The sequence below is a fragment of the Chroicocephalus ridibundus genome, chromosome 3 (genome assembly GCF_963924245.1).
Source record: "Chroicocephalus ridibundus chromosome 3, bChrRid1.1, whole genome shotgun sequence".
NCBI classification, from domain to species: domain Eukaryota; kingdom Metazoa; phylum Chordata; class Aves; order Charadriiformes; family Laridae; genus Chroicocephalus; species Chroicocephalus ridibundus.
In genome coordinates, this window is record NC_086286.1 from 18,637,289 (window position 1) to 18,781,467 (window position 144,179).

Here is a 144,179-nt window from a genome sequence, read left to right on the forward strand (position 1 = left end):
CTCTTTTTCTTACACCAACACAGCTCCAATAACTCCAATTAACTTGCTTATGATTTATGCCATTGAAGTGAGAGTTGAATTACTGTCCCAGCTCGCAACACACAGGTTTTCTTATCACAAAAAGATCTTCGCCGGTGAGAGAAGGGGAGGAGAGGCGGCTGGTGCAGTCATTGCCCCAAACGCTGCCATTAAGGCAAGATGATTTCAGGCAACCTGCTGCTAGGGTTGGGTGAGGGCAGACAACCAGAGGCAGCACCTCGTTAGTCACCCCAAGCCAAGCTCTCCTCACTTGTCATTCATTTGTCCTGAAAATGACTTCAAATACACATAAACTCAGTAATAATCTATGTACATCATCCATCTTAAGATTTAAACTATGACATTTCCTATTACTGAATACTATTTTCTGCAGAAGACATGACTTTGGTCAAATTTTTAAGGGTCTGACATTACTCATTTTATATTTCAGTCAAACTGTTTTCCAAGCATCAGGGCACTGTAACACAGTCAGCATTACTAAACAGTCAGTTATGAATAATCTGCTCCTTTCTTAAACCACGGAGAAAAGTGCTAGAATTGCTATTAAGATAAATCTACGAACAATTTTGGTTAAGGCTTTACAAGGGTTTAAGAAAGTTTGTTTAGGCCTCAAAGCAAAGCCATCCATCTGCTCTAAAGACTCATTTGCTGGAAGAGTTCAACTTCTAACACTACCATCATTGTGGCCGGACCGCAGCAAGAGCAGCTTTTAAGAAGACAAATCAGCACTAGTTTTAATTAATTTTTAACGGTTTGGGAACTAGACTCAACATACATTTTTAACTAAAAGAATTTAAATAAAAGCAACCACCAGCTGCTTCTCTGGAATATGTCTATCCATTTGCAGGTAAAGTGACATTTATCAAAACCTAAAAAATGGAATCCAAACCCAAGCTGGACATATTACCTTTAATACATTTCGGGAATCAACTGAAAACTACGTGTCTCCAGGACGGACCTGAGTCTATGCAACTTTCTAAAGTGGAGGCCTTAGGAAAAACACTTGGGAAGTAAGCTGCCAAGTAAAGGGAAACAGCAAAGTCAGGAGTCCTTAGTGTGTAAGACTACTTAGTATTCAGAAGTTATAGCACGGTAGTACCTAAAAGCTGCAGGCTCTCTACGCTGTGCACGACCTATTTTACAGGCTCTCCAGACCTCACAGACCTTATTCTGATAAAGCGAGTGAACCAGTGAGACAGAGAGAGGCGGAATGACTGATGCCAGACCGACACTACGTACAGAATAAACAGTCGAAGGAGAAAAACGTTACAGTGAGGGTAGTTCTGCGATAGTGACACTGGATCCGAGTTCAGGAGTCTGCAGAGATCTGTTCTGAACTTCGGAGAAGCTACTGCCTTTCTTCCAGCCTCTCTTACTTACATGGACTGAGCTTGTTTTTGCAAAGACAAGTGTTGTTTCACACTGTGGGAATACGCAACACCTAGTAGTACAGTGTCCCAACTCACCATAGTAAATCAAATGCCAGATGTATAGGCACTTCAGATATTATTGGCAGAAGCAAAATTTAATATAGCTTGCCAGCATGTGGAAAAAATTTAAGGTCTGATTCAATGAAGTCAGTGTGATTTTGGCCTAATCACCCATCTGCTACCTATATTAAGTAGCATAACATTCTCTATATAAATAAAATATATTCCATTTTGATCACGTTTGACATTTCTTACCATGCTAAAATTTTTGTCATTTGTCAACCTGTATTTTTAGAGCTCTCTTGGACTGACTGCCAGGCTCCATCTGGCAAAATTAGAGGTGTTCCTAACCCAAAGCATTTCAAAGCAATTCTCCCACATTAGTTAAAAAAAAATCAAATTTAAGTGATTGCAGGTGACGCTAAAAAGATGGATTTTAATTTCCTTAAAAAACACAATGAAATAGTAACTTAAAACCCCCCCCCACATTACTATACCTGCTACCTACCCATCTACCAATACTTTGTATGAGGTCATTCAGAGTGATTATATATTGAACACAGTGTAGTATTTTAGAGGACTTATTGTAAATGATCATTTTTTTTTTTCAACTAATCACTATTACCCACACGATAAATGTAATGGTAATCTGAAAAACACAGTCCCGGAGGACAACACAGACAACTAAGTTATCTGTTAAATATAATTTTCCCCCCGAGTGAAGTGAATTTGAGAGAGTTGGTCTCAGATGCAAGTCCCATTCCCAGGAAGATTCTTTATTCCTGAAGAAAGCATACTAGCAACTTCAGAGCCACAAACAGATCACTGTCTCCCCACACAAAGTCTCTCTTTCCTCCCTTGGATAATCAAAGAGCTGTCGCTTTAAGGACTCACTGTTAAAGTCTTTCCTAGACTTTGAAAGGGCAGAAAGCTCGTCCGTCATGTCCCAAGCTACACTGCCAGAACAATTACCAAATGCTCTGCCCAATTTGGTAACTCCCCCAGCATGGATTGTCCATAGAAATAAAGCTCTACGTCCTCTAAAGGCAGGATGCTGTCACTCCACAGAGGAAGCGCCAGCCAGTGCCAGCAGTAGAGCCCTTACCCCAAGTGGGCAGCCTACGAGAGAAGCAGCACACTTAGCCAGCGTGGCGTGCACGCATCCAGGCTCACTATGCGATCCCAATGCAAGAGAGGACCTCAGTGACAGCAAATCAGTTAATGGAAATTAGAGTATTCTAGGCTCATCAGGTTCCCTCGGGACTCGGCAATCACTGGCAAGTCTTAGAGAGATGTCGTAGTAGGATGTAACGGTCCTTCTTAAGATTTCCTGGAGTGGAACCAGGAATTCCCACCTCTCCTCGCTTGCTCCTAGTAGCCTGTAAAAACTTAATTTTTTTTTTTTTTTCTCTCGTAAGTTTTCTGAAGATAAAGTAATGCATAGTCTCACCAGCCTTCAACTGTTGCTGGAACCAACTCCTATTCTCTTCCACTCTCCAGGAGCTGGACTGGCTTTTAGAGGCTACGTATGAACTGACACAGATGCAGCACATGCACAAACACGGTGGGTGCTACATACATAAATACAAACTTATCTATTTCAGTGATTGCTCCTTGTCCAGCTAAATGATTTGGAAAGAATAAAGCAGTTAGTGGAAAGGCAATAGCGAAGTCATAAAAGGCAAATACAACAGCGATACTGTTTGCCTGCCAAATATATTAACTCATTTTAATCTTTTCTAAGAGTACATTACATCACAACTCCTTATCTGCCCCATTTTTTCACTGTATCAGCCTTTAAGAACATATAAATTATAATAAAAATACAACATTAATCTTTATTGCTTGCCTCACCACTATAAAAGCAGTTATTCATATAAGCAGTGAAAAGGGGGTTCCTTATACAGAATGGTGCTATGGAAAACTGGCTTAGAAAAAAACCTCACTTTTGAGCTCACCAGCTCAAATGTTCTGCAGATGCGTTAGCTGGGGACCTCCCCTAAGGCCCATGTCTCAAAGGCACAGCTGTGAGCGACAGCTGATGTGACAGGCACTACATAAGCATTACACACTGCTTTGGCAAGGTCTGACTGCAGGTCAATTAAACTATCACAACATTGTTTTTATTTCGGGACGATTTATGGCTTCGCGTGTTACATATACCCCTCACAGAAACTGTGCTCAAGCAGGTGCAGTGGTCAGGAAGAAAGCTGGACAATAGCAATAGCCCAATTTATTTGCTAGCCCTTTTAATTTCTTTAGATGGCTAGCACTGCAAGTCTTAGCTCTTTATAATTAATGGCCTCTATGGGGCACAGAAAATCCTTGAATTGCTCTCATTACAAACATTTAGAAAGAATCTGGCTCTAAACTGAGTTACGAGATTTAAAAGAATGAAAAGCGAGTTTTATTTTATATCTCAGAAAGAATGCTATTCTTCTGAAACCATGTAAAACCATTTTAGCTTTTTCTGTGGAGTTCAACCGCTTATTCTGTTCCAGACCCCGGGATATACAAGCACTAACACCACTATTCCCAGAAAAACCAAAGCGGTTTGTCACACGATACTGATCTTCTACGTCCCTTCAACATGAACATTAGAACAGAAAAAGCCAGGCTCTTCCTCCAGTGATTGATGACACACCAAATACATGGTATCACATCAGTCCATGAAATCTATCTTCTCTTATCTGTGTATAGTAAATCAACGTAATCAGCATAACCAAATGATTATATCAAGCGAGATTTGTCATTAAGGTGCATAGCAATTATGACATACCACACAGTTCCAGCTCTCAGATCCACTCTCCCTGAATGATGAGACCAGCAAGCATTCCCATGACCAAACCATAGCTGTCATTTGACTAAACCCTGTAGTTACACAAATACAATGCCTGAAATCCAATGTCTCGGTTACATGGTTTAGTTCAGTTATTTCTAACTACATCGTGGAACTTCTCTGGGTAAGAAGACTGAGGGCAACATTTTAATTTATGTGTTTCAGCCTTTTGAATTGATTTAATCTGATACTACTGACAGTAAGTCTAGAACATGGGCATTAACTATGCCTTTCTCCACAGTAGATTTAGTTCTAATTTCCATACTTCGTGGGAAAAAGTTCGGTCTTGCAAGGCACTCCATGCCCAATTTTGTAACTCCTGATTTTATACACATACATATGAGTATAAGCATATGTCACACACATGAATTATACTTTTTTTGTCACCACTGAGAAGTAAACAATGTTCGCTTGCTATTGTTTCCACCTGTATTCTCTGGTATTTAATGGTAACTCTATACAGTAACTGCCAGAAAGAGCAGTTTAAATGTTTTACTGGACTATGTACACAGATAGGCAACAATGGCAGTGCAAGCGCTGTCGACCTCCAAGAGCTTTTCTTTAGATTTTGTTAGGATAAATAGTTAAAAATATTCTGAAAACAGGCTGCCCTGCAGAGCTGGTCTTTTGGACAATTCTGAATGAGCACAGTTACAGTCCTGCCACTGCTGAAGGTGCACATAAGGCTGCCAAAGCAGCAGTCGAGGTAAATGATGCACTCCGAAAACGGTGGCAATCTCATTCCACCCCAACCGTTATCAACCTCACAAGCCCTGCCTGCAGAAAAGGGAGAGTTTCTTCGTAACGCTTTATTTCTTGAGATGGTTTATAAAGAGGGTTCAAACTCTAATGCCCTGGGACAAAAACTAAATTGAGTATAATCCGTCTTATGAGTTACAGCAAAAAAACATTCTGGACAACATCAGGTTTTACTACATGTAATGGCTTTATGAAATGTATAAATGTTACTGTTCTATAAAATACATTTTTCATTCCAAAACGCAAATTATAATTCATATTTATTCAGGACTTTCCTTTTTAGTGTTTTAAACTTAACTTTCAAAAGAAAGACACAGGATTGCCAAATTAACGATTTATTATAGTGTTTTTATTAACAAACTTTCATTGGAAAGTTCTGGGCGCATTAACATAGGAGGCACATTGGCTTCGATGTTTGGCATTCGACAGTCAACAGAATTGCACTTCACTGCGATAGCCTTGCTACAACAGTGTGAATTTTCACGGCAACCCTCATAGCGAGCCTCTCTCACTGACCTATTCAGCAGATGTTTTTTATCATTTTGGTCAGCCTTCAAAACCCGGTCGTTCTGCAAAGAACGCTGATCTATCTTGCTCTCCGCTTTCTTTTTCTGCTTTGACAGAGAGGCTTTCTTGGTTTCAACCCCGTTTGCTTCTGTACCACCCTTTTCATCACACTTGTCTGTCTGCTGACAGAATCCCTTTTGGTTATTTGAGACACTGTTCTCACATTCGGAGCAATGCATTATTAGAGGTCCTACGTTTCGGCAGAGAAACTGTGAGGAGCTCATCACCTTTGGAACAGTTCTTACGTTTTCCTCTGGGTTTTGATGAACGTGTGAATCTGTCCTATTTATTCTTTGATGTGCCTGAAACTGTTGCACGGACTGGAAGAAAAAGTTTTTCGGCAGGGAGTTCTGCGTCATCGTTCTTTTGAGCCTTCCTTGAAGGCAACTGCAGTGGAGGACATGCGGGACTGGGTGCACGTAACCTTCGGCGGCTTGCTGTAAAGCATTTATAGGAGCTACAGAGCTTTGGATCGGTACAGTTCCCGGCGAAGGAGAACACTGGTAACAGAAGGTATCGCTCAACTGTTGACATGAGTGCGGACTCCACTTCACTGCCACTTGCTTATATGCATCGGTACAGCTACACTGCCTGTTCTGAGAGAAAATGGGGCATATGGCGTGTTGGTCAATAGATGGCTGTAGCACAGCTGAACTAGCAATGTTTTTTATGCTTTTACTCACTTCACTATTATAAGCTGAATGCATAGGCACACACGTGTTTTGGGGCCTGCTGCTGAAGAGCTCTGAGCAGATATGAGTTTCTTCGTAAGTCACTTTCTCTGCAGGGTTACAGATACCTGTCTGTGACGCCAGAGGCTCGAGCTCATAGTGCTCATGCTCCATTTCTGGTTTTTGGCTTCTGGAGTCCAGCTGATATTTGCTAACAGAATGTGATTTATTTTGACCTCTGCCCCCTTGAGCTCCTGAAAAAGTCTGAGAAAAGGCATTGCACCACAATTTTTTTGGTAGTGGGATCTGGCCACAAGTGCCCTGGGGTCCAAGGCATCGGCACATGCACTGGAAGAAGAATGTTGCAAAAGCCCAACTAATGCACATTATAAGCATCATAAAAGTACCAAGCTGCGTGTATGCCAACACTGTAGAGGGCATCATCATCGCTCCAGCTACAAATGTAGTCAATGCAGCCATTGCAATAGCAGAACCCATACGGCTTAAAGAAAAAATTACTTTTCCCTCTCGGTCAGGGTCAGGGGCTAAGCGATAAGCCACTCCATAATGAACAGCAAAGTCTACAGACAAGCCAACAGCCACCGAAATAGTGACAGATTCTAAAACATTTAGCTCCCATCCAAGAAGGACCAGGGAACCTACAGTGACAAAAATAGTTCCAGCTATTGAAACTATTGCATAAAGGCTTATAATTATATTCCAAGTTGTAAGAAGCATTACACTAAATGCAACAGCAACTGAAAGACCCATGGCAATGAGAGTACCATCAGAAAGACTGTCCTGAAGGTCATAAAACTCAAGGTTACTCACAAACCAACCATTGCTAAGACCTTCAGGAGCAGAACTAAGCTCACTTGAAATCCAAGAGTCCACCTCTTTGTAGAACTGATGCATTTTCTCGTAAGCCAACGTGAAGAGGTAGGTGCTTTGGAACTCCAACACCACCGCCCTGATGGTGTCATTTAGGTCAAAGCGAGGCCCTGGGGTTTTACTATCTAAATGGTACCCTGTGCTTCTTTCTAGCTCCATTATAGCTCTCTTGATACATAATTCAAAAACTTCTTGTTTGTACGGAAAGCTCCAGTGGCTGCAGCAGGGGTAAAGAGATGGCTCATCACAGTCTTGATTTTCCATCCACTGCTTAAATGTTTCAATAAAGCAACTTGTGAAGTCTTGTTCTTCAGTCTGATAATAAAATGTTTGATTTCTTAACTTCTGACAGAAACGTAAAATCCAAACCTGTGAAGCTGGGCTAGCGATATTAAAACTGCTATCTAGTTGCAGCTTTCCTTTACTTTTAGGGTTTAAAGGGTCGCCATTATCCTCAGGTGTGACACCCCAGATGACTGTAATTGGCATGTGGAGCTCTTCTCCATGGTGGACACGTTCAAACATAAAAAGCTTTTTGTATTCTGCATCATATCGTTCAAATGGGTGAGAAGACCTAAATACCTGAAACTCAGAGAGCTCCAGTGATGGCAGTTTCATCTTTGGATTTACACACACAATATATGCTCCACCAATTGTTAAGGCAAGGAACCAGAAAAGCCAAATATATCGAAATTTGATAACGATGCATGGCAAAACCTTCTCAAAAAATATCCTGGATGCTTCTGAGACTGCAAAAATAACCTTGTGGAACATTTGGCACAACACTGTCCAGCAGTTTTTGTTGCTGTATACCCTCTGCTGAGGTTTCTTAAAGCAAGTGAAAATATTGAGAAGGTATCGTTCATGTAATACAACTACAGCAGGTAGCCATGTAACCATCAAAACATAATTCACCAAAATGGCAGTGCCGGCATAAACACCAAAACACCTGATTGCTGTGATATTGCTGACATAATTAGCATAGAAGGCAGCAGCGGTAGTAAAACTTGTGACAAACATGGAAAGAGCAGCATGCTGCAATGTGACGCTCACTGTCTCAGAGGTTCCAGCATGAGGTTTATCAAATTTTGTGTAGTTCCAAACGTCACATAAGACAAAAGCATCATCTGCTCCGATCCCAACAAGAATAATCAATGCAGTGAGATTCATGAATGGAAAGAACTCGAAATTAAATACTACCCGATAGAGAAAATAAGAAATAATCAAGGAACTAATTATTGCAAACATAGTCATCAGCGTGATAAACATGGACTTCGTGTATACACACATAACTAATAAAACAATTACAATGGCTATGGCAGGATACACGGTATCCATCAACAGGTAATCTTGAAACAATCTATGTTTTATTCCAAACTCAATCCCTGTGACGGTTGTTACACCATCAGAAGCATTCCAGTTCTCAAAGTTATCCAGGTAAATACTCATCATGCTTTCCCCTTTCTCAGTAGGAGAGAAGAGCATGCTGTATTTTAAAGCTGGTAAGACATAGTCAGCTGTCTTTGGGCTTAGAAAATCCTTGTCCACTAGATAGTGAAGGATCTGGTAAACAGCGTTGTACTTGGTACATTTGCGAGGCACATTTGTACACTTGAGTTGGTCCTTCCTTTTGGCATTCATATCCCAGCAGTCTGGCCCCAGGGTTCCGTTGTAGTAGTATTTGGCACATGTGCGAAGCAGCTTTAGGGTGTGAGAGACATCCCGTTCTACAATTTTTTGACACGATGACCTGTTGTTTAGAATAGCAATATAGTTGCCCAGTGTCCAGCTGGGACAGCACGAAGCAGCAGTGGCTCTCTGGCAGAGATCACCAAACTGGGAATGGGATCTGATCTGTATAGAGACAGGCAGGGCAAAAAAATTCCAGTTTAAAGTAATAGTCTGAATTATTAGAAACATTCACCCACAAAAAAACCCCAAAGTGATGAAAATTCCGCTTACGGTCCTTCTGTGTTAGCATTTTAAATTCTTATTTCCACATGCATTGTTTTTGATCAGCATCCTCTAGCATGCAGCAGACTAAACCAGCAGTAACTCAGTACACTGACTTCTCACAGCGGTATAAAATTGGCAGAAACATTAAGAATATTGTAATTCTATTGTTTGAAGATGCACTGAGGTTTTTTCCCAGGCTGAGGACTGTTAACTCTCTTCTATCAGCTCACACTATAGTCCTGAAAATAAACAATCAGCCACACATCAATGACGTTTCATTCTGCTTGGAATCACATACTGCAGTTCCTAGGAGAGGCAGGGACTTACCATCCAGAAAGAAAGGCTGTGGCAGATTTACGATGTCTTCCATCATCTGACCTCTCTTCTACAATCCTCACTTTGAGTCTTTTTTAGCTCTTGTGCAGCTGACAGACATTTCCCCCAACCAGGTCAGCCTGCCACCCAGGCACCGCCTGTCCCTGAGTCATGCAGGACTTCCAAGGCACAACCACAAGGTAATGCCGCTGTAGCAAGATGCACCCCAAAATAAGCCCCACTGCACAGAGACAGCAGCCATGCCTCCGAACGCTGCACCCGCTGTGGGACAAAGTCCCAAGAGTTGACTTGGGAGTAGAGTGGAGAAAGATGCAGCAGCAGCAAGGCCAGAGAAGTCACAGGGACAAGTAGGGACCAGTGGCATGTGCAGACGGGGCACAGAGCGGGGTTATGGGGGAGGACCGCTCTTGTCACCTCAAGTGACTGCCCAAAGCCTAGGAACTCCTAACAGAGCTTTACAAAAACGATAGCAATTTTAACATTTTGGTCCAGGAATTTCCTTAGCTAAATAAGTGTTAATCCCTTATGTGGACACTCTTCTTTCACTTCAAGAATATTCCAGATTTAGTTCAGCAGCAATAGTTCATCAATATTCCAGATTTAGTACCAGCAAGAGCATGACTTAGCTAAATCACCACAGGCAAAACTGAAAGTATCTCTAAAACAGCACCGAAGCTCTTAAGTAACAAGGGCAGATCAGGGAAATTGTCTCAAGTTGGGAAAACTCAATCTTGATCGAGCACCGGGAATACCTCTTAAAAGCCAGAACTGCTATCTTGTTATACATGACAAATTAGAATTAATCCTTCAAATACTTAGATATATGTAAAATTTCAGTCTTAATCAAATTACATAGAATGAACGTGTGTTAATACAGTCACATTAATAAAGCCATGTGCTTAAGAGTTTACACGATTGGTCTCTGAAACCGCTACCTATATATGTTTTAAATTTAGGTGATCTGAATTCTAACACTTGGCTTTTTTTTTTTGTTTAAAGCAAAATTGCACGGGTTTATTATTAGCTATCCTTTATAATGCAGACAAAAAAACTGCACTTGGGGATTCTCATGGCGGTTATAGAAGCTTTAATATGGATTTAATTTTGTCAACCAGTTTCTCAACAATAACAAACTGGCATTCCAAAAAACCAGGATAATTCACATTTGATTGTTTCCAGATAAAAACACTCACGCATGCAAACTCAGGAAAAACTGAACAACCTACTAAATAAAAGGAAGCACTGGAATAGCATATCTGTATTTTTCATGGCACATCTCCAGGTTAATCCTATGAGGATATAATAGGCAAATTGGGAGGAAAGGATTGTATTGTCTTCTCTATGTATTCAAGTTCAAGATGGGACAATGAGGTTTATATGCTGTTCTTCAACACTTGCTGCAGGCCATAAACATTCACTGGTAACTGTTGCCAAAGATAAAGTAACATGAGCTGGCAGCTGGAAATTAGAAATTAAAATACAAAATTTAGCTCCGGATAGCTCATTAAAATACTACATAAAAAATTAATATATCGTAGCATTGAGCTTTGTTGGTGATCCAAAGGAACTGAAAAGGCCATTTTGCTGTTGCCAGATTTGGTCTGCCACTGGCAACATTTTCATTTATTTTGGAACAAGTGAGGAAACTAAGCTGTGCAACCTGCGCACATGCTGTATCCAAGGGTAGCTTTACCCAAATGGATCTACACAGTGACAGAGAATCACAAACACGCGGTTTTGGGGAAGCAGTCTGAGGAGATCATTTACAGCCTTTGAAGTTTATAAAATAACTGTTTACGGTTCATAGGGAAAATATTCTGCAATTAACAGGTGAAAGAAAGGGCTCTTCTTATCCAAGTAGTAAAAAATTTGAACACCTCCTATAGCTGTTTTGTTTATAATGTCTCAATGAAGATTATGGGACTACCATATGCTGAGCAGCTGCAGGATGGAGCCCCTAAGTGTCAGTAAAACGCATATTTGAAGTAGTTACAAGCAGATGGGAATACAATTAACACATAGGGGATATACTGTTAGCTCATACTAAAGCAAATAGTAATTGGTGCTGAAATCCTGCTCATCAGAAAAATACATAAATTCTAAGGTTTGCATTTCCAGAAAATAGCGCCCGATTTTCCTGTCTTTGAATAGAGAAAGCTTTGCCACTTACTTCAACAGAATCGTGTCCCTAAACAAGCATGAATTCAGGAACAAAACCTACAGCTAGAAACGAGTCTGTAAGACCAGAAAGTCACTAAAGTCATCAATTTCTTCCAATAGCTGCAGTGCAAGGCAGCATCCTCTCTAGGGACTGGCGGCTAGCAGAACCTAGCATGCACAAGTGGGGCATATTGCAGCACTTCATGACTTCAAAAAGTTTTAGAAGTGCTTGGAAATTGCTAGTGTTAGAATCATTTACACATGCTATTTTTAAGTAATAAGCATTTAAAAAAAATGAAGAAAGCTTCATCCCTTTCTGAGCCCTGAGTATCTAATTTTTATTATAAATTTACATATACAGAGAAGCAATAATTGCAAAACCTAACCATATTAATTTGTTTTGACTACTAACTAGCTAAAAATCAATGCTGCTATCATGATGCACTGTCATTCTGCTCAGCTGAGATGTTTGATTACTATATTCTTAAGTAAATACCTAAATTACAAAAAAGATCCATAGAAACAGTATCTTCAACAACCCTCCTCCACCCAATTCTGGATGGTATTGTAAGCACAACCAAATAAACTCCCCTATATAATCTGATTGTACAAATTCAAAGTTGTTTTTTAACTCTGTCTGCATGCTGACTGACCATTTGAAAAGGATGTGAACAATGTGAAGTCCTCTTATATGCTACTGGATGGCAACAGACAGCAAAACAAAGTTTTTAAATGTATGCTTCATATCTGCAAGTTAAACAAATTAAATGCCATCTTTACTTACCCTCAAGTTATCTACATTGCACATTGACTTAATTGCATTCAAATTCCATAAATTCTCTCCTTCTGTTGATGTAAACACCACTCGTGAATAGCGATCACCTGAAATTACATGAGGGGAGTTTTATAGATTATTTGGGGGTGTCTGGTATCAAAGACTGAGGCAAAATCTCACCGTTCAAATGACACAGATTAAATCTTTGTCGGGTTATGGGAATCCACCTCCTTTTCAAGATGAGCTATTTATCTGTAAGACTCAGTCCACATTAAAGCTTCAGTTTCCTTAAACTGCTTACAGTAAATAGGCATCTTGAATATTATATACCACTTAGAAGCTCTACAGACTTCCATTCAAGCAAACTATCTTCTGAAATATGACAAACAAATAAAAATCAAAAGATCTAATCAGCAAACTATGGAATTCTTCTTACAGCATAATGGCAGTGCACAGATAATAGTAATCAAAGGCTGATTTAGTAAGTCATCTCAGAATATAAATAATAATTATAAAGCTGTTTCTACAAGAACGTTTTTGCTTTAGAAGCAAATGACTGCAATGGAAATTGTTGTGATATCCTTGAGGCCATTTTTAAGAATTCTACAGTTTAGACACATACAGTTTAAATTACCAATTAAATCACATTTATTAGAATACAGCTTTTAGGAAAGAAAATAATTACTTTGTGGTAGTGAGATCTTTATGCATAGCTAACAAAGAAAACATACAAGCACAAATATATGGTGCTGCATAATGCAATATGGTACTTTGGGTTAAGAAACATTATCACATTAATTACAACATTCCAAAAGCCACGTTTCCCACTGCTGTGAATGTGTAGAATTTTTGCCCTTCACATGATTGTAATGAAAAGACCCAGGGCTAGCGCTTTATGATTTCTGACCGTGCCTTAGGATCAAGGAAACTGAAATCTGCTGATCCTGAAGCAGACAAAGAAGGACACCAGGAATGACAAATATGGGTCAAGAGGAAATCAACTGTTTTCTTTACATAATGAGACTGGCTTTCCCATAGAAGCGCAATTCCTTCATGACTGCCACAACTGAGACTACGCAGAAATGGCAGTGGAAAGAATGGCAGTGCGAATATGCAGAAACAGCGGGCAGGATAAGAGGAGTTAATTCTGCTTCAAGCTGCAGTGATGCTCAGTAGAGTTTTGAGTACATTTCCTCTTCCTTACGCAAGATCTGCTCGGTCTAATTTGGTTCTGCTCACAGGAGCAGAAATGACGACCTTGCTCACATCCTCTCACCAAGATGTAAAACCATAACGTAATTACAAAACAACTAATAAAAAAAAAATAATCTGTTTTTCACCCCAGTTTTTACTGGTCATTGCTCTCTCAGATCAAGTAATATAAACAAATAATTTCACAATTATGTTTTTTGTGCTCTGTTATCAGTCCTCACATATTGAAGTAGCTGCAAAAGAGCCCAGGCCATTATATGACTAAAGGCAAGATCTACGTCTGCTAATGTGTGCTCTCTGCCAGAACGGGACTTATCAAAGTTTTGCAGTATGCCTTGTAACAAGTCAATAAAGACTTCTTTGTCTTTTCTGTCCTCTCGTTTAACCTAGACAGTTTCATAAGCTTTCAGTACTTAAGGCGGGTTTGTTTCTTTATTTTTGTTTCTTTGAGAGGGGTGTTTTGTTTGGGGGGTGGTGTGGTCTGGGTGGGGTTTTTGTGTTTTGTTTTATTTATTTTTTCCCCTTCCTCAACAAACCCCTAAATTCTAGACAAGGTATCACCTACAGATGTCTTTTAGGACATATACAGGAAAAGTATTTTGAATTAGGTTTTTTTTTTTAGAGTTCAGTTAATGGCACAGATAAAACACAACTTCTTCCCTAGTATGAATTAAAGGTTACCTCTATAGTCATACACAAAACGCTGCTTTTACAGCCATCGGCATTCCAAATAACTAATAAAAATCTTTATAGGAAATGGAACTACTTAAAGGAAGCACTTAAAGTAAATACAGTTGCTTCCTAGGAAGAACCAATAGAACACAGCATTTCAGCCCAATTTCTTCAAAAACTTCTGCACACAGAAAGAAGGTGCTTACCGTGAATATACTAAGAAAAAATATTTTCCTAATAAGGCACACAATATACAGAAGAGCTCAGAAATCATTGAACTGGCAGAAGGTTTTAGTCTTCCTTACATCATTTCTCCACTTACTTGGAATATCGCAGAAAAAGGTATCCTTGTGGAAGTTCCAGTCTGCTTGCCTCTTCTCTCTTTCATAGTGATCGTCTGACCATCTGTCATCTTGATGACTAAAACAGAATAAAGAGTTTTACCTTACCATAGCAAAGAGACTGTTAAAAGGAGTATCCAAACAAGCCACGCACCTTAATAGCTCTTACATATGAAAAAACATATATTTTTACCGATGTGACTTTGGTATTCAAAAACTGAAACATTCATTGATTTTTTTGTTATGAGAGACTTCAAAGGAAACTACATTGAGACCAATACTGAAAATACCCACAATTCAAAAGATAATTAAATTCTGATTTCTTTTAAAGAGTTTATGATGGGAAATCTCTAGTTCTAGTTCTATGCCTTAAGAATTGTAGACCAGTTCGATATTTATATGAAATCGGTGGCAGTACATACATTAACTTCAAGGGGTATTAAAGCAAGTGCTATGTACACAGAAAAATCCCCCAATAAAATAAAATGCATTTTTAATACATACCTTTTAGCTTGCTCATCTGCATATTTGAAAGGATAATTTGCAAGCGTTGCTTTGTACCCTGTGTTTTTCACCATATTGTTCCATGTGACCAATCTCTGTCCTATGGCTGTCCCTCTTGGTTCAAAGCCCTAAGACAGAGCATCACAAAATTCCATTAATACTTTCCTTTCTTTAGCTCAAACAGAAAAGTGGAAACATGATCAAAGTGATGGATAGTTTTCATTAAGAAGCATAGTTTCTCCAGGCATCTACTTTTAAAGGTAAAATGCTTTATGACAGATCAGACAAAATAATGACCAACTGTATAGAGTGACAAGGGATTAAGAATTCTTGCACGTACTACTTCTCTCCCTGAGAAGTGATGATAATCTTGTCTATCAAACATTCAACACTTAGTTTTCAGAGCAAAGGTGTTCTACAAAGTCCTTTTCTGTATTTCAGTTATCACTCTTTACTGATTAAGTATGACTAAAACCCACTCAAGTATTTCTTCTCTATTTCTCCAAGAATAAGGCAAATCTTCAAATAATTTTGAAAGTGACTTTGAAACAATTTTAATAATTTGTCTGTTTTCAAGAAATATACATTACATATGGACATATACCAACAAATGCTACTATAATATAAACAGTAACAACTTACAGGAACAGTATATTTTTATTTGAGGATAATAATGAAATACAATATTTTCAATAAAAGTCCTGAAAGCTACTCAGGGGTAAGTTAGCTCATGAAAAGAAAGAAATGAGCGCAATATTTAATAGAATCTGACAAAAATTACTTTCAGTCTTTCAATATGGATATTGTTGCATCCCCAGAATCCCCTTTCCTTTAACAGAGCCTGGCCCTCAGTGTTTGAAACCTGATTTAGAATGTATGGTGTGTGTTGTGCTCTGCTGTACATCTAAAACTGGGATGAATTTACATTATTCAATGTACAGCAGTTCTGCTGAAGGACAAATGAGCTTTCAATAGCAAAATGCAGAAGGAATTTAAACTAGTGGATAACACTCTCTGATGACAACTGCATCTTTGTATTACCATTAGCTGCCCCTATGTCAAGATTTAATACATATTTATTTTTTTTTTTTAATTAGAGGAATTACAAGGCTCTTTACCAGCTCATCAACTACAGGCCGGTCAGCCTCACCTCCATCCCTGGAAAGATGATGGAACAGCTCGTTCTGGGCGGCATCTCAAGGCATGTGGAGGAAAAGAAAGCTATCAGAAGTACTCAACATGGATCCACCAAGGGGAAATCACGTCTGACTAATCTGATAGCCTTCTATGATGGCATGACTGGATGGATAGATGAGGGGAGGGCAGTAGCTGTGGTCTACCTTGACTTAAGCAAGGCGCTCGTCATGGTCTCCCACAGCATCCTCATAGGGAAGCTTAGGAAGAGTGGGCTTGATGAATGGACAGTAAGGTGGATAGATAACTGGCTGAAAGACAGAGCTCAGAGGGTCGTGATTAGGGGCACAGAGTCTAGTTGGAGGTCAGTGATGACTGGTGTTCCCCAGGCGTCAGTACTGGGTCCAGTCCTCTTCAATATAGTCATCAATGACCTGGACGAGGGGATAGAGGGCACCCTCAGTGAGTTTGCCGATGACACAAAGCTGGGGGGGGGGTGGCTGACACACCGGAAGGCTGTGCCACCATACAGAGAGACCTGGACAGGTTGGAGATCTGGGCAAAGAGGAACCCTGTGAAATTCAATAAGGGCAAGTGTAGGGTGCTGCACCTGGGGAGGAATAACCCCATGCACCAGAACAGGTTGGGGGCTGACCTGCTGGAGAGCAGCTCAGCTGAAAGAGACCTGGGAGTCCTGGTGGACAACAGGATGACCATGAGCCAGCAATGTGCCCTTGTGGCCAAAGAAGCCAATGGCATCCTGGGGTGCATCAAGAAGAGTGTGGCCAGCAGGTCGAGGGAGGTCATTCTCCCCCTCTGCTCTGCCCTGGGGAGGCCATACCTGGAGTACTGTGTCCAGTTCTGGGCTTCCCGGTTCAAGAAGGACAGGGAACTGCTGGAGAGGGTGCAGCAAAGGGCGACCGAGATGATTAGGGGACTGGAATGTCTCTCTTATGAAGAAAGGCTGAGGGATTTGGCTCTCTTCAGTCTGGAAAAAAGACGACTGAGGGGGGGACCTTATCAACACTTATAAACACTTAAAGGGTGGGTGTCAGGAGGATGGGGCCAGGCTCTTTTCAGTGGTGCCCAGGGACAGGACAAGAGGTAACGGGCACAAACTTGAGCATAGGAAGTAACACCTAAACATGAGGAGGAACTTCTTTAACTTTGAGGGTTGGCAGAGCACTGGCACAGGCTGCCCAGAGAGGTGGTGGAGTCTTCATCTCTGGAGACATTCAAAACCCACCTGGACGCATTCCTGTGCCACCTGCTCTGGGTGACCCTGCTCTGGCAGGAGAGGTGGACTAGGTGATCTCCAGAGGTCCCTTCCAACCCTATGATTCTATGATTTCTTTCGTGGATTGATTAGACAGAACTTGCTTCTGCAAGCTTACTACCAACTGAATCTTTCTGGAAATTGATTCCCAAACAAAGTCACAGTACAGGGAACCTTTTCAGGGACATTAAGAGTCAGCGTTTTCCTCTAGGCACATCTCAATTTAAGAGAAATGTGTCAATTTCTGCAGTTGCATCTGCTGTTTACTGGAATCACTGAAAAAACCCCAGCAAACAAAAATCCTTATTTGACAGTACAACTGATTAATATTTACCTACCAGCAATGGATCGGAGAAGTCCGGAAGATCTGGAACTAATATTCCAACCAGCGCACACACCACTATTAACACAGTACACATGCCCAGGACCACCACAGGCCAGTCAGCTATCAGCGCAGCATAGCTACATGGAGAGGAGCAGAGAAAAAGATGTTACAGAAACAAGTTATATACAAAATTAATCCATATTTCTCTCAAGAACCATGTTGAAACACTGACCTTTTTTCTTTGTTTTACATTTAGGAAATTAAGCTAGCTATCACACATTGATGGAAACCGTTAGGAAACGGTCTGTTTCTACACTTTTTTTTTTTTTTTAATTAAGAAAACCATCCCCCCCACTTTCTATTTTTATATAGAAAAGCTTTTCATATCAGACTATTATTCTTCCCTCCCAGGATTCTGACAAAAACGCAGGCTTTATCTTAGATTTTCTTTGTGCGTCTACGGAGATGATTAACTATGGGCTACTGAAATACATGTTCAGTATTTAAAACTGCCATAGCAATAATTTACATAAAATGTTTTTACATAAAAAGTTTTCACATAAAAATGCAAAAAAGCATATGCACAGTGAAAACTATTGTTTAAGACTAAACATATTTTATATAAATACTTTTTACTTCACTTTTAGCATGGATATTATCCATGGTTGGGGACTATTAGAAAATAGATGCTTTGTTAAAAAATTAATGATAGAAATCATCACAGTTTCTACTTTGAAAGCTTAACCTTTAAGAAAAATATCAGAGAGGAAAAATCAATTTTAAAGTAGCACTCAAAAGAAGACACTTCCTCTATATTTAAAACAGTCATTTAAAAAAATTACTCAAACCCTATATACTAATGATCCATAAAATCTGTTGTAAATTCAAAGGTGCGAGGGAGTTGCAACATGATTCACAAACTAATCAGCATTGTTTAGTCTTCTAGTATAACACATATCCTTGGATTTTAACTCCTACTTAATTCTACATTTTAAGAGTGCAAGAATTTTTATATGCAAATCTGATTTTCATAATTTTCATAAAATATTTTTATTGTTGTTAAATTGACAGAGAAGTATCAGAAAATAAAATGAAAAGTAGAAATCTTAATTTCCTAATAATTTTTCTTAGAGCAAAGACTTGAATTTTTAAATTATGTTTCAAGGGCAACATTGTCTAATCTTGGGAGCAAAGAGAGTATAGACTGTCCCACACAGTTTAAAAGGCATTAGAAAAATAATTATAGGCTATGAATCATTCTATAATGATAGTCTCTGTACGCACTAAATATTGATCAAGATGATCTATACTCTTATTTCCTCCTCAATTTAGAGGCAACATAACATGAAAGTTTATAGCAGAGCGCTCTCTGTACTTATTTCTACTGTCTTAAAAGATTATGGTTCTTTTTCAGTTTGAGAGCAACGCATTATCTAATTCAATAGCTTAACAGTTTTCTAACCTAAAATCAATGGCAGCCACCAAACTTATTGCTGACTTTCCATATTATGTGGAAATAGGTATGGTCTAGGGGCCTAAGTACAGGTTTAAGGAGCAAGGAAGTCCAAAGCACTGGGTGTATCTCAACTTCCCATTAGGTAAATGTGGAATAATTCTTGCATTCTCACACAAGAGGTTAATTAGCAAAAGCTTGAAAAGCAATCTTAACTGTAAGTTTTTATTAAAGTGAATCACAAAGGGGCAGCTTGCCAAATGAGCAATTGTACAAAGTAGAAGTGAAGGGAAATAAATGACCTAATAGAATTTTCCTATTTATAGGACTAAATGTTTTCACGAACACCAAGTACTAGATTGACTGGCTATTAGAGATGTTTGCTCTGAAGTCATAAAAATTATAACCAAAAGATTTATTTTCCTACTCATCACTAGTGCTAGATTTACCCCTCTGACATGTTGTCTCTACACTTCCCTTCTCAGCTGAGCAGCTCTTAAATTGGTTAAATTCTTCAGTCACTAGCTATAAAAGAAACTACGTCCAAGGTGAAGCGTTGAACATGTTCATAAGCCACGTGCAGAAGTACTTGCCTACACCTGCAAATTTGTCCTCTTTCTTGTATCGCATACTGAAATTCAGATAAGCAAAGCTGACCTGGGCTACAACATCAAAAAGGACTAACCACACCATATTTTAATTTGATTTGACTGAGCATCATTCGGTGCTGCTGAGGGCTCTGGCTCCGACCAAATTGCCTATAGCCAGCCTTGATCCCAACCCACCGTAAGTGGCTAAACAGATGGCAGTCATTTAATTTTTCACCCATTAAAGAGCCACGAAATGAGTTGAGTCACGTGTTATTTTCTCAGTGAAAAGTAAGCCACTGCCCTGACTGAGTAAGTGACCACTTGCTGATAAAGCCCACGTCCAAGAGGAAAGCATTTAAATTAATTCCTCAGTCACGGAATCACCCACATTCAGAAAACACATCCTTAGTGCCAAGCACATACTTTAGTACTTTTTTAAAATTTTTTGATGCCTAATTACAGTTGCTCAATGATCTGGGCATATGGCTACACTGGTACATTATTGTTTCTTTTCTTCCTCCAAACTATTCAAGCACTAAATGATGAATTCTCAATAACTGTGACACTGACTGAAATCTCTTTTTTATGACATTTCACCCCCTGCATTCAATTTAGTTGTTAGAATGGCAACAACGTTGTAACCTGCCTTGTACCATGAAGATGCATATAGTTTTCATTAATTTCTTGCCTTCAGCTGTTTTTCACACACCTGAAAAAAGTTCGAGTTTTTGGTGGTTTTTTTTTCTTCCTGTTTTTAACAATTTTAAATGCTTAGGAGATACACTAATTAATTCAATCTATAGTTATCTCACCCATTTAATACCATGAAAAGATCGGCTTCAAGCAATTTGCCCCAAGGAGATCTAAGACCTCAGATGCTTTCTTAAAAAGTAGAATGGAGAAAGAGATAGCGCTCCACTTTTCCTTCTCATTTTAAGCTACACCTTAACACACGGATAGTTTTAAACTTTACAATTCACCTATATGCAGGCATATGCAGGTTAAACCACTACCCAGTCTCATATAAAGAGCCAGAAAAAAAACCATATATAGTTTCTGCATCGCAAAGAGGTCACTATGAGCAATAGATGTTTGTGTGGATAAATTCATATTAACAACCAGATTTATGTAACTCAAACCAGATATTTAGCAAACGGGCTTGTTCTTTACTGAAGGCAAATTGTAACTGTTGTTTTCTCTGGCCCTGCCATTCTTCAGAGCGTATACAGTCCAAACCTAGTGTTCTTGACTGTGTGGGGTTCCTGGTTTTAGGCAGAAAAAAAGATCATCACAATGAAATTTCTGAGCTTTTCTGTCAGGTTGTTTTATCTTTACTGATGATACAACCAAGCTGCTTCTCAGAATAACCCTTAATCAAAAAGGTACTGAGTCACAGGGGTTTTATGCCTGTGCAGAAAGCGAATATACACAAAAAGAGAATGGTGTGGACTATAGTAAAAAAATAACATAAAATATTTGCCAGAAAAGGAACACTGAAATCTGAATAGATTTAAAAATTCTGGCCCAGTATACTCTCTCCAAAAGCAGCTATTTACAGACAGACTACTTAAGGGGAGCACAAGGGCTTGGCCACCATCTGTGGTCTATCCCCTTCCTGCTCCCCCAGGATTCGCGGGTGTGTGATTAGGGATGTTAGAGAGCTTGTCTCAGGCGCCTCCTTTCGGAGTTTACTTAGGGACCCATTGCAGATCAATTCTTCTAAATGTTGTTTGAACTTGCTGATGGTATCTGCCCCCACAGTCTCCTGTGGCAGTTTCAGAAATTCACTACCCACTGCAAAAAGAAATACTTTTGCCTTTTTTTTTTTTTTAAATCCGCTTTAATTTGATTGCCAACTATTTTTCTTGAACACTCCTTACTCTTGCATTGTGTGTGGAATAGCAGTTTTGCCATCATGCTATCTACTGCCTTTATGATTCTGCAAACCTCCCATGTGACAGTATTAGACCTTACCTTTTTGGTAACTTGAATGGTCTGGCTGGCCTGGAAGGAGGAAAAAGAGAATAATTGAAAATACATGAAATATACAAGCACGTGCCAATTTTGTTTAATTCTTCCCACACATGGATAAGCAGCTAAATTATAAAAATCAGATATTTTAGAATATGAATTATTTTAAAAGGCATACAATCATATTCAATGAAGTCTTTGCAAACAAGTAGTTCAGAGAATAATTACAGCTACAGACAGCTGGGTTTTCAAAAGTGACATTTTATGCAGCTGATTTTTGGGATTACTATCTAAGACCCTTCCAGCTTTCAACAAGAGACCAAATAAACTAACGCGATAAAAATTCAGCAGCATTGAAAACCATTACAAAGTTTGCATATGATGGGAACAGACAACCAAAACACCACATTCTGACATTGCAGTTCACGAACCTTCTTAATTGCCCTTCGTAATCCAGCTAAAAAAATTATTTTGGACATAAATTCTGTCTTGTCATAATGCAGGAAATTGATTTTTAACAAATAACAAAAAATCCATAGAAAAGTTATTATATACAGGTACCTTTTGTCATTCTAATATGAACAACATTACTTTGATGAGGAGATCACAAACTCAAATGCAAATTATTCATATCTGTGGCTGTTCAGGGAGCACTTCAATTTGTTAGCTATTGGATCAGTAAGTTTCACATGAATTTCACTGAACAAAAGTTTCCCACAAAGCATCTGTAAGTCCTTTCAAGAATTTCCTGTCTATGACTGTAACATACAATCACTCCAAAGATGTAATTTATGGGCTTGTTTTACCATCAAGGACATACTTAATATTGCTTCTTTTAAAAAGTATCAAACCCAATGACTTAAGAAACAGCTGACTGCATAAAATAGAACATTGAGGTCTCCAAAAGAGTAAAAATTTGCATACTTTCACACCATCGGATTAACAGCTCCACCTTTGGACTCCTCAGATTTTCACACTGTTAAAGCTTAATTCAGTGCTCAAGAATTAGATTTGCCATCCTTCGAAGGATAAGATTCAACACGCTGGGCTGAAATTCCAATCCTAGGGAACCAAAACGTGCTGGCATCATCACAGAACGGTTAGAGTTGGGAGGGACCTTAAAGATCATCTTGTTCCAACCCCCCTGCCCTGGGCAGGGACACCTCCCACCAGACCAGGCTGCTCAAAGCCCCATCCAGCCTGGCCTGGAACACCTCCAGGGATGGGGCATCTACAACTTCTCTGGGCAACCTGGGCCAGTATCCCATCACCCTCATCTCAAGGTAGCTGCAGCTGTGCCCATAATAGGTGATATTTCTAACTCTGAGCAACTGTAAAGGTAAAGGGGACATAATCCACATAAAACTGAGCCTTAGAAACACCATGCTCTGTTACACCAAACAAAAAGTATAATCCAATGCAAACGCAGTAACAGGCCACTTCAGGCATATATTCAAAGCACTACTACTAACCATGATACCAAAAGGGTGATGAAAATGTAATCAGCAGCATTGACTAATATAAATGTGACCATTACTATTATCCCTTTCCTCAGCAGAGGGGATGGAAAAACAAATTAAACTAGCAAAGCTAAACGCTGTTGCTAAGCCCTCTTTTACTCTTCACCTTCATTCATGATGTCTCTCAAGCGACATAGCACATAAATATAACTCCAATGGAACATTCCATCAAGAAATATAAAGCTAATATATTTATTTGCTCAAGAAATACAAATCCAATATACCTATTTCCTCAAGAAATATAAATCCATATTAATTTAACTGTTATAAGAAATAAGAATTGTATAAAAGCAAATGTCTATCGGCTGTAATTCACTGCTGTCTGGAAATGCTCCAACCTGACAATGTAGCAGAGCTGCTAACTGGGACATGCCCGTAGGTGGTACATAGTAGTAAAAATTGCTCCCTGAAGCCACCGAGAAGCTGGAGAAAAGGAGGAGAAAAGCAAAATAAACAATCTGCAGTTGCAGTAGCTCAAGGATTAAGGAAATGTACAGACAAGGATTTTCTGTAATAACCAACCACAAAAATTAAGACCAAATTTATGAAATGTCACCAACCTTCAGTTTGTAGTCCAAGATGCACACATTGAGAACATACTCAATCTTACAACTAATACCAAAAACTTCTGGTACCACCACAAGAACAGACTCATCAGCAGCCAAAATGTACAGAAACCCAAATAACTGAGTCCTGAAATCACTTTGCAACAGTAAGTTGCCTGAGGCTGAAAAGAAGTTGTGGCAGGCTCAGGGGACTTCTCGCTGTCCTATCTACAGCCTCAACCACAAACCCAACTTTTCTCAACTAAGGCTAGACCGCATGACAAGAAAGTAGGTACTGAAGACAGAACTCACTAAACTTGAATCTGAAGTTAGCAGTGACAGGACCCTGTGTGAAGAGAAATGCTTAAACAGAGAAGCCCTTTCATGGGCTAATTCAGCACCAACACGGAGCACAAACTGAACGCGTGCTTCCGGGCCTGTATGACAACGGGGACAAAGCTACAGAGTCAGGTTACAGATTTTTGTAATTGCAGCATTCACTCTTGGGTTTACAGTTTAGAGAGAAATGTGTGTGTATCCACACACATTTAATGTTAGTAAGACAATTCAAACATATTCCTAGCTTTATTTGTAAAGATTTGCATTTCCACATATGTTGAGTCACTTGTGAAAGCAAGTCCCATTTTTGCCTGTGCCGTAATGCCCTTGCCATGAGCAACGATACCATACAACTATTTGGCACAACCAACAGCCATCCGAGAACAACAACTAGTACAGGCTGTTGTAATTCAGGTTTATACTAATTATATAAAGGTTTATATGACAATTCAGGTTTACATTGGCAGATAAAATTGCCTTCTGTATCCTTGAACAATCATTACTGTGATCTCCGTGACTCTATAAAGGGTTAGCTGGTTCATCCAGAGCGCCATGTCCACATCACTACACAATCCCCCAAATAAAAGGGTATGCTTGGACAGTGAGGTACAGAACTGCCACAGAATCATCTGAGGTCCTCAAAAAGCTGGTGAGACAAACATTTGTTGGGAAGGACCAAAATGTAATTGATACCGTTCTGGGGATGATGCAGGCACCTTCTCAATGTATCTTCTTCTATATTCACTTTTTCCACAGCTCTTCCAGCCCCTTCTGCATGCAAAACCTTAGTAAATGTGCACATTTTAAATCCCTCTCTTCAAACTTTTTGCTGTCTTTCATTTATGTCTCTGCAACCATATGTCAAAACAGATCATCTTAAAGAGAACATAAAATCTGTTTAGATAGAACTTAAAAAATTAACTAGGGCACAAAAGAGGTAAAAATACCAACACAACCCTTCCTCATCCTCTCCCTTTCCCATCAAAACCAAACTACATTTCCCTCTGTTTCCTCCACCTGCAAAATATATTCAGTGCTGAACAAATGATGATGATTAAGTTCTTCAAAGTTAGGGAGGGTTAAAGGTCACACCTGCTATCAAACTGTTTGGTTTTGAAAGGCATGCATTAAAAAAACCTGTGTACACTCCGGTGAATTCCAGCAGTGTAACCAATCCCTTGCAGCTGTTGTGATGACTCTATTATATCAGTCAATAGGAAAAGTTATCCCTGAAAACTATGCCCAAGAAATTCTTTAGTTATGCTCTAAAATACAGAAATGCATGGCAAAACCAGATCTTTCCCATTTAATTAACACTGCTGTGTCTAATTTTTGAAGTATTATACTTCCAGTTAGCCAGTTTAAATAACACCACTAACCTCAAAAAAAAAAAGTCTAGACAGAAAAAAAAAATCCTCATCAGTTTTCATGAGAAAGAAATGGTGAGTTCCGTAATTGTGCTGGGACAAAAGCCAAGCTGATCTGTGTATTAAATTACCTCTGTACTTAGTTCTCACAAGTTTGATAGTGGAAAGTGACAATCACAGTTGTTTGTGACGGAACTAGCACAACCAAGTTATTACATAAATTACAGTCGCTGATTAAAATCTAATACGTACTATGCACCACGGGGGGAGAAAGGGGAAGAAAAAGACAGGCTCTATTCTACCACCATTTACTACAAGTCTCAGTCCTTATTCAACAGATGCTTTGCTTCATCCTGTCCTTTCCTAACGGCAAGTTTAGACCAAGCACCATAAAATTAGAAACTACATCAAGAAAGGACAACTAGATTGGTTAAAAGCCCCAGAGGTTTCTCGATATGAAATGTATTTAGTGAACTAGCATCCTGCTGTGCAATATGGTGAAAAGGAGGAACGATGTCTTTAAAAACCACTGCTAAAATACCCAAGGGTTTACTGCAGGAAATAATGAGTATCAGGAGAATGGATCAGGGCACCAGTTTGGACTGGACTACGACAGCTTTAATACTCACCTCTCCAGTCTAAATGGGCACTTAACCTCAGTATTTTTAACACCAAGGTAATAGAAAACATTTGTGCCTTTGTGTACATACCAACTTAAATAAGGGCAGTTCACACGTATTAAAAAAAATACTGTTGTTTTACATATTTTTCAATCTGAGAAAGAAGACGATTAGTGCTCCAGCTTCCTGAAGGGGAACACACCATGACACTCAGGCACATCCTGCCCTCAGGTTCTCAATGAAGCCAACGTGTCCTTTCAGTTATAGCCCTGAATGAGTTTTCTCATGAAAGTTAGTAGATTGGCATAGGTATAACAGAGCGCGGTCCTAATTTCAAGAACCACGATGAAGAGGCAAGCTTTTGGAAGTTGCAAATATTACTAAATCTAGTTCTATAATCTTCATGTTACCTGGACATTACATGGCTCAAAGCAATGTTTCATGAGTTATGAACTCCCAGGTGAATGGGCTGGAAGCACTGCAAAAAGATACGCACCAGTCTTTGCAACCACCTTCCCTACTTCATTGCAGAAACTGGTCTCAGATGAAAAAGTACTGGCTGCTGATAAATGCCATCCCTCGGCAAATCCAGCTGAGACTCATGCTCGGTGATGTCTGTATATGAACAGTGACAGCCAACCACAATTTCAGGGCTCAAACCCAGGTGGAAGCGTAGCACGGAAATGGTCACTGACAGAAACTTGACAGATTAGGAAAAGCCCAATTTTCCAGACAGTCATTCGGAGAAAACTAACTGGACAGCTGGCTGGTCTCCTTTGTTTTGGCATTGAGCTGCACAAGATTTTGAAAAGAAATGTATAGTTTACAGCTATTTATCATAAAGTAGTTGTTACAGGGCTGTAAGTGATCACTAATAGTACTGCAGATAACACAGCAGGAGAAGCAATCACGGCAACTGCTCCAGCAGAACAGCATCCAGAATAAATGAAAATTGTCGACATTGCAGGAGGCCTGTAACACCTTCAGTTTCTGGAAGCATAGACAAATACCAACTGTTTCGCATAATCTTAATTCTACTCTCTTCATGCAGGTATTCATAAAAGGGATGTATTATTTCTCTTGATATGAATAAAATCACATCCACAAAAACACACAGCATATTCGTGACCCAGAGTACTCTTTAGGACACAAACTATATCTTCTTTCTGAAGCAGCCTGTATACCGCAGGTGTCTAAATATAGTGATACCAAAAAATAATCATTAAAAAGCCAATAGCAGAAAACCTAGTTTTGCATTCTTCCCTTTAAGTTAAAGATTCACTTGAGTCAAAAATGTTAAGTTACAATATATAGCTGTACTTACGGGGGGGTGTGGGGAAATCAATATAAAGACTTCCCTGTCCAAGGATTATGAGGTGTTTAACCTCAGTGCTTTACTTTGCCAGAGGGAAGCTATTCCCTTTGTTGGTAGATCTGGTTACAAGAAGCGATAAAACATAGCTTTTTGTCATTATTATGCTCAAGGATAAGCTAAATCCCTGCAGGATAGATGAGATATGCATCATATTGTACACCTTCCATTAGAACTTACAATACAAACTAAATCCCAGCAGACGAAGAAAATCCTTGTGTTTTGAGAATGTCATTGACCCATGAGAACAATTTGAAATGCTCTGAAATATCAAGCTAGCTTTTACTGCTATATCAGGTATAACGCCTATGTGCTTTACCATTTTTACAATCACTACAATCACTCAGACAACAAATCCAACAGATTAAGTTGCCAAAAAAACTTTTTACAAGCCTCCCAATTTAATTTCTCACTATGATGTGTAAAGCTTTCCTTGATTCTAATCATGAAGTCTCTCTAGATGTTTTTTAAACATGTAGTGTTTACTGTATTTGTCTGCACTTAGCTTTACTTATTTACATCTATAAAGGAAGGACAACCCACAACAGAAGGATGTTATAAAGATGATAGAGAATTCAGTTTTCTGATAAGTTGCTTTTTTTAAGGTTTTATTGAAAGCAAGAAAAAAGCCAAGACTTTTTGTTCTCTCTCGCATGTCAAGGAACAATGTAAAAGGATTTTGTATTTTTCTCTCTAGATTATCAGGATGAGATGATCTGAAAATAAGTGCTATTTCATCCCATTAAAAAGTGTGAAGTCTCAATGTTGCAGCTTTGCTTAACCTTATATTTAGGAATTATTTCTGCTAAGACTATTCTTATGCATAAAGTTAAGCAACTAGCACTCTGTAGCAGAGAGACTGAAAATCAATATGCTACTTGACAACTGTATGATAGATGTAAATTCAGATTTTTAAAGTTGAGATACCAAGCTTTATAAAGGTTCTGGTTTGCTCTTCTTGTATTCTTACCTACCTCTTCAGTTCCAATTGAGGATCTGCTCTATGTTCACAGCAAGTATGAGCAAACATTGTTGCCTTTCTGCCAGAAAAGCAACTGTAAGGAAGGTGTTAACAACCATAAAATCATTGTCCAAGTGATTCTTGCTCTATCTGATTTAAATTTAGCATAAAAGTGTATGCTTTACTGACCTACAACACACACACTGGGTAAAAACCAGATTCCTTGAATGTCAGTGGCAAACCCTATATACTTAACTAAGTCAAGGTTTTGCTCACTTACTTTCTGCTATGAAATCAGTATTAAACCTTTTTTCAAAGCAGGTTAATAAAGTAACAGGTAGTTTTGACATCTCCCAATCACAAGCTTCCAGCTCATGCCAACATACAACAGGAAAATATGTTTCCATCAAGTCAACAGAGATGGGAAAAGATCAATGCAACCATATTGACAGCCTATACATATGTATTTTCATTTGGAAGTTATTTTCATAAGTTTAGTATCCCAGTATGATTCGTTATTGGCTAAAATTGAAACTTCTATAAATTTACAGCACGCAGATGACTTGAAATTGAAAAGCTCCCATAAACACCTACAAGGTTTGGGGTTTGTCTACCACCTCCCCGCCTTTTCCTCACTGCTCCATATGGATGGTATACGTGTAGGAGCCCAGGATTTACTTAAGTTTTCTGTTTAAGGTTCCTTAGAACCTAATTTTTGTGATACTGACTTCTAATGCCTTCCCTCTTTCATCTTCAACAACTGACTAAATACTATCAACTGCTAGGAAAGCTGGCTCTTTTCCTTAATAGCGTCTACCTGGTTCACTTGTCTTGAACAGGAAAGAAACCATCTTCGTAGGAAAGTCTGACAGTGTATGAAGGAGCCACCTAATATACACCCCACAAATATTTTTCTTCTATTCTTCTTTCCCTAAGCTTTTCTCCAATGAGTGTAGCCACTTTTAGACATAGTTTGCAAACCGTCAATAAGAAAATTGCCATCAAACATACTTAAACTGGATTGTCCCAGCTTTAAATGGCAAAGTTATATATAAGTATATTCTTCTTCAAAAGGTTTAATTGAAGCTGTATACATATATTCCTTTAACTTCTGAAGCACTAAGGGCAGGACCACATATAGTACTGCTTGGCAAGTTAAACAAAAGTTCTGAACTATTCAAGACAATAAAAAAGGCTTAGTAAAACACCACCATGAATCATTATTTGAAAACAAGCCAACAGCTAATTTGGAGCAGACTAATATTATTTCAAGATCCTTCACAAGTCTAAAACCATTAGTCTTTTTTCTTTTCTTGGTAATTACAGTGAAATTAATAGATACGTTCTGGGATTTAAATGATGACTAGAGTAGTTTTCAGCATTTTTACTGGCAAAAAGTTCCTTTCTTAGAAATATTTTATTTCAAAGCTTTTTTTATTACACTTCCCAGTTGAATGGAGCAACACAAGGTCATGGTCCCATCTTGTATTTCTCTGACAGACAGGAAATTAACATGACCCAAGAAATCACAACATACACACAAGAAAAACTCCATCCTGTGACACCAAAGAGAATGAGAGAGATGTACAAGAGCACCTATTTTTATCAAGGTATTTCTCCACAAAGGCTGAAATCCATGTTCTTATAGGCATTAATGACTGACATTAAGCGTATGTAAGTTTGTCTCGGGAGCACGGAGACTTCAGAGTGTCATTATATCACGCTTCAACTGGTACATGCTTCAGTCTTCCTTCCTGTGCAGATGTAAGAATTTGTGAATGTAAGCCACTGGGGGGTTCAGTTTTGCTCTCAGAAAACCTCCTTTGACCAGAGAGCTTTTTTGAAGATAGTCTACAAGCCCTTACAAGTTTCTCCAAATTATTAGACTGACTATGGGGACAAATGCTAGTTTTTATCTTTCTACATATTTCATCTCTTGCAGCAAATGACAATACTGTTACTTAAGCAATTTTGTTCTAAATTTAACTTCGAACATACATTTCGGTGTTGAGCTGCTGTTCCAATGTCTGAATTTAGTCACTTTGAGCGTCATAATTTTTACATGATATAAAACAAGTGCATATTCAACACAATTAAAAGATTTTAAAGGATTTAGTAAGTAGTTACACAAAGAAGGTCCTTCAGCTTATGCTGACATAGATGAAAAACTGTATATATATAACGCGACATCACCTCCTGTACCTCCCGTGATTAAATTTGTTTTGTTCACTCAGCAAGAAGCAGGCAAAAAAGGGAATATTTACCGAACATTTAAAGGTTTTCAGTATTGTAGCTAAGACCCCAAAAAAGCACTGCAAGATTAAACAGACTATAAAACAGATTTAATATAATCAAAACTGTTCAGCAAAAAGTTATCAACAGTTCATCCACTTGACTGAATAAACTAACCATCCTACAGACTGGAAATACAATACAAGAATTTTGCAGAAAGGTATCCCCATTAACACCACAGAAAATACTGGAAAAGTTGGAGAAATGATGCCTGTAAGCCTTTCTAGTCCAGTACACCAATCTATCTATAATTTTATTTAAAAAACCAACCAAAGAAACAACTAATTTCCAAATAGAGAGGCCAGGCTTTCTAAAATAAGATCTGTACTTAGGATTTCTACCTGTAGCTTCCCTTACCTGTACTGATCCGTTAGTGGTACCATCTCAGTTCTATCTTGCGTTAATAGTCAAGGCTTTAAGAGATTTCTTCATTCAGCAGATATGCTGTGCTGAAATCTCACTGCAATCTTAACATAGCAAAAGTAATGCCAAATTTCTCAGGTGTCCTGTGAATTTCCCTCTTGTGTTTGGGATTTTTTTTTTTGTTATGTTTTACTGTTCAAGCATCACTGACTACTTAAAAGCATGCACATCAATTCTCACTTACTAGGAGATGAAGACGACATTGAAATATCATCAGAAAGCAAAGACAAGCGATTTTGGAAGGAGCTAGAGACAATTATGGCAACTAACAAAGAGCTTTCCAAAGTCGATGTTCCTCACCCTGTACTTTCCCCCCATCATAAGGAAGACTGAAAACTTTTAAGTAGGGATATCCAAATCTTTCAAAACCCATCTCTTAAAGAGTGCCGAAAATCTGGTCACTGGCCACATGTAGTCTAGACTTTTGCTCTCTGTTGTCTAGTATTGTCTTGTTTCACATTTGAACCTTATCACAACCTACCCCAAATGAAAAGTGCACGAGAACAACTATACACGGTCAAAACACTCCAACAAACTGCCATCATTTTGGCTGTTCTGCCACGGTTTTTTTTTTCTAAATATGTGCATGTAAATGCTCAGTTTTAAAAGTCATCTCAAAAAACACACCAATTAGTCCTTTCCAAGAGTGAACACAGCTGATGCTGGTTTTCCAGTCAATTTAGTACAAAAGAAAGGACCCATGTATTTTACTAATTCCCCTCACATTATCAGCTTTATGTCTTCTGAAGACTGCAGTTCAAAGGCCCAGCAGATTGCTAGTTAAGTACTAGCTCTTCTGTTGTTCAAGGAAAGGTGAGGGATACAGGGCATGGGAAATTCATCTTCATACACACAGAACCTGGAGTTTGTAAATGGCAGAGACAAAAGGTCAAAATACGGCCAGGCTGGTACTCAGCTGCACTCAGACCAGAGCAGGAACCTCTCAAGTCTCACCTTCCTATTGCAAAAACGCTTGCTTCAAAGCAATCTGAAGTCTAGACAAATACCAATGCTTAATTAGTACAATTAAAGGCCTGCAAAAATCCCTTGGACTGCCTAATGAATGATTTTCATTTTTTTAAGGGCACTTAGTATTTTTCTAGGTGTGTTATTTTTAATTCGGTCAGACGCTGAATTATAAATGGCATTTTTTGTATTCCGGTCTCTGCGTGTCAGCCCTTTGCTTTCAGCCCTGTGCAAGACTAACAGAAAGTGCAGCATGTTGTCTGTATAGCTAACAATGCACAATAATTATCATGGGAAGGGTAAATGAATTAATAAAACCAGACTACACCTCTTAAAGGTACCCCACTCCAGGATAATCTAAGACTAAAAGCAAAAAAAAGAGTACAATGAGCAAAAAAAGAGAGAGCACAGCTCAAATTTTTGACTGACATGAAAAATTATTGCGGAGAAAGAAAATGTTTATCTGTTTAATTGCAGGGAGAGCTCTTCTTCCACACGTGCACAACAGAGAATCCCACATTTGGACTCAGATTCAGAAGGATGCATGAGACTGCTACGCATTCCCTTTCCTTTCTTCAACTACATTAAAAGCCCCAAATACGCCACTGGGCTGCTAATGCTGTGACATGAAAGGGAGCATCTCGTTTGTGGTTCCCATGTGCCTCCAGCCTCTTTATTCTGGGAAACCACTGGATAAAGAATTCCTATTTTAGCATGGAATAAATGGCTTACATGAGAATAGAGTCAGAATTTGTATTCTTTCCATAGAAGTTACCAACACACAGGAACTCCTGGTCTACAGCATGAGTCAAGATACTTGCAACATCTTGAACACTGAACGAAGCGATGGTAACCGCTTTTGCCTTTTAGTTGCTAAAGGTTGATAAAAAGTTTCAGAAACAACCTTCAAAAATCTGACCTAAAGGATTTTTTTTTAACGTTATCTATTTTTAATCTTCCTAGGGAAAGGGAGTAAGTCTCTTTTATTACTCTATAACACAGTATATGCATATGCATTTTGCACAGAAGACATCAGTACACATTTCATATAAAAAGTGAAAATAAAAGTATCTTTTAATGCATCAAATACAGCAGAAGCTAACAATTTTCAAAATGGAAAATATTCAGATAGGTGACAAATACTTTGTTTAAAAAACTCCATGTAGGAGTTCTTGAGAACAGTTAATGTTGCTGAAATGAGAATATTTGAAAATATTGTATGCACATGTATACACATAATCATCTCTGCAAGCCACGCAGAATGTACTAGATAACAATTATCCTTTTCCTGGAATCAAGCAGGGAGCTGTTTCATAACAAAGGCTTGTTATTAAGACTGGTATTTGGCAAACATTCCCTTGCTTTTTGAAAAAACAAGAGCTTTTTATTTCTTTCTGGTTCTAATCTTTATGCTAACTAGAAGGTAAATGTAAAATGGGTAAGAGGCAGCCATAATGTTCTCTCCTCACTTGACAGCTTTTCTGTTTTTATAGATCTCCTTTTTAAAGTATTCATTAAAGTGTAAGTATTCAAGTATGTCTGCAATACTGGTTAAACTGTGTGGCACAGAACTCCCTGAGATACAGTAGAACTCAAAATCCCAGAACCATCCCATAAATCTGCAATGCCAAAACAGTTCAAAAGAAGGCTTAAATCTAACTGAAAGGAAGATGTACCATAAGTCTGAAGATATTAATGCTTTACCAGTTTCCTGACTCTGAAGTACTATGGTTTTTGCCTTGCTGAGAATATAAGTTGGTCTAGCAAGTGAAAACTTTGAATCCAGCAATTAACCTTTGGGAGCTAAAACCTCTGAACTAGGCTGCTGGGAAGTGCGGAGCGTTTTACATAAAGTCTTAAATCTTAGCCAAACTAACGATTCTGTGAGGTTTTGAACTGTTTTGTTTTCTAGCTTGAGATGACTGCATGTTCATAGAGAGATCATCCCACATGTCCTTTTATCCTGTCTTATTACCAGAAAGAATTCGTATGCTTTTCAAAATAGTCCTCTTTACCTATCTGCTCTAACCAAAAGCATTAACGGTATAGTCTTGAAATGTAAATAGCGGTAGGTGACACAGAGCAGGTCTATGCTGAGCCAAAAGTACTTGTATGAATTTATCGGTTTAATATTGCAGAAGTGCAAGCACTACACGCGTTGGCAGCGTGGAGCAGTGTCCTTATCAGCAGCACCATTGGTTCTTTCACAGCTCCCTGACCTCTTCTCCCCTACCTTTTGTCTGCAAGTCCATAGACCTAAGTTTTCTAAACTGTATCACCAAAGAGATATTCCAGAAGAGTGGGCATCAAGATTAGCAAGGATACAGGTAGCTTTTAAGTGGTGTTGCCCGTTAAAAAGTTCACATGCAAGTCTGAGAGAAGCAATTCAATTTGGTACCAGAGACAATAGCCATGCAACAGCACTGTTACCCCATGCCTTCCACAACCCTGAGACGACTTACTGAATGATCCCTGCATATTCTCCCTCTTTTGCTCCTAATTACATGCACACATTCCTATATAAACACCAGATTTTGAAAAATACCAGGAATGATTTTAAGAGTTTTCTGGTTTTACATTTCTTTAGTCTTTAGTTCTGTTAGAATATGCAACCCTTCATTATTTATTTTATCCTCCTTTCATCCCACTAAACATGCTGCTGGGCTGCATGGTTTTACTCCTCCCTAGTGACTCCTAACTCAGTGCTTCCAGTTGTCAAGCATCAGTCTTCATGCTTCTTCCACTTCTTCAGATTAACAGCCTCACTTAGTGGTTCTTCCTCATTTCTACTGCCTATTGGCTGAAGGTTGCCGATGATTACAGAAGCAGATGGCAGCAAAGGAGGGACAATAACTACCCACCTCCCAGTGGCTCTAAGCCCCACGGGTTTCTTCAGACACATTAAGTGCATTCAGACAGAAAGGGTTACTTCAACATAAGCCCTCCCCCCAAAAGGGGCAGGGTGGAAAAAAAAAATAAAAATCTTCCAATAGTACCTGAGAAAAAGAACTAATTGTACCATGCTCTAAACAGGTAAATTTAGAAACTATTCGTCAGAAAGCAAATCAAATCTCTGAACAATTGCATTCTGATATGGAGAGATGGCTGGAATTTCCCAGGGAGTGTTTATGCAGTCAAGATATTATGCCCACTAAAAAAAAAAAAGAGAGGTATGAACATGTTTGGATGAACTACATCTTAAATATATGCACAAAGTAACACAAAAAACTTTGCTCAAGATGTTCCAGCCTCAGAAAAATACCTAAAAAATCATCAGAACCATTATGACCAAGAGTTGACCTATTTTACCTACTTTTACAATCCAGGTTTTTTTGCCACAATCACATTGTAAACCACCAGCCACTAAAAATATTTTCTTTCATGCTACAAGCTTTTCGCATCAATCTGAAAAAATTACCAGTTGCCCAGACATTCAAGTTATGGTGTATAGATGACATTTCTATGTAATTTAGTCTAAACTTCAAAGGTGAATACTCCACAAAATTCCAGATCCAGCCAGCTTTAAGAGGATAGGACAAGCGTGGCATTATTTCAATCTGTCTTCTTTATACACTCCAATCCGCAATGATATACCAGAGCCACATTCCTTTAATATTAGGTCACTGACAAATGTTAAGCCTTGGGCTTCAAAACCTGACAAAACCTGTCGTGCTGAAACAATTGGTTACCTGCCCAGAGCTGTATGCATTAGCGATAGAGTTTGCAGGAGTGTTCGCCCCCCTCTATCTAATCACATGGTTTTCCCCCCTTAAACTTAAAACTGTAACAATATTTGAAGGCAAGTTTTAAAAATGCAAAGTACCAAAATGAAAGCTAGTTTCACTACACGTGAACTTAATTATGCGTCGTATGAGAACCTGCATTCTAAACAACCCTGTTAAAACATGCACACGTTATAAAGCTGGATGATTCCCAATTAGCCTTGTAAGAAAGATATCTGGAGAAGAAGCTGTTGTGCAGATTATAGGCTCAAAATAAAATTAGAGTGTGGAAGAGAGATCACATGAAAATATCAGAGACCTAAGCGTTACCGTGTACAGAAAGCTATCTGAGCATGTGACAAATCAATACACATTTGTCACCTATTCTCTTCAGCACTGCAAAGTAACTACCAGTGAGAGTGCTTCCTCCTGAGCATGTACCCATCCAGCTGCAAGGTTGCATCCAGTTGCTCCCTGTTTTTACCATCTGTAGACTATAGCATTTAGACACATCTTGTAAAATACTCAGAGAGAAAAGAAGTCTTTGGTTCCATGCTAATAACACATATGCATTGTCCATTAATGCAGCCACAGCCAGTTTAAGGAGTTCTAATACATCTAAGTCCAGCTTCCCCAACATGGCCTGGGACCCCTGTCCTATTTACCATATGTTTAAAGCTAAAAGAACTGGTAACAGCACTCATAAGCTAGGTGGTTTTTAAAGGATGGACTCATTTAATTTGCTGACCAATGAGGCATATTGCAAGTATCTTTTTCGCTAAGAAAATTCAGTTGCCTTAGCTAGAAAGAAGTCCAGAAATGAAACAGTACCCCCTTGACATGGATATGTAGAGTATGCTATTGCCCATAGCTGAGTTATTAAGTACAGCTGCTTTAAAGGTCAAATTATAGCCTTCTTTTGACTGATAAAAGCAAGACAAACATTTACCATACGTCATTATTTATGATTTACATACATTTATGTACAAATGTACACCATGGTGAAGAAGTGCAAGATAAAAAAAAAATCTTAGCTCAAGATCCCAATCAGAGCAGTTCAAACAAAGTCTTTGTATTTGTGAAGCACTATGGAAAACAGTAATTTACCATTTCTGGAAGAACTTTTCACTGTTGTTTTTTTTTTCTGGACTAAGAACAGAAACACAAGTTACGGATCACATTTGTTTCCTTCCTCAAGACTATGGAATACAGATGAAGTTTAACTGTCTTGCTGCACAGGGAGAAAAACAGTGAAATTTGTGCACCCATTTTGACAGTTTGAAAAGTATGACTTACTGATTTCTGTAACGGCTCAGCCTCCTGCATACCTTTGCATATAAAATTACATAAGAGTTTTCGTCTCTACTTAACATTTAAACAAGTATGAGGTGGAAAAACCCATGTCTGAGTGTAAGCAGTTCCAACAACTAAGATTTTTTTCCATTTGTAAAAGGAATAACTGGCAGGGGAAAGCTGATTTGCACTTTGTATTATTATCCCTATTTTCATCTGCTTTTTAAGGAAAAAAGCTTTATTCACTATGACTTTTTCCACATTACATATTTGTCCCAGTCGGCTATTCTCAGAAGTTTAAAGTTAGTTCATGCATTTCATCAAGACAAAATCATTATAACTGACCAAGACATACTTGTAGCTCCAAGTTTTTGAGCAACGATGCAGATGTTGGACAGCAGGGAGAAGGGCAGCTTTCGTTACCCCAATGAAAATTCATCCAGTTTGGCTCAACTGCAACTCAGAAAAAAAATAACCTTGCGTAGAAGCTTAGAAGTGTCTTACTGCAACACGGGATTTGATTTTCAGAAATTGCCTCTTGGAATGACTGATTTTGCCCAGGACCAGTAGTTTTGAGAAGATTCTCCTTGTGATTGTTGCTCCTTGTAGCTGGGACTACTGTCCCTGGAACTCCAAAGCTAACAGATGTGAAGAGGCAAGTTCATATGAAGTGGAGGATAGAAAGGATTCAAACCTGGAACAATTCAAAATTTCTCAATCTGAACACAACTTTGAAATTTACCACATACATACACTGAAAGGACACAGGGGAGACTCACCGAACCAGCTAACCTGACAAAGAAAAACCACTTATGAATAGAGTCGTTGAAAGTATCTTTTTGAGGAAATATGGGTTTTGATTAGACTATGCAAACATTACCTGTTCTTTCAGTGTTTTCTTAGCTATCTCTATATTGGTTTGTTTCACACAATACAGGTGTACACTCTGTTTTATAAAAGAGCTTCCAAAGAATCCCCAAGAAAAAACAGAAAACACAGCCTTTTTTCCCCTCCAGAATGAACTAATTCAGGAATATTCATGTAGTACAGCAAAACTGATTTCCTGACTGGGTTTCTTATGGGGGAAAAAAAAGAAAAGTTGGTAATGCATCAAAGATTAACCTGTAAAAACCCTGGGGAAGAAATTTGGTTCATCTTCCTTTTTAATCTTCTCCTTTTCTCAGAAAATGAAATCGTTATGGAAGAGGTCACCCATACTGAGAACTAAGAAATAATGCAGTCTGCTTACCTTATCCTGGCTATATGCTGCTGCACAGGCTGATGCTGAAAATGGTCAGGCCACTGATGGTGAAGGCAGAAGGATGGGGAGGGCTGAAGACAGCAGGCAGGCTGATATATGGGGGCGTGTTTTTGGCAAATAGATGCTGAATACTCAGAAGGTGGCTGCATGCAGCACGATGTCATAGGAGATGGTGCTGAGCTGCCAACCACTGAATGACATTCTTGCTTGTTATTATGGCTACTTAAAGAATGATGGTATGGACAAGGGTGGCAGCATTGCGACAACATCTGCTGAGTTCTTTGGTTGTCTAAAGGCAGAAAGGATGGTTTGATGGTACCATTAAGTTGCAGGCAGCCATTTGGACTCGCTTTTGTTCTTGGCGTTTCCTTGGATGGGAGCTGTTGGACCGCGACATCTCCATCATTAGCTGCAACAATACCTGGGCCAGTAGCATTTGACAAGATGCTGCCATTGCTCAGAACCACAGAGTCACTGACGTTGCTCATAGCCATGCTCCAAGTTCTCGATGGATATGGGACGTTCCTGAAGAAACAAATAAAGCAAAGCTTATAGAGCCGCGGTGTTTTCAGATGCTCAGAAATATCTTTAGATTAAAATGAGTAAAGCTCCTCTCTCATCTTCATCTTTCACAACACACTGATCAGAACGTTTTGATGGACTTTCATTTGTTCAACAGAAATTTAAGAGTGAAGTTACATACTTGCTCAGTTATTAAACCAAAATATAAGTCAAATGAATAGACATTTGACAGCCTCTAGCTCACAGCTAACAGGTAATGGTTGAGATGCACAGGAACAAGATCATTTTGCACAAGACCAAGTAAAAGCCACTATTTAGGAATACATATTTTGGTGAAAACTATGTAACCATCCACACCTTGCACTTCAATTTGCCTGTGTGCTTTGAAAGCCAGCAGGAGACAGGACCAGACAGTAGAGGTTGTTTAATAATCATTAATGTGATGGTTTCAGTAACCTCCCTCCCCATCTCCAGTTTCTATTGAAAATGAGGCATATTTGTGTTTTTGAAGAAATTATTTTAAAATGCCTTACTTAAATAAATCAAGCCACTTCAGTAGACATTTGTCAAATTGTCTGGATGGTAGACTAGGTCTTCAGAAGAAGCTCAAAATGAACTGTTACGAATACTGAAAAGATAGAATACAACAACATGTTTTTCCCAAATTTAAAAAACAAATAATCCCAGGATTCAATTACTGCTGATCGAGAAGCTCATGCTTCCAAGTGACATGTATTCTAAAGGCAGTTAAGAAATGGACTGAGCTGTAAATAGAAGACATTAAAGATTTTCTTCTGAAGTCTTGTCTTTTTCAAGCAAAATATAAATAAGTGAAAACTACTACCACTAGGAAGGTGTCTGAGGAGCTTGGCTCAAAATCAAAATTTGCTTGAGGTTAAAAGCAGCCATTTTCCCCCACGTTAACTATAATTGTGTTTTAATAAGCTTTGAAAGTAAGTTGGAGATTATTATTTTGATAAATAACACAAAAGGTCAAACATCACACTTAAATAAGAATTTGTTTCCCAAGTTACACGGGGAGGAGGGAGAAGGAGAAAGGAGAACGAGGAAGAAAGAACACTAATTACGTCCTATTTAGAAGAATAAATCAACACATGCTTAAAGAACAGAATAAGTTAATTACAACTGCTTTGGCTAACTCAACATTACCTTTTTGATACTGAATTTAATCAACAACATTCCAAGTCTAAATTGCAAGGCGTGCATTACAGACACTGAACTTTGCAGAAAGACACAACATACAGATTAAGAGAGATAAGCAAGTAAGTTTCTAACTCTTTTTCTTCCCCAATACCTTTGCTGAGTGCTTAGAGAGCTAAGCCTGCCCAGCCAGCTGAGCTATTTAATTGCCTGAATGCTAATTCTGAGCAGAAAGTGCTTTGCAGAGTGGAATGCTATCCCCGGCAGCCCCCCCGTGCAGCACCTCCCCTAGACATAGCTAAATCCTTCACTTCTGAAACAAAAATTAATCCTCTGCTATTTGTTCTAGATCATGTGCAGAGCCAGATGCCCTGGGAAATCACTTTCATTCAGATAACCACTCAGAACAGGAGAATACACTGCTCGACAAGCGTATTTTTTTTTTCCAGCCTCCAATTCCACACATTCCTGCCGGGTACCCCCTCCCCTGGCCCAGGCAAGTCAAGCCCATGGAGAAGAGTAAATTCAAGTGGCTGCCTAAACTTTGCTTCAGTCTGAAGAGACGTATTAGTTATGTGAAATACGACTGTGTTTGAACAGTCTGATTTTCTCTCGCACTGTAGGGCAGCTTCAAAGCCTGCTGAAGTGGACAGAGCGAGAGCTGGACATCAAGGCAGAGAAAGCTCCTCGCGAGGCGTCTGGCAGTATTTTAGGAATTTCTGGATGCTTAATTTTCACATTCACTCACATGAGAGAGGCTGCACGGTGATGTCGATACATTTCTGTTTCTAAGTTAGTGACACATCCATATCATCACTTGACACTGCTGTACACTGATCAAAGTTACTGTCCCGCAGTTGTAACTACTGTTAAAATGGAAAATAAGATACAGAGATACTGCAAATATCTAGGCCCTTCAAGAAGACAGATGCACCATCCTCTTGCTTTAAGCCCAGGACATCTGCAGCGTGCAGCAATTGAGATAAACATGATTTTTAGTAGCCGTTTCCAATCACTTCATAAAGGAAACCTCACGTTTTCGTGTAATGCAGACACGTGCCAAAGAGAGATGGAAGCTGACTCGCACCCGCACAAGCTGGGCACTCCCATTACGGACACACAGGCTGGGCACCCAAAGTGTATCTGTGCCCCTCCTAAACACTGACATGGGAAGTTCAACTTTTGTTGCATTCAGCCCAGTAGCCTCCATTTAATATGATCAAAGATAAAATGCTTTCTTTTCAACAGATGGAATATCTACCTGCATGCCTTTCAGTTTAAACACAATCTTCAGAAAGGCTCTTTAGAAACTAGTAAATTCAAAGAAAAGCCCAAGATCATCATTACCAGTACCACAACAGAAATTCTGCCTTTGTTCTCCTTTTGAGCAAACTAGAAAAATTTTATCAGATCAAGCTGATTCTTTCTTTCTTTCTTCCTAAGCCTTGAGAAACGACTGAGTTCCGTCCGTTCTCATGGAGTCTTTGAGAAAGGCAATGGAAGCACCTGCTTACCTTGAAGCTCTTTCAATGCCATATTAAAGTAAGCAGGCCTACTCTGCATGCTTAAGGCAGCCATCTGATTAGGTATTTTATTCAATCACAGTTAAAAAGAACTGGGACTCAAACCAATTCTCTAGCATGTGAGTTGGGCTGTACATTTTCATTTTGTTTGGTAGCTTTTTTTAAACAAATGTAAGATGGTTGATGTCACTTGACAAGTCTAATGTTATCCGAGCTCTGTTTCTCTCATGTTTGAGGGCATTAAAAATTACGTACTATGATACCTCATTTGTGTCACGCTCTATACAAGCGACTGTAACTCCATTGACAGCAAAACTTCACCTGCAGCAGTCACACCAAAATATATTCTTAGATTATATTCTTGTCTCTCTGCTGTATTTTGTCTCCTCTGACACAACTGCAGTGACTGGGAACTTACTGAGAAATGCAATAATGGCCCAAGGAAACAGTTAACTGAGAATCTCTCCTTTAGAGGATGCACAAATAAGCCAGTTTAAATGCACCAAGCAAAAGCACAGTAAGATTTTAATAACACATGGACGTGGGAAATCAAAGAACCTGTTCATCAAGAAAAAAAAAAAACAAAACCTAAAAATAAGACTCTTTGAAAACACAGTCTTTGAGAATTCAGAATTCTTTCAATGCTGAGGTTTGTTTTCGTTGCATTCCTCAGACTGCTTTAGGATTTGGTATTCTCCAAACAGAGTGGGGGTTTCAGACTTACAGCAATTCACATCTGAAGGCTTTGAAACAGTGGACAGGTATTCTGAATAATGAGGTTGTAGATAATACAGGTTTTAATATAGACAGCCGTACTTAAGAGAAGATTAAATACAATTAGAAAAAGTGCTAACCTACATGTTCAATACATCACACTTAGGTATCCACCTCTCTAGTTGGACACGAGGTATTTTAAACATTAACATCTATTTAGAAATTATGCCAGCTGGACTGCTAAGGAAAGAAAACTAGAATTATCTTTAATTACTGCACACTTGATAACAGTAACTGCTAAGAAAGCACTTCAGCCATGCAGTTGAAAACAACAGCTTGGAAGAGTGTCATATCTGGAAAGTACCACAGTCTGTAGAGGCAATGTTACTTAGTGACAGTTTTATGGAGTAATCCCTCTATTATTTGTGGAGCTAACAATGAACACAGCTTACCCAGCAGACATCTGCCATCTGCACTGCAAGCCCTTCAGGAAATAAAGTAATGCCGTACCACACTGAAACTATGTAGGATTTGGTGTTCCCTAACTAGTGTGTTCTTTTAGGCTTGGATTAAGTTCACCTGTTCCTTTGGCTGCAACTGAAAGAATTTTTCTTTGCTTTAAAGTTTCTTTTTAAAAAAACCCCAACAACCAGACTTAAAAAAACATTGGTTCAACAAATCCCATCTGGACTCATAATGCCTGCAATTGAGAATGATAGAAGTGCAAATTCAAGAGGGAATGATGTAGTGGAAATTTAGTATAACCTAGTATATTAGTACAGATAATTTATAGATCCTTAGAAGACGACAGAGAACAGCTAAGTATTCTTTTAACTATACAAGAAATAAAAAATAATCCCCAAAATCTGTCCCTTGCATTAAACCAAAACTAAGCTGGTTATAAAAGTTTATATAGAATCATAGACTCATTCAGGTTGGAAAAGACCCTTGGGATCATCGAGTCCAACCATCAACCCCACTCTACAAAGTTCTCCCCTACACCATATCCCCTAACACCACATCTAAACGACTCCTAAACACATTCAGGGATGGTGACTCCACCACCTCCCTGGGCAGCCTACTCCAGTGGCTGACCACGCTTTCTGTGAAGAATTTTTTCCCAATGACCAGTCTAAACGTACCCTGTTGCAGCTTGAAGCCATTCCCTCTAGTTCTATCACTAATTACCTGTTAGAAGAGACCAGCACCAACCTCTCTACAATGGCCTTTCAAGTAGTTGTAGAGAGTGATGAGGTCTCCCCTCAGCCTCCTCTTCCTCAAACCAAACAGTCCCAGCTCCTTCAATCGCTCCTCATGAGATTTATTCTCCAATATTTTTCATTTAAGGTAGGATAAAACTCAAATTTCATTTAAAAAGTTATCTAAAGCCTTTCAGCTGTAGTCAGCATCACATCACTCAGCCAGCAGAGCCAGTCTTGGTATTCTGGACCTTTCAGACCTATCAGTTACAAAACATCGTGGGTCTGAGATGAACGTGGCGTTTGAAGTAACAAAAACATCTATTCACGTCAAAAGTTCATCTAAAACAGTTGGATTCTAGAAGTAGTGCATTCTTAAAATAAGCAACATTTAACAATGCCAGTGCTACCTATTAAGTCTCCTTCCAGATGAAATACTATAATGGCCGCGTAGTCCCTTAAGAAACTAAAGTTTTTCAATGTGGCAAATGGGTTACACAGTCTCAATCTGTAAATTCAGTTAAATCCTCTCCAGACTTGGTTTGCTATGCCAGCCAGTGCACACAGCCACCCTTAAGGAAGGTTTTTTCCTCCTTCACATCACCAAAATTCTTTGCATCTTTTCTTTTTCTCAGTGCTCGCAGGAGTAACAGGTGGTGCCTGGTGTTTGATACTGGATTTTGTGGGAGACGTCTAGCTATCTATCATTGCAATGGTCTTTAGCAAGTCAAACAGCATTTTAATGTTTTATGGTTGTTGATCTCCGTTTTGGCTCTCAGTTAGACATTTTTCAAATTCTCTAGCTCTTACTCCTATGCATTCATATGTGGTGCTTGGTTTCTCTCAATACCCCGATTCTTGCTTTTCCATTTCAGCTGTTAACCACTAGTCCTCCCTGAAAAGCTTTCACTATACAAAATATGGGCGCTTGCTAGAACAAGCCTTCCCTGTCCTTTCCACTTCTTTTTCAAGTATTTAAAGTATATTTTAAAAGTATATATTTCATCTTCAAGAAGATTCTCTAATTCTTATTTTATCAGCACACCAGTTTAGGCGATATACTTATTAATGCAACTGCTTCACTTTGAGGATCGATATGACATAGCTCCTATTTTTGAGAAATGCCATTACAGCCATTATTTTCTGCACACTCTACAAACACCCATTTTCTCAACTAATGTCTCCCTGTTAACGAGCAGATTTTCAGGAATCTAAGTACTTTCACCATGCAGTAGTAGTTAGATGACAATTACCAAGCAGAAGAGATTTTCAGAAGGGAAGCTTTCCCTCCTCCATTTTGTAGCAAGTGTTTGGAGAGGCAGCTAGCCCCTCCATCCCTCTGCGCAGCCTGAGAGGTTGAGAAGCTGTCCCATCCTGAGCCTGAGACACCATGAGTTCATTTCCCACCCGTCGCAGGCTGGCTCGAGAATTGCAATTCCTGTGACAAGGAGTTTCCAGATGTCACCGTGCCAGGACCACAGCTCATGCTACAGATGGGCACTGGTAAACCAGCATTGCCAAACTGGCAGGCAAACTGGCCCACCAACCACAGCTGTGGGGTGAAGAAGCTGGGAAAGACTGCAAAGAGTGGGGGAAAAAAAGAGTATTCTCCAGAGCTTGAGAAATAGATTTTGCTTTGCTTTTAAGCTAAAGTTACTTCTCCTGGCACAACCAGTAAAGCAACAGGAGACCATTTACAGAAATCATTTGCAGGGCTTTGACTACAGGAATCAATTGCAGTGCTTTAACGACAAAGGCTTTTTAAAGCCAGAATTCAAAATAAAAAAAACTATAGATAGAAACAACAACAAGGAGACCTGAAAATTCTCCTTGAGTTTCATATGATTCTAAAATTTTATTAAAAAAAAACCCAAACAATTAAGCACATATATCTAGGGGAAATGGGAAAAATGTATTAAGAAAATCTGAAAAAGCTTCAAATACTCTGAGTTTTGGAAAGAAATACAGCTACAAATAGAAATGACTGGAACAAAACATACTATTTCAAGCAAAAAAACCTGTGCGTAGTTCTGGAAAGCAGGTATACCTCAGCACAGTTTAAAAGCATGGAAAGCTGTTAAAAAAAAAAAACCCAACCCTAAACACTGCTTACAACTGCGACACTGTCATCACACAATCTTATTTACACAACTTACCGACTTTCCATGACCATATGAAAGACATTTAAGATTGTAATTACAAATATTCTGATCCAAAATAACTCTAACCCTGCTTACGCAGAAGGGGAAAAACCAAAATGTGTCTCTTTCTGGATGTAAAAGGAGTTACTTGCGTTGAAAGTTCCACAGGTTTTTACTTCATTGTGCTGTGGGATTAACATTTAAATTATTACAGCTGTAAAGGGACACAAAAGCAATACTCTCTAGTATTTTCCAGCTATGCCTACCATCACCCTGACTATATTAGTGTTACGTAAGAGGTTAAGAAGCCTTTCGACCAGCTGTTTAGAAGCAGATTTTTTTTGTTTTCTGTCCAAATTTAAAAGCTACATTTGAACATCTTTAAAGAATCTGTTACTAAGAATAGCATTTTTTCCTCATATTTTAATAGAAGCACTAAGAAAATTTTACAGCTACTGTATATTAAACAAGCAAAACACTCAGTGAGAATGCCAAGGCACATCAAGCAGGTATACACTGGCAGCACACCTATATGATAAACACAGAGCATTCTTTGCATTTAGCTACAGAAAATGTAGCAAAGCGGTTTGACACTAGCAGCCCAACAATCATTTTCTTCAAAAGCTAAACACGCGAGAATGGATTTTTTTTTCCCCCTCTGTGTTTCCAAAGCATACATTGGTTTTAAGTTTCCTATTTGCTGAGCCACACTCTGAAGACCAAACGATAAACCCCATATACCACTTTTATAATGGAGCATCTGCTGCAATAGCTGGATCTCGAGTCGGGGAGGGGTGTTTTTCTTTCTCACCAGCTCTTCAGCGCTAGCAGGGTCCTGTTCAAAGCTCTCCGGCACTTCTCCCCAGCTGTAGTCTTTTACGAGCCCAGGAGTCCACTTGCATTACAAAGTAGCATTTTAGGGTAAATAAACTGAAGGTACAAAATAGTCTTAGTTAAACCCACAACCTAACGCTTTCTGAAAGCCCGAGCTGTTTCAGCTGTAACCTAAGATACACTACGGGAACGCACGGCCAGATTAGGGGAAATCCAACATAACACACTTCCTAACACTTACCAGCCCCGAGCCGGAGAAGCAGTAAGGAGAAAACAGCCCTTTCCCGATCCAGGTATCCCCGACCTACGCTCCCGCTCTTCCCGCAGCCGGTCCCGCTTTGGCCGCTCGCCCCCAGCACCGTCCCGGAGCGGGGAGCGCCGCACCGAGCCCAGCCGCTGCTGCGGGGCCGGGGGAGCCGGGGCAGCCCCTCCCGGCGGCAACCCGCCGGCTCCTCCCCGCTGCTGCTGCGGGAGCCCCCGGGGCCGCTCCCCGCCCTTGGTCCCAGCCCCCTTTCTGATGCGGCTGGGTTAAGGCTGGCGTGGATGCAGAGGAAGAACGGCGCTTCGCCCTGGGGACGCGCACGGCTCCTCTTCCAGCTCCAACCAACACGCGGTGACGTGGAAAGGACAAGTGGCATCACCTTGCCACCAGCATTGCCGAAATGGAAAGAGCTGAGGGAGGCGGGATGCTGAAAATAGAAACCCGAGAGCCGTTCCGAGTATTTTTCGACCTCGCTTCAATCCTCCTTAGCTCTTGGAAGTATGCCCCGTCCCCCAGCCCCAAGCTCTTACTTCATCGTTTGGTTGTCAGGCATTTCTTACAAACTATCTCTAATGTTTGTGGCTACAAATCTCTGACACTTCAACAACACTACCACCACCACGACTTGGAAAAGCAGGGCTTCCCCTCCCCACCACCAGATTTTAAGATATTTGTACCTGAAATACCTTTTCTTGAGCTTCTTTCACTCCTGAGCACTTGAGGACATGGTAGTCCAAAAGTAAACATCTCACACACTCCTGAGATGCATTTTTTTTTTTTTAAGAGGACTTTATAAATATGAACTGAATTATTACAGACTATTGATGCAAAAAGCTGAAAACTCCAGGAGCAGAGAAGACAGTCTGGTCACTTACAAGTCAAAATGCAAAAATCAGAGATTGACAAATTCTGGGGATATTTAAACGCTCAATCCTAGGACTTCAAGAGCAAAGCAGCAGGTCACGTTTAGAAAGAGCCCAGTATTCAGGTGGGGAACACTGTACTCAATTTGCAGAGCTGTATTACGAGGAACTTTTTAAAACACTACTATGGGAAATGCCACAAGCTGGTCTCAACCTGCTCTGCCAGAGTCAGCTCAGACTAACTACTGAACGTCACAAGCCTCCCATTTTGGGAGGTGACTTCTGGTTTTTCCTCAGCTGTGGGTATCTCAGATGCAAACCTCAGAACTGGCATCCTCCTGGGGCAGATCTCGTAAACCAGTCCCCCGCCACTCCAAAGCAGGTCACAATCCACCTCCGACTGGCTTTTTAGAAGAGCTATCTTTCCCCTCCACTGACATGTAGGAGCTCTGATTTCAGGGTCAAGTTGAGCTGGTTGTAGCAAAAGGAATTTCTCACCCCCAAGCATCTTTATTCTTTGTAAAGCAAAAAAATCTTACCAAAAGGAAACACTGAGGCTCAATTTCCCTCAGTGTGACCTTAGAATTATACATCCTAACTCTGGTCCAAGTTTTTACACAAGGCAGCTCTTCCTGCTCATTGGATCTGGTCTTTAACAGGTGGTGAGAGACTGTGCTGCTTCCCCACTTCTAAGGGGAAGCTTTTTTTTTTTTTAAACCAGTGTTCCTTGCCTTTCTCACCTAGCTTCAACTGGGAAATTTCACTGGCATCAGCTGCCCGTTCTCCAGCTCCCGCACACCATCAGCGTCCTACCTACAGCATTGGTTTTGTAACCTTAATGGATTTCTAACAGAAAACTTGCCTTCCGTCCAGTACAGAGCCATTCAGTGCTAAATGGTCCAGGACACTTCTTATAGAAGAAACTCAGATATATTTATTGAGCAAAACAGCAATATTACAAATCAGATAAATTGAAACCATAATCCAAAACGGAAGTAGGATTACAAGATGGTATTCACTTTCTGAATATCTGAAACACACAATATATGCCCAGAAGCATCACAAGAATAATATCAAAGCTACTTTTCCAATGTCACAAAAGTCTTTCTGAAAAAGATATTTACTAATAAAAGTATCTTAAATATGTAAATATTTCTGTGTATCAGTTCACTGCAGATACTGTGCCACTTGTATTTGCTAACCACCTCAAAGAAGTGACAAAAGGCACATAGTATTTACTCATTGCTTTGATATCCAGGAGGAAAGAGTACTATAAAAATCTAAAGGATTACATTCTATTAAAGCTCTTAGATTACATGTACTGCACAAAACAGTGTTACTATATTTTTGTACATCAACTTACTGCAGATACTCTGTTCCCAAGGACGATAGTAAAATGAATGTATAATGTGTGTTCAGAGGTTACGCTTAATAAAATGATTCCCATGCAAATTGGATTTGAATACCGTATCATATATTTGAATTACAGACTTGTAGTCAATTACTGCCTTTACAGTATCCGAAGAGCAAAGTCAGCACTGTGAGTGCTGAGAAACCTTTCTCCCACGCTACGCTCTATCCCCACAGAGCCTTAGTTGTCCAACGTCCCCCCCAGCACACTCATGGTTTTGACATCCCCATCATACACCCTTTAACATCCCTTTCTGCACTACATTCAACTTGCAGTGTTGCTACTTATCCCACTGTTCATCTCCATCACTACCAGACAAATGCCGACTTCTTCATTTGTAATCGATTAGGAAACAACTGAGCTCTGCAGCATACGGAGTGCAAATACAAAAAAAAAAATCAGGGGAAGGTGGAAAAGGATCGACGAATTTAGACTGATTCAAGGCACATCGGGAATGTCAAATTTGATCTGTGGAAGCCTTGAGAAGATAAATGAGTAACACCCTGCTCTTTCCACCTGCTGGAAATGCATATATGCAGAGAATCTGCAGGACATCTGCACTACTAATTCAGCCTTGGTTTAAGTCAATACAATCCTCGATCCACCAGGAAGTTCCACCTACCTATGGTTCAAACAATATATTTTACAAGCAATAGAATTTCTACCATAAACAATATGAACTCTCAAAGCTTCGCTATTCATTAAAGAGAAAATGAGCAGAATAAAATTTGATGTTATGTCATCTTGAAGATTATTATTTTTAGATTCTACTGATTACTTAAAAATTTGTGATTTGGACTTCAAGCCCTTGAAGACAGACACGCTGCTCTGGGCAAAACTACTTTGCACGTTCTGATCAAAGAAACAGCATTTAAACTTAGAAAAATGGGCAAACCACCTCTTATCATAACAAGCATCTTTTTTTCGCTGAGATTTTAAAACAACAGTTTTCATAGTATGCTTAACAAATAAAATCAAGTAGTAGCACATATACTAATACAGCTCCCAAAATTCTATATACAATTCTTAGGAAAAAAATAAATACTGTTATGATAACCATAATAGAGATTCAAATCAATTATAGCTTGTATAATATATAAGCCTAAAAAAAAATATTGAAGTTTGTATTTGGATTTAGAGTACAGCTGACATACTGTGTTGTAATGTATGAAGTCTGATCATGCTCTCTCTTCAAACAAGATATAAAGAGTGGCAATTCTTGGCCGTGATCCTTTCATAGCCTTTCTCAACTGAAGACACCAGGCAACGCCATCAAGTGCCAGCCACTTCTGCTAGCTTTGGCTGGCCATGGTCAAGAGCTGCTACCCAGCTACTCCCAGCACCAGAGCTGCAGCTATTCCCTCTACCTTTTCTCGTCTGGATGCCTTCACATACCTCTCTGAGCTTAATATGACATTAATCACAGATTTTTCTTTTCACAGCAGCGTCTTTTAAAGAGGGAGATATTCGGAAGAAGCTGAAGGACTTTGACAGTGTTGGACATTAATAGGAAAGCTGGTGGCCTTTTTGGGTGCTCTGGGGACAAACTGATGCTGAAGGACTAGGCAAACACTCAGGTGAAAAGCGCAGAGGCTTTTCAGATCCCTGAAGGCCGGACAGAAGGTACCAGAGGCGCTGCAGAAATTCTGCTGAATTGCTAACGAACTGGGGAGAATAAAGGAATATGGAATAGAAGTAAAGAGCTAATTAGAGGTTAAAATGACAGAGTGAGTTCTGTACGTGGCACATGTACTCTGCACGTATTTTATTATAGCTACACTGAATTTTTATTACAATTCCTATCCAACTACAGAATTTCCTGACTGGTGTTTTTTTCTTGGACACAACATTCTCTATTGCATCTTAGATGCTATAGGACAGTACTTGCAGTAGGCAATTTACCAAATGCTACTTAAAATACAATGTAATGGGAGAAATATTGTAGGGAACCAACCATTTATTCACTATTTTTCATACTAAAGGATATTTTCATGGAACACTTGAGGCAATACTGAGATAGCGGTAGCTACTTTAATTATTTAGAGGCACATAGGGCACATATCGGGATCTTCCAGAATCTAGCAGTACATGGGACACGCCAGGGGCACAGTATTGAGAAATTTAATTGGACTGAGTCAGTTTGATCCGTCGGAGATTACTTGGTCTAGACTGCCACTGATTGTGCCACACCCGGCAATTTTGCAGGGATATTTGAGTGCCTACATGCTGCTCCCAAGTGCTCTGGGATCCAGATATATGAGGCAAAGACACGAACTGACTTATCTGAGACTGCAGCCACATGAATGCGACTACTAGACCTGAACAGCCTGAAAACTGAAGAGCTGTGTTCATAATGCATCACCCTTGAGATGGAAACTCTCAAAACTGACAGTTGGGAGACTCTGAACAGACAGTGGAGTTAATTCACAACCTGTGTTACCCCATCCAGAGATGAAAAAGAATACTGTAAGAGATAAAAACAAAAGCACCCAGCAATGAAAAAAAAAAACCCCAAACCTGTACTTAAATCTGTGGATTTATTTCTTTGATGTACAGGATGAAGAAAAGGAAGTGAATGAAATAAAAGGTATTAAACATAAAAACTCACATCCTCTTACACTGGCATTCTTCTATATACTCTTCCCCCCCAGGGGTGGAGGAGACAAACCTTCGTATAAATATAGGTCATAATATAAGCAAAACTAATTTAGTATCATCATACACCTATGGCTGAAGTCTTAAGTATTGAGCCTTCCATTTTCAGACTGCTAGCTCCATGAGGATGAAACATTGTCTGATCAATAGACGACATAAAGTAAATTGGCTGCCCTTCTCTAGTTTCTACTCATCCAGACTTCATCACAAAATCTTTCATAATTGATACCCTCAAGAAAGGCTGAGAATTAAGTGAGTAGAGAGGTTGAAAAAATCTTTAAGCCTTGCAAAGCAGTCTTCTCTAGCCCTAGTGACAGCAGAAACGTTAGATGTAATTGCTGATCATGCTCTATTTGTTTTTTTAGATAAACAGAGGACTTCTGGCTTGTAACCAGGAAATTTAAACCCTACGCACTACAGTCAATAAAACAGATACCAACACATTCTTTTAATATTCCGGAAACTGGACATTTAAGGTCACATCATCTTAAATAACACAAAGTCAAAGCACAGAAATAAATTTCTGGGGGCAAAGAGGATCTTTCATTGTCCACAAAGCGCCTAGAACAATGTGCTCTCAGTCCCTAGTGTAATTAAAGAGTCAGTTCAGTATGATATTGCAAACAAATAAAGCAGGATTCTAAACTATTTCATCTATTGATTTTTTTAAAAAGCTCTCAAAGTATGATAGTGACATTTTCCAGTCTTTTTTTCCCCCCGCAACTGAAACAAGACACTCTAGCATTATTTCTCTCACTTTTTTCATTGAGATCCTGAGGTTTTAAACCGGGTCACGTGAAGGTTGAGTTATAAAGTATAAGACTGTCTTGTTTTATGTACTTACAGAACAGAAATACTAACATCAGTTTAATGATTTTTCACTGAAGAACTAATAAAGATAAATCTCCTTTTTCCATGTTTCCAAATCACACATACTCTGAATTGAAATGCACATCTGAGGCTTTACAGGAACTCAAGTCTCACATCACACAAAAATCTTGAAAAGCTAGTAAAGTTAAAAAAATTCCTCACCTTGGAAGCAATTATTTACGTTATTAAAATAAATAAAAAAAACAAAGCTGTGTATTAATCATGAGCAAAACAAAAAAAGCCAGATTTAATACTACGCAAAAACATGGAAAGTTTCTAAGACAGTATTATTAGCATCTCAATTTTCAGACACTAATATGAAGAAAACATTTAAAGTACAAATAAATCTGTAAGCAGAACTGAAGTTCTATACTTTTGATTTATCTACAGCTCACAATGTTTTGAAGGAATTTTTAATAGCTTGTCTTCAGTTGTAACAGTTTTATTCTCTAGACAGAGTGCTCCAATAATAAGTTATATTAAAACGCAGCTGCATAAACATGTTTACACACAGTTACATTTTCTCATTCACATTCCTTGCTCACAGGTGTACCTTTTCCACTATGAACTAACTACATTTAAGTCTATCTTATGTAAGTGCACACATGTATAATGTCACTTGTAAAATAGTCCAGACTGACCAGAGGGAAAAACTAACAGAATGCTTTAACTGAATGTAAAATAAACAAGTGACATAAAAAGCAGTAATTCCATCACTTGTACACCAGCAGTATTTAAACTACAACCACCATCCTGATGTCAGACTGAAAGCAACTATTGCAGTTAATTTTTTTCCAAATGACAGGAGAAATGCACTTTACCAATATTCTTAACTACCATATTAAGATTAACTGGTCTATAATCAAAGAAATAACAAAGAAATGCATTTCTCCCAATCATTTGGAGGAATTCATACAGCAACAATCCAGAAAACACAACTGCCACTACTTCTATTTCAGCTACAGAAGCAAAGGAAAAATCACTTTTTCAGATTCATATTCTTAGTTCAGGAAAGAGCAAAGTCTTGAAATGGAAGGAATTCTTTTAAAACACTAAGGCATCCGTTCCTTTTAAGAGAGGGACCATTGTTTTGCACTTAATTTCAGGGAAACTAAAAATGTAACATCAATATTTATTGCAACTGCATAACTATTGCCATATAATAGGTGTGTAAAATAAACACTTATGTGCAAGATAAACATTTAGGTTGCAGATCGCAGGAAACTAACACTTTGTTGTTCATTTCATTCACCCTCACAGCTAAAGAAAGTAGAAGGTTCTCACTCATTTAAGAGCAAATTAGGTGATGACTGTAGTTCGGAAAGATTCTTTCTACATATTGCAAGTTCAACCTTCAACCTTGCACGCTTTTCCCTTGGCTTAGTAAAATTAACAGGAGAGAAAACCCCTACCAGCTTCTTAATTATTTATTTTCATAAAGGATCTTCAAAATCAACTGCCTAAAGCTTCAAATAATGCATGAAAGAGCTCCCTGGCTTTTGTGTACAACCCACATCACACCTTCGCGTTTCCTCATCAGGAAAGTGAAATAAGCACGAAAGTCTAAGTGTTTGGAATAAACAAGCATTGCTAGAGCCCATAGAGGAGCTTTTATTTGATGTGAGCTTTACTGACACTCTAACGAAGGCCTGACAGACGAGGCAGGCGAAAACGCTATTTGAGCACAAACTCAATGTTTGCTCACTAGGCTGCTTGCCTGCCAGAGGGTTACCCAAACACAGCCCCTGCAATGGGAAGTCAACCTTTTCTAGCTGTCTGTTAGCAAACAGATGCAAGCCTGGGAATTTCTCATATGTTCAGATAAATCAAGAACCAGACCTTCCAGAGCGCCAACCTCCGTAGCTTTAGAAGGAGATGTAAGATTTCTCTGGGACCCTCTGTTTTCACACTGTTTAAGACTAAACAACAGTTACTGCCTGTCATATGCATGTCACATCATTTCCAAAGCTGTTCACAGAAGTTAGTTTGGTATGTGTCTGTTTTTACCTGGTACTCAAAGTCAAAAACCTTGAGACAAGTCTAAACTATGAAACATCTATGTAACATTCCCCTACATGGTTGTGGAGGGTGGTTTTGGTGGTTTAGGTTTGTTGTTTTTTTTTTTTTTTAAATGATACCTCTATTCCTTTGATATTACGCCTAGGGATACTAAGGTGTATTATCTTCTGAAAAACATGATTTGGCATTTTCTGCAATGCATACAGGTTCCCTGGAGACACACAGTGGTGAGCTGTATTCTTGCCAATACAAAACTGCAACTGCGTACCTTCCTGATCAATTCTCAAATCAAAAAATCCTTTGGAAAAGCACAGGTGTACAGAAATTGCATTACAGTTGTATTACAAACCCAGATATATTATTTCGCTGCATGAGGTCCATTTAAAAACCATGTTTTTTTTATATTGAATATGTCCAGTATTGACCAAACATCTAAGATGATGTACTTGAAGGCTTTTCAAACTTGATGGTACCTCTTGAGATTTACATTCAATAAGTACAGCTGGATTTATTTAAAGATCAAACTCAAGATAAGACTTCAATTAGATTGCTTCTGCTACAGCCTCTGTGATGTATTCAGCCAATTCAGTTAGACAATATTGCTTTTTCCAATTACTACAGGCTACCCATTTTGCATGTACTATACATGCTCTGTTTCTAGGAGATTCATTGGAATACAATTTGGTTCACTACTGGTTACGTGAATTGTAGTATCAGATAACTTTGCATAAGAATTGAGGAATCTGAAGAGGATCAGGTGCCGAAATGTATTTAGGAGTACAGTCTCTTTCTGCACCCAGGAACTGAGGATCATGGAGCACTCCAATACTCCGAAGCAGTAGGACTGATCCCAGTCTTTCGCACTGGAAACTGGGGTATGGGAACTGAGAAAACACTAGTCGCTTTTGGTCATTACAGAGTACAACCATGGAAAGAGTTTTTTTATATCCTGGCAAAGACGAGTGACTGGGTGTCTGCCAGCAGTACCACAGCTGTACAGTGTCAGCACCAGTAAACCACCTCTGTATCAGACACAGAGACGGGCACAGAGCAGCTGCCGAAGACTTCTGGCAGCCCTGCGACGGCAGCAGCTGCACAGCCGTTCCGTGGCTAGGAGAAAAGTTTGGTCCCTCTGCAACTTTCAGCTCACTTAATTGGGCTGTGTACCTGTTCCAGGGCACGGGCACTGCTAATTTTAATAAAACTCAGAAATCAGTTTACTACCAAATCATTGAACCTTTATAGAAGTGTTCAGACATTAAAACCTGAACGTTCTTTTTACAATTTTAAATCTTATTTAGCAGAACAGCCTTGTTTAGTCTACAGTATTTGACATTCATCAGCCACATACTATTTTAATATGAGCAAGGCATGCATAAGATACTGACCTTCCAAGCAAGAACTCACAGCCCAATCAGCTATTGAAAGCAAAAGAGCAGCCACACAAAGATTTCTCCATTTGTCAGAAGATACTAATCTTTGCACATATCCTTTCCAAAACAACTTATGTATAAATCTACCAGCAAAAAAAATTAATATCTCTTTCCCAAAGAGTTTGCTTTAGAGACAAAGATAAGAAAAAAATAGTAAACCTAACCTTGAGGAAAGCATCCCAATCAAATTTGGATGAGTTGTTCTTCATGCTTGCATGACATATCCACTACTCCCCCCCTCAGTGAGCAAAAAGGTATCACATGGATCTGATCATATGCATACAAAGTTACTGGTAGGCATTAGGAAAGACTGTAATATTCGCCAGCATTCTTCCCGCCTTTCCAATACAACCAAGCGTGAGATGTCAGTATTTGTGCATGGCAAGGGCAAAGAGGTGACCCTAAACTCCTTGGTTACTGGCATATTATAAGCCAGTATTGAGAGCAAACTGTACATTTCAAGGGAAAGAGGGAGAGAAGGGAACCTGGAATGCTTGGCCTGAGGTCAGAGGACAAGGAATTTCACAGCTAGGTGATAATTTTAAGAGGCAAGTGCTTATCATGCAAACATGTGCTAAGGCACTCACTCACACACGCCCTCCTTATAGATTAGTTTTAATCCTAATAAATTTTCTAAATTCAGCTCACCACATACCTGCACATGCCCATTTGCTGGCGTAAGGATGGCAACCATAACAAGCAAGAATAACCAGCAGGAGTAGGGAGATGTGTTTATTTCAGTGACACTAATGATTTAGGTCTACTGAGAAGTATGTATGTGTATAATGTGTGTATTGTAGTATACATTATAAAAGAAATAGCTTTAGAGTTGATACTTAGCACTAAAGAAAGACTTTTAAAAAAATTTTGCTTAAGAAAAAGCACGTAGGACAACACAGCTAAAAAGTAGAACTGCAAATCGAAGGGATTAAATCAAGCACGACGCTTAATTTCTGGTTGCAAATTTTCTATAAAACAAGTTATTGCCGAACTAGTTTCAAATTCTCACAAAATGACAAAGCAGAAACAAAGGGCTGTATCTGAAATGCTTACAAACTGAAATTCCAGTCCCCTACATACAGGAACTTCTTTCATTAGGACAAGATGGAGAAGAACTCAGTGATTAGCATTCTAATTCAATGCTAAAACACAGTCGGGTACAATTGCTAAAGCCACTGAAGGGATTTTCCCAGGTTTCTCACTTTCTTGTTGAATGACCACACTTTTCCTTTCAGAGCTAAACAAGTCAACAGTTCAAAAATGTCATTATCTTCTGTGGCTTTCTTCACAAGTGCTTCATTACTACCCTACTTGCGCAGCTACTGTAAACACTCAGCAGAAGCATCCATACTCCTGAGATCATCAGTCAGAATGGTCAGGCTTCTTGTGCACAGAACACGTCTAAAAGATACCAGCCATCCTGAGCAAGGCTGCAGGTAAACACGTGAGTGACAGCAAACAAAGCTGTATTCCATTAAAATGGCATGGGTGAAACACATGTGTCTGCCTTCAGATGGAGGTAAATCAAGAAAAAAAAATTGTGCTGCGCGTTATTGAATTCTGCATAGTACTTAGCAAAAGCCTCACGACTTCAAAAATAAAAGAACAGCCAGGTCCTGTTAAATTTACTATGCTCACCCCCCCTTACATTTAAAGATGGAAAGAAATACTTCCCTCAGGGAAGGGGGGCCCAGCTCATAATTTCTGGATTAAACCCATTACTATTAGCTGCAGAATGAAATTATTAGTGACAGGTTCACTGAATTACCTCTTTACAGAGGTCACTAGAGCTTCCTAGAAACCTAAAACTGCCATTGTAAATTTAGCTAATAACAAGTGAGTTTTTTTAAACCATCAAAATTAGAGGTAAACTTAATAAAGAACCTGTTTTAATACCCTAACTTAGTCATGCACTTAAGTACAATGCATTTGCATTTTCTTCACTTCGAAGTTATAAACTGAGAAATACACGATTGCTGGCATGCACTGTTATTACATCAACATTTTATATCCACAGACGCAGATGTAGAATTTCTATTGATTTTCAATATGCTCCTTTCTCTTAAAACTATAACACAAATCGAGAATAATGTCCCTGTCAGGTACACAAACTAAAGCTTGATCGGCACATTTAAAATAAGATTAAACAGAGGTTTAGACTAGGATTAAACTGAAGCTTTCACCATCTAAAATTCTGTTGCGAAATGAATCAATTTTGCAAATATCAAGAATCTGGAAAAAAAGCCTCAAGAAACCACATGTACAAAAATCTTACTTTCATTCTGTGTTTATTAGTGCCATTTTAAAGCTTCATTCAATTATTTACAAAGGACCTTAGACAGAAATTGCTCAATCCACCACTTTATAGGCTATGCTTAGTTCTGTTTAAGCTTCCAAGACTGCTAGTAAACTCTGTGTACTGTTTCATGTAAAATACATATACCATCCTTGAAGTACAGCCTGTGTTTTCCCCTTCCCAGGTAAGCGACCTCATCATTGGATTACAAAGTCCCATTTCTCTTGCTAGTGCTCTCCCTCACTCTGTTCCTGTAAATTTTGAATTCCTAGTTGTACAAAGGATGCCCTTGATCCCTATCTACTAAACAGCCAAGTAGTTTCAGTCCACTACTTGGTGAGAAACCTGAGCTTGAAATCCTTCAGATGGATTTTGGCATAAAATCCAAGTTTTCCTCTTCTTAGAATTATCGTACAGTTGCCCAGCAATTATATCAAGGCATTGCAAAGCATTTGGAGCAACTTCTTTACTGCTGTTGCAGTGGAACTTAGGACAGTGGGGCATTGGTAGAAACAGCACTGGGCACAAGCTCTGCTCTACAACACACCAGTATGGCCTTGCTGCTTGGACTGCAACGGAACAGGAGTCTTACATTTGCTCCACTCCTCCCCCATGCAATGAGGGCCTTCATCCCTGTTGTCCCTCCAAAGTTCTCATCTACTTTGTCAGACTTTACTTCAAGAACTTCGAGAAGTAATGACGCTCCATCCTAGCTAAAAGCATTTTGAAATCCCTGTTTTTAAACAGGGTAAAATAAACATCTTCAATTCTTCTGGTTCATAAGGAACTGATTGGTAAAACGGTGCTGGAGCTGAATTACTGGGGAAGAAACAGAACACCCCACAAAACAGTCATGGTAAATCCTACACTAAAATGAGCGTCACCTGTCACAACTGAGCCACATTCATTAGTATTGAACAGGAACCTACTAAAGTTCTCATAGTCCCACAAGCCTTAAATAGATTTAAAACGTGCTGCTATGATTTATTTTACCAGTAGAAAGCTATTGTGCAAAGGTACTTGAATCCCACTGATGCTGGCCATGAGTTCCCTGGAACTATGACCAAAATTCAATAGTTGTGATATAAACTCTGAATCTGAAATAGACTGATATTCAATTTGCAACTGAGACTATACTCCACTAGAGTGCAGATTTTGTGGTTTAAATTCAGTTTATTATAAATTCAGTTCCTTTTGTAATTTCTTTTTTCTGCTTAATATTTTAAGGGGTTTTATTTTAACAACTAATACATTTCATGCAGTAACAGACAATGATGCGAAAGGCTGGGAAAAGTGCTTGATTAATCGACTGTGAGATTTGGTATTACCTTTTGTGCAGGGCATATCTGCTTCTGAACAAGGGAGGCAAACAACCTCTTCTCTGCTGTGCCAGTTCCTGTATTGTTGTGTTGGCAGAGTAAGACCACATTGTTCAATTACCTCCTGGCACTTGGTTTACCTCTTCAGAATGTCTAGGTTGAAGAAATGACCTTATTGAAATAAGAATTTCTTTGAATTGTTCCACTTTGCAGAATTTGCAGAGTACTCGCAGTAAGATTACGCCAAGAGGGGACAGGCACTTAAATACGAAAGTGTTTGGCATCCCACAAACAAAACATCAAGATAATAAATACCCACATAAGTAGGTAACCAAAATACTGAGAAATTCACATGAGAAGGCAGCCATTGAAATCCTGGAGTGGTCTAAATTACTCTATCTCAAAACACTTTTGCACTATTATTTCACTGATACTAACATATTTTACTACAGGTCCAAAGTTCCGTGGGTCTAGCTCCCCTTGCAGCAACTGGCACCTAAATCTGAAGAGCAACTTCTGCTAGCCTTCAAGGCACTAGGTGATCTGAAATTCAACAAACTCTGCCAGGGGCTGCACTGAATTATCTACCATCTGGAAACCATAAAAATCAAAATAATATGAAGGGTAACAAAAAAATACTATTAAAACATGATGGTGATGGTAAAGTTTGACAACTTTCCAACAGAACTAACTGGAAACCTACCTTTTCTGATGATCCTTACAACTTGGAGCAAGCTGAGTGAGAGCTATGAGCCCTGACGCATCAGATAAGGCTACCCAGCAGGGTCTCCTACCTGTGGAGATAAACGCCCTGGAGAAACTCTATTTCCTTCTACAAAGAAACACAGAATTTTTTATCTTTTAAATTGGATCAAAAAAAAAAATCAAATTTCAAAACACTGACATTCTTTGCAAAAGTACAGTTCCCTTTCTCCAGCCAATTCTATACGGTCTCTTTCTGAAAAACACAGCACTGTTCAAAATTAAGTTAAAGGATTATTTGGAATTGTCTTGCATAAACACAAGCCAAGTATTAGCTTAAGTTACTATAATGGTCTTTATATAGGCTCATAAGTCACACGGCAAATTTTGGCAGAAACAGACTTCAGTCTAACATACACGTTTAGGTATTTGAACCTAGTGCCAAAAATCTCCCAAAGATAAGTGAAATACACCAGGAAAACTGGTTTTAATATCCGAAGAGTTACTCAACCTGAACTGAATTTATCAAGATAAAGAATACATTTTTCTTTCTATTCTGAGGATGGACGAATCCTTCTGCTCAATATCTAACAGCTGTCGCAAACAACAGATGCTGGAAATTCTCAAAGAGATTTTACAAAAAATCTCTTATAGAGCAAAATACTTTGCAACCTAAACACCAGAGTTTCCGTAATGAAATCAATTTCTACGCCACGGTCTTAATTTCAGTCTACTTCATATATTCCTTCAACCTACGGCCTCCAAGCTTTACATTCAAGAAGTTCCCATACCAGCAGCAGCCTTCCATAAAAAGACTTGTTCACTTAACAGTGCTAGTCTTTGCTCAGTGAAATATTAGTTCCTGCTACCTGTCAGAAAATAACTGAACAACATACTCCGGTATGACAGAAAAAGCAAAAAATCTAAGCAAGAACAAAAAAGGCTACCTTTTCAAAACTGAGCCTTCTTGTCTGTGAAACCGGGTAGTTTATTCTACATAGAACAGTTCCGCTTACTCCTTAATCCAAAAATGAAAATCGTAACCTTTCACCAATTTACTAAAAAGCTTTTCTTTTTTCCACCCACAGTTTAAGCCAAATGTGTCTCAGCACTGGGTCCCCAACTTTAATTTCCTTCTACTTCTGCTATTGTTATGCCAGCGCTTCTAAATATTTACCCTTCCCAGATTCCTAAAATGGAAGGAGCTGGGGTTCTTTTGTAGTGCAGATGATTTGCACAGACCCCAAGTAGTGGAGAAATTCTCACGCTTTCATGGGAGGGAACTGGATTTAGGGGACACTTTGTTCATGACAGGGTAAAGTAATCTTTAATAAATTTAAATTGAAGGGTCTTTCTAACACAGAGAGATTATGTATACCTTCCTCATGTACAATGATAAACATTAAACGTATTAAAAAACATTCCATAGAGAACTGCAGATTTACATTTTTCAGAAAATGTATATGTGATTAAATTACATCTATATCTGGAAACATTTAGCACTAAGCTGCTGAAAAGTTATTTGACCATATACATCATTTCAATTTATCTTCCAAGAAATTAAACTGTCATTATAGATAAGGATTCAGTAAAAGCAAAAGCTTAATCAAAAAACCTAAGGAAAGACAAACAAAATGCCAGCATTAAACAATGTGAAAAAGGAAAAGAAGTACCAGTTTTATGGCTAGCAAATGTTTTGGAGTCTCCGCAGGGACAGCTTAGCCGCTGCTACCAAAGGGGAAGCCAGCTTGGTCTTCGCTGGCATCATGTGCATTCATCAGTGATATACAAGAGAAATGCTCCATACCCTATTTATTTATTAAAATCAAACCCATAGACTAACAAGTTAAGCTACAGCAAATCTAAGAGATGTAAACATAGAAGATACTATGGAATCATCTAAGACAAAAGCAGTTTTCCTTTTCTTCTTTTTGTAAGCACATACTGAGTTAAATTCTCCTACTTAACAGAAATCTGTTGCTAAAGCATTTATTCCTTCTGTTGCAACAGAACAGACAGAAGGCTAATTAAAGCCTGCTAAAGTCATTGATCATGCCATCTTAGCTGAAGCTGTGAATAGAAGTATCAATATATTATAGCATTCTTTATTTTAAAGTTGTCAAATTATGCACTCTAATTAGAAGGAAACCCTTCCAGAAAGTCTTTTTGAGCACTGAGCCTCTTTTGTTATCAAAGTAAACATTTCTCTGTGTGTATATTCCATCTGATAAAGCTGGATTTTCCCCCCTTATGGCTGCCGAAAACTTGGGGGATAAGAATCTAAATGAGATCATCATCCCCATATATGCCAGAATTCCTTAAGAATCTGTACAAGTGTATGTAGCAATTGACAGAGGAATATAATGAAACTTAAAACAAAACCAGTTTTCTGCACAGTGGGGAGCTACAGTTCCTCAATATCCAACTCTGAACACTCCACAAGCACATCAGAAAAGAGGAAAGAAAGCAGAGGCTGCCAAAATCTGCTTTTCAATCTAAGGCAGCAAAATAGTTATGAACAAGTCACAATTTCTATAAAATCAGAAAAAAAAATACTTCAAAGGCATGGTTGTTACTACCAAACCCATTTTGCACAGCTCTGCCAGTCTATCAATAACCACCTCTCCTTACGCTCCAGGTACAGCACCATTTCTCTTTCTTTTATACAGACATTTGCTTCTTTCTCATCTCCTGCTGCTATTTTTATATTTACCTTCTCTGTTCCTAAATTTTCCTAATTACAAGGTATTCTGAATCAGCAGACCCAGAAGCTCAGAAGATTAATTTCCAGAAGCAGCAGTCCAGATAGGAAAGAAGAAATCCCTGCATCTGCCCTGCAGGCAATCTTACCGCATAGAATACCTATCCGGATAAACACTATTTACCATTGCCAAGAAGTTTAGATGTGCAGGACAATCTTAACATACAACTGAGAAGTTTCTGTGGGCACACAGGTTCTACAGTCTACATTAACCAGTTTCACCTTTTAATCATTGCAGTGACCTGCACCGCATTTGCGCCTTCCACAACACTGAAGTGTCAGAAACCATAACGTTCACAGATAAGGCATGTCTTGAGTGTTCCAATTTAGGCTAAGATTATTTCAAAGCTATTTATCCTTCTGTGGGAAACAATGGAAGAGATTTCCAAAGATAAGTTTAATCACAATAATATTATCTACTTGTTTGATGCATCAAGGAACCCAGCTGCTGGCTTCAAAACTAGTAATTATCAGAAAATTTTAAAAAGAGGAAAAAAGTCTGAACTTTTCATAGTCTAACTGCAGTAACAAAAAGTGTAATACTACTGAAGACTGGGTCAAATTTTTTGTAACTCTTCGTTGTATCAAATTATGTGCTTTCCCATTTATCTGGTTTAAAAGGGTATACTTTAACCGAATCCGACTTAAAAGCAGAGATATGGCAGCTAGCTAAACTGGGAAACTGTCATAGTGTCACGCGTCAAAGAAGTAAGTTGCTAGCACTGAAGAGCACGGTAAGCATGCCTACCTTAAGCTGGAAAAGCAGTTTTAAAGAGCAACAGTTGTAAAGAACAGCCAAGGTTAATCTGCAGAGTAAGGAAGTCTCAAAATGAGAAATGTTTATACACAGTTAACAGTTCTGTATATATTATAAGTAACATCCAGAAAACAGGCCACACATACGTGCCTTTCAAAACAGTTAATGTCTAATATTTTCAGGAATCTTGCCCTCTAATGCAGGCTGTATGACATCAACTCTGGAGAGTGGAGGCAAAATGGAACAGGAGCAGAAAAGGCACCTGGAAAGAGGGAGCCCACTTCTAGGCAGGACGATGCCACTTTGAAAGGCGTCACGTAAGGAAAAAAGCAATTTGAAATACCTCTTTGTGTTACTCTTCAAGATAAGATTTTAATCACACTGAAAATAATTCTCAAAGGGAAACTGAAGAAAAAATAAACTTCAAGCTAGATAAAAAAAGAGAGCATGTTCACAAGAAAAGATGCAAATACTTATTGCAATTTTCTTCCATCCATCACGACAAAACATGACACTTTATGCCCAGATTTCCTACAGTCCGTATTTTAATTGATTATTTAGTTGTCAGCTAGAAAAGATGTCACTTTCTGGTCCTGGAGTAGTTACCTTGAACACAAATAAGCTAACAGCTGTAACAGAACCCTTCCCAACACAGAAGAATTAAAATCATGAACTTCCCAGAGCCAGCACAAAGCAACCCCTTCCTTCCTTACCCAGCCAACGGTGTGACTCATGAGAAACAGCTGACTGTACGCAGAATGAAGTCTCCGCTGGAAACCAGGCTCATGTGTTACATTTGATGTACTTCAGGCAAGTGAAAAACTTCATTATAACATTCCAAACAGGTTTCCAGGAACAACAGCACACTGAATTAGGGGCTAAAGGAAGAGGAGTTGTCAGTTGTAACTGCATCAGAAAGAAAAACAGGAACATGTTTCCTGGGGTTTTTTAAATTACACTTCAAGAGCTATTGTTACTAATAGCTGCTCCAAGCTGTAAAAACTGCAACCTTGGAGGGCAAAAGTCAAAGAAACCCTACTGATTTTCCCCGGATTACTCACAGAATTAATAAGATCATTTGGGAGCCAGCCTTGAGGTTATCAGAAATCTCTCGTCACAGGCCCACAGTACACTTTTGCAGCATTTCTGTTTACAACTCTTTAATGAACTGCAGCACTGAAGCGGAAATCCTCTTGCCTGCTAGTAGGTCATGCTGGAATGCAATTGGGGTACCTACATATTTTGCATTTCCAATAACGAAGTTAGGAAAAATTGAAGGAGATAAGCCTTAAGAGGTTTTTCAGCACACAGTTCTAAAAATGTCTTTGTAAAAGTGTATTCACTGCTGAATAAATAAATATCAAAACTTACATACCAATATTATTACTGATAATATAAGCAAATTATCTTAATTATTCATTATATAATCAAGCAGAATATTGCCTTAAAACGCCATAGAAAGTGTTTTGTTTTAAAAATATTTTTTTAAAGTAATAGTTTAAGGCAGGTAGAAACAATCCAAACAATGAGAGTTCCATAGTTGATTGAGCACTGCTGTTCCAACACATGAAAAATGCTAAATATCAATGGAACTTAATGGAGGCTACACTGCAAACAGATTCTTATCAAGGAAGGAATCACAGGGTTTTAGCTACAGGCATGTCTTCAACTACACTATGTTTAGGCACTTGGAGGGTTTTAGCCCAATCACTGCCACTATTTGTGCACAAGTCTCTCATTCTGAGCACTTGGCTCGATGAGGTTCCCCACATTACTACCTGTGCAGAACAAAACAGACACCAAGTTGGATATCACCCCTTTCAGCATCCAAAATCTGGCTTGCCCGCCGGAAGCTCACACATCCTCTGTGAATTTGTGATGGGAAATCAGCAGGAGCCAAACCAGAATTGGTATGCCAACCACAGGACAGCCTCTCAGTAAGGCCACAAGTTGGAACCAGGTAGAGGTCAGACAAATAAAAACAAAAAAATATACATGACAAAGTAGGACCTCAACTTGCCCTTAAAGCGAAGGGCCCAGTCAAACACCCAGCTTTGCTGGAAGTGGTATGCATTTGAAAGTGTTATGCATTTGAAAGTAAATCCTTTCTTTTGTCCTTTCTTTGCCCTGGGTGCAGAAAGCTAATGAATTAGCAGCCTGAGGAACTGTAAGTGTCCTGCTGATCTTGCCTACTACATGAATACAAGGTACGTTACTCAGTACCCAAAACGTAGTCAAATCTGTATAATTTAAATAATCAAAAGGTAAATATTTATGTGCAAACTGATGGCAAATTTCTTAAAACCTGATTTACGTCGGGAATATGATCTCATGTTTGTATATTCTTCACTTGAGATGGAAAATTAACTAGTACAAACTATTTGTGCTCACTTGCCAAGATCACATCTCTGCAAAGGATACTTAAGTAGAGAGTGAGATCAGAACAAAGTTTCTCATTATCAGAATATCATGCCACTTAACACTCTAAATTTTTTTTTTCTACGAAAACCAATTTTTCTTAACATTTGGAAGACAGTTAAAAAGCAGTAGTTATACCTGGATTAAAAATAAATAGAGTCTGAACCAATTAGCCCCATGAGGGCAGGAAGGAATCTCAGTGTAAATTTCTAAGTGGAGCTCTGCTTGGAATTTCAACAAGGTAATTAAGGATAGACCACTTCAAAGTGGGACATGTCTATACTGATCACTGGAACATACAGTATTGCAGAAGGGGAAAGCCAGTACTTCAAACAGCATTTGTATAAAATGTGGATTTTAAAAAAATCTGTACTCGACAAGAAACATAACAACAACAGACTGATGGAATATTTGAGCAGGTCTGCTTTTCATTTTTTTCAGTTAACATTATTTATGCCTATATACAAGTATTTCTTTGCAAGCAGCAGAACTTAGCTGTTGGCTCCAAATACCTTAACATAATTAGAATGGTTTTAAACATTAGTTATGCCATGGTTCCTAATCTTTCTGTGCAGGCTGCAGGGTACTGCAAATCCAGTTTGTCTTCTCTAGCTGACCTGAGGTAGTACTGCACCTGAACTCGTCCTGTTCAAATTCAGAAGTGTCTAATGTCTCTCCTCCAGTTCATGTCATACTTGATACCACTTTTGTTGAAATATGATGTGTGCCAACATCTCAGCTTCTTTCTTCTGTCTGCTAATTTTGTACTTTCAAACTCCAAGCTTTTGCAGACAACCAAGAGAAAACACTGCTCTGTGCCATACGTATATTACGTTGCCTGGATTGCCCCAAACACTGATTATTCCTAATAAACCCTTCATGCTCACATGCTCAAAAGATTTCCAAGTCAAAACTCTCCACAAAAGCTAAGCTGTCGATATATTAATTTTATCCAATTTGCCCAGGGCAGAAGTGGGATGTATACCATTCCTTCCCTTTAGTCTGCAAGCACAAGTGAAACAAGCGTTTAATCACAGTATCAGAGAAAATAATTTGCTGCTGGGCTTCAAGTTAGCTGATGTTGCAAAACAGTAGCTAAACACAAGCAGTAGGGCAACTGACCACTATTTTGGCAAATAGGAATTGCAGCTACTATACAAGGGCCAGATTTTTTAGAAGGAAAAGGGGAAATTCACATGTCTTTATACTAAAATAGAATTCCTGCTTTTCAGTTTGTTGTTTTCAGGGTTTCTCATAAACAAATCTGCAATGGTGAATTTATAATGAGTATATCCCAACGCCCCAAAAGATACATTTGCATTGAAAATACATTTTGTGGACTGAGGTGGATGGGCTCAGGGAATTGAAACTGCCTGAGATGATGTCAGCCAGTTGCAAATACATTCTAGGTGCACTGTCAGAACTGGGAGCACATGCCAAAAGCCCTGGCTCCATCCCTGGAGATCTAGACAGAAGGCAATATTTCACTTGTAGGATGGAATACACGTAAAGAAAAATAATATACCTGTCTTTTAAAACAGAAAGTAATTTTGATAGACGACCAAATAGGTCATGTCTTCGAATTACCATGAGTTTCAGGGTGTTCTTTTGGTTTTGTTTGTTTGTTTTTAAGATACAAATATATACACTCTCTTTCAGTCATATTTTGTTCAATGAGCTTCAGAAAAAATATGCCCTATTCTGCAGATTTGCAAACTGAGAACATATGCTAGCATTACGCGTACCACAATGAAAAGAGCATGTCGCCTGTTCAGCTGAACATCTCTTCCTGCACACGTACACAGATGGAAGCAGCTGTTGCCACTAAATATCTTGCAGAGCTGAAATGCATTTAAGAAACACTGCTCCGTTCCCCAGGCAGGACATGCTTTTATGGACTGCAGCAAAGCTGGACAGGGTAGAAAGTAAATGCAAGCAGTAAGATGGTTTGTCGTTCCCCCCACCCTATAATAAACTATGAAAAGTTACTCATACAGCTTTGAGAAATTAAAAGACTAACACAAATACCTCTTGATTGTAAGTGCACACCTTCATTTTACAACACAGGACAAGCAAAAACTAACCTTCTTGCACTAAACCATTAAAACATGCAATTTGCCCATCAGGTCACTATAAGAGTAGGCAAAAAATAGTAGTGTCTGCAACACTGGTTTATACTGAAAAAACAAGGAGGTGGAAGGATGAGGTAATGGAAAGAGGGAAAGCAGTTTATCACTTCACTCACTCTCCCCTCGTAGAGGACTTGGAGCACTCAGGAACAGCCGCAGACTGTGTTCCTACTCATGACCTTTCTTTGGAAAAAGTGCAGTACAAAGTCTCAAAAAGCAACAGAAAAGTCAGGGTGGAGGCAGAAATCTGGCATTCCAGCACTCCCACTCCCATCTTAAAACTTCAAGGCAAACCGATTGCTATTTCACAGCCTGCTGATTTGCTCTACTTTCCACAGAACCAAGAATGCTTAAGAAATTTTAACTTAATCTCTGTTTAATGTCTCAGGTTAATCATGTTAAAATTTTGCTTCTGGAATCTTTAATGTCATCAATGGCAGCAGTGGACCATTGAAAGTGAATGTTCAATAACAAGAAGAAAACTAAGAATCTCCTTGCTCCAGAAGATGAGCCAGAAGTCCTTTTTCTTGAGGATTTTAGAGACAGGTTAGTTTGGTTTGCATAGTTTTACACAAGTGTGCACCCATAGTAAGAGAAGTTACATGTAAATTGGTACAGAAATCACACACTTCTCCAACATTTATCAAGTTATGAGAAACCATTAACAATGGTACTAAAGCATAATTATGTATGGATTAGAAAAGGCATTACTGCTTTCGGTAGCTCATGAAGCTAGCTACACTATTACACAGTGCTGTATATACAACTGTAGGTATTTACATTTCTGTGACTGAAATTTAGGAATGATTGCGCTGAATCAATCTTCAAACCCGATAAGATATCTGATTCTTCAGAGAAAAGTATATAACTGACACAATGTGGACAGCTCTATGGTGAGCGTCTTCTCTAGAAGTTATTTGAGCCATTAATTCATAACTACGAAAGTTGGGGGTTTTTTACCGTTTGAATAAAGTTTCACATTTGTAGTCCATGGTATATTTTTAAGATAAGTTTCAGATATGGCAGAGGCCCTATCTCAGCAACATTAGGAAATTCGGCTATATGGTTGCAGAATTGATTTCCAAACAAACTATGCCACATATTTCCAAGAATTGCAATTTTTGCATTACTATAAAGCGAGTAAATTTGTAGAAGTAGTTAGTGTTGGACACTGTTTTCCCTATCATAGTACTGCTTTGCAATTAAAGGACTAAAACTGCCACGGCACACACAAAGAACACACAGTACATCAACACAGATGGGTACAGACAGTCAAGTCAGTCTCTCTGGGCAACCTGTTCCAGTATTCGATCATCCTCAGAGTAAAAGAAGTTGGGGGGGTGGCTGTTGTTGGTTTTTTTCTTTCTTTTTTTTCTTATGATTAAATAGAATTTATTGTATTTTAATTGGTGCCTGTTGTCTCTTGTCCTTTGACTGGACTGGGATGGACACAGCCAAGACAGCCACAAATCAAAACTGCTACTCAGAAAGAGCTGCCAAGCACAGAAAGCTGTCAGACCAGTGACAGAAAAGATTTCTCTAATCTTTAGGTACTATTGTATTGTTTTTCTTGGAAATGTAGAAGGTAAATATTTCCAGCCTGCTATTTAGTCACTGTCCCTTTAAATAAGTTAATAATGGAACATGGGTAATGTGAACATGGGAAGCAGGAAAGCACATACATGCAAATTTATTTTCAAGTTTTACTCCATGTTCTGTGACCTAAAAACCCCATACGTTTTCCATTTCTATAGACAAACCATGCCAGTATCCTCACCCAGACAGCTGTATTTTTCCTTTCATCAAATGAAAAATGGTTTAATTCTAAATTTCAAGTAAATGTTCCTACAGTCACCTCCAGACTTCACTCCATTACTTATCCAAGCAACAAAGCAAACAGAAGGAAGAAAACCCCAACTCAACAAATCCATGAATCACTTGGAAATTATTTTGCTTCCAAGGACTTGATCAATGCTTAAGTTAGGCATTGATACAATCTTAAAGGCATACCCTCCCCTACTGCAGGGCCTCATCCTCCACAGCTTCTATCCAACTTCCATCTCACCCACCAAGGTACAAGGAAATTAAGTTTTCACCTTTGCAGTAGGATGCACTTATGTTTGCACTATATTTTAAATAATTTAAAGTGTTCTACCTGCTTTGTAACAGGGTCATTACTTGATCAGATATGACAATCACTAAAAGAAAAATAAGGAAAATAATGAAGAATCAGTAAAAAGAATCCTCATTTACTTAATTGCCTTTTAAATTGAATTAATTCAGCTTTTCTGTTTCCAGTTCGTTAGAGATACTAGTGGCTCATTTCATCAGCTCTTATTTAGAGAATCAATTACTGTACTGGTAAAATGCATCTTTAATGCAAATGCCACCTGAGACCTCATTATTGTTATTCTTGATTGATTCCTCAGGTCCTTCTGTCAAAGCAAAGTCCTTGTCAGTGTTGCAGCATCTTTCTCCAAGACACCGCTTTTATTCTTCTCTGCCAGCATCAAGAAACTGACTCCCAGTCACAGAATTCCCATCTAACCTCCATCCTAACTCTCCCTAGTAAAACAACACTCTTGCCATTCTGACTATCGTACTTTCCCAGAAGGCAAGGGGAAAAAAACCCCACACATCTATATAAAACTGAAGTTACAGAAATTATTTACCCTGCAAAGAAAAGAAGTGCACCATACTAAAAACTACATGGAGAAAAACTGTACAGAGAAGTGAGCCAGAATTGGTAATTTCTGTCGTCATTGTCTCGAAGAGTTGTTTCACACATTCATGAGACTTGCATGTTATGTTCCCACCTTATATTGTTTTCCCCTCAGCTGCCTGCATCTCATGCATTTGCATACAGAACCTTCATTTTCTTCCCCATGTCTCATGTCCTATGAGCAAGATGCAGCTGGATGAAGCCACCAAACATTTGGCATGTGGAAATCACAAAGCAGGAGAAAGAGAGCAAAGCCTTATTAAAGCCAGGTGTTGTTGCTGTTGTTCAAGCTCCACACTCAGGTGTCTCATTAGAAAGAACGTTGTTCCCAGTTGCAGCCTAACAGTGGAGAGAAACACAACAGAAGTAAAGCAAGTTGTTTGCCCATGACAAGAGAACATTCAATAAATCTAAATTTGGCACCTTGATATCTTTGACATCAGTTAGCCCTTAGAATTCACTGCCACATGATGCTAAACATGGAATACAGCAAGATTTAGCACACTGCAAATCTTTATGGTTGACAAGAACATTTAGCTACTTATACTATGAATGCCAATGGAAACGCCATTGGAAGAGAGAAAAATCTGATGTTTAAGATGTTAGGCTTTTCATGTTTCTGGTGCAAACCATAACAAATAACTCCACCCTCTCTAAGGTGGTAAGATTCCTTACAATAAGATTCCAGTCCCACTGCTGACGCTCTTCAGCCCCTGAACTGAGATGCTTCTATTGGCAAAGACCACAGAAACCCATTCTCCCCCGACCCCCTCGTACCAGGTTATATTTCTCCCTGGTTGGCAAGCCAAGCTGACTCAAAGGTGGACCTGACGCATAGCAGAGCTGGTGCAGAGACATGGCTATTGCACTGGTGTAGCTGCAGTATGCAGCTTCAGCCCCAGAACAGTTGCTGAAACACGTCTTAATGCTGCCTTTGAAAATAACGTTTTAAAGGTGCAAGTTTGTCTTCCTTTATTCTAAAGGGAGCCTGGATGACAAGCACTGACTGGGTCCTAAAGCATTTAAACAGCTAAACTTATCCATGATGAGCTCTCGCCTGAACTATTAAGCAAGACTGCCCCAGGAGACAGATTCTCTCAACTACCTACCATACCACTTGCCACTGACCCTGAACCTTCTGGCAGTAGCTGACACCAGAGGCAACACAGTAGGCAGCCAGATTACAAATCAAATGCAACACAGCCATTTCTACATTCTTTAATGTCTCTATCGAGGACCGATCTTATTTTCTGTTGCTACTTCTCCCCAAACATCCCATATACTTTCCTCTGTCTTTCTAAACTTGCTTTTTCTCTAGCTTTTTAATGGTGCGCTCTCTTTCTTCCTGCTTACTCTGCTCCTCCTATATGTACCCAGCATTGACAGGCTTTGTTTAAATAAGGACTTAACTTCTTTCAGCCTGCTTACTACTATTAATGCTCACTTCTCTGCCACCTTTATTTCATCCCTACTCAAACTAACAGATTATTAAAACAAAGTAGTGAAGAAATTGGTATAGCACTCTCCTCACTAATAAGGCTTGTCATGCCCTAGGGTAGATCTGATGCTTCTTTTCATGTTAATACCAGGATCAAGTTAATATTTATTTTCAGTATTAAGATCATGGTGCTACCAAACAGTAATAAGTCTCAACTAAATATTCTCAAGAAATTAAGTTTTAAAATTAATCTTTTAAAAATAATTATTTTTAAAACCCTCTAATGACTATTAGAATGGGGGAAGATATTAAAAAAAGTGAAATCTGGTTGAAGCAGTTTCAAAGCACAGTATCAGTTATATATGAGCTTCTTGCATTTCATGAAGTGATCGTCCTGATGCTGAATTATGACAAACTATGCAGTCCTTCAATAATCACATTCTTCTTGCGTTGAACAACACACAATTAGTACTACCAAAAATCTTCAGCTCAGGCAAGGTACCTTCAGTTTAATCACAAGATATAGTAAAAATCTTTATCTCTGCTACAATCCTGAATTGGATTTCTAACCTGTAGCTAAAGGTACCAAAGTAAACATGCATTTGCATCTGTTCCATTATTTCCATACACAGAATATGAAAGTGTAAGTACACAATGTTTTCAGCAATGCACACACATGAGAAACGGGCCATTCCTTTAATTCAGTCTCAGAATTGCATCTGTTACCTATAACCTTTAATAGATAGGACAATTCAGCTAGAACATCCCAATAGTGAAACCACAAAAGATATATCCCAGAGACAGAATGCAGGAGAAAAGGAAAGGCACACTGCCTTTCAGAGTCTTCCCAGAAAAGCAGCAACTTTGCGTTATTTCACATTTGTAAAAAACTTTAATTCAGGCATTCAAATAAAACTTACATGACATGCCTTGAACACACTCTCCTGAAAAGACAGAGGACCGCTTTACTACTATGGGTAAAATTTATGTTGTAAAATGCTGTATTTCTGTTCAAAACTTACTAAAGGAAGTTACAGAATCCTTAGAAAGCCAGTGAAAAAAGTCTACATTGTCTATGAGATACCGTAAACTGAAATAACAGCCTGGACACAAAACAACATAATACTTGCAAAAGATACAACAAAAAGAAACAACAATGTAGAATGTGTATAGCCAAGCCGAACTTAAGAACATTATTCCTAAGAGATGAATATATAAAATCAAGCGTAACCATATCAGTTGCAAAATTGGGATGAAACTCTCAGAAGCTACCCAGACTTTCAGCCACTCTCAGATCACTGCTTCTTGCTCATGACAGATGGACTTCTGTAGGAACGCTTCAGTTTTGTCAATCACAGCTAAATCACTTCACTAAGGTTATACTGTGCAGATGAACCTACTGAAATCCACACCTGTTCAGACAGACAATTCAGTAATTCCATCTCAGCAGTTTTTGGTGTGGGTTTTTTTGGGTGGTTTTTTGTTGTGGTTTTTTTTGGGGGTTTTTTTTGGTTTGGGTTTTTTTTTTTTTTTTTCCCCTAGAAGTGCTAGTTTGCCCTAGCTCAAATCACTATCAATTTCTAATAGCCTAAATGAAGTAATCTGGTCTTTTTCTAATTGTCACTTAACCCCAAATCACCTATAAGGAAAAAAAGCACACACCAAAACCTAAGATTACTCTGGTACACACACCACTATTGGCATTCTGTGTACTCAGGCCAAGCAGTAACCACAAGAATTCAGTTTGGATACGATGAAGCCCTGGATATTGAGTCCCTGGCTCCCTGACTGACCCTTGATCACCCAGAACATTTCAACAACTTCAGCAGGTTTTCCCTGAGACATTATTGTGACTACAGCATGATACAGAATAAGCAATCCTCATCTTACAGCACTTTAACAGTCTCTGGCTTCTCCCATAAGTGTAATGCTACAGGTTAATATTTTATTTGTAAAAGACCAAGTCCCCACGCTAATTTTTATCAGATTTCACTGCTATCCTCTCCCAAGACCAACTCAAATATTTTCCGCAAAAGTATTTTTAAAATTAGATCTTGTAAGCAACATATAACTACTTTCCCTTAGAAGCAGGGCCCCATTTTGTGCAAATTTGAGATACTAAAAAGCATCTAAAAAGCACACTGATTCCTTGGGTAGTTGATTCTTTATTAATATAAGTATTAAAACTCAAAAATATGTCTCTTCTCAAATATCTGAAAGCGCTCTTTAACAAAGTGGCAAACTGTAGTGCAGCATGAATATTGCCACTGTCTCCTTTTAGCAGACAATTTCATTTCACCAGTGCAAATTTTACTGTAACTACCTTCCACTGCTTCATCCTTCTCAAAGTGTTCCTGTTTCGTAACACTCTGGAAACCCAACATCTTGCTTTGAAACAGCTTCGAAAACCTGGCCCACGGCCAACTTGCAACTGATACTACAGTTTAAATACCTTCCCAGCGAAGTTGCACAAACTTCAAAATACTCTGGAATCAGTCATTAAAATGTTTTTGTTTCAGTTACAACACTAATGAAAACCAAATGTCTAAATTTATTTTAGCTAGCTTAATGGTCTAAGGACTCTGCTTAAGAGAAAGGTCTGAATCAACCCCCATTTACCCAACTGACTGGCTTAGCAGTACACCATTGTACAGAGATATGGATAATACTTTAAAAAGATTTAATTATGAGAGTGTTTCAGCCACAAATTTAATTAAGGAGGCTCAATTAATTGCCTCAATTTGAATCTTCTTCTCTAAGTCTTCAATTACAGTGCACCTGAAACTATGCAAGGTTCAATTTGCAAACAGATTTAAGACCCAAAACTAATGCTATTCTACAGGATAAGCTATTGCAAACTGGATGTTTTTACCATCCAAATAAGATAAGATCCTGCCTGAAGTTTAAGCCTTCTCAAAGTGTCTGCTTGTAAAAGATTTCACTGTGTTATAGAAGTATCTCTCAGTTAATACACATGCCACATTCAGCGAACGGAGGAATATTCTGGGTGGGAATCGTAGAATGCTAAATGAAATGCTTCATACAAAGCTGTCTTTCAGCTTAGAGTCATGACATTCTGCTGCTGGTTTAATCCATACCCTCTACAATTAAGCCAGCAAATTCTATGCTGGTTTTGTACAGGCTTCGCGATCTGTAATGAATTGATGTTTCAGCAACATTTTACCCCTAAATTCGTTTTAGAACGCTTTGTACATACTTCTCCACAGCAAAGAATATCAAAGGACTGCTAAAACAAAATCAACATAGGCTGACACAAATATCTACATTTTCAGTGACAACATTGTTGACCGTCGTCTGTATCTCAAGATATTTAGAGCATGCACCACCTGTTTCCAACTAGCGTTCAAACTGTTCAACCGCACGATTAATGACAGCTGCTAAAAAAGTCTAAAATACTAGGGAAAAGAAATAAAAGTTTAACAACGGCTCTGTAGGACTGAGGCAAGCCACAGTCTTTTGCTTAATATCATTCACTATAAAACATACCATACTCTAATAATGTATATTTGCACTTCACAGCATTCTCTTCCAGACCATTATAACTCAAAAGTTAACAGTTTCTGTCTGTAAGAAAGCCAGCGTCCGAGCGTAACAACTGTTCCTACGACAGGAGAGTGAGGAAGCTGGTTGTGCACTTCCAGAGTTGTACATACTTAAGAAATCCCTAGCATAGACTTCCCAGTACTCATCCCTAACATGTACATCCATACTATTTAGGCAGGAACACATAAAATAGAGCACGTAGCCTGTTTGAGAGGCAATACCACACGCACAAACGCCAACCCAGAAAGAAAAGTTGACATTCAGTCATTTAAAAAAATCAATTGTTTATTCCCTAAAATACATAAAAACTGATATATAGCAAGAAATTAAAGGTTATAGATCATTGATCATCCAGGAAGTAAGCTTTATAACATTAATTGTAAACACATTGCCACTTCATTTGAAAGTGTAAAGTTTACTTACGAACACTAAGGTTCTTGCCATGCTTTCCAAAGTATGTAGAACTCTCCCTGTGTAAGAATCCTCCTTTCTAGCATACATTGACAAGAGTAACTTTTTATATGCTTATTGCAGAGTTTCCCCAAAACACCACATACAAGTAATTCAGTTACTTTTGCATATTTAAGAGATTCCTGTTAGAGAAATTAGAAGATAGAATTCCAGTACTAAACAGCTGATAAATGTTTTTCTGTTAATCCCAAAAGGAGAAAGGAGTAATACAAGCAAAAAGGATAGTTTAGACTACTACACTTATGTTTCACAAAAATAACCACAACATAAAAGGCAGCCAAAGCCTAAGGTCTCCGCCTTGGTCAGGACTTTGAGGTTTATAGATGATGGACATCACACCAAGAGCACCAGAAGCAAAGAATTCTTTCTCAAAGTTTCAGCTAAACTACACCTAAAAGCAACAGACAACATGATTAAATAGTTTAGCTACTTCAATGTGAATGAAAAAGTATGTTAATTTCTTATTCCTGTCTTTTATAAATCCCCACACCTGCTCTTCACCACTTTAAGGAAGAATCAAGACGTAATGCTAACCTGCGTAAGAGAAATAACTATACAAAAGAGAAAAGACTGAGCAGTATGAATTCAGCCACACCCTTCAAGAAACTAGCTATAAAAATACCATTTCTCAGTATGAATTTTCTCAAAACCTGGCAGCCTTACAGAACAGTCACATACATAGCTCTAGCCAGCAGAGGTCCTCTTTTAAAATTTCAAATAGATACAAGAGTGCCTTCACTTATTACACTGAGCATACCTATCTTAATTTATCTCAGACATTCAGCACAGAAGATTAATAAAGAGCATATGGATCAAACATGCAATAGCCCCAGAGATCAAGAATAACAAATCTCTGCAAAAACACGGTTGGAGAGAAGTTCCCGTGACCAAGTATGTTTGCACAAAGGAGCACAGAAGTGCAAATCGTGAGCTCTCAGGAGTCTCCTGCATCCCATCTGCACACAAAGGGAACTTTAAGTTTTAAACCTAACCTATGGCTTGGGACAAACTTCTCAAAAGTGAATCTACTAAACAGTAATACGCAGTCATTCCTCTCTCAAAGGGAAATAATCACATCAAAAGCAGATTATGGATAAAAAACAATACTGAAGAATTAAGTCTTATAAATTCAGAATATTAAGACTGATCTTTATGGCTTACAGAACAAGCTTCAATTTCTCGCATGAGATAGGGCATCTTTTATGTGAACACACTGTGAGGAAAAACCAGATAAATATTAAGTCTTCCCCAGTGAAGCAGAACCTAACACTTTACCATAGATTGAGCATTCTCACTTTAATGCCTCATCTACCCGGTTATTTAGTTCAAAACGTACCTCGTATCACATGAGCTGTTCCAGAACAGTAATATGGAGGCAAATATAGCTTAAGAACAAGGTGGCTGCTCAGCTTGCTTCATATCTACACACTCAGAGGAGCAGTCATCCCTTTTGGAATAAGGGAACAATATTCTGAGTTAGTATCTCTTTTGTTGTTTGTTTGTTTTTTGTTTTAACCCTGACATTGCGCATTTGAGGCATTTTCTCACTGTGCATTAAGAGTTAATCTGAAAACATCTCAGAGATTGCTCCATGAATATTTAGGATCTTGATGGCTGGTAGCGTCAGCTTTGGAAGCTAGCTCTTGGGTCAGGCCAAGAGGATTGATGGAAAATGAGGTAATCCAGCAGATGTATATAGCGCTTTGGGTTCTCTTCCCCTGTTGCTAGCTCAAGTGGCTTTTCTGCCTACAGCACAATTTCCAAGTATGGAAAATAGACATATGGAATGATTAGAAAAAAAAATACAAGGTGGCTTTTACCTAGAAATCTACTTGGAAAGTAGGCTTGAAGTGCCATAAAAGCAGACTAACCCAAGCGCATTTAGTCACTGGTGATCACCATCAGAGAGACAGTTTGGTATTGTTAAGACAACACCTAATATAACGAAATAAGCATAGATTACAAAAAGCATTCATCCCCAAGCACTGTCATTTCATAACATCCTGCTGAATTTTCACATTTGTGGTATAGGGCTATAATAGAGCCAGCAAGGGGAGCCATACCCTATATCAGGCCTCAAAACCCAAAGCTAGAAATCTGCGTTTCTCAGTGATTCTAGCGATGATTCTCACAACTTCATTTAATCCTAGACATGTGATAGCAGACTCTTCAAATCCCTGCTCACTTTCTTCCTGAAGAAGTTGGACTTGCGTCAAAGAAAACCAGACTACAGCTTGCCTCGCTGTTCTGCAAGATAAAAGTTACCTCCGTGACGCACACTCGTGACTGGATGTTTGCCAACGACGAAGGACCCAACTGACCTGTATCTCCAAACAGGTGCAGAAAGTACAGAATACGTGTTTCAGATTCTGAATGGAAAATTAAGATGTTTAATGGTGGTAGCTGCTAAGTGCTATTTGTCTTGCATGAATCACTTGAGATATTTTGCACTACCTCTATAAAAGCAATGAAAAAGCTCTTCTATTAAACAGACATAGTTTATAACACATCTATCTCTGTACCTATCACTTCACAAAGACACTTCTCTGGCTATTGCTATGGACACCAAACCCGTAGAACATCTTATTACCTCTGTCTAGAAACTCAGCTCAGAGGTACTGCACTAAAATTAGCACACTTGAGGGTATTTTATTTACACATTTTAAAATACACAAGACACTCCTTTCTAGAGACATTTCAGGTTTGTGGAACACACAAGGTATAAGACTATCACATTTTTGTCAAAGTACCTTTAATAAGCTCTACAAGCAAGAGAGCTTTAAAACAAGGCTGACAGTAGAGCTATATGGGAAGTGATTGCTACACAGATAGAAGATCATGCCCAGGCTTCTCCCCGGCTCAAGAAATCTGCCTTTGATTATGAAGTGGAAGGGGACAGAGCCATTGTGGCTGTGGAGTTCCAGAATTAAGTTTATCTCAGCATGTACACAAGGCTCAATTTTACCAAGAAAACTGCTACCGATTGTTTCTTTTGCCCCGTTAAAATTGGTCATCTATCTTTTACAGAGCTGCTTCTTTAATAGATGTTTTTCTTCTTGTCTTCTTACTCATCTTTCACTTTCCACATGAGGACGTTCATCTTTTTACTCTTTTCCACTATGTTGCCTCTTGAATTTTGGTTTCTCTTTTGGCTTATTTGACCGAAAAACTAACCATGTGTCCTGCAGCAGTTGTTTACCTTCTCCTGAAGGGCTGCACAGCTCATAATGAGACAGAAGCAGTACTTAGTCTTCTTGTATCTTCCCTATAACAAAGCCAGGGTTTGTTTTCTTCAGCTTTCAAACGTGCCTGCCAATGCCTCTTCCAGTGTCACCTGGGAAAGGAGCTAGTTAATGTTTGACTTCTGTTTTAATTGTATATGTTTTTTAGTGGTTACTTAACAGCAGTCTGGTGTGCTGCGCAGGTAGTTTGCCTGGGCTTGAAAGTCAGCAGTCCGTATTTCTGAATCAAGATTTGAGGGGTTACATAAACACATTCATCTTTGTGATCCTTATTTTGGAAGAGGAGAAAAGTAAATGAGTAGTTAGGTAGGAGCAAAGCATCTAGGTGGTTTAGAAGGCAGAGAAAGACACTTCAAGTGTGTGCTGCATTCTGTAAGTAATCTCTCCTGGGCATTTGATCTATGCATGCAGGAGTTTTACGGTTTGGTTTCTTTGTTATGCCAGCTCTTAGACAAACAAAATTCACCATCCCCTTTTCCCAGATCACCAGAAGTCTAGGACCTTTCCTCGCTTACGAAGATGCGCAGAACACAGCAGGTTTTGCAGAGGCAATGCTGCATTCCTCAGTTCCTGGGCATTAGAATAATGCACGTACATTGTTTACCTATTTAAATGCTGACTGAAAGGACTCCAAAATACGGCATGGCACAAAAAAAATCGGCAGGCTTGTTTTACTGCAGAAGGAAAAAAGGAACCTGAACAACTGACAAGCTAGTGCAAAGCAAAGACATACACATGAACATTTTTGCATTAACTCATTCCAAAGTGAACTTCATCCATTTTCAAAGCAGACAGTAGAATTTATGTTCACTGGACAGTTAAGTCCCAGTAAGAACAGCATCATTTGGATGCAGAACACTGACTTGAAAATAGCTAGCATTAACCTTCTCTACCTCATTCCTCTGTAAACAAACATTAAGAACTTGACATATCCATGGCAACTTGTGCTGTGGAAACCAGAATTCAACATAACCTTTCAAAAAATTATGCCAGCTCTTTCACAAAGAATTCACTGAAGGAACTATAAACCCTGTAGGGTGATACTGTAATAATAAATTTAAATGTAAACGTCAGTGGAGGCCCAGCTTAAAACCCACACCTGCAGAAAGAAGCCTGCAGGGATTTCAGTCTGATGCTACCAGTTTTAAAAAAAAAGGTATTTCATTGCCCTAAAGACCCCACACGCCCTCTCACTCTTCAACACTGGTGGCTTGTCAAGCCAGAATGACATCATGTTAGCATGGCCCCCAGCCTCTTAAGTAACTTAAATTAAAGGAGAAATCCATAGAATAGTTGCACAGTTATAACAATGCTAAAAGTCAAATCAGTTTATACCGATGCAGCCTCCTCACTAAGAAAAGCTAGGTAGCAAACAGATGGGTAAACAGTAAACTGGGATTCCAATAAAATTTAAATTCTGCAAGCTTTCTGTACCCTTATAAATCATGAACGGAGCCAAACAACTAGAGCATACACCTAAAGTCTTTGAGAAAGGAGCCATCTTCAACAGCAGTAGGGAAGAAAAAAAGCAAAGGAAGAAAACAAGAGGCTGTATTTTCTATATACAAGGACTAGGGAAAATCCCACAGTAAATTCTACTGTGATAGGATTTTTAACCTACCAAAGTTTTAAACGATTGTTCTTTAACCTGAAGATAGCGTAGTTGAAGCCAAACACAACCTAAGAATCCATGAATGAAAACCTTCGGCTTACACACTAACTTTTAATGCAGAAAGAGATACATGTTGAAGAGTTTTAATCTCTGTAGCTACAGACAAAAAAAAAAAAATCCTTACAGCATTCCGTTCCATGTGCGGAAAACATGGCCAGGAATTAAACATGCCCTTCAGCAAATCATAATTCAACGTCGTATCTAAGATTAAGATGCTGACAGTTCTGTCTTCCAGGCCCAAGTTCCTGCTACCAGACTACACTGCATCTTATTCATACATCTTAATTGCCAGTTTTAGGAAAAAGGGCGTGCAAGATAAAGGCTCGTATCTGCTAATGAGGGAATGTTTTATTTTATATCTTAATTCTAACTTAGAGTAACAAGCAAAGCAGTCTGAAATCTCAGAATCCGATATCAAACTTACCATGGGGTTTGAAGATTCTAATTTCTCCCTTGTGCCCAAAGCAATTTTTTATGAAGCTGGGGAAGAAAGATGATTCTGGAAGTTTGTAGCCACCAGTATACACTTAGTGTATCAACTGGAAGATATTTACAGTCATGAAATGTGGAAGCGAGCCAGAAGACTTATAAAAGTATTTCCCTCCTCTCCCCCAATGCAATATTACTTTTCTTTGAAGAGCAGGGAGTGGAAATGAGGGAGTACAGATGTGTGATTTTGATAGCAAGACCCATTAGCACAAAATGAAAAAGTGATTAACGTGGACCCAATGCTATTAACCACATTGATACCTTTTTAATTTGTATGTCCCTGCTTTCTAGAAACCCTTCTAGGATTTTCTAATACTATAAAATAATGGTTGGAAAGGAGCTCAATAAATCAGCTAACATACCCTCTCAGGACTGGAGGAGAAAAGTATGGTCTAGACATAGAGTACCTTGTAAGGCACAGATTAACTAAAATACTTACAAGGTACTCTGCAAATACCATGGCCTTCCCAAGCAATCTATTCCAGTGGTTCACAATCTTTGTTCTAGTGTCCATTTACACCCTCTTTGTTGCAGTTTAAGCACATTACCAGTAGTTCTGTCATCAGAGCGGCTAGAATGAAAAATGCTCTCCTCTCTTCTTGTTTCTATCTCACCTGAAGACAACTCTCCCTTCTCCCTACAGTCTTCTGTTGTTTAGGAGAAATAGTTCTAAATCTTTCTGTGAATAAAATAATTACATTTTCAAGATTTTGTTCTCTTTACTTTCCTCTATACTCTCTCAAAGTACTCGAGATTTTCCTGAGGTGAAATGCCTAAGCCTAGAATGAAGGACCGTCACGTGATTTATGGAAAGTTATCCTGCTTATGTATCACAGCACAGCTGACTTGTTTGCAACACCTATGTTACCAGAACCACATCCAGTTTAACTGCAACATACCCAGATCCTCAACATAAAACTCCTTCTACTTCCCCACTGCCTACTTGTACAGAGATGATCAATAAATGGAGGATCTTGAGTCTTGTCCTTATCCAAAAGGCATATTCTTCCCCAGACCGTTTCTCCACTTTCTTTAGGTCATTCTGAACGCTAACCACGTTTTCCAACACACTTGCAGCAATTCCGAGCCTGGTACCATCTGCTGCTAATATTGCATAGCCTTAACGTTTCACTTAAGTTGAAATTAGTGACAGAACCCTGCAGAGACCATTCAGTCTAGACATCCTCTGGTCTGACAGTGATCCATGAAACTATTTAAAGTTTTTCACCAACTTTACGGTATTTAGAGAAACATTTCCTTGCTTTTCATACAGACTACATCATTGGAATAGCTCATTAAATTAAGAATGTATTTGTTCCTCCCAAACAAGACTGGATACCATGTGACGAAAGGAGATTCAACTGCTTGTGAATTTTGTTTTGAGAAAATCCACATTTATAGTTATTTAACACCTTTGTACTTTTTCCTTTAAGAGTTTACCAAATAGTTCATATTATTACAATGCTTTTGCAAGTGGTCTCCAGTTCTCTAATGGCTCCTTTCTACCTGCCCCTCTTAGATACAAGTAATGGCTTGGCTTCTCCCTGTCTTTAAAGAGCTTTATCTGTCTATATGGAAACTGATAACGGTTCTGAGACCAGGAATCAGATTAAGTAAAATAACCTTGTCTGAATCTCATTTGCTTTTCAAATTAGCACTGTTTTAAGTGTTCTTCATTATTTTCCTCATCTAAGGAAAGTTTTCACACATCTGTTTCTGGGGTCAGGTATAATTGCAGCTTGTCCTCCAATAAAGATTAATCTGAAGCAACAAGCGCACTAAACATACCGTTTTCTCAGCATCATGTTACATTTCTTTACTCAGTTGCAGGCCAACCGCTTATTCTCCTTATCATCATACAAACTATTCTAGAAGTAAACTATCTTAATTGTAGTAAGCATATGAGGATGCCCTTAGTATCAAACATGCCTGAACAGATACAAAGAAAGAGACAGCCCTGCAAAAAAACCTCTCTAGAGCCATGAACACACTAATTTAAACAGGTTACTCATAGATGTCGTACAGTGTAATGCCTTTGTATCATGCATTTCTATTATTTAACCATATTTACCTTTTAAGCTTAATTCTAAAATTGTTTAACATAACTGTCTCAGTGTGAGACCTCTCAGGCAATACATGCTCTTAACCAAATTTATAGAGAGAAATCCATACTTTAATGAAAGTAGGAAACCAGCAATTTTAAATATTTTTCTGAAAAAAGGTTTATCCAAACCTTTCCCAAAAAGGTTGCAACCAGTTGATTTCTGAGAATATTTTCACCATTCAGCTTTTTACTACTTGTCTGCACCCTAATTTACGAAACACCCAGCAGCATCTCACATTTAAGTTATCAATAGTCCAGTTTGGCAAACTGGAAAAACAAAGTCTTATGTCACAGATGGAAACGATCTAACTGATCACCAAATACCTCATTAGTACTAAATGAGGTCTCTTGCCTCCTGTTCTGGTTGAGCTGTACCAATCATGCTGGTGTACATCTGACCATGTGTTGAGCTCATTCAACTTGAGAAGCAGAAAACTAACCTAAGCCAGTAGTTTTCTGCTGGCTTAGCAAACTGTATAGTCTTATGCCATGAACACATAGGCAGAAAGCAAGATCACGTTACCAGGCTTGCGTGATGTAGTACAAAGTAGGAAGGATTCATATCTCCCAACAAGTGCTGTCATCCCGACCTAGAATATGACCCACAGCAAGAGCACAGCTGCTGCACATGGCAGCCACATCTATAACTAAAACTACTTGATATTGTTAATTATAGATAGGCTCTCAGGAAGCTCGCCTATACAAGTCTAAATTCACTGAAAGAAGGTAACTGTGAGAAAGAAAAGTTTAAGCAGTGGAACAAAATTGCTGCATCAGTTCCCACCACCTGCCCTTCTTCATGCAACAGCCATGAGTGCTTGTTTTTGCCCACATTTTATTACTTTTAACAGTAAATCATGGAATACTACCCAGAAGCAGCTCACACATAAGAGATAACTACATCTTATTAAGAACTACTTTGTTCAATCTTTTTGCTTACTCTATTTGTTTTCTGCTCTGCTCCAGTCATTCTTCTTAGAGCTGTAATACAATGGAGAAAATTCATAACACGAACATGAATATAAGTTTCCAGTAAAGGTGAACAAGACACCAAAGAACATCCTTCTAACAGGGCTGACAAAAGAGTTGGCATTAAGTCTTGAAGAGGAAAGCAGTATGATCATTTTAGCATATCATTCAGACCCACTATTACCAGTTTACTAAATTTTAACTTGGAACTTCTGGCACTAGGGCAGCAACCACCGGACCCTTCCCTGAAATGGAGAGGGCAATACTGAAAGGTAGGGTAGACAAGAAAGAGCTCTGTTAATTATTCTTGGACCTCAAAAATAGGAAGAAGCCTCAGTGTCTCATAATCCCATTATTACGGCTTGAGTTCGTGGGTTTTACAGAGTTAGCAGCCTAAGTTCTAAATGCAGCAAGGACCTCTGAAGAGTATATTCAAATCACCATTGCGGGTTAGAGGAAAAGATGCCAATTTAGAAAAAACCAAAAATATGTTTGGCACGAGCAAACAGATGCTAGTTTCTCCTGCCTACATAGTAAAAAAGATTAGAAATCCACATATTTCTGAAAGTCAATAATGTCTTTATTGCATATGTTATTGGTAAAGCCGTGACAAAGAGAAGTTAAAGAGCCTTGCAAAGTAACAGATTTTGAAAAGCTAAGAAGAGAGAGACAAGCCCCCCCTCAGTCCACCCATCATTTCACATCAGTGATCAAAATCTATTTGCAAAAAAGTCACTTAAAAACCTCTGAATTTCCCCAGAAATTAGTTTGGTTTGTAGTACTCAAGCATATGCAAGGCAATAACAAACAGCCATGTGACCCTCTAGTGGAAAGGCCACAGGGGGAAAAAAAAAAAAAAAAAAAAAAATCTGTCTGGAGTTTGTGTTGGCCAGGCAAATCAATATACTTAGTCATAACTCAACAGCACTGCTTACAAAGCAAGTAATTGTTTTCCCACTAATACCATCTCTACCATTTTTTAACAGAGAACAAGTTGCCAAAGCACTGAGTTTGCAGCGGATCTTAAATTGGCTTTGCTTGACAGCAGATTAAGCAGAGGAAAACAGTTTACCGATGCAACAGTTAAGCGGTTACACATAAAAAACCCCATAACTATACTTTCTTCAGCTGTCTTAATGTATAAACATTATTACACAATGATACATTTACAAATACTATACTCCAAAACCCTTGATACAAATCTTGCTTTTTCATTTCATCAAAGAAAATACGTGATGACTAATTCAGGCCCAAAAAATTTCTAGGACTGTTCATCAGTGAGTTCTAAACTATATTAATGATCTTATTTTTCATTTTAATAATGATTTTTGTTTTAATTCCATTATGTTTTTATAAAGGTATCAGCATGATGTACATTTCACATGATTTAACTTCAAAGGGTTAAGATTAAGTTACTGAATTCTTGCAATACCTGCTGTAGTTTTTTTATGGTATTAGAGAAGCTATCAACAATAAGTGAGAACATATGTTCAAGACTAGGGTAAAGTTTATTCCAAGAGGCAAAAATTCCCTTCAGCTTTATACAATTATTTTGAACAGCATACGTATTAAAGAAAATATTTTAACTTACTTACATATTCAAACTATGTGGCATAGTACTCTGTAATTTTCTAAGCTCAAAACATCGTAACTGCAGCAACCTTTAATTAATGACTTAGTTCTCAAAATCCCCTTCCTTCCTCCCACCCAAAGACACCTCTATATCACCCAGTTTTTATGCAACTTCAAGAACTGCTGCCCAACAAGGCTATTTAATATTAAATGTTTTTACCTTTAGAATGGATCCTACCAGCTGTAATGCTGAGCAGAGCAATTACTTTTAGGAAACAGAAAGGGAAGAAAATTCCTAAGAAAGTCTTTTAAGTTCACATCAAGCCTAGAAGCATCTTCAGTCCAAGTCTATAGGTATCAAGCACCCACCATGTCTTACAATTAATAGGAAAATGCAAAATTTGGAAGACCACAGATGAGGCCTTGCAAAAAAAAAAAAAAAAAACCCAAACAAACCCTGAAAACCCCAGCTTTAATTCCAGCACTTCCCTGAAGCACACATGTAATTTGAGCTGTATCATTCCACTCACATTCCAGGTAGAATGGATTTTGTATTTACAAAGTGTGTCTTCTCAAATCTCACTACTGATGCTCCATACTGTGTATAAATATTTAATCACAGACAAGCACTTCACACAAGACAGCTTGAACACGTATCAGTGGCAAATGCATCTTCCCCAAGACAAAACATAGATAAATTCTTATGTTACACATATAATTAAATACGACATCTGTAAAGAAGCCTTAAAGAGATGCACATTGAAAGAATCAATTTCTTAAGTTAGTCATTTTATGTCTAAAGTATTTTTAAAGCATACTCATTGATCAGACAGGTACCAGTCACAGGAAGATGATGCTGCTCTACTTAAACATTCAAACCTGAAACAATGCTCATCAATACTCTCTTCAAACACTCAGGAAAACAGCAAATGCAATACCTTTGAAAGGCAAGCCACAAGCACAGTATTAGCTGTGGCAATAGTTACTGCCTTTGAGATTTACCCCTTGGTACGGCTCCAACAAGCACGTCTTATCACATGCAAGGATGGCAATAGCATAGAGAAATACCAGGAAGCCTACCACAAGGCTGTTTACAGCCCTTGACCAACCTTGGTTACATAAAGATAGAAGATAAAGAGATTCTTGACAATCCAGGAATAACAATAGTTTAATTTCTAAATGCTATGGCTCCACACAAGAAGCACTATTGCTGAGCCTGCACGCGTCAGCCGGGAACTTAAGTGTTTTCAGATGACAAGGGGATCATTTCCTCCTAGTAAAGCCAGAGCTATCTCTTTCCCATTTTATCTGCATGTCAAGTTCATTAACAAGGAGACACCATACAAGACTAAAACACAGTATCCATCTGCTAATAGTTATGGCTTAATTTAGTAATTTTTATTAATTTGTGCTACATAGCACAAGAGTTATGTTGTACTATAGACAGCACAAGAATGGTTTTATCATGCTGTGTTTGCCTGTTTCCTACAAAAACAACAATGCTATAGATTAAGATACAAAGCAAGACCCCTCTTCAGAGACTTGAAAGCAGAAAGCTAACATCATTTCCAGTCATAGGTTGACTATACCAACCTACTAGAAAGCAAGTTTTTCACTTCTACCATAGAGAATAAAGATAGGGGTAGGAATAAGAATAGAGAGGGAAGAGTGTTCCATTCACAGCTTCTGTAAGGTGAGCACACTGTGACCAGCACTCTGGGCTCTGCACCACTGAGGACACCCAGCATGGCACCCTACCATGTCCCTCTTGGGTGTACCTGTACAGCTCCTCTCATGTTGGGCCACGTGCCTTAAGCTGCCTCCATACCACAAGTCCCTCAGTTCCCCACACCAACACTCGCATTTCCCCCTCACAGGGGGACAGGCTCCACATACCCCTGTTCTCATCTACATCCACACGCTCTGAGACCATGCACCCTACAGTCACTAGGTTCCTCTGCTGGTGCCTGTCACTCCTTTCAGATGTATTTCTACTTAATTTCAAGTGGGACTTCCCTGCCTGTATATCAACCAGTTCCTCCCTCTGTCTCTCCCCAGTGCCACCTTCCCTCTCCCGAAAAGTTTATTCTTGCAAGGTCTACACTTTTCTTCACCCCACTCACCTGGCCTGACTGCTTCCACTTTTAGATCATCTTTTCCTTCCCGGTTCACCACTTCACACCAGTTCTTCTTCCCCACAACTATCCCGGCCAGATTTATTTTTATTAATATTGCATGCTGGACAATCTCCTGCAGACCAATTTAAACTGCTATTAATAAGCAGAGAGTAAAGGTCAGCTTAAAAAAAACCAAATAACAAAACACACAACGACCTTTCACTTTTATAGAATTGCTTCACACACAGCAAAGGGCTTCCCAACCGAGGAATCTTCTCTGTTATTCCAGCTTTCACCAACTCAGCAGGACTGCACTCCTTGATGCCCAGAACGTTTCTCAAAAAGCTCTTAACTCTTTGGATTTGGTGTTCCAAAAGTTACGTGACATATAGAATTCACACTTTGACTACTGCAAGTCTCAAAAATCAGAATTCCGATGGAAGTTTCATGTGGCTGTTCTGTTAGTGTCAAGACACGCGACAACAGCAGTAATGTATCACACCTCAAGAAGAGATACCCTTCAAAGGGTAAGTTACTGTTAACAGTGGTCTCATTTTTACAGTAAAGTTAGAAAGTATTTCACTTACAAAAAAACACTGATCTGTAAGTTATTTGTATTAAAAATTTCAGTGTCAAACAAGCAGTAGTAACAAACTTTGACTATTGCAGCATTACAGCCTCACTAAATATATGATTTAGAGGCTACAATCTGCTTTTACGCTGAAGTGAAAGCAACCTGCTTTCTTAGGGCAGAAAGGCAACCAGCTTTTTTATTTTTTTTAATTTAAGAACATTTTCACACCTCCCCATAGTGTTTAATTTTTGCTGCACTTCACACCAAAGCCCAGCTGACTTTGTAAAAACTGCTCACAGGAAGTCACACTAAACTCAGAAATACCATATGGTCGCTGAACAAGAAAATAGCCATGGTTACCAAACCAAATTAATGCCATTGATCACTTTAAAGAGAGATAGTTGTAGGCTTGCTAATTATCTGAGGTGCTTATTATGTATTTCAAAGTTTGAAAGTAATTCTATACTTCTATCAAAGCTAATAAATCAATCATCTGTGTTAAAGGCTTAGAGGAAAAGCAAAGCTTACTGCTCAAATCTATGGTCAACATATGAGACACATTACTATGAAAGCCATTCAAAAAGCCTCCTCATGGGAAAGGGTAACATTATGAGAACTAAGTGTTTTCACATGTTCTTTTTACCTTTGTTCTTTTATAGTCTTATTTTTCACCTCTTCTACAGCAAGATTTTTTTTGGAGGCTACTAATCTGAATTCCATCTCTTTCTTCGAGTCCCCTTGGGACCGCTCTTCTCCATCAGTGTCTTTTATTCCTGCTAGAGTAATTCTCTGATCAGTCAAAAATAGCTTCTCATAGCATTCTTCAAGAGAGTCGGGAATCTGCGATGGTAGCAGATTTCGAAAGAAGGAGCAAGAAAAAAAAAAAAGTCATTTGAAGGGAAAACCCCTACTTTCTCAGCAACGATATAAGCCTGTCTGCTAAAAAATAAGAGAACATGCTTCATCCTCAAGTCATGCGTCTCATGCATCTGAGCAAAAGAAGGCAGTCAAACTGAAGCAAAAGGTGCTGCTCTATACATAGGAAAGCCCAGCCATCAAAACTGCTCTCTCCCAGGTTCCACAAAGGCAAACAGTCACCACCGCAGCCTTATTTATCACATTATACAACCAGCAAACAACCTTAACTCCACTACCAAGTTCAAAAGCAGGTTAAAAAAAATTAAAAAAAAACAAATCCAATCCTTGTGTTTTATTCCCTACATATAGGCAATGCCCCACAAAAGGTGGAAAAAAACCCACCCCAACTCTCTTGAGTTACACTACAAAGACCCAAATCCTAACTCAGTCTTCCATACTTGGCACCACTATAGTATCAGGTCCCAATTTCATCATCCATCTGCTTTTAACTGATGTACATATTTAAGCTTCTAATCTCAAAATAACTGTGTCCTCAAACTAGGCTATTACATTACTACAGGATATTACTCACTTTGCTGTAAAGGAGGAAATAAATCTTTCTGCAGAATTTGATTTTCCTTTCTATTTAATGACTTCCAAAATACCTTACACTACAATCATGGTATAGTTCAACCATTCTAAATAGAATACTAGTGTCAAAGGCTGTTGTGTTTTGTTACTTTAAGCTTAACATTTAAAGATAATTACTTAAGCAAAAAAAGCCGCTGGATGTTTTTTTGCCTTTTTAATTTGTATCTCAGTTCACTTGTATATTCAGCAACCAGCACAGCAGCATCTCAATACTAGCTGCAGTTCCTGGGAGCTACCGAAAAACTAAAGAAGCACAAGTCTTATTTATTTTACATTCAGAGTAAAATGTAAATATATGTGAAATCAATACAACTTGTGCATGTTATAAACATTATAACATACTGTAAATGCTTATAAGCATTATTATTTGTTAGAGTCAACAATTTTGTGATTACAAATTTAAGTATTTGCCAGAAGAGTCTATGAATGATGATGTTTTAAGTATTTATATTTTCCTAATGCACACTTCCCCACTCCAAAGATCATCACTCCCTGCCTTGGCTGTTTCACACTGGATCTCTTCCACCTCCATCACTGCAGGCTGTTTGCTTCAGGCTCTTATCCCTTTGCCCAGTTAAGAAATCCCACCTTTCTCCCAGTCCCTACCTGCCCCAACTGCTTTCTTGCGCCTTCATTCCCCTGCAATTCCACCAGTCAACACTCTTAAAGCTGAGCACGTTTATAAGCCCATTGTCAATTTGGTGTTTGTTACTATTTTACAGGTTTGCCTAAGCCAGATATTCTATAACAGCCTACTTGCCATTCTGATCATACAGTTCTTGTTCATTTAAAATACACACATGCTACAGACACACTTTGAGTAACTACAGCTTTTCATCCCTCTCCTGAAAAGTGCTAGCTCTCATTTGCTGACATATAACGTGAACCATCAACCATTCTGCATAATGGCACTTTGCGATCTTATCCAGAGACTGAAAAAAAAGACGGAGTGTCCTATTGCCTTCCTCGCAGAACTGTTTTCAATTAAAACCTCTCCTTCCTCTACTAGGAGAAAGACGGAGGAAGCTCACCAGGTGAGCGCTCCTTCACGTGGGAACTGACCCGGGGCACAGTGGTAACTCGTTGCAATGGCTATGGATGCCATCGCTGACAGGACAGTAACTGGTTACATGCACTGGGGGCAGAAACTGAGGAGGCTACTCATAACGTACATATCTCTGGGCAGACCTCTGCCCTAATGGCCTCTCCACTATACATCTCCTGCGCTTGCCACCACTGCTGGAAGCAAGGCTTAAGCAGCTTATCAGAACACTGGCTGTGCAAACAGAAGTCGGGAGTTACCGTACCTTACTTCCCAAGGAGTAAGGGGGCCATGAGTACCCCTTTATAAACCGCTGCCTGTAGACCTTACGTTCTGACTGCGTCTTTGCTCCTAACAAATAAAACAGGCAGCTACAAGCAGCGTATGCCTGAACAAAGACCAAAAGCACACGAAAGGCTGATCGTATTTCAGTCCATAACGAAGTGAAAAAGTTAAGATGCCTTAACACCTTCTTTTAAAGAAAGGTCCCACCTCCCACTAAAATAAACACAAAAAATTCAGATGGGAACATAGAAATAATTCATTTTTACATCACGTTTTAAAACAAGGCTCAGAAGACAAGGGCATCACTGGCAGAGAGGAGAACCACGACCGCCTGCACACCTCCGCCCCAAGGAGAGCTCTCCCTGCCCCGCTGAGGGGACGCCGGTGTCCAGCGGGTACGGGGCCCCAGAGCGCACCCCACCGGCGGCGCCCCCCACCCCCAAACTCCGGGAGCCCTACCCCCAGCTCGGGGGGTTTACCCTCGCCGCTACACCCGCCGCCGGAGCGGGGGGCCACCGCCACCTCCCCCAAGCCGCCGGCCCGACCGACCCCACGGCGCGGTCGGCGGGGAGCCGCCTCCCGCATGGGGGACCCGGAGGCGGCGGGGGGGGGGGGGGGCGCCCGCCAGCCCTAAGGCCGGAGGGAGCCGTCCCGGCGGAAGAAAGGCGGGAGGGAGGGCTGCCTGCCGCCCGGCGCCGCGCTGAGGGGCCCCGCCGCCCGGTGCCCGCCGGAGCCGGCTGCGGCTGACGCGGCCGGTACCGCCCTCCAGCCGCGGGGGCCGCACACCTCAGCGGCGGCGCGGAGAGACCGCCCCGCGGGGCCCGCCCGCCCCGGCGGGCTCCTCTCACCTCACGACCGGGGGGGCGGGGGAAAGCCACCGGCCCGCCCGGCGGCGCGTACCTGGCGGCTGCTGGCGGCGGGGCCCCGGAGGCGGCTGCCCGTTGTTGTGGCCCGGGTGGCGGCAGGAAGCGAGCAACCCCCACGGCGGCGGCGTCTCTACCGTGGCGCAGTTACCATGGGACGGACGCCCTCTCCCTCCGGAAGTCACCGCCGGGAGGGCGGGGAAGGGAACGATGTTGCGGGGGGGGGGAGAGGGTGGCGGGAGAGGCGCCATCTTGAGCGCGGCGCCCGGCCCGGCCTTTCGCCATCTTGAGTGTGGCGCGGCCTGTCCCAGTCCCCGTCCTCCCCATGTTCCCAAGCCCCGTGAGCCGGTGGGGTTACGTCGGGGAGGTGCCACGGATGGAGGTTTTCCTAAAACTCTCCGAAGAACAACAACCTAATACACACGGTTTTAAAAACAGATCTAGGCAGAGAGAAAGTCATACCTAGGGTTGAAGCGGTTCTCTTCAGCATTGGCAAATTACAATAAAGAAAAGCAAACAAGCATAATGCGACCAGCAGAACATCTTTTTCTTCTTTTTTTTTTTCCTGGGGAAGTTAAGTCAAGCAACTAAACCTCTCAGCAGCCACCCTGTGACGTGAGGTGATCACAGAGGGCCTCAGGCACCGGGGCGAGAGAGGGAACGTAGTGGGAAGGCCAGGAACAGCAGGGAGGAGGGGAGCGGGATGAGGGGCCCAGGCTGCCTCCTCAGCCTCACCTGTGGATCCAGCAGCTGGGCCCACCTGAGGCACGGCCTGGGCCACTGTGTTTCATCCCAGGCTGTAACGCAGATCCCTTCTCTGGCCCCCACAGCGAGGCCCGCATCATCTCTGCGCTCGCTACGGACCGTCCTTGATCTTTTAATAAAAACACGTTAATATCCAATATAAAATCACACATAGAAAAGAATGGGTAAATCCAGTGCTGAAATGCTAGCAAAAGCTTGCTACAGCCATCATTGTGCCATCTTGTGCGTATGTTTTAGTTTTTAATTACGCGATCGCATACCATTTTGTCCCAAAGGACCTCTGCCTCATCCCGTGCACAGAACGGGCTGAAGTGTGGTTGCATTGTTGCTCAGAGACATGGAGTTGCCTAACCTTTGAGTGCTTGCTTTTGCAGTTGGAATAGAAGTATGGCTTTGTAATTTTTCAAACCGGAATAAAATACTGGATCATCTGCAGTGACCTGCACATGACAGGCTGTTACACTTTCATCCCATCACGAAGGTAATTGGCTCTCTAAAAGTCGCTCTGAAGCACATGAAACACCCCAGGTCAGGCAGTCGATGGTTTGAAAGTCAGAGTTCGCAGCCTGAGTCAGAGACATTGACTCTCTCCCTCTTCATCCTTCCTCTGGAGTTCACTCAACGTGGTTTTTATTAAAGGCTCATTATAATCTTGACTTCTGACTCAGACCTCACCCTAAATGCCAGCAGTCTCCTGTATCAGTCCAAGAGTTTGTGTTTGGTCAGACAGGGGTAAGATTGGAGCATGAAATGCTGTGGAGGTTGATGCTTTTAACTCTGTCCGAAGTCTGGCACTAGAGCTGCGCTCAAGGAACACAACTGCGAAGGGGAGAGGGCACATGAATTTTAGAGGTTTCTTTTCTGCGAAGCAGCATGAGCAAATGGAAGAGGAAAAGCTCTATCTCCTGTGGCTACAGAGGGACCTTGCCGCCAGGCTGGTCGCTTAGTATCACATTCTACCACTTAATCTCTGATTGTGCTGATTTCTTCTATCAGCTCAAGCGACTACTGAGTCATGTAATATAGTTTCTGCAATTCATGTGAAACCTTCCCTTTTTTTTTTTCCCACAAAATATAGTTGTAGGATATCATCTGTGCTTCAGTGATCCTCCACTAAAACACACTAACCTCGAAGAAATACCGGTTTTCCACGCCACAGCTCCTGTCTTTCAGTGCCATCTAGCGTTCACGCATGGAAGAGATGCTGTAACTAGGAATTTCTCATCAGATCGATTTGCCATTATTAACACGTTTTGGAAATTGATGGATGTCACTGATAGAAGGTATTTTTGTAAATTGATAAAATATGTCTACATATAAAATCTAGAGATATATTTATTCATATTTTTTATTTTATGGTATTAAATTCTGACACAGATCTGTATTTAAAATCAATATCACAAATCAAACACACATATATATATATATCAGTTATTTACTTCTGGCTATGCTGTTCTCTGTAACTAATTAGATTGCTTCAGAAAATAGTGGACACCAAAAAAAACCCACGAAGTACTGAAATAATCTATCACCATGCTTCATTTTCAGCTCTCCCAAAAAGGAGTAGCCATCCAGATCAGAGCCCAATCAAAATTTTACTTGCAAAGTCAAATTGCAAAGCTTGGAGTGACAGATCTTTCAATCCATCTACAAAATGGAGGGAGGTGGTTTTGGAAACAAAGAGGAGACAAGAATGAGGGACTATTCAGAAATCACCTGTCTTCAGTTTCTCATCTGTTCTCCCTTGATGTCTTTCTTTACAATGACTTCTTATTCTCATCCCTAGTCTGTGATCAGCAGTTAAATAGTTCATAACCATTGAAACACCCTTCTCTGCCTTTTGCTGTTAACACGTAGACTTACTTAAGAGACAAACGTAAGGGACTTCTAAAATCTCCCCATATTTCTATGAAGAAAGCCCTGAGTGGCCAGTGCAGATAATTGCCCCTTGAAGATCTCAGACTCTAAAATGACATACAAATCCAGAGTAGCAAATACAATAAAAGAAGTATGAATACAGAATTCCATACAATAGTTTTCTGCATACTTAGATCCTTATATATATTTAACAAACCTTACCCTCCCTACCTGGTCATGAAAGAATTGGAAAGCCGTTATTTTCTGAATTAGCCGAGCTAAAAAGGAAACAAAGCAAGGTGCTCAGCTGCTTTCATTCCAGTGAAAATTTCATTTAATTAGAGCAATCTCAGATCACACTTTCTTCAAAGGACAGGAATTAGCATTGACTGACATTAGCACCAAAGCTCATTTATTCACCCACCCACATCCTACCAGCCTTTCTGAGTTTGCCTGTTTGTTTAGCACTTTAGTAACACCACAGTAAATAAGATTTCATTTCAGAGCATGCATGGTTTTTGTCAAAGCATTTAGTGCAGGCTTCTTATAATGTCACAATAGATCCACTCTTTGCAGGTTTGATGAAACAGCAGCTAGCTCTTCTCCAGAAAAGAGGTTTTAAATGCTTAACGCAGACATAGACTGGGATCCAGAATTTATTTTTTTTGTCAACAACAAGAAAATACTTGTCTTTCAGCAGAGGGCAAAAGTGCCAGAAATGACCCATCATCCCTTAAGCTGCAGAAGACCGCTCGAGTCTGAAGCCTGATAGGTCATGGGGGGTTTGAACTTTGGGGTTTTGGGAACCCATGTGTTACTGAAGCCCCCGCTCTCTGTTTCACAGCTGCTTTGTCCTTGCCAGCTCAGACGGAGGCATGAGTGCTGCCCTTTCACTTGCAGCACACAACCCGCTATCATCTCTTGTGAACTAAATGTAGGTTCTTGCTGGTAAAGACCATCTTTTATTTCATACTTGTGCAGCACCTGGTAAAACAGGATGTGACCCCCAACTAAAGCTGCTGGAGCACAGGAATGAGGTGGACGGATCATAGTGCAGCTGCCTCTTTTGGAGGCACATCAGATCAGACACCAGCGATGTCGGCAACAGGAATCTACTGCCTGCATGGCAACCTCAAGCCCTGGGGTGACAGAGAGAAGCAGCTGGGCTGTGGCCCCATGGGCTTATTCTTCAGTTATCAGTGGTAGTTAGCATGTAGTCATGATTGCTCTTGGATGACAAAATATGAGAAAACGATGCTACAGAAAAAGCTCCTTTCAGTTGCTTTCCAAAAAGAGGTACAGCAAACAACTCCATTTTATTTTTCAGCAACTGCAACCCAACTGAGCAGGTTCACAGCAGGTGCCCTTCACTGAAAGATTCCCTCCAGATCTCACCTCTACCCCCAACTTGCCAACACAGATATCATCAGGTACAAACAAGAAGCAGCAAAGAGAGGCAACCTGCCAACACCTGAGTAGGGTGGAAGCGGAGCCTCCTGTGTATATTACCAGACAGAAATGGCTGATGGCACGCCTCCTCTGTTGTGCTTCACTTACTTATGAAATCAGGAGAAAGCCAGTAAGAGCAGCTCTGCAAGCAAAGGGACGGTGCGGGCATTTTCTGCCTTGCAGTGGAACATCAAAAATGATGGAAATGGTTGTTTCTTCACAAAGGTTTATTGTGCTTCACACAGAACAATAGTCTCCCTTAGACAGTGTTATTGGCAGTGACACTAGCTGAAAGAAAAAAATCAGAGCCCTTGCTTAAAGACGTAATTCAGAATGTGAACAAGGAACAGCATAGCTATAAGTTGTCTCTCCAGTAGGCATATGATTCTGAAGAGGAGTAAAAAAACCAACAAAACAACAAAGAAAATAGATGAGAGAATGACTAATGGGACTACATTCCACTGCTTTGACCACAGCATTACATTATCAAGTCCCAGGACTTAATATGCAGCAGAATTCTAAGTTCTGTGTAATGGAAATAATTTAAGCTTCAATATTTCATCCAGCAGTGCAGAGAGGCCTGTGGAGTGTGCTGTCTTAGCTGGAACAGTTATTGATGCTGACCACTGGTTTATACAGCAGGAGTTGAAAGGTGAAGAATTCAACTCTCCAACTCTGAAATTAGGAAGAAACAGAAATGCCACGGAAACGTGACACTCGACAGCCTGTGAGAAAGCAATGGCAAATTCACGGCTTTCAATCACTTACGGCACTTGTTATGCAGAAATAGGCTGAGCTCCCAGTTCTGCTTGGAGGTTGTGTCACTTCCAATCTTCCCTGTGAGACTCAAGCATGAATTATAGCGGCGTTTGAATGAAACGTCTGCTTTCAGTGATTGTATTTCTGAAACTTGGGTTTCACTAGTTAAGAAAGAAAACAGCTTTTGGGGGGGAATATTACTCTTGTAAAAAAATCCTTATGCTCTAAACCATCGCAATCAGTCTAACCTTTTTTTTTTTTTAAAAAAAAAAAGGACAAAAGGTTAGCACACGCAAGAGAGCAGCACTGATTTGCACTTTGAACTGACAACCCAGCGAATGGAGAATTTTGTTTATTCCGTTTAGCCAGCCAGAAATGCCACAGGCCCATGCAAAACCAAATTTTGGACATGCTTTTTCTCAACTACCATGAAACTGACAAGAAAAAGCAGAATTTAGACATCCCTTCAAAAGCATTGTCCAGAAAACTCATCTTGCATAGTACCTTCCATAATCCACTCTTCCAGATGTTCTTCTCACTTTCTTCATGCGTACAAGTAATCGAAAAAGTGCAACGAAGAGTAGCTTAGGACAATACTCAGTCACTCCTAAGAAGCAGCACATCAACTAGGATAAGTATATTCTTGATTGATCTATAAAGCCAATTTACCTTCTTATGAATACTGACTGACATTTTAGTTTGAAAAAAAAAAAAAGGGAATCTGGAGACCAAGAATTAATAAAATCATGATTATTAGTGTTCAACCACTTGCTTTGCTGAATATTTTAAAGGTAAATTTCACATGTTTTCAGTCAGCTACATTTTTTTGTTTTTCCATGCTGCTACTCAGATGAATGAGAAAAAAACCTGCAGCTGCCCATAAAAAAAGAGGACTTTGCGGGATAATTTAGGTGTACCAGGATATTGAATTGCACTGTACCGCCCCAAGCAGTAAGTCTTCTGTAGGCAGAAGCGATCAGCTAATAACAGATACAAGATGCATGCATGAGAAAATAAGAGTTTTGATTAAATGGGAACGAGATGGCAGAAGCTCCCACTATCTCCTTAGCTTAAATAAAGCAGATGGCACAGAGGCCATGTTCTTCCTCAAAAAACTCCTTTTTCTCTTCAATGATTGTGTTGCTTTTTTTCTCTATTGAACATTAAAATGGTGCCACAATGAGCAAAGGGAAGAGATTTTTAATGCCGTGGCCCACTAATGATTCGTTCATAGCCTATAAATTACTTTAAGCAGAGATATATTGGAATGGCAACATTCAGTATTTAGTAGCTGATATACTTTTTGGGTCACGTTCTGAAACTTCATTAATATTTGCAAAAGCACTTTTGGAGAAACCCACTGTATCCTTAACTGATCTGTCTTCAACACCCTGTACCCCATGGTGGCTTTTTTCACTCAAAGAGTCCATGTCATTTCTCCCAGAGCTCTCTCCACCATCTCCATGTTCCTGAAGACAGAGCAGTAAAATATTCACTACATAAAAGGTAACTAATTTGGATATCTTCTGTTAGGAGCACTTAAAAACAATAGTTGTCCCAGTGCTTCTAGTTACCTTGAGCATAGAGGCTCCATCACATACGGCTGATTTATGGCTGTAGCTTCTGTGGTGAAGTACAAGAAGACATTTGCAATACCAGAAGACACAAAACATATTTAAAATAAATCTCAAAAAGCAACAATGTGGAAACACCAGCCATAAATCTGCTGTTGTGTTTTAGAAATGGACCAGTTTTGCTTTAGCAGCAAAAAGCTGCCAGAAGCCGGTGTTAGAGCAGGATGGGCGAGCTGCATTCGCCTCTGGGTCATGTTTCAAGGAGGGTCCCAACTGCAAAGCCTCCTCCGCTGCCCTTTAATTCTCAAGTTACTCCCTCCCCTACCTAAGCCTGATAAAATGCAATTAAATAATTTTGTGTATCAAAGATTCAAATTGAAGACAGTTCTAGAGAAAGATGAATAGCATTTCATAGAATCATACAAGGGTTAGAGTTGGAAGGGACCCTAAAGATCATCTAGTTCCCACCCCCCTGCCCTGGGCAGGGACACCTCCCACCAGACCAGGCTGCTCACAGCCCCATCCAGCCTGGCCTGGAACACCTCCAGGGATGGGGCATCCACAGCTTCTCTGGGCAAGATGTGCCAGTGCTTCACCACCTTGACAGTGAAGAATTTCTTCCTAATACCTAATCTAAATCTCCCCTCTTTCAGTCTAAAACCATTACCCCTTGTCCTATCATTACACTCCCTCATAAAGACTCCCTCCCCATCTCTCCTGTAGGCCCCCTTTAGGTACTGGAAGGCTGCTACAAGGTCTCCCTGGAGCCTTCCCTTCTCCAGCCTGAACAACCCCAACTCTCTCAGCCTGTCTTCATAGCAGAGGTGCTCCAGCCCTCTGAGCATCTTTGTGGCCCTCCTGTGGACTTGCTCCAACAGGTCCATATCCTTCTTATGTTGGGGGCTCCAAAGTTGGACGTAGTCCTCCAGGTGGGGTCTCACCAGAGCAGAGTAGAGGGGTAGAACCCCCTGCCTATTCTTCCTGAAGAGACTGTATCCTTCCATTCCAACTTTCCAGTCATAGAAGCCATCCCACCACATCTCCATGATGCCAATAAGATGACAGCCCTGGAGGCAAGCGCACATCTCTAGCTCCTCCTGTTTGTTCCCCATGCATAGAGGCATTTAAGTTGGGCCCCAATGAAGATGACTTATTGGCTGGAGTGGCTGGAATTCCTTTGCGCTGCACTCCAGGTGCTCTCCTGTTGACCTGCGACCCTTCTCCAAGCTCTGGGCATCTATTACTGGCATCATACTGGTAGGAGTGGGATAGATTGAAGAGTAAAAGTTTTTTCTCTAGTCCCTGTTAAAACAATTCTTTGTTTGCTTCACTGCTGTAAATGACAGAGGAACTAGAGCGTTTCAGAGTCTTGAGATTTGACAGAGACGGCCACTGGTTCAGCTGTTGCTATCCCTCTGAACATCTGCCCAGGATCCAAATATAAAAGCTGGAGACAAGATTCATGGGACATAGGGCAATCCACAGGATTTCTTTTTTTTCCCCAACATACTTAAGACTTTTTGAAAAGACTATTTTAAAGTGAACTTAGTTAAAAAAAAGTTGAGTGGCAGAGTTCAAAGTAAGGACGCATGCTTTGGAGGTTTCTTCATTACATTTTTTTCTTTAAATCCCCTACTTATGTTGAATAATGGAAAAGGGAGGGTATATAATGTGATCATATACAATTTTCCCCCTATGACTCATGTCTCCTTATCAGTTGGAGAGAGAGGATTTTGGAGCACTGCCTTTGGAGCAGGTCAGGATTGCGGGATGAGGAAAGCTGTTGTATGCAGGGCCCCCCCTCGGTCACGGAGAGTTTGGAAGACATGAACGAAACGGAAGACCGAGGAGCAAGAAGGAAGAAAAGATGGTTTCATAACAAGGACAGCTGAAAGGTGTCATAGAGTTAGACACTGTGGCAGCCTCTGCCCTACAGCTCCCATACGATCCCCGTGTGAATTCTGGCGGCTCATAGCTGCGAGATGGGTGCTTGCTGGGCTCTGGTTCGAAACACTTGACATCCTTTGGCAGGAGTATTGACCATTCATAGTTGCTACAAATGCACACAACAGGAACACTATCGGCAGTGTAACGTGCTAAATGTCCCGTGACATTTCTAGCTGGATACTCCAAGTCAGCTGGCTGCTGACAATCTTGATGCTTGACTTTGTATGGTAAAAAATTAAGTTTCCAGAGCATTCAGATATGTATCTGACACCGCTCCTCAAGAACCCAGATGAACAAGTCCCCATTCTATACGACATTTCGATGTTGCACAGCAAATAAAAGAGGACGGACTGCACAGATCTATGAAATACACTGAAAATAGGCCAATAGCTCTCTTGAATGAGTAGCTATCCTATGCATAAAGTCCTCTGGAAAAAATGGTGCATGACTCTGTAATTCCATACAGCTATTCATACGTTTTTGCATAACTAATTTCACCGTGTTAAGTTGCTTTTTGATGTTTAACTGCAATGTAACCATTTTTATTTATAATTAATATATCATACATTAATAAAGATTAATTTAAGCATCTGCCATAATATTATATACAAAGATGCGATGTTTATTTAAAAAAATCACTGGCAGCAAGAAGCACATTTAATGTGAGAGGATGGAATGATAACAAGTAGCTTCGTGTTGCTTCAAATAAAAAAGGCCAGTCATGGGTCTCATTTTTCTTAGAAAAGCTGCTTTTCTGAGAAAGAGTGTATAGGGATTAGTTACCAATATTTCAGTGCCAGCACAGAGGGATAGACAGAGCAGGGCTCTGCCTTGGACATTGATACTTAGCATTTTCATTAGTGAATGGGCTGATGCAATAGATAGATCTAGAAATACATCTTTGCAAACAACCGAGAATAACGTGGAAAATCAGAATACAATTCAAAAGAATGTCTATAAGAGAAATACTCTGAAAAAAACACAGGATGTAAGGAAATAATTTAAGGGTTCTGCACTTAGACAAGATGGGAAACAGCTGCTTAGGTAGCAGATATGCACTGCTCTGTCTTGGTGAGGCCCAGCTGGAGGCTTCTGTTCTGTTTTGGACATGACAACATTTGAAAAGCATGTGGACAAATTAGAGAAAGTCCAGAGGACAGCAATAAGAACGACTAAATATCTTGTGAAGTAAAACTAAGGCAGAAAGATGCAAAGGGATGGTGGTGTTTAGTCTACAGATGGAAAAGCTAAGGGGAAGCACAGTAACAGTGAAATACAGGAAAAGATCATGAAAGACAAAAGGATAGTTTGTCGATAGGACAACAGAGGAATTTGAAATGCAGACAGCGCGACCTACGTGAAATGAAGAGAACTCGATAAGTGAAAGGATTCAAAAATACTACAACCGATTACCTGACAAGCCTGTCAAGAATTAATTGCTCTCTCCTGGGACAAGAAGCCAGACAAAATGGTCCATCCTCAATTAGAATCATCCTATTCTGATTCTTCTGCAAGTGCTATCTGCCACGCTGGTCTAACTGTGTAGGTAGCACAAAAATTCATAACATACCAAACATACTGCACCCTCGTTATTACCTACCTGTGTGATAACCAGGTTTTTTTCCTATTATTTTCAAATTCCTCTTTTGCTCACACTAAGGCTGTTTCTAGATATCCAAAAGCAAGGAGAACTCCTTTCTGGTTATTGTACAATGTGTCCTTTGGAAAGGATCGACGGGCTGATACCAATCAATCTAGTCTGAATTATTTCATTGTTTATACCATCTAACAAAAAAAAAAAAAGAAAAAAAAAACCAAACCCTCCTGATTTTAAAAACCATCAAGTGTTTTAAATCTTAGTGATAATCCCATGAGACAATGCCAGCAAGTATTATAAGGAGGAGAAAAAACAGGATAGTACCAGCTTTGTTGCTTCAATAGTGATTGCATTCCAGTTAATCCATCCTTAAAGTAAACTAATCAATCAGATCAAAAAGAAACCTCAGGCTACTAAGAAACGAAGTGGTTGCAATTCAAACTGCCCAAAACCACAGATACAGCCTCCAGGAGAACGTGGACTACAGAGCAGAAACAAGAAGAAAGCTTTACTTTTGAACATGAAGACAAGCTTATCCATGAAGTTGCACTAAACGCACACCTGTACCATTCAGCTTGCAGTATGACGCAATCTGCCAGTTCACAGAGAAGAAAGCCTGTAGTCTGTTCTCACTGATCTCCTCACATTGGACAGATTCAGCTAATATATTATTTGCTTTAAATAATCCCACCATGACAAGCATATTTTGCTAGGATAGTTAGCACGTGCAACAGCTACACTGGGATCTGCCAGTACCCCAGTAGCTCTGCCCTAACTGCAGTTCAGTTGCCTGAAGATCCCGCATGCTGCAGCAGTAATGAAAAGCCATCCCACCACTTGGCTTCTTCTGAACTTCAGAGCTACCGTGCGCCTCACAATGGGGCCTCTACGTTACCTGCTTATTAAGCAATCAACAGGAGACGACACTTGATATCTCCGTGCTTCTTCAAGCTGTTTCTTCACTGACAGAAAACTTAATCTGACTTTTCTAAAGTGCTAACTACTAGGCACGTCTGATGTAGTGGAAAGTAGAGCTGCACAAGTGATAACCTCTTTTTTTGTGTTAAAATTATACACCAGCTGCTTGTGAGAACTAGGGAAAATCCGAAAGGTTTTCTATGTTTTTAAAAAGGCAAATAATTTAAGAAAGAAAAGTCTGTGCTGTCAGTTGAGTTCTCACACCATGCGCACAACAAGAAGTGCAAGAATGCCAGCTTGCATCAACCTCAGGAAAAAGTACCGCGGTGTAAGATTTGTGATCGAGTTAGAAATCTGAGCAAAATCATCAGCCCAGGTGACATGAATGTGCCAGTCACAAAAGCCTGAGACGATCGATTTATCTAGGCTTCCCATCAGCTTTAATCTGACCTGAAGTCACAGTTTAGATAAAAAAATCCTGTGGACTTTTCCTACAACATTCAGCCCAGGATAACAATATTGCGCCTTGCATTTTCCAAAGCTGTTGAAAACAAATGAGTACAGGACTTGCTACTCACGCGTTCACCAGAATCTGTTTTCACTTTCATAAAGCGAAATTTCTATTTGTTACGGCTTCAACAGAAAATTTCCAAATATAAACAGAAGCAGGCCATGTGTAGACATCTATATATAATCTGAAAAGGCAGTTTTATGGTTTGAACTGTCCACTCATCCACTTTATCCCAATGATGTTAGCTATATGCATCATTAGTGGTTATTTCACTTCTTACCTGAGTGTGCAAGAAAGCAATAAAGCATGGAAATCTAGATTTTTTTCCCCAATCACTTAGAAGTGAAGGCATGAAAAGCAGTCTGCAAGGCACTAGAAAAAGCACACAATAAGATAGGTAGGTCTTTCACCTTCAAGGATCTGCTCAGCTTTCTGAAATCTGAAGAAAAGTGTTCCAAATAACGTCTGTATTCAAACCAACATGAGGGAAATTGTGGGTCTTCAGGAGTTCCCAACACAAATCAGCAACTTTCTGTGACTTGGAAATTCATTTCAGAGTTAATCCGTTTCAGCAGAGACCGTTGCTGAAAAGATTACTTTCTTTATGGAGGAAAGGAAATAAAAAATACAGTCTAGCAGCTACGTGCTATAATTACTCTCCAAATGTAACTACCTGTTTGGTTGGCTCCCTGGCTGAATGGATGAATCTGATGTCAGACCAAAAAAACCCCTGTAAAGTAGAAAAATTTTAGTTTCTAAATTGGAAAGGAAGGTTTGTCTTAAAGTTGATATCCAGGACATTGTCAAATTCCCCATGCTACACTCAAAACAATCCAGTTTTCACATTCTTATAACATTATTTGTTATTATCAAAATTAAGCAGAAGATAGTTTTAGACAGCCAAAAAATTCTTATTCTCTAAGGAATACATAGAAATTGAAAACCTTTAAATCACTAGGAAGGAGGGAAAATATTATAGAATCAGTTATAGATACCTTTACTGAAGTCACAATATGCATGAATGAAAACACCTTTTCTGTATGTTTTTTCAACGTACCTTGTTGAGGGAAAAAGATTTATTTCAGAAGGAAACAGACATCAGAGTCCAATAGAGACTATTTGACTATTTTTTTCTTCTCGAAACTGTGCTAAAGCCTGAGAGGCTAAAAGGCATTAGTGTGTATTTACACTAAAAACTGAAAGAGATAACCATGCCTCGGAAAATGAAAAAGCACGTTTCCTACAAATCCACTTGCCACCTGCTGGCAACCTACAGAACTCGCCAGCAATTTGTACTTCCCCAATAACCCCTTCATGTAGTATATAGAATATCCTACAATGTCACAGACCTTTGCAACCACTAGGATTTTGTATAGGTATATGAAATCATACTCAATTACCTTTTTTGTTTTTCTTTTAAACAGAAGTTTGGAAATTCCACCTCCTCTCTTCGTGCCCCATGACTCGAAGTGCTTCCTTGTAGCTACTATTTCCATATGCACCCAACTCACGTAACTATCTTGCTCATTTAAGTCCTCCTTCGGACATACTGCGGGGATAAAGTATTCTCTATAATTATTACATTTGCATTAAATTGGAGAAAGTAACATTCAAGACAGACCCTTTTTCTTGCTACTATACTTAAAATTTTAAATGATGAAACAAAACCCAATACATTAAGGTTGTTTATTTTAAACGGTATTCTGAAAGTCATGGTTATGTACAAATTTTCAAACTGTGAAGCTTAAGATTGCATGGTGACTGTCTTCACAAAATAAGGCTGCTCGGTCGATCTTATCAGAGCTGATTCCATTGAAGTTTGATTATTCACAATACAGGATGGCTTCAAGAAGGTTGTTATCTATGAAGGCACCAACACCAAAGGAGGTAGGCCTTCCTACATAAAAAGCCCCCCAAGGGTCCCCTCAGTTACCACGTGACATTTGTTGAATTTGAGAGCACCACCAGCAGGGAAAGATCTGAGTGGAACCAATGGCCATTGTGGAAATTGTGCATTGTGCATTACACTGCACTCAAAATCTAGAGACAGATACTCACTGCAGGGGCTTTTCTGTGCCAGTCATACTCGCTGTGCTTTATTCTCACTCAATTGGGATAGTTAGGGGGGGAAAAAAAGAAAAAAGAAAAAAAAAATGCAGTTTATGGAGCTACGATAATTTGGCAATGATCTTTAGAGACAGGTTTTTTTAAAAGGAATAATTAGTAGGTGTGAAGAGGATTTATGTTAATGCTGAAACTTCAGTTTAGATACTAGATGCAAGGATGGGATGAGATGTATCATCCCTCAGCCAACAGGCAGAAACTTCTCATTTCTCTGAATTGACATGGAAGGCAGATGAACTACTGTCTCCCCTCAGGTTCCCCCAGTACTAAAGGCAGAGATGTGCTTCATGAGTTTGTTTTATACACAGACAATTCAAAATACATTTTAGTAATGCTTCCCATAAAAATCTTACCAATAGCACAGTACTGAAATCAGTGCAACAAAATTAAAATGACAGGAAGGAATATTTACAACTATATTGTATTGTACCAAAATTGCAAAATCAGAAATTTCTAAAGTGCAAAGTTAGCTATATTCTACACAGATACAGGGATCTGTTTTCTTGCTTACAGTATGAACCACTACCATCATTACAGACGCACCACATATCCATGCTGAACATTTAAGTGACCAAACGTCATCCTTAGGCTGACAGGGAAAACTCCTCTACCGAATCCAATGGGAGGCAGACATCAGCGTCCAAGGGTCAAATTCAGTCCTTCAGTTCTAGGAGTGTCACATGCTGGATGGAGATTAACTACTGTAAACCCAGGAACACGAAACAAGGAGAAAGTGTATTTAAATACATGGAGGAAAGTATTTAAATAGAAATCCTACAAAGAGCTTAATGGTTTGTTTTATAGTAGATTAAAGACAATCATTGCATTTTTAAAAGCACAAAGTAGAGGGCCCAGCACTCCATATTTTATTTAGCTGCAGTTTTGTCCTAGTTCAGACTGGGCACAAATTTTTAAAGACTATTTACATCAACAAGATTTGCAGGCTTAGCCACGAGAGCCTCTAAAACCGGAGTGAGATCACAAAAACAGGCTCTTGCAGCATTACAGTATTAAAAAGCCACCATTCAAAATACCTCATTCTTAAAAATTACTAAAGGAAACCATAATAGAAAGAATGAAGTGCTAAATTTCCAGATTAACTGAAACTCTCAGTCAATTCACCCATATTCTTAAGCATATTGGACTGTTAATCTACATATTATTTACAATAATTCTTGCTACTAGCCAACAAAACAAAAAAACCCCAAACTGCTCGTTGACTCACAACTCTCTACACTCTGCAAACTAAACAGTCTCCCATTCCTTGGTTTTGGGCAAAACTATCCAATGTTTGCCATAGGATTTTAACTACAAGTAAACAAAGTTTGTCTTGAAAAGTAACACATGTTAAGTGAATTAATTTGTTCCATTAGTCTATTTTTAAACTACTACCTCATATTTACTGAAACAGCTATGGCGTAAGAGGTTACACAGCTAGGCTTAAGTAATGCCATAACCTGACACAATCCACTTGGTTCTGCCCCAAACTATTTACAGTGAACTTGATTCAAACAAACCACTCGGTTCAAGAAAGCGTCCAAAGAATTAAGAATTGCAAGTCCTTAAAATATAATCCTTCCTAAGAAGTTGTTTGGGAGTGATTTAGTCACAATCTGTTCATTTTATTTTAAGGTATTCATATACTGAAGTATACCCACGGGCAAAAGCGTCATTGGAAATGAGACCCAGGACCTCCACATGCATTAGCAAACAAGGGTAAGTCTGTGCCACGGTGTGTAGCAGATGGAAGGGAAAATGAGGGGAGGAGGGAAAATGGAATCTAGTCTGCATACAAAGAAAATTAATTAGGTTGAGACATGTATGTATTAATACAGAGAGTCATCTGAAAAACAATGTGTAACTAAAAAAATCAGGATTATGAAACTGAGATAACTGCGTCTTGATCCTTAAAGGGGGCAGGCTAAGCAAATGTAGATGACTACAGCTGTAGTAAGTTTTTAGAATTAAAATCTGTATAAGCAAAGCAGCTCCATGCTCCATTCTGGAAAAACCTAAGCTGGTCTTTTAACAATAGCAGCAGTCTAAAACGTCACTGATCAAGTTGTGAACAGATCTGAGTAACTCTTCATAAAACATACCCCAGGTCCCTGTGCAGCATCAAAAGAAATGGACCAATTTTAGATATAAATTCTTCTTGATACTCATTATCCTCTAGGCACCTGAGCCCTTGCAGAACAGAAACTTATTCAAAAGCAAATCAGCTGATTTTACACATATTTTTGTGTGCAGAACCGGCTGAAAGAAAAATCCATCACCAGAAGCAATGAGTTCTGCATTTGATTCACGCACGACAGCCAGTATTAAGAGCCTCTTTGCCTTTTGCAGCAGGGAATTCTGTAGTTTGGTCCAGCAACTCAGGAAGAGTCTTGAATTTGCTATTAACCTACTCAACAGCTTTTGTTCCACAGGCCCTCAAGGAGCTACACACACTCTAAGTCCCATGAAAGATTTCAAACAGAAGCACTGAACTACACCACAGCAGAAGATGAACCGATCCAAACGGTACAAAGTGAGGAGTTTACAGTATATGTCATAATAAGTGCATATGCCATCATGTTTTCTTGAAACAGGAACATTTTCAGGCTGTTCAGTTTCTTTCTTGGGTAAAGTGAAGTGCAGCAACTGGTACCCAGAGATGGCAAGGCCCTCACTTCAACACATGCATCATATTTTTTCGCATTTGCAGAAAATCAGAAAGCTACATTTCTGTTGACACAGGTGTTTTGGAGTGCTCAGCACTAAAGACTGTTAACACATTTTCCATAGTAGGCAGAAATGGAAGAAGCAAGTTCTAGAAAATACTTTCTCAGTCTTGACTGGGCTTGGCTGTTGGCAAGTTCTCTTCATAAGGAGCTGATTTCAAAATCTGAGAAATAGCACTGTTTACATATGGCATAAAGGAAATCTAGAGCTTGGTTTCCCAGTTGTGCCACCACCTCTTCAGCTCATCTTTCCTCCCTGTTCTCCTAACAGCTTCTTATAGACACTGCCCAGATGGAAACACTGCATCCTAGCTACGATTCCATTACCTTATGCGTGACAGCTTTATGAATTCAAATGGAGCTTTTCTAGTGCCAGGAGATTTTAACTGTCTGCAGCTTTCAGACTTACCAAATCTTTCAAGATCCAAAAAACTTTGAATGAATGACACTATGATGCATTATTTTTGAGCACTTTCATACTACTTGCTGCATCACTTTCACATACACTTTGATATTAAAGGATTTTAATTTAAGAACCACCAAGCTAATGTCCCTTACTACAATTTCTGACACAAGAACCCTAATCTACAGAGGAAAGGACAGAGGCTAATCATTTCAAAAGAATATAAATTGTGTTCCAGTTACGCAGAACTTAAGGTTTTCCAAGTTCTGTGAAAGTCCTGTGAAATACCATGGCGGTGTTGCAAACCAAACCCAGATTTTCTTCGCTAACTACAATTAAGTGAATTGGAACATAACAGGGTGTTAACCCTGAATGACAAAACCTGAATAAATATAACATTTATGCAAACTTTTGTTTGCAGAATTTGACATTAAATAGCATATCATTTAATGGAAAAATCCTCAAGTGTTACAATCATGATACTTCCTTTGCTATTTGTGGGTAGAAACTAAACCCACAAAAAGAAACTCTCCAGAGGCACAATAGGAACATTTAAGCCCACTCATTCTATAATATCCCACTGAAACCAAAAATAAGTCAGATATAAATAAACTCCTAGAAATCCACCACATTCTCAAGCAAGATAGACGCATACTAATTAAAGTAAATTAAATTAGTCTTCTAAATTAAAAAAGAAGTATCAGAAAAAAGGGAGATCAGAACTAAAGCCCCGGAGTCCAATTAATACAGTTTCAAAGTGAACTCAAAGCACTTATGGCACTTAAGAAATCTGGCATCCACTGTCTTTTTGAGGCTTTATATCAGGTTCCTTCAGAGGCTTTACTTCTTCATCTGGTTTTGGTTTAGCCTGCAAACAAGAAGAAAAAAAACCCTAAATACCACAAGTACAAACCACTCTGTCTGCACAGTATTTATGCACGGCTAACTTTACATATTCTAATCTAATAGTCCCCTCTCTTTTCAAGGCTGAAGGCTTTGAGCAAGCCTCAAGCAAGGGGGAAAAGTCAAATATTCTCTTTTTCAGCATCCTTAAGGATTCATTTAAATGAATCCTTTTCTAAAAAAGAATCTTTCTGTAGCATTCACTCCTGTTAACGTTTCAGCATTTTATACACATTAAAGAATTTCCTCCTATTCATGACTTAGAAAAAAAAATGACTCCTAATTTCCAGATGCTGACAGTGTGGCAGAAAGGTTAACCGACTTGCCTCCTGGCACAACGGAAATGTGAGCTCGGGTGGTAGCCTTGTGTCTACAGGGGGAACATTACAGAAGAGCAAAATAGTAACTCCGTATTACACACGGAATAAAGCTAAAGGGAAAGAACAGTACATAAGATTATCTTACAGTGTCATCTTTTGGCCTCTTGGTGAGATCAAATGCCGCAAGTGTTTCAGGAGTCCAGTGTGCGTTCAAGGCAGGAAATTCAAAAGGAATAGGCTCTACTAAGCCATAGTTTGCTTTCAGTTCCAGCTGGGGAGCCTCTGCTGGCACCTTCTGAAAATAGCTGTAAGAGAATACAGCAATATATTTAAAACACAATGCACTACCTCTGCAAGTCTTGTTCGCAATTCTGAAGAAAAACAATCTGGGTTTTTGCAGTGGCAATCACTGCTGCTCTCTTCCGTTTCATTAAGGCATCATCCAACATACATTCTGTCAGCAAGATTCACAAGAACAAAAGCAATTCCTTCTTGGTATTGTTCATCCCCTAATAGCTAGCCGGGTTTTTTCCTACTTGATAACCATTATTCCCAGCGCTTCAGTGAGAAGAGCACCTTTGGTCCAAAAGGCCTTCAAAATCCAAATGAGGATTTAAAACACTTCCAAGAAAGATGAAGAGGACAGTTCTTTTTCCTAAATCAGTCTTAACGTGCCACAGCGCACAACAGCAACAACACTGCAACACCTACAAAGACTTGCTACATGACAAAGCCTGAACCAGGGTATATATCTACCCTCATCAAACCAACAAGAGCTGAAATCTGACAAATGCTGACACACACTACCTTACTTCCTATGCTGCAGCAGAGCTCTGTGGCAGGCACATCTCCCCAGAACAGTCACTGGTTATCTGGTTTCTCTTTCAAAGTTTGTCTCTAGAGGGACGTGGATTTGTTCAAATCTCCTGTATGCTCTTGTTGTAAGCTATGACAACGGTTATTGGAACCAAAGCAGAGCAGAGAACTTCTTTTCCTATTTGCAGTTCAGCTTGATGTTCTTGACAATCCTTTTTGTTTAGTCAATTCCCCTACTATGCAGGTCTTTAAGTATCATAAAAAGGGAAATAATAAACCTATTACGGAATACTAAATCGTAAGAGGAGAGGGGAGAAAGAAATGAGCAAAAGAATTCTAAAGCTAAACTAATCTTGCTATTTTAGACTGCTTCCAAACTATTTTTGGAAGGGGCATGAACTAACAGAAAGCCCTATTCACAACAGTAATTATACTTAGATTGGTAAAGCTCCTAGCACCCTAAGCATATTCTTTGCTGAAGGCATGACTGTGTCTTGACTTCCCTGCTAGCAACGCAGAACCAGCTACCAGTCTTCTCCATTTCCCCTCTGTCTTTTGCCTACTAGATCCCGGCAGCTGGGAAGAGGGCATTAGAGCAACACGGCCACCTCTGCAGGACTTGCTCTTGTGCAGAAGGAAAAGAAACAAAGTGGCTGAGGAATGAAGGAAGAAAAATGTCTCCAGGGTATCAGTCCAACCTACCCTGCTGAACTGGCATAGAACACAGAGAGAGGGTGATAGCACAGACCCACAGCAAATCTATAAGAGAAAATTACAGAATCGCACATTTATCTTTAAATTACATGCCAGGCCCTAAAGGAATATAAGAACTGGAGAGTAAAATTTACCATCCCATATTGAAGGCAAATGAGGTAATAACAGTTCATATAGAGTAGTGTACCAACCACAAATTACTTACATGAATCCATTCTCTCTCTGGCATTTTTCTAGTGTGTTCTTAATCAAACTTCCTAATTTCCTAAAGAAGAGATGTCCAGAAGGTTTGGCAGTAGTCCCAGGCCCTTTGGTTTCTCCATATTCTTTGCACAATGCTTCAGCCTTGGCAAAAACTTTACAAGAAAGAAACGTAATAAAAATCATTTACATGACTCTATTAAATCACGGTTCTGATCTACAGTGTTTCAGTTTTAGGAGATACCAGAATCCATTCAGGCTTCTTCCTTCTTAGAAACAAAAATAAACTAGCTGAAAGGCAGCACTTCCAGCCAAGATTTACTGCATCCAAAAATTGACTAGGAACCTTCAAAAAAAAAAAAAAAAAGATAGCTTTTTGGGTGGGAAGATGCAGGAAAGCATTCTTATGTGTGGGGCAAAATGAAACAATAAGCCCAAGAACTGTGCCACATGGGAGGGAAAGAGAGAGGGTGTGAAGGTGTCCACGCACAGTTGATGCCCAAAAATAAACACTTAATATGGAGTGGGAAAATAAGCACTCTTCACTGAACAGCAGGCACAGTAAAAAACACAGTATGTGTTTTACTGCAAGTAATCCAGCTCAGTTTGTTCTTAATAAGTTATTTATTTTTATTTTTAAAATTAATATTAGAAGTTTCCAAGTTGATGATCTGAGTGTTTTTTTATACATTGTGGTAAAGTTATGCAGTGCAGGCCATTGGGGCAGCAATAGCTTTGAAAAGAGAAGGATGGGCAAGCGACCCTGAACTACTGCAAATTTCCCTTAATCTACCTTTCAAATGAATAGAAAGGAAATAAGTTACTGAAATCTGTTTAAAAACAAACAAACATGGTCTAGGTTTACTATTTAATGTAAGACAGACCAACCTCCAAAGCAGAAAAGGCTGCAGTAACTTAACATACAGACTAGAAAACATGATGACCAGACAATTGATTTTCACACTGTACTGCAGGCAGTTCAAAGCCAGTCTTGAACCGACTGAGAAGTGAAGATGACATTTTCTGCAGCACTGTTATGAAAGACAGTCTTTGGTAAGACAAAAAAAGAATATACTGTCTCTACTCAAGTGTGCTGGATTTTCATCAAGTGACAGATAAAATCATAAGTCTTTGCGAGGCCAAATAAACACGATACAGCAAAATTAAACAGGCATGTCATCACCAAACCCTGTAATCCAGTCTCAATCACACTTACATTTTTCTGATTCCTGCAGAGATCTGATTGCTTCCCCACATTTATCACTCGCCAGTAAAGTTTGACCATGGTAACAATATGCCTAGTGGGAGAGGACAAAATCATTATCAACAACATTGGGCACTTCCTGCACCAATTCCCTTCTGCTCTTCCTTACATCAGAGCTGCATCTCTTCGAGGCTGCCATTCCCTGCAGACGGCTGACAATTTGGGAATGCAAGTCAAAGCAGCATTCACTGAACAATGCAGTTCAGCATAAACACCGTGAGGTAGGTATGAAGCCAGCTGTCTCAAGTCTAGCCAAGAGTAACTTTGAGCTTCATGAAGGCTGTTTTACCAAAAGCACTAGTTCAAACCTCTCTCTCTCACTGTATCAACGTGCAGGATTAAATCCCATCGCAGAAAGGGGATGAACCCCAGTCAAGTTTACAAAGCAAAGATGCTAAAAACTAAAACTACCTGAATATTCAAAAACCGAATCTGCAACAAACATCACTGAATCCAGAAGAGATGAGGTGTTCTGCTGCTTGAGGTATTTTGCCTTAGTCCAAATAACTTTTCCACCCCAAAAAGTCTCATTCCTTCACACTTATGCTTGAAGATAGTACTGCATTACAGTGAGAACTGAACTTCCTCTTTTCTATTATCAGGAACTGTTGAGTTTAAATACTAAATACCATAGGTAAAGGAACAATCCCATGAACTAATGCCTACCTTGCATACCTTCCTTTAGTGTCTGTTCTCACATTATAGCAAGTGTACCTAGATCTACCATTGCCCATATTACACAAATTTAAAAAAAAAGAAAAAGTACCACAGCTCTGACCCTCCCTTAACCTCTCAAACTTGCTAATAAGGGAAGCAGCTCTTAGCTACGGGTTTAACGTAAGAGAAAGACAATTCTGTTAACTGCTTAGTTTGGGCCATTTCTTTTTTATGGTACGAAAGAGCCAGATTACAGGCTGTGCCAGGCTACATGAAATGAACAGCAAATTGAGCAGCTGACGATCCCAAAAGCACCACTGCATTTGCTAAGAGATAAGTCACGCAAAAAGGGACAGCACTTGGAACGGTACCTAACATTATTTGATGCAAAATGCTTATCAGCTCTGAATGACGCCTAGAATCAGATTGTGATGCAGAGAATGGAAGACAAGTATTATGGTCAACCTGAATTGCTTCACTTAACAATATGTGACCACAATAAATTCCACACTGCAATAATTTCACCTGGCTCAACAAAACCACTTCAAATGCCACCAACACTGCACAGTCTCTTCACAGCATGGAAAGAACGTCAAGGCAATACTTAGCCCCCATTCCCTATCTAGCCCTTAGACAACATTAAAAACTGTGACTGCTGTCAAGTACTTACATAGGCCATATAGAAACAGGTCTTCAAGTTTAAGTACTTCCTCCATTTACCTGCATAGGTTGGATCCAAACTGGATAGTGTTTGATCTATGAACATATACGTAAAGTTATTCTTTAAGACGCTTCCAAAAAGAAAAATCACACAGAGTCAGTGTTCTTAAACTTAGCAATAGATCCTAACTGTAAAGTAGCTGGAAACAAGTGACACAAATTACTCCTGCAAAGGCACAGAGAAACTATGAGAAAAAAACCCAAAAATATGCAGTTTATTGAGCTATGATGCAGTTGTCCCTAGAATCCCTTAAACTGCAGTCCACTAAGTTTGGAAGGCTAATTCTCCTAAGTATTTTTAGGCAGCATTTCAAAGCTTGTTCCTAGTTTAATGTCAAGTAGTGACCTATAAAAACCTACCTATGTTACAATATTCCATCTCATATATGAGGGCTGGAGCACCTCTCCTATGAAGACAGGCTGAGAGAGTTGGGGTTGTTCAGCCTGGAGAAGAGAAGGCTCTGGGGACACCTTATAGTGGCCTTCCAGTACCTGAAGGGACTACAGGAAAGATGGGGAGGGACTCTTTATCACAGAGTAGCAATAGGACAAGGGGTAACAGTTTGAAACTGAAAGAGGGGAGACTTAGATTAGATATTAGGAAGAAATTCTTCACTGTCAAGGTGGTGAGACATTGGAACATGTCGCCCAGAGAGGTTGTGGATGTCCCATCCCTGTTCAAGGCCAGGCTGGACGGGGCTTTGAGCAGCCTGGTCTGGTGGAAGGTGTCCCTGCTCATGGCAGGGGGGTTAAAACTACATGATCTTTAGGGTCCCTTCCAACCCGAACCATTCTGTGATTCTATAGCATTGATTCCCATATTTTTGCACTTTTCCCACTAGCCTCAGTAAACCCACAGATCAGCTTACTCATCTGGAAGGAGTACAGAATTAACCTTCTACACAATTTAGGGGCTGCATCACAACCTGCTGCCCGAAGGCAGTTGAAATACACTCCATTTACATCAAGCCACACGTTTGCTGCTCTTATATATTCTCAAGACATTACTCTGTCTTCTGTCTCCAATCACTAACATTTCCTACCATTAGCTACAGAAAAAGATTCCCACTAAACCAAAAAGCCTTAACAAAATATATCTGTTATGCTGATAACTGAAGCCTTAAATGTGCTAAATGGAAGCTAAATATACAAAGCATATCCAGTGAGAAACAGTGTTAATATCGCAATTGACGGGTGGGTGAAGTATGTCTGCTGGCAAGAGTGTGTAAACCGGGTCACTAAGGATACAAAACAAGACACTTACCAGCTTTTTGGTAGAAGTTAGCTGTTTCATAAGCAAGAGCAGCGATTAGTCCTGGATTGTGTTTCAGCTCAATAGCCCGAGCAATTGTCACTGAAAAGAAATTCCACACCACGGTATTAAAGTTTAATTGAAAATGTCACATCAAACCAGCAGAGGCATTTAGCATTTTAAAACTCCTGCATGTGCAGAAAACAAGTATTGTGCAGTCAAGCAAACTGCAGAATAAAGACAGATTGTTTCTTGGATAGAATTATTCCAAATTAATAGAAAAGCTGAAGGATGGTTAGTTGGAAGACTAGCTAGTAAAGAGAAGCTGCAAATATTTTAAAGTAAAGGAACTGGGAATTTATGTTAGGCAAGCATGGTGGTGAAGAGACTGCATGAAAGGAAAATAGAAGAGAGGGGGTGAATGTCACATACAACTTCTTCCAAAGTGGTTATATTTGTAATATCAGACTGATTTTTGGCATTTTCCTCCTATAGTTGTAACTTAAGTTTCTTTAACAGCAACCCACCCCACTAAGCCACGGTACTTCAAAAGAAAAAAAATGGCATTGCTGCCAAGCAGACTTCACAAGACACCAAAGTAACCCCCAAAGACTGTCATTTCCCATCCCCAACACACACATATTTGAAGATACCTTCTTGAGCTTCAGCTTGGCACTGTATGATGTAAGAGTCTATAAGTCGAGCTTCTAAATCTCTTCCCTTTTCTACAGGTGTAATCAATTTTGGAATGTGACTTTCCTAAGTAGAAAGCAAGTCTCAAAGTTAGTTTAGGCTTAATACCACTGCTGCCAATGCAAAGCAAGTCCCTTAGTCCTAAATCGATGGGACACTGAGTGAAGGTCTTCAGATTGCTGGCTGCATTGTTGCCATGTGCTACTAGGGAGACAAATTACTCTTCCACTGCCATTGGGAAAGAGTAACAGGGATTGAGTGGTAGCACAACGTATTAACACCCTTCTTCTTCCAGTATTATTCAGACAGTCTGAAGTATTTGTTTATTCTGTAACCTCATCAGAAGAGCAAAAGCTTTTCTAAGACAAAAAGTCAAGTATTTGGAGACAACTTAAAGAACAGACAGCAAAGACAGTTTTTCTACCTTCAAGTGTTTAAAAATCCCAGCTGCTATCTTCAGGCTTCTGTGAACGTCTTTCGCTTCATCTTCTGTTATACTACGGATATAGAACGAATCAATGAAATTTTAGTTAGAAAGGACCTCTAGGTGTCATTTAGTCCCACCTCCTGCTTTGGAGCAGGACTACCAACAACAGTAGATCAGGTGAGTAATGGCTTTGTCTAGATAAATCTTGACTCCTTCAAGAATGGAGAGTCCACTAACTCTCCAAGTAACCTGTTCCACTGCTGTGCTACCCTTATGGTAAAGAAGCTTCTTACAGTGTCCAATCATTAAACAATAAAATAGAACTCACTTGAAAAATGAAACGTAGGACCTTGTAATGACTTTCAAGTGAAAGGTAATCTCAGTGTTAAAAGCCAAAGCTTTAGAAATCTGTAGGGCTGAAAGTCAGCAGAGCTGTGATTTTGAGAATCTCAGTTTTGTACCTGGACATTTAGAGCAGGACTGACAAAGGGTTTAGTCACAACTGGCACTTTCTCTATCCCACAATCACATGGTACTAGTACACTTTGTTCACAGATGCAAGAAGGGACTGAAGTGCGCTTGGACATTACAGCACATGAATGAAGGCCAACTGCCTCCTTGAACTCCCACTGTCTCAGTTGGACACGCGCTACAGCAGGCAACTCAGAACCTGCTAAATTTTTTGGTGGAATATTGCTGCAATGGAATTACTCAGAAAAGAAAAACACTTACTCTTCTTTTCCAGCGAGTCTTGATGCATATTTTGTGTACCACAGAGCTACATTAAATCCCATGGAAACCAGTTCGAACACTGCATCCTGCTGGGCACTAAAGAAAGACAGACAAAACCCCCCAAACAAACCCCCAAACAATTTAATGCTTTCCATTTTGTTCTGACAAGTGCTCTCTTTGCTAATAGTTCACATAGCATAAGATGACATTTATCTCCATAAAATATTTTTCATTTAAGAAGTCAACAATTTCCAATTCAGAACCTCCTACTTGCTGTACTGCCTAAAACAGACTTCAATTTTTACTTATTTCCTTTAAGAGCTCATAATTATAATTTCCCACATTCAGATGCCTACCCTTCCCACTTGGGAACTTTTATTTTAAAACAGTAACTTGAGATTTGTTTAGCTTTGGGTGTGGCTGACATTTTTCCTTCTTTTTTTTTTTTCTTTTTTTTTTTTTTTTTTTTTAAATTGCACATTTTGTGGAAAGCCTTGTTCTGGAATGTCTAAAGTTGTAGCTGCTAAGTTAATAAGTCAGAGTCTATTACATCTCCCTCAAATGAATGTTATTGCAAGTATTTATGTAACTGCACTCAAACGGCATGTGCAAATAGCAGGCAATTTCATAAGCTAAAAACACAGTCTTTGAAAAGAGTGAACTTGCAATCACAAGTTCAGTACAGCTTAGGAACTAGTAAACTTTAAAAAGAAAGGTGTGGGAGTGGGAAGAATAATGCTGGCACAAGTACAAGTGTGTATGACCATGAGAAAATTAGAAGAGAGTCCTAATCAACAGATTGTCTTCCAAAGGGAATAAAAGCTTTGAGGAAGCCGAGCACTTCTAGATAAAGCCTGACAAATTTGTAAGCATAGTTACACAACACAATTACCTTCAATAGCATGAGACGACTGAATAATCCAGAAGGTTACAGGTCTATATTCCCCCTTAAAACAGAAGCTTTGTTTGTACCAGGAGTACATGTACTAGGAGCTTCACAGGACAAGAACAAAATCAGATCTTCAGCAACATTTGTACTTCAAAAAACTCAGAAGATACTGGTCAGGCAATAGTGCCCAAATGAGAAAGTCTTAAACTGTACTAATCTATATTCCATTCACCATACTCGCAGGGTTTTTCTTTGTACTGCTCTAGCCAATTGTAGATAAAGTTTGTAGATCAACTAAGACACAATGGATCCTTCTAGCATTATCATGTGTTATCACACCTTTACATAAAGGCAATACATGCTTCAGAACACTTAATACAGTACGGCCATTATCAAAAACACAAAGCAACAAGGTTTTGCAAACTACTTTGTGTTCAACATTTTGCTACAATTCTAAGTTTTCCTTCACACCTGTGTTGGCACATGTGCATATACATAACAGAGCAGAAGAAAACAGCTGCATACCCTGTAATCATAAAGGCATATGTACCTTGGAACTTGTCCTTGTAACGTGTCGGTCCATTTGAAATTCTGAATATATCTCAACTTGCATTCTTGGGAAGAGTCATCCAGTGAAAGGATAAAACCTATAGAACAAAAAAATGTACTGACAGGCGATCTCAAAGTAAGAAACAGAAACAAGTAACGAAGGAACGGCGATCAATGAGAATATGGATATAGATAGAAGAACTTTTCTTGCTGTAGCACTCAAAAACCAGTGTTACTTCCTGAGGCTTTTATTCCTCAATATCTTGAGAACAAGATGTGCAAAAAACCAAAGCGGCTACTTGTTATGGTTTGAGAAAACCCGTAACAATTTATTGTTGTTCAGACAGTTATTCTATCACTCGACGACCCCTCATCACCTGGAAAGGGGAATTGGGGAAAGCAAGGAAACACAAGAGTTGAAATATAAATAGATTTAATAGGATAAGACTAAATAATTAACAATAACACTAAAGAACCAGTATTAATCCTGATATTAATATAAGATATACAAGAATTATACTCAGCCAATTATATCAGTAGGAAGCTGTGCACTCCCAGCAGTGGACAGTAAATGTCGGACGCTGTGAGCGCAAGGGCTTCAGGAGGAAGGGAAGGGCTCAGGGGTCCGGCACCAGGGCAAAGAGTTCTCCGGACTGCTGCCATCAAGGGAGAGAGAGACTACACATCAAACTTTCTAATTTGAATCGAATGTGACGTTCATGGTTTGAAATAATCCTGTTGGTCAGCCTGGGTCAAATGCCCAGGCCTCGCTCCTCCTCATCCCTGCAGCTGGCAAGGCTTGAAAACACTGAGACTTTCAATTCCACATAGCCTAGCTGGCTATACAGTAAATATTTTCACGAATTCAGACACTAAAGTCTTCCAAAAGTGGAGTTTTTCCCAGCATTAGAAGATAAATTAATCTTGTGTCGCTCAACCCAGGGCACCACTACAAGAAACTCCTTGCCCAGCAGGTTACCAACTCAACCCTGTGAGTCTTGACTGCCCAAGGAAAACCTTGTAGAGGTCTGCATGTCCTGTATGGTCGTTAGTTGGGAATTGGACTGACTCAGGTACAGGATGGCTGAGGCTGCTCGAGGTGAGTGACTGACTGTCCCTGCCACCATAGTGGGGAAATACCAGGAAAAGCTGCCTGGTCAACAGGGAGAGGGAAAAGAGCTTGTAAGCACAGACTCACCTAGTCATCACCTTTTTTGTCACCAGGTCTACAGGAAATTGGTTCTTTATGTCCAGCAGCCCAGAAAGCAGCAGTCAGTGGGATGAAGCTCATGCTATGGGATTTTCAAATGCTAGCATATGCAGGCTCAAGGAATTTTTCAGGGAGGAGTAATACGGGCCTTGGTCTGATCAGGTCTTACAGACTTCAAGAACTCAAGACTTGCAACCGCAGCTATCGCAGCTGTAGCTCTCTAGATGCTGTCACATTTATAAAGACAGAAAATACTTGTTCCTTTCACTTGCAAAAGATTTTAGAGACCAAGCCTGATGTTTTCCTGAAGAAACTCTCCAAATCTCGTCTGCAGCTACATGGGCTGTTATCTTACCTTCATCTAGAATGCCGCATTAGCTTACACCCTCCCAGGCACTGAGGGAACTAAACCAACTTGAGCTGCTTCACTTCCCACAGACTGAAAGATCGCAGTTCCCATGAATCAGTTGGTTCCTGAAAACTCATCCCTAAGAAACCTGTCTGAGCACCTGACTGCTAAGAAAGGGTTATCAAAATATTGGCAGGGGGAATGTTTCAAGGGAATGCCTCATCATAGGTGACCATCTACTGAAAATATAGGTACTATGCTAATGAGCACCTATATATACATCTAAGACAAGCAGCAGCAGAAGTGTAAACTTGCAACAAATCTATTATCTAGCGTTAGACAAACTGTAGGTTTACACCCAAAAGCAACCCCTACCAACTAATTAATAGACTCAATTTATACTTAAGGAGCAATTCACCACGATCGAAGAGACAAATACATGTTTTCTCCTCAAGCAGGAAGCAGAATGAAGTTAAAAGCAAGAGGACAGACTGCCATACTTAGTACTGGCAGGGTCACAAAGGACACTGAAACTTGTAGAAAGGGCCTGGTGAGTATCCATGACTGGTATCAAGCAATCAAGCATAGAACCCATGAAGATACTCACTCTTCTTCCTGAGAAGTGCAAAGCTTCTTTACAGAAGATTAACACAACACACATTCTGAGAAGTGTCATTAAAACTCAAACTACATACCTCTTGATGGATTAGCAGTATTGCTAATACATGTTCCTACCTTGCAAGAGTGAGAAGTACAAGTCAGTTGCATTCTTCATCATTTCTGGATTACAACTCGAGTCTGTAAACAGCTCCAACAGTCGTGTTCGAGATAGCCTCAAATCACTGTATGAAGGGTGAAAAAAACCAGAAAAAATAAACCTAAGAAATTCTACCCAAAAATGTAATATTAAGAAAGTACCCACCCATGTATGCCACCACCCTTTTGGCTAAGAAAGTGAAGCTAAGCATTCAATTTAGCTATCTGAAGGCAAGGAAAGGTACATTACAAGGAAGATTCCAACACATACAAAAAAAATCTTCCTTTCTCCTCTAGATAGATACGATTGACTCTTCAGTTTAAAGAACAATCCATTTGGGACAGACAGGAATGCATAATCAGTACTCATTATCAATCTATTATTCTAACACAAACTAAAATAACTATGCCTTTAACTACTGAGAGGCTGGGTGCAGGGGGAGGGCAGGGAAGTAACAAGCAGGAATATTCTTCAATATTAGAGTGGGATGAGCATGTGAAGAGGTAAGAATAGATCTATCTGCAAAATAAGCCAAGATCTCTCTTCATTATATTCCCATCTACAATAGAATGTTCATGCCTTATTCACTTATGGAAATTACTTTAAGTAATCTTTTGCAGAAGAATGCACAGTCATCAGAAAGACAATGAAATGTTTAGCCTTTTTGTGTCTGAATTATTATAATAGGCCTTGCTACACACTCAGAGACTTGAAAATTGGATAATCCACTCTTTGTAACTAAACGTTCAGTGTCATCAGTGTCTTATTGTCTCCCAGCCTACACGTTTCTAGTCGTCTTCAGAACAAAAACTGAAGAGTAACCATTACTTTTAAGGATGTCCTCCAAACTGTGAGAGACAGAGTGAAGTTAATCACAAGCACACTTACTTGCAAACCTTTGCTGCAGCTGGAGTGGTAGCTACCCCATAATAATTAAATGAAACGGGAGCTGTGGCCTTCAAAGGGTTGCGATGAAACCAGTGGGTCATTTTCTTTCTGTAGTGTTGTTTACGCCAAACCTAAAGCGTGGAAAGAAATGAATAGCTGCAGGAACAGGTACAACTGAGATGCTAGATATACCATGCGCCTCAGCTCACAAAAATATATCCCAAATGTAAACAATAAGGAAAGAAATTAATTTGCAAAGTTGTATCTAATTACACAGAATAAATTAGATTTCTTTTTTTCCCTTTGAAACACTAAGCTTCCACGCACCTTGTCTTCATCATCCATGTGCTTAGTTTGAGAATTTCACCCTCCAGAAATACATACGCTTTCTGAGGCAACTATTTTAATTTGGACAAAAAGCTATAATCTACTTTGCTCTGTATTACTGCATACTTTTTTTTTTTTACTCAAAAAAACCCCACATTTGTTACCTCCTGCACAAGGCTGAATATTTCCTATGTAATTTATAGGTATATCTCAATTCACTGAGGTCTGGTCAATCCATTAGCAGCTTTTATCGTGGCACCATTGATATAGACGAAACTACAATTACATAGTAAACCTTGCTGAAAACATGGATATATTTACATACGTGTAACAGACCTGGAAGTTTGGTAGAGTACAGGTAAAGCAAACCATCTTTTACCCCAATTTCATCAAACACATATAACACAAGCATTCCAATGAGCTTTCAACAGCAGTGCATGGTGGGAGGATGAAATATAATGGGTACATATTGAAACAAGGAAAGTCTGCACTGGACAAAAGGAGAAAGTTCTTCACCACGAGGACAGCGGAACTGAGGAACAAGTTGCCCAAAGAGCTCATGTGGCCTCCATTCTCAAAGGCTTTCAAAACCTCGCCGGATAAAGCCCAGAGCCACCTGGTCTGACCTCAGAGCTGACTCTGCTCCAAGCAGGACGTCAGACTAGAGACCCCATCGCCTTACAATCCTTTTTGAATGTCTAAGATTATCGTTACAAAACACTTTGCAGCTTCGTAAATTTGCACATGGGTCACAACAACCCCATGCAACGTTACAAGCTTGGGGAACAGTGGCTTGAAGCCGCCCGGTGAAAAAGCACCTGGGGGTGTTTGTCAACAGCAGGCTGAATATGAGCCAGCAGCGTGCCCAGGTGGCCAAGAAGGCCAACAGCATCCTGGCCTGTATCAGGAATAGCGTAGTGAGTAGGACTAGGGAAGTGATCATCCCCCTGTACTCAGCACTGGTGAGGCTCCACCTCAAATATTGTGTTCAATTTTGGGCCCCTCACTACAAGAAAGACATTGAGATTCTGGAGCACATCCAGAGAAGCTGGTGAGGGGTCTGGAGCACAAGTCCTATGGGGAGCGGTTGAGGGAGCTGGGGGGGTTTAGCCTGGAGAAAAGGAGGCTGAGGGGAGACCTTATCGCTCTCTACAGCTACCTGAAAGGAGGCTGTAGAGAGGTGGGGGTCGGTCTCTTCTCCCAAATAACAAACAATAGCACAAAAGGAAACGCCCTCAAGTTGCACCAGGGGAGATTTAGGAAGGATATTAGGGAAAATTTCTTCAGTGAAAGGGTTGTCAAGCATTGGAACAGGCTGCCCAGGGAAGTGGTGGAGGCGCCATCCCTAGAGGTATTTAAAAGACGCGTAGACGTTGCGCTGAGGGACATGGTTTAGCGGTAACTTGGGGGTGACAGGTTAATGGTTGGACTTGATGATCATAAAGGTCTCTTCCAACCAACACGGTTCTGTGATTTTATTTGCTCAAAACAAAAGGGAGATGTGCCAAGCAGCGATCCCCTGACACCGCCCGGGTCTCCCTGACGGCGCGGGAGACTTGTTTACCGTGCCAGCACCCCTCACGACGCCGCCACCCACCTGCGCGCCGGAGACGAGCCGTCGCACGCCTCAGCCGCGGCCGAGCCAGGCGACAGGCGCTTAACGAGAGATCTTCCGTGTCCACACCGCCTTCACCCCCCGCACCCGGCAGAGCTCGACTGGACCCTGCCCGGTGCCCACCGCTTCAGGCCTGTCCCGCCGAGGCCCGCCGCGTCGCCAGCGGCACGCACACACCGGCCGACCGAGGCCCACCCCAGCGTGCAGTCCCTTTCACAGCAGTGGCCTCCGTACCGCCCGGCTCCCCCAGCCCCGCCGCCGCCACCAAGCGCGGCACAAGCGGCCCGCACAGGCGCCGGGACCCTCCCGGTAACGACCCGCCGCCACTTCCGCCCGGCCGTGCGTCACACGCCCGCCGCCGCAGGCAGCGCCAGCAGAGAGCCGATGACATCGTATCGGGCCGATTGCATTGATCCCGACGGTTATTTCCCCTCCACACCTCTCCCTTATCCCCCCCAGGCCACCGCCAACCCCGCGGCTGGGGTCGAGGCAGCCGGCGGAGGCACAGCCAGGCCCCGCAGCCCTCCCCGGGTAGGGCCACAAACGGAGGCGCGAAGAGACGGCGGTCCAAGGTGACGGGTGACCGGCAGAGGGGCGCCGCTGCTTACCGGGAGGCGGCAGGAGGAGGCCTCCCGCGGCGGCAGGACCGAGAGCGGAGCCGAGGGGAGCCGCGGGTGCCGCCGAGACCCAGCTGGGAGGGCGGGGCTCCCTCAGGGGGGCACGTGACCGCCGCCATGACAGCTACCGAGGCGGAAATGGCGCTTCCCCCCCCCCCCCCCCCTCCCTCCGCTCGCTGCCGCCTCGGTAGCGATGGCGCGGGCGGGCGCGGCCGGCGCAGCCTACCTCGCTGGGCGGCGCTGGTGGGAGGCGGTGGCCGTGTTTGGTTGTCGCGGCGGCGGGGTTGGGCTGGGCCGGGCCGGCGGCGGGCGCGGGGCTGGCGCTGGCGGGAGGCGGCTGCCCGGCGCGGTGCCCCGGCCCCCGGGGTGAGCATGGTGCCCTAGTGCTGGGGCTATGTCGGAGGCGGCCCGGAGCCTCCTGCAGCGCTGGGGCGCCAGCTTCAGGAAAGGCACCGACTTCGATTCCTGGGGGCAACTGGTGGAGGCGATCGACGAGTACCAGATGTGAGTGCGGGGGCGGGCGGCTCCCGGCGCTCACCCGCCGGGCCGCGGCACGGCCATAGAACCCCGGGCGAGGGGCCGGGGCTTGGGGGGTGGTGTGCGGCCCCGGGGCGGGGCAGGGTGGGGGGGAGCCCCGCCGGGCCTAGGCCGCGGCACCCCTCACCCCTCAGGCCCCGCCGGTACATAAAGCGTGGGGCCCTGGGTCGGGGCGTCCCCTCAGGTGGGGCGGGGGGGGGGGCTGGTCGCCGCCGCCCAAACTCGCCGGGAGCCGCCCCGCCGAGGCCGCTGGTCGGTGGCGGGTGCTCGGCCGGGCGCTGTCCCCCTTTGCTGGGGGGCGAGGCGGGAGCCGGCCCCTCCTTCTGCGAGGGTGGGGGCCGTGGAGCCGCGGGGCCCCCCGGGCGTGGGCCGTCGAGGCTGGTGGCTGGTGGAGCCCCGTGGCGACAGGCGCCGGGGGCCCGGGGTACCCCCATCCCATCGCCACGTCCGCCGGGCACCGTGCGTGTGAGGAAGGGGGCACCCGGCTGAGGCAAATGGGCTGCCTTACCCTCTTAAAGACCCCAAACGACCCATCAGGGTGAAAACCGGCCCGTCGCACCCTTGGGTGTTTCACCCCCGATGGAACCCGGGTGGGAGAGCGGGGAACCCGGTGGTGGCAGGGCAGCGACTGGCGCAGCCTCAGTTAGGTTGTCCTGCACTGGGTGGCACCACGCCATCCGTGTATCCCTTGGTATCAGGCCAGTGTTGGCACTGTTGATGGTATCCTTAGAAACACACCTGGTAGCTTTAGTCTAAATGCTCTCCTGTAGTATGCTCATCACCATGAAGATGAAAGCTATTTCCTTGTGATCTGTAGGCTAAGTTTCTTATAGTGCATTTTCTGGAAGAAGTCCAGAGGGTTTGCACAGAGGGTTTCCCGAAAGAAAGTCAGCTGAAGAGCTGCTTTCCGAGAGATCTTCTAGCACTGTTCAGGACTATTTGAGTTATTGGCTGTAACCACACTGGCCACCAGTTCAGTTGCCAGAGTCACTAGACTGCAGGCTGCATACGGCATAGTCATGAGATGCTATAATCTCATCATTTCATTCTCTCACCAGACAGGATGATGCGAGTTCAGTTATTTGCTGTTTGCTGATGGCCTTTAGAACAGGACAAGCTGCTACTACAAACCTTGTCACAGGGATGAAAAGAAGTTCTCTTCCAGATCTGTATCTCAGAAGATAAAAACAATCATCAGAACGTAAAATAAGATATTTTTAATAACTGCTCTTATGTGGACATCTACAAGGAATCCAGTAGGATCTTAGTGCTTTAAACTCGGCAGTCTCAGCAGCCAGTTTCATGTAATGATGTTTCTTCAGAATGAAAAGTCTTCAGGCTTCTCATTCTGAGCTCGCTTCATTGAGAAGTAAGGTTGCTAAACATTTGCAGGCAGTTTGAGAGTTGAAGTATGACTTTTGTTCCCTTCCTCCCAGCATCACTTGTGTCTGATGAGAATGAGGTCATCTTCACGCTCTTGCTTTATTCTGACTTCGGCACAGTGTGATATCTTTGTAAGAAAGCTCTTCTTGAGTAGTATTGTAAGCTGCTCTTGCAAGCCTTATCAGTGAGTTTCTACTGAATAGAGTAGTCGTCAGTAAATGAACTCTGTGGTTCCAGGAGGGAGAAGAAAGGGGAGAGAAGATCAAAGGATTACAGGGAGGTATTTCCTAGAGGAGCAGAACCTTTTTGCTGAGTGTATCAGGTTCTTGTAGATATAGCAGGTAAATTAAAAACAACTTGAATGTATAGGGTAGAAGTTGCAAATAAGCACAGGGCAAGATACCTACTTGTAGCTCTAGAGAGATGTAATGGCATGGCTTTATGCTGTTACCTTCTCGAATGGCAACGTGTGATGGGATGAACGAGTGTGTTGCTGCAGTTGGCCAGGTGCTGCTCGCATTGGTAAGGCCTGTACTGATCAGCACAGGGAGGCTGGGGAGAAGGTGATTATAGTGAGCTTGCTGACGCTGAGATTTTCCCTAATCTAAGGTAGTTCAGTCCACGAATTTAATGGCTGCTGATGTAAAACACAATTATTTGCCTCCTGTGTCCAGGAGGACTTATGTCTGCTCAGGTCTTTATGTTGATCCTGGAAGTTCCAGGAGACTTGGGGCAAAGATTGGCCCTTATTCATTCAGGTGCTTCCCTGTTGAATATCCCTGTCTGTAGAACTTGGTGTGATCCAACTTTGAACAAGCTTCAAGTGGGATGCCAGATGCGTTTATTTGGATTAGGGTGGGGGGTTTTTGTATTGGGAAGAGGGTTGTGTTACTGATGCTTGCAGACACGTTAATACTGTCATGCTGCTTGTTGTGGGTGACATATTGCTGCTATGGTGATATGTTTTCTTAAATCGTCACTTTTAAGTGCCCTTTCTACATGTCCTGTGTATTATATCGGCGGGGGCAGTAGGGAAGGAGTGTACATTTTGATTCATGCATGTTTATGCTGTCTTTTTTCAGCCACCATCTTCCCCCGCCCCGTTCCCCCCCGAAGGGGGCCAACACCACTGAGTTGTGCAGTTACCTTGTCCTGTTTGGTTGTGTAGTTAAAAGCTACAGAGGCTTCAGTCCTTGTGTTTTTAAGAGAGTTTATTTTTTAGGAAAACCGAAGAAATAATTGAATTCTGATTCTTATTTCTGACACAGGCTTTGACAGTAACCTGGTTTGGTGTATGCATCTTGGTGTATGTCTTTTAACCCTCCCCCACCCTCCACAAAAAACCCAGGGTAATGCCCACTGCAGTGGTGTCAAGAAGCTGAATCTCTTTAATAAGGCAAACTTCTGAGGTTCCAGATGGAAGTGTATTGCGATGCCTTGAGTGCTTCTGCTGTCCCTGAGTTTCCCCTCAACCCCTGTCCCTCCTCCCACTCTGCTTTTTTTTTTTTTAATTATTTACAGGGAATGGCAACAATTGCCCAGAGGTTTTGCTTGTTTAACGTTCTCCTTCCTCCCCGGACGGAAACAGTAACTCTTCCCATAGCTTCCCTCTCCAGTTTCCTTTCGCTTTCTGGAGCTGTTTGCTTACTGCTCCTTTCCAAACCCCTTGGTACTCCTTTCTCCCTGGTGACACGGGGTGGGGTCTCTGCTCTGCATGTGATGCTGACAGGCACAAATGTGAGCTGATACACCCTGGCCAGCCTTGGCCCAGGCTGCCCTGCTCTGGGCTTCCAGCGCTGGGAGAGCCTGCGGCCATCCCCTAGGGTGCCTGTGCCTCCTGGCAAGCCCACTTGCCTCACACTCTCCCCGTGGAATGCACATGGGCTTGTTCCACTGTGGGCCTTCACAGGGAGTATGGTTTGTTGTTATAAAATAAGAAGACGGGGAGAGGAAAAAGGTCAGTGCTTATAAAAGGGGCTCTTGGCTAGAAGGACCTTCTTACCTGTTGTCCTTTCCTGATACATTATATATGTAGTCTTTCCTGCCTAACGTAGTTGCATACGTTGTCCATCTTCTGGATTTTTTTTTTTTAAGTATGGCCTATCATGGTTATAGAAATCCTTGTTAAAACAAAACAAAAATTATTTGGAGCAGCAGTCTCGCAGACCTTTGGGCTGTCATGTTTTCTGGAGACTGGGGGGTGTGTGTTGCTGTGTTGTGTTCCCACTCTACAGTTTTCTTTCCCTCCCATCCAGATTAGCAAGGCATCTACAAAAAGAGGCGCAGTCTCAGCACAACAACTCTGAATTCACGGAAGATCAAAAGGTGAGTATTGCTGTTTGCTCAGTCAAGGAGCTTGATTTGTAGATGTTGATGTGTATTATGTTGGATTTTTCTTATTTCACACACCAGAGCCTTACGAGACCTTTTTTCGTCCCTCAATATATGCACAAAAACAGAAAGGTGGCTAAAACAGTTGCTGTCATTAGATATGACCAATGCTCTGCTGTGTAATATTGAAAGTCATGCATGCTGGCCAGAGTCCTTTATAACCTGGGTGTTTCTTTTTTTGGGTGGCCTTTTGATAACTTGCTTATACAACGTTAGCACAACTTATGTTGTGAAGTCTGAATACAAAATGTCTTGAACTGCAGACATCAAGGGTGTGCGAGGAGGATTTTAGCTTAACATGTAACACCTGACTGGGAAGACTCCTGGCAGAATACTCCCTAGTAGTCTCCTAGAATGTTATTTGTTTATAGTCTTTCAAAATATTGAAATTACTTCACTTCTTCCTCCCGCCCCTCAGTTGAAAACCCTGTGTCTTGTCTCAGCATCATATTAATGAAATTCTGTGAAAGGATTTAAGAGGAAAATGCTAGCTGAGGTCTTGTAAACTGAAGCATTTTCAGCAAAACAACTTATTTTGAGATATGAGGCCCTTCTAAATTTTCATTTCTTGTATAAAGGCATGTTTTTCTTAGGAATACCAAATTAAAGAACCCCTGTATTTCCAGATTTCACAATTAAAATCACTTGTTTGAGGAATGTCATTGCCTGAAAATTGACCTTTGCTCGCCCAGAATCTCACCTATGGTAATAGGGTGTTAGAGTAATGGGATTTGTGTTTGGAAATGTTGGTCCCAAAAACAGGTCATGGCTACAGAAATTGGAGATGAACTTGATGTGTTTAAAGAAGCTCATTACAAAGAAATACACCTTTATGTAGAATCTGACAGAGGTTTGTAACTGTTTCCTCAGTGTGTACCAATAAAAAAAGCAAAGAGCAGCTCTTCCATGTTCTGTTTACCTTCTGCAAAGAAGATAAGGCTCATGATCTTCTTAAGTTGAGTCATAATCTTGGAGAAGGATTTGGTCCACCTTTCCTGAACTGAAGGCTTGGGGGCTTTGTTAATGTTGGACAGCTGCTTACTCTTTGATTGCTTCTGCTCTCTGTCCCTTGCTGGTAGCTTTCTGCATCGTTGTTAGCTATAGTCATCTTTACCGCGTGTTTCCCCTCTCTGGATGCTTTTGAAAATATGATTATTTTATGAAGACGAAGCTGTTAATCTCACTTCTGGAGGCATCATCTCCTGTGAGTATGGGAACCAGAACCACACAGGGCTTTGCTTCCAGATGTTCCCTGAATCTTGTGGAAAGGACCTTGGACCAGATTGTGGAAGTGAGTGAGGTCAGCCGTGAGGAAAGGCCTGGGGGGCTCAGGAAGCAGAGATAACTGACCTCAGATGTGCAACTGTGATCATGTCTGAACACAACAGTCTTCTGGAAAGAAAAACTAAGGAGTGGCTGTTTTGAATCCTTGCAGAGTGATAACCTGTTTCTAAAGCTGATATAACTTACAAAAGAGGTTGAGGTTTATATCACTTGCCTTTTTTTGTAGATCAGTAAGGGGATGATGCACTGAAACTTTGATCTGATTATCAAATGGTGGTGCCTATTTCATTAGCCACATACACAGCCAAATTCCCCAACATTTTGTTGAGAGAATGTTCTTTTTCCCTCCTCTACCATGAGGAATGCTAGTCACAACAAAAATAAGAGTCTTGCTATTGCTTTGGAAGAAGCACTTAAAACTCTGTACAGAAAAATGTTAAGGTCCTTGCTGTTCTGGTCTTCCCTATTTCTGTGGGAGCTCAGACAGTGTAATCTAGTGATTGTGACCAATTACTATCATCGCTAGTGTCATTCACTTGGCTTGTAGGAGTAAAGTTTAGCATGCTTTTGGTTTTCAAGCAGTTTGCTTAAATAGAAATGCATCTTCTCTCTTGCCACCCTTCAAAAAATAATCTACATACCAAACCAGCTACTTTTGCTCAACTAAGTTCCTGCCAATGCATCCACCAATATGCGCTTTCCTCCCGTTTCCAGAAAGTATCTTTCCCCAATAACTTTCTTTCTGAGGTTCTGTATGTCATATAAGAGCCATCTCTTTATTATTCTGAATGTAGAAGAGTGTGTAAACTTCAGGGTTTACTTATCTGATATTACTGGCCAGGGCTGTGCACAGAATTTCATAGATTGGAGAAGGCAAGGCTGTGAAGCTAATAATGATTTCCAGTTGCTTGATCTACCCTTCTTCCAGTCTTTGTGTAGATTTACAGTTAGCTGTTTTGCAAAGGAGCATACCTACTGCTAAGAATTATTGTGAGGCTGTCGTTGTTTCTTACTTGACGTACTCAGTGGGGAAGATGGATTTCGGCAGCGATTCCTCTGTACCAAGGGAAAACTACTAGCTTTACAGCTACAGGGAAAGGGCAAGGCTAGGTTCAAATCCTCAGCCCCATCTGTTTGTATAAACTTTTTCCATATTTGGGTTTATTTCGTGCATCACAGGTGGTGTTACAGTGCAGATATGGCCACACCATAATTGATGGTATGTTACTTGCTAGTATAATCATACAATCTGTTAATCTAACAATGCTTGACAGATACCACCGATTTCTTTCCTAGACATACTGTGAGCCAGTTATCATTTATCTTATAATAAATGTATTGTTTATGGTAAGAATTCAGACTTCTAAATACTCATATCTTGCCTTTTTGCTCTTGATCTGAAGAGTCTGTTTTGAAACACTGTATGCTACTTCCCTTGATAGAGCAGACTAGTCTCCAGAACTTGCTGTTCATTCCTGGATTTTTCAGCTTCTGGAACGTTGTCATCTTACATTTACTGCTGGATGTAATTCTGGAGTTTTAGTCCTTGGGAAAGGCTCTGTCTTGACTTGGATAATTGACGGTGATGGAATCTTCATTAGTGATTTTGAATTTTGTTGAAGTATTTCTCTGCAGATAAATACTGTAAACAACAAATCATTGTGTTTAAATCTAGTCACCCTGCAACAGCTTTAAGGAGGCGGTGCAACAATTTCATCTCCTCAAAGCTGCGTGCATGGAATACTAACAGATAGTTACTGGTGGATTTGCCTCAGTCTTAACATCTGCATCCTGATGTTCTTTGTTTTACCTTAATTTCCTAAAAAATCCTGTCTTCATTCATCATCAACCACTGTGTTTTGCTACATGAATTGTTTCAGTCAGGCTTGGCCATGGTTGTCAGCTTGCCTCCAGCTATCGTTACTCTCACCCAGTTCTCTATGCAATAAATTTGACCTTTAAAGCCCTCTTCTAACCGCAGTTGTTGCTTCTCGTGTAACTGTTTTTGTGCTAGGCTGAGATTTCTTCAGTATTAGAAAACCATGCTTTTTTTTTCTGCAGTGGCAACTTGCTGCAATAAGAGCACCGTTGAACAGTCTTAGCATGATTCATTAAACTACTGGTCTCCTAACAGCCTAGACCTCTCTTTAAAGCCAAACTCTGCTCTGGCTCTGTATTTATGCAAACATCTTTGACTGCATTACAGTTAGCACAGTCATTACTCACACAACTGCACTGAAGAAACCTTGACTACGAGATCAACTGACTTTTTCCCTGTCTAATCACGAGTTTACATAAAACTGAATCTTAACTATTTTAAACTAGCAAAGTTAATTATGGCTTCAGTCTTTCTAATGAGATGCAGAGTGTTTTCCCTGCTGCAAAAAGGAGCCTTTGCATGGGATAGTTGCAGCTGAAAATGATAGCAGTGTTTAGCTGCATTTTTAACTTTTGGGTTGGGTGTGGTCCCTTAAAAAAATAGTTATGAATAATGCCTGCTGGGAGCTTGCCATATTTCAATAGATTCCATATAAAACCTATTCTTTACTATTTTAAGACTCCCAAACTCTCTTCAATTAATCTGTTTCTAGAGCCATTATTGCCCTTCAACCCCCAGGAGCCAGAGGACACACATTTTTGTATAGCTGTTGGTCCTGTTAGGAGGTACCGAGTTCAGGCAGTTTTAGGAAAACAGTTAGGAGTCTGCAGGATAGGGAACTGGAGTTTTGCTGAGCTTATTGGTGAATTGACAAAGGAGATAGGGGTTGAGCAGTGCTTCTTGAGACCTCATTTACAGTGTGGGTTTAATGGTCTGCATGCGAGACTGGGAGGGGAAGAGCCATATGAAACTCTGTTTACATGTTCTGTGTCTGTCGTGGGGCACAGGGACTGTGTGCTGGCACCCTGGGAACTCGTAGCCCTCTTTCTGTGGTGGAGTTGGAGGGGTTTTGATCTAACACAGAATGGGCATACTCTTTGCTCAGCAATCAACACCCAAACCATCGGAACAGCTGGGTTTTTGCAAATGTTAGAGCTGCAGTCAAACCTTAGAGATTTCCCCTCCCGTCCCTAGGGAACCTCTGGATTCCTTTCTTTTACCCATTACTTCACACCTTCCTCTAAGATTCTACCTTTGCAAATGTATCTTTCCAGATGTTCTCAAATATAAAAAGGAATTCCTTTTGTTACACTGCAGCTGATTAGATGAATGTAGTGCGTTCTTACCCTGAAGACAGAGAACCTGTTTCTGTAGTACTGCCTGGTGTCCTCCCATCCAGCCTGAAGGTATATGTAAATCCACAACACCCCTGTATGGAGTGTGGGTCTGAAAGCATCAAAACTAATCCAGGACTATATATTCCTGTCTCTTTCAAAAAATCTCTGTTTTTCCAAGCTACGTTGGAGATCCAGCCATGGATTTCTGTTATGTGGCAGAATTTATTTCAGGGAGGTAGAAGTTTATTGACTGAACCTAGACTACAAAATGAACCTCCACAGAAATGGAGCTGTACTATTGTTTTAACTCTGCCATCTTGCATGCAAGCATGTGGTCACGTTGGTCTATACTAAAATTCTCAAATAGCACACCGCTGCATGTGCTGCATCCTAGGTAGAGGAGAAAACAATGTGTGTCCTGTGCTAATATGCATCACTTGCTACTTTCCTGGAAGGTGCTCAAAAGAACTGAATTTTTTATAAGACCTCCATACAATGGACAGTAATACAAACTATGAGGATGTAAAGTCTGGGCTAATGCCATGTTGTAACAGAGTGCTTAAGACTAGAGGAGATACCAGTTAGGGAGAAAGGGCTTTGAAAACTTTGATGAGGCTGTGATGTCGGATGAAAATCAGGTATCTGAGGCTTTGACACACTCCAGCTGTTGGCTCTGTCCTTGAGGTATTGATGTCTGATCTGTTTATGATTCAGCTCCTGAACTCTTCCAACTTTGTGCGGCGTAAGGTGAACTGAAACTGGAGCCGCTTAGCTTTTAGCCCAGCCTGTTGAAACTAGCGGTGGCCCAGGAGCTGTGTGAGAAGGAGTTGTGACATCCCTTTGCAGGGGAGTCAGGGCAGATGACTGGGGAAGGTAGTTGTGAAAGCATGTAGATAAAAGCTTTTTTATTTGCTGCTACAAACCTCTTGGAGCCCTAAAATGTAACCCTCCTTTAAAGGGAAGTTTTGGCTTTTGATTGATACCACATAACTTGCCAGATGCCCATACCCTTGAAGATCTTTAGATGCAAGAGTTGTGCTGTAGGAGATCTTTTTCTCCCCGTGCATCCAGCTTGGGGGGAGCTGTTTTTATACTGCCTGATTTAAAAGGAGAGAATGAGTTACAGGTGCGTATTTCAACTTTAATCTTCCTTCTGGGGGGAAAACTTACTTTGAAAATAAAGTGCTTTGCTTTGTAGCTTCATTGTTGCTGGGTTTTTTGCCCTATAAATGTTCCACAGAGCACTTTGAATTATGTTTGGCCCTTATCTCTGCGGATAGTCTTAGTTTTTCTTCACTAAAACCTTTTAGTTCATGAACAAACTTGTGATAGTCAGGCAAGGTAAAATATACTGTGCAGTTACGTCCACTTGCTGTCAGTTACCGAAGTCTTAACTCCTCCTTTTGGCTGGTAATAATAGAAACAAATGTGACGGTTGCTGGAGCTTCTTATTTTGTGAGACATAAAAGATTAAGTAGCACTGCCTTCAAAGTAAGACTGCTAGCAATGGCCTATTTTGAAACCCTTCCCTCTTTCTACATTCTTAAATTAAAATAAGAAATTACTTCATAGTTCTGCTCAGGAGTATTTTAGATAGCTGACAAGTTTGAATCAAAGAACCTATTTCATGCTTCACTCGGAGTTTAAATGTCTTAAAATTACAAAAATAGAAAGCTAGAAAAATAATCCGCCTTTATACTTCCCCCTCCCACCAAAACCCACAAAAGCGGACCGTGTTTTTTCAGTGCTGAGATACTGGGCTTCTGTAATTTCTGAGGAGGGCTGAACTGGTCTGCTGAGATTATAAACCCAACAGGGAAACTGTGGGCGTGACTCCTAAAAGGGCAAATTAGAACAAACCACTCAAGCTCTCAGAAGGTAATACACTGTTTAGTTGGATATTTTTTTTTCCCTTGCTCTCACCTATCACTTCAGAGCAGTTGAGTTTATAAACAATTTGTGGTTTGTAGTAGGCATTATTACAGTTTCTGCTGAGTGAATGACCCCCATCTGTGTTGATGAGTGGTGGGAGGGGGGATAAGTGGCAGATGTCTGTTTCATCTATTGCGCTTTCAGAAAATGTTGCTTGTGTCTAAAAAAGCTTTTGATGCTGGATGATCTGGTACTGAATAATAGATCTGAAATCTTTGCAAGAAAAGGGGTTGTTTGTATTTATATTTTAAACAAATATGAATGTAGAAGAAGGCAGTTTCAGTACAAAATTAAGTAAATTTCTCTTTTCTTTTTTTTTTTTTTTTTTTACAGAAAACCATAGCTAAAATTGCAACATGCTTGGAACTGAGAAGTGCAGCTTTACAGGTATAGCTCTTTTTCCTATGTGACTTCATACTTTAGTGATAGGGAACTGTAGAGCTTTTCAAAACTAGTTTAATGTCTTCAGACATAGCCAAAACTTCTGAAAACAGAGTGAACAAACACTTGAACACTTGGACTTTCCAGTTTGTCAGCATGATGCCCCAAGGGGCTGCCTTAAAAACCTTTAAGTGCTTATATGAGCATGTACTAGGGTTTGTACAGGAATTTAACTGCAGCTTTTGTGTCTTTGGTTCTTTACCTCATTTTACTCCTTCAGAAATGATTACTTTGTCTTCCTAACCTGTGTGCAAGGGTAAAAAGATCCCCAGAGTGACCCTTGCATCTAATTCAGCCACTTCACAAATCATAATAGAGCACAAGAAAGAATGTGTGTGTAGAATAAAAATGATAAAAATTACTTTGTAGCAGTCATGAAGACTGTCAGTGCTGTAGGCAAATGTGTGAAAATCATAGAATGGTTTCGTTTGGAAGGGACCTTGAAGACCATCTATTTCCAACCTCCCTGCTATGGGCAGGGACACCTCCCACTAGACCAGGTTGTTCAAAGCCCCATCCAGATTTAGAAGCTACTCTTTGGACTCTTTTTCTGGACTGGATGTAGGTGTCATGGAAGTGAGTTTGTTTTTTCCATCAGCACAATCTTATCCCCAAAACAAAAGGGAAGCGAGAGAAATTGCCAAAAGAGGCAGGGGAGGGATGAATGAACTGAAGCACAGTTTGGGTTATTGGATTACCTCTGTACTGACAAAGAGTGGTGACAGGCTAATTTTGCATTGAGTTGCTCAAGGCAGCGCTCCTGAGTACTTCATGTTGCTGTACAAGGTTTAGCAGCTCCACTGTGCTGCCTTCATTTGTCTGAGAGGCTGTGATGCAGTGGCAACTTAGTCATCATGCTGGAGCTGGACTGATGAGGTGGGGGCTGACCAGTCTTGAGGCTGTGTGACCTTTGAAGAATTATTTGGTTATCTCTAGCTGTCTTTCTATTTTAATCTAAAATAAATGTGGGGGGTTTGAACAGTGTTGTGCTTGTTCTGATTCCCTGTGACTTTGTGATGAGGGCAGGTGTGTTCCACTGTGGGACAGCTTCCTGGGTTGGGTCGTGCCTCAGAGCAACAGCAGAAGGTGCAGCAATGTCATAACCTGCCAAACTGAAGAGATGATGTCTTGCAAGAACAGCCTTCCTTGCTGTCGGTCCCTCAGCAGTAACTCAAGGATTTTATAACCTTGTGTGAGGGTACTAGAACTTTTCTTCCACTTTGCTTTGGGGAGTGTTTTACTTGCTGTGGTTTTGTTCCAGTTTCTTAGCAGAGATTAAAGCAGTTAGCAAGTGTGGTCATCTCTTCCCATTCTTCTAACAGTATGGGTATAGCTGCTTTACGGTCCTTCTGTAGTCTTGCAAAAAGTCCCTTTTGACACTTGGGTAAAATCAAAGAGGAAAAAAAAAAAAAACAAAAAACAAAAAACAACCGCTGGGCCTTGAAGAATTGTTGAAAACAATGGGTAATCTTAAGAGACGTCAAGGGTGCAATGACACAACAGGTAAGACCTGATCCTCTGCCTGAAAGAGGATGTCCAGTGTCAATCCTTGTATTTGCGCTATTTTTCTTATGCTGGCTCTGCCACTTGTCATCTCAGAATAGGCTAGTTCAGCTTATCAAACTGTCAGTGAACTACCTCAGAATAAAAAAATTATAACTTTTCCGTTGAGTTAGCGAGTCCAATAGGCTTGCTGAGAAGCAGACATGTGCTATAGCCAGATGAGGAAACTGCACCATCAGAGTTGGAGAAAGGAGAGCTGGGAATCCCTCTTCCATTTGCAGTGAGCTCTTAGCTGAGTGTTTTGTCAAGCTCATCCTGTTTACTGTAATTTGTGCCAGCGTTACAATGTTGGACGTGTGTCTTGAACTGTGAATGCTCCTGTTGGAGCGTCGCTTTGCAGTGTAGTCTTACAGCTGATCTTGCTTCAGAACAGCTTGACTGGGGAAGAATTAAAAGAAGTCCCTCTGTCTTAATGTTACTGTGCGCAGTAAGTATGAAAGACCAACTAATTGCTTTAAAAATATTTACGTTGTAGTAGAGCTTAGAACCTGGGATAAATTTGTTCTCAATAAATTATAAGTAATGCACTTTCCGCCTGACCCGTGAACCTAGCCTCTGTTGGGAAGATTTTGTTTCAGTTTTTTAGGACTCTGAAGCTTTGAAGTAAGCTGGTATGTTTGAACAAAGGAAGCACCTTGCATGCTGATTCTAAGATACGGTAGCCCTGTCTGAGAGGAAGATGCATACTAAGTTCTAACTCTTTCTCTGTAATGTTCTAGTCCACCCAGTCACAGGATGAATTTAAGCTTGAGGATCTGAAGAAGCTGGAACCAAGTAAGTAGTATCTTTGTATTTTAAGTGAGTGACGTTTATCGTTACAGTGGAAAATGTGACAGCAGCATGAATACTGACTGACCGCAATGTGGTTTGACAGTAATGCTGGTTTTAGGTGGCTCTTCCAAATATCTGTTACCACGTAGACAGAACTTGATGTGTATTAGCTAATGTAATGCGGGTAACTTCAAAGTATAGTAGTCCTAATGTTTCACATAATGTATTTGTCTTTATTCTCAAATAAGTGCTGCTAATTTTTGCACAAAATAATAATTTAAGCTATCAGTAGTACAGTATATAATCAGCTGTAAAATTTACCTGCACATTTCTTACTTGAACTGGATTTCAGCGCTTTGTGGTCGTCTTCCTTGCAGTGTGAAATTTATTTTTTCTTCTGAAAATATTTAACTTGTGCTCATGGTAGCCAATCACCTGCCGCCTGCCACTGTAATGCTACCAGACTAATGAAGTTAAGAGTCAAAGTGAGGATGTGAGTCAGTCTTTGAAGGGTTTTGTGTGATGTTGTTTTTTCCCAACTGATCCTGGGTCAGTTCTTGGTATGTCAATCCAGAAATAACTTTTTCATGTAGGAAGTATCTATTTATCTGCTACATTTTCCTTCCCATAACACTGGCTGCTTTATTCTCAAAGCATCTTTAGGATCAGAGCTTCCACGTGTAAGCAGTATTATCCTGAATGCTAACATTTCTGCTGTTCTTGGGGAACAGGAGATGTGGAAGAGCTTCTTTCATGTTGGCAAAAGCTGGTTTTGTTTTGCTCCTGTCACAGTTGTATCATTAAGGGGGATGTTGGGGATAAGCATGATAGGCAGGCAAGTGTTGTCACTTCATGAATAAGCTGAGTTTCTCGCACTCCCATTCTCTAAGTAACTGGCACAGGATCATACAGGGAAGCTTGTTAAGAAGCAGGGTGTTGCATTGAACTTCCTAATGCCTTTAGAAAAACATAGAGTCCAAATGCTTTTAAACTGTTCCCTGGAAGTTGAAAGTGAAGGTATGTTACAAGACTCCTAAGTCGGTGAAGACCGTAACTTGGGAAAGGGTTTAACTGTGTGTTGGAAGTATTAGGCCTTTCACAATCCGCATATTGCATGTCTGGCCTCTGCATCCTCTGGTTTGGGATTATTTTGTACAGATACTCCAGCTCTCTGTTTACAAAGTATTTAAAATGTTGTAATCATCTAATAACTGTGGATTTCGGACTCCGTCGTGCAAATGCCCCGTGAGTGACTGAAGGGTGGAAGAGGGAGAAGAATCATGTTTTAATTCATCAAATTGTTCTGCAAATCAAAGGAAGTGACTATCGAAGGGTTTAGTCAGAATTTACATTCTGCCAACAGATGTAAAGCTTCCCTTGAAATGCCTCCTTTTCGTAAAAGCCAAAATTTCAAGAGTCCTGTTGCTTATCTTTCCCTCCATCAGAGAACTGATTTTTTTTTTTTAATCTGTCAAAAAAACTGTTCAACAGTGTGAAGCACATTGAGCCCACATTTCATACAACAAGCAACTATATTAAAACTGAGGAAGAGTGTGTGGCCATCAGTTTTCAAAGACACTGAGTTGTTTTCCTTGGGGGAGAATGGGTGCTTCTACAACAACAATTGAACATTGATGTTCTTAATGCTGCTGTCTGACTTGGATTGTTCTGGTCTCTTTCTCTCTGAATTGTGCCTTTGTTTTGTGGTTTTTAAGTATATCTTGAATAGAGTAAATTTTAATCAGGCCAACACCAGCCATTGCACAAAATACACCGTGAAGTGTTTTAATTTGTGTGTTGTCAATTTGCTCTTGCTTTCCACCAGAAGAAGCTAAAAAAAAAAAATCTGGGCTGGCAATGAAAATAAGTGATTCTTTTGTTAGGTCAAGCCATTCTGTTAGGGTGGAACGAAAACAGCTATTCACACAATTTGGCTTGTTTTAATTACTTTTGTGCCTGAAGCTGTCAAAATGGCTGAGAAATTTGGTTGGGGTGTTGTTATAGTAACCAGGGCCCTTAGATTTAAGCTTTTTTTATCTTGTGTTGTCAAGTTCTAACTTTTCCTACTTAAGCTTGCCTTTCACGCTGCTTGGAAAGTGAAGCAGTTGGCTAGTTTTGTTTGTTTATAGGATTTGTCACTGAATCTTTTGTGCTAGAATAATGCTACAGGAGGGTCCATACATACAAATAGTTCTTTTGAGACTACACTGTGTGGAATCATTGCAAACGCACTGGGTCTCACAAATCCTTTTCTTGTAAAAGCTTATACCAGTGTTAAAATACATATTCCAAATGGGTAGGCCGGGACATCTCGTGGCCTGTGTTTGGTGTGTGATGATTCTAGGCACTAAGCGACTAGTTTCAAACTCAGTGTATAGGTATTATGAGAGAAGTAGACACCGGGTTGTACTGGGGAGCCTCGTATCTGAATAGTTTTGTATTGTCTATTTAAAAATAAATAAATCAGTACAGGTATCATAGGCTGTCACTAAAAATCTAAATGGACAGTGGCCTTTACCAAGTTAGTGTGTACTGGTTTTGCGGCTCATGTTGGTAATTTCTTTCTTTCAAGAGACAGCCAGCTGCTGATAAAATCAATGTGATATTGTCCAACGTCACAAAAGAAAAGGCAGCTTCTGCATGCAAGCCTGCAGAACAGTGTTTTTAAAAGATTTCTGTTGGAAAAGTAACATAAATGGAGGCCACAACGCTGCGATCTGCCCATTAGTTACACACGTGGACAACTTTCTATGAATTGTGTTCTCAGCAGCCGCGTTACAGAGGGGAAGTGCTCTTTTTCATGGAGGCGATGTGTGTTTTTAAAAACAAAACTAAAACCAAAAAAGCCCAAACCAACCTCTTAAAGCTTGAGTGGCTTACGCAGTATTGCCAGGGAGATTTCTGTTCATTGTAACCTAATGGTTTTTTTCTGTGATCTCGTTGTTTTTATTTAAATCAACTGAAACTCCCACTTATGATAGATGTAGAGAGGATTTTCCTTTTCCTCAGAGGATGTTGCATAGCTGTCTTATTGCTTTACTCTTTCGTAGTGACTTTGAATAAGTATTTCCCCTGGCTGAGTGCTGTAGATCCACTTCTTAACCTGATGATGTTTAAAGGAGCACTTTTGGTAAATTGCTGTATTACAACTTTTCAAAATTATTTGCTGTGGGTGATGAGGCAGAGTTGAAAGCCTATTAAAAACTCGATCCACAGCTTGCTGTGGGCAAAAGGCAAGAGATTCTGGATGGTGTTTCCAGAAGTGTTTCTGAGCTAAACAGGCGGCATCACCTTTAGTCACCGACATGGCCAGGATGTCTGGAAGCGGCGTACTCCCGTGGGCAGCTCCGGTGCCACCGCCTGTGTGCCTGGCTGCGGCACTTTTGGCAGGAGGGTGTATGCTCAGCTCTGTCTCCAGGCAGCGTCGAGATTTTAGGCGCTGTGAAACTGTTTGCCTTTTTCCTGTGCTCATATCGGTGGAGTATTTTGTGCCCTCTAGTGATGACTGAAATGTATTGCTAAGTTGTTTTTTTTTCCAGGGGGTGTTCATTCACGTAGTGAGAGAAATTGGTTACGGGGGAGAGGAATCTAGTGCTTACCAGCCTTTGGAAGATGGGAGGAGAACTACTGTAACTCCTATTGCTTCTGTATAATGTGCCTATGATCTGTAAGAGATCTCGCTTTACTGAGATTTTTCTGCCTGGGGCAGTTCCACTTTCTGTCTCCAGTATGATGTAGCTCTCCAAGAGCCGGGGAATTCTGAGTGTGATAAAAATCCCCTGCTTTTCCTGAACCTCAGCTGTGCTGGAAGGTGACTGCTCTTAACCAGATGCTTTCCTGTTGGGAAGTGGCTGTGATTCTTCACCACCATGTTGAAATCTGTGTTACTGATCCCTCAGAGCAGAAGTCTTTGGAGGGAGAGAGGCTCGGCATGAGTTTTGTCTGTCGCATCTCTGACTGAAGGCGACTTGAAGCTTTCTATGTATTTATGTATTGTGTCCATCTGGAATCAGGCAGTACCTAACCTCTCAGGTGGTGGTACAGAAATCAGGAAAAAAAAATCAGAATGAATAAAGACTGGAAAGATATTTTGGGTTCTTTATAGTTTCCCTGAGGGATTCTTTATTCATTGCAGCATTCAGATGGTGTCTGGTAAGTTAATGATGGAGCCCACACTGAGTGATGTGAGTATGAAGACAGACAGGGAAGCTCTCCTGCACTGGCTGAATTGTAGCATGCAGAGGGCCCTGGCAGTGGTTCCTTAAACGTAACTGGTATTTAAGTACCTCTGGGTATTTGTGTAATCTTAACATCATTTAAAAGCAGTTTGTTCTCATTCAGTAGTCCTAAGGGGAGATTTCCTGTGCTCTGAGAGGGCGTATTGCAAAGTGAGGCTCAGTGAGAGGACTCAGTTTTTCTACCTCCTCTCCCCCTGCCCAGTCTGGGATACTCGTTGTCTGGTAGGAGAGCACCTCTCCCCGCAGGCGTTCTCTTGTAAATCTTTAGGCCCTTTAGCCGTTATGAAATGCTTATTTCTTTCACATGCGTTTGGAAGTTTTGCTCTTACTCGTAAATGCTTTTGGAAATAACAGCTAAAGTTGTGATTACTAAAACTTGAGTAAGTTTCCAATCGAAATGGCAAAGCCATTGTCCCATTGAATGCTGGAGAATATAGTCAGTGTCTCTGGGGCTTGATGGTCAGATGTTGCACTGTATCTCTTCTGAATTTTGCCAATCTGCCCAGACATCTGAGCGCAGAAAAAAAAGAAAAAACAAACAAATACCCCCCCCCCCCCATCACCATCATTAACAAAAAAAAAAATCCAAAACACATGCATGAAGAAGTAGGGAATCTCAACTAAGCTCTGTATTACCAGCATGCTTGGACACCCACGGTGGCTGGCTGAATGTGCAGCCTACACGTGTGCTT

At 40.2% G+C, this 144,179-nt stretch overlaps 3 protein-coding genes across 10 annotated transcripts in view; 1 reads left to right on the forward strand and 2 right to left on the reverse strand.

Moving 5' to 3' along the window:
* Positions 1-5,337: 5,337 nt before the first annotated feature.
* Positions 5,338-93,377, reverse strand: DISP1 (dispatched RND transporter family member 1). 6 transcript variants are annotated; one of them, XM_063328231.1, is made up of 8 exons: positions 93,242-93,377; positions 38,571-39,107; positions 21,905-21,934; positions 17,901-18,024; positions 15,153-15,280; positions 14,630-14,727; positions 12,433-12,530; positions 5,338-9,050 (listed from the first exon to the last, which is right to left on the reverse strand). In XM_063328231.1, exons 2-8 carry the CDS (start codon positions 39,074-39,076, stop codon positions 5,406-5,408), a joined length of 4,629 nt encoding a protein of 1,542 aa, XP_063184301.1. In that variant the 5' UTR covers positions 39,077-39,107; positions 93,242-93,377; the 3' UTR covers positions 5,338-5,405. The 6 variants fall into 6 exon arrangements, with proteins under 6 accessions (XP_063184301.1, XP_063184302.1, XP_063184300.1 ...); XM_063328232.1 differs by having other exon boundaries at positions 93,190-93,323; XM_063328230.1 differs by lacking the exon at positions 93,242-93,377 and adding an exon at positions 46,918-47,066.
* Positions 93,378-106,253: 12,876 nt separating this feature from the next.
* Positions 106,254-125,859, reverse strand: BROX (BRO1 domain and CAAX motif containing). 2 transcript variants are annotated; one of them, XM_063328240.1, is made up of 13 exons: positions 125,723-125,859; positions 123,173-123,303; positions 122,263-122,369; positions 119,970-120,066; positions 118,531-118,626; positions 117,796-117,868; positions 117,332-117,437; positions 116,691-116,780; positions 115,377-115,462; positions 114,002-114,083; positions 112,790-112,940; positions 111,200-111,359; positions 106,254-110,699 (listed from the first exon to the last, which is right to left on the reverse strand). In XM_063328240.1, the coding sequence occupies exons 2-13, from the start codon at positions 123,271-123,273 to the stop codon at positions 110,613-110,615; spliced, it is 1,236 nt and encodes a 411-aa protein (XP_063184310.1). In that variant the 5' UTR covers positions 123,274-123,303; positions 125,723-125,859; the 3' UTR covers positions 106,254-110,612. The 2 variants fall into 2 exon arrangements, with proteins under 2 accessions (XP_063184310.1, XP_063184309.1); XM_063328239.1 differs by lacking the exon at positions 125,723-125,859 and adding an exon at positions 125,097-125,626.
* A 117-nt stretch (positions 125,860-125,976) lies between these two features.
* AIDA (axin interactor, dorsalization associated) overlaps positions 125,977-144,179 on the forward strand; it is a 29,559-nt gene continuing 11,356 nt past the window's right edge. For both annotated transcript variants that reach the window (XM_063328241.1, XM_063328243.1), the window contains exons 1-4: positions 125,977-126,235; positions 129,907-129,976; positions 136,808-136,861; positions 139,198-139,252. In XM_063328241.1, coding sequence (XP_063184311.1) covers positions 126,126-126,235; positions 129,907-129,976; positions 136,808-136,861; positions 139,198-139,252 — 289 coding nt within the window. In that variant the 5' untranslated portion in view covers positions 125,977-126,125. The remainder of the gene's footprint in view (positions 126,236-129,906; positions 129,977-136,807; positions 136,862-139,197; positions 139,253-144,179) is intronic.

Coding starts and splice junctions, on each gene's coding strand:
- BROX (XM_063328240.1), bottom strand. CDS start 123,273: ATGACCCACTGGTTTCATCGCAACCCTTTGAAGGCCACAGCTCCCGTT. Junction 117,869..118,530: donor AGACTCGCTGGAAAAGAAGA/GTAAGTGTTTTT, acceptor CTATATCCGTAG/TATAACAGAAGATGAAGCGA. Junction 117,438..117,795: donor GGATTTTTAAACACTTGAAG/GTAGAAAAACTG, acceptor CTTTCTACTTAG/GAAAGTCACATTCCAAAATT.
- DISP1 (XM_063328231.1), bottom strand. CDS start 39,076: ATGGCTATGAGCAACGTCAGTGACTCTGTGGTTCTGAGCAATGGCAGC. Junction 12,531..14,629: donor CTTTTTCTGCGATATTCCAA/GTAAGTGGAGAA, acceptor ATGTAATTTCAG/GTGATCGCTATTCACGAGTG. Junction 9,051..12,432: donor GCAATGTAGATAACTTGAGG/GTAAGTAAAGAT, acceptor GTCTCTATACAG/ATCAGATCCCATTCCCAGTT.